We start from the raw sequence: 144,179 nt of genomic DNA, 5'->3' as shown, positions 1-144,179 counted from the left end.
ATCTGTTAAAGCCCCAGCTGAGTAAGGCGATTTTTCCACCTACTGCATTCAGAAGCTGTGGATGGATCTGGATAGGATGTGCTCACCCTACCCAACTGGGCCTTGATGGATAATCAAGCTCCCCACCTCCGACCTTGCTTTTGTCTAACACACAGTCACTAAATGGGAGTGTGCCCAGCCCCCCAAACTGAGTAGGACTCTTCTTCTCCTACCCAGTTTATGGTTGTGTGAACTACCCTAAAGATTTATAAAAACTGCAGGTGGCAGGCAGCATTTTAAGAGAGGCACTCCATCAAGAATGCTTGATGGTTCTAAAGATGGTTCTGGCTGTGACATAGACATATACAATCTAAAAACAAACTATGCATTTTCTGCAAAACTATTGCTTAAGTCATATTCAAATTTATGGAGATCTAATAAATTAATTACATTTGAAAATTATTTGATTATTTGTTTAAGATGTCTTTAACTAGGAGGCTGCCTTTACAGTAACAGTTGTTCAAGAGGGCGTGAAACTGTTAAGAGGTGCCTGTGGACCGTGTGTGAGGCTGGGTCTTCTCAGAGTAGGGGTGCTTGGGAATGCAGCCCAAAGTGGGCGGTAAATTCCATCTAAGGCTAAATACTGGAATAGCAACGACTGAGAATGAACCATTTTGAACCACATTAATCAAGATGCGGTGATACCCACCCCTTTAAAAGCAGAGGTTGTCGTTTGAAAGGTTTTTGCGAGAGTCAAGGCTTTTAAGTGGATTTGTGAGCTTAGTCCAAATTAGACTGTGAGCTCTTTGACATAAGAACTTGCATTCTCACTCTTTGTAGAGGACCATGCGCCCAGAAGGTACTATATATACACACACACACCTGCTTTTCATTGCTATAAGTTTACTGTAGACATTGATGATGGATGTGTAAATTAATGTTACAGCATTACAAATAACGGGGATGGCTTTATATTATAACATTCCTGGTTACTTGTTTAACAAACCTCATTGCTAAATGTGATTCTACAGCCTTCAGATTGATTATTAGAAAGTGTACTACATCCTGATACACAAGAAATCACATCTCTCCATTATAGCAAGTTGATTGGTATTTTAAAATGATTCTTTGATCCAAGATACATGGCATTTTTGTTCATATCACCATCTTTTACTTCATCTCCTTCAATTCTTCTTTCTTTTTGTTTTTTTCCTTCATCAACACAAGACAGAAGATTAGCACAAGAGAGGTAAAGGCATTGTACATCTGTACAATGATTATCATATTGACTAATGTTAGGCCTGCTAATTTTTTTCATGTTTTGAGAACTACATCTCTTTTAAAAAAAAAATTTCTGAAAAAAAATATTTCTATTTTACTTACTTACTTACTTACTTAATTATTAAAACTATTTCTGAGTTGCTTTTTCTACCACTTATCCAAAGGGCCATATAACCATACTGGCCACAACAACAACAACAACAGAAAAATTAAATTACTAAAAACAAAAACAGTAGGATGGATGCAGACCTTGTGTGAGTGGAAGGATCCAGTTTTAGCAACCGTTCATCCCCACAACAGTTGCCTGTGTCTCCCAAAAAGAAAGAGGTTGGGTGGGTTGGGTCAGGTCATGGGGAGCTGCAAGAAAAGGAGGGAAAATGGGGTGGAAGTACAAGAGGAGAGTGAAGTTTTGCTCATGGAAGATGCCTCTGTCCAGTGCAATTCCCTCCTCCCCCTTCAGCCCCATCCAAGCCTATTTCCAAGGGGCTCTTGACTCACTGGAGTGGCTTTTGAAAGGACACTGCTGTGGGGAGGGGGAATAGGGGAGGCTCCCTTTTGTTGAAGTGGTGGCACCAAAGGTGGGGAGTACAGAGAGGACAAAGTACATTTCTTGTGGGCAAATAGGGGCATAGCAAGGTTGGAGTGGGCCCTGGGACAAAAGTGAAGATAGACCCTTCTCCCACCCACCTGTGCCTTTGCTGCAGAAGAACTGTGAGGACAGGTTGAAAAACAAAACATTCTCAGTATACCCTTTCTCTACAAATAGTATCACACACTCCTACACACAGGCAGACACTTTCACACACCCACATTTGCACTTGTTCATTCCCCTGGCTTAGAATTTTTTTTTAAAAGAGATATATTCCTCCTATTTACATATATAACTCCTAGGTGCTTTCCAGGTTACCCGCTCAACAGTGGTAAAATGCTTTGGTGTTGAGCAAAGGGCACTGAAACTGTAAATACAATGCCACCACGGTGCTTTCCAGATTGGACACTAGAACAGTGTCACTATGTGTCCATTAAGTGTGCTTCCAAACTGTCTGTGTTTTGACATCACAGTCCCTGCTCTGTCAGCAAGGTGCCATTCACATTTCCGATGCCTTCTTTCAGATTGTATTGCCACATTACAGTCCTATAACGTCGCATGTGCGGTGCAAATAAATAACTGCATTTTCCTGTTGTGGAGTTTTCACAAGACTGCTCCCCCTGCTAGTGGCTTTGCACAACCACCTTTATTTACATTATCTATTCACTCTGCCCAATGCCAAAACATTTTACCACGGTTGAGCGGGTAATCTGGAAAGCGCCCAGCAGGGGGAGCAATCTTACAAAAACTCCACAACGGGAAAATACAGCTATTTCTTTGTGCTGCACATGCAACGTTATAGGACTGTAACATGGCAATAAAATCCAAAAGAAGGCATTAGAAATGTAAATGGCACCTTGCTGACAGCGCAGGGACTCAGGGGCCCAGGAAAATTTGTCATTGCCCCTCACCCTCCATTCAGTTATAGCTACACTCCTGGGGACAAACATTGTTCCATATATAAGACTTCTGAAAGAAAAATTACAGTGTACTTCGTGTTAATGTTCCCACCTTAGACAGAAACAGAACCCATAGGGAATTCCTCCTTGTATTAGGAGCCACTTAATGGCGCAGTGGGGAAGCAACCTGCCTAGAGAGCAGGAGGCCATTGGTTCAAATCCCTGCTGGTGTGTTTCCCAGAATATGGGAAACACCTATATCGAGCAGCAGCGATAAAGGAAGGTGCTGAAAGGCATCATCTCATACTATGCAGGAGATGGCAGTGGTAAACCCCTCCTGTATTCTACCAAAGAAAACCACAGGGCTCTGTGGTCACCAGGAGGAGTTGACACCGACTTGATGGCACAACCTTGACCTTTATGTACTGATGCTCTATCTATCTGTCTGTCTGTCTGTCTACCTACCTATCCATCCTGTTTGTTCAATGAAGATAGTAAATAAAAGCATTATGAGTATGTAAAAAGCCTTTCCTTTCAAAAGAGTCCAGCAATAGGCAGCAGCAGGGAAACCAAGCAACTTGTGAGGAAGCAGACAAAACAAGATCTTGGGGAGGGGGGGGCTTATTTGTCCCACATCTGGTGTATACAAACTTCCTGCTGCTATGCAAGGTATTTATCAAACCCAGTTTAGTTGTACAGATGTAAACCATTTTATGAAACAGATCTCAATATTTAAAATTAAACCAGAAGTCAATTTTTTTAAAAGAAGGTTTAGAAATCACAGAAAAACTAAAGAAAGGAATGCATTCTAGCAGGATGTGGTAACCTATCTGAAGTTAATATATATATTGAATGGATAGTGAAGTCTGAACATCACTACTTTCTTGAAATGTAATGAAGGGTAACCAAGTGAATAGCCAGTAATCAGAATGAGTCTGAACTGCTGTTTCTGAAGTAGCACATATTATAAGTCTCCTGGGACGGTGCCACTTCTGAATGCGGATGTGTAGAGAGATCACATGTCTGAATATTTCTTTCTGTGAAAAACTGCCCATACATAGAGAACTAGTAGATGAGGGAGAATGCAAGTCTAGAACAGGGGTTATCACTGTTGGGTCTCCAGATGTTATTGGACTTCAGCTCCCATAATCCCCTGTCCCAGTGGCCTTTGGTTGGGGATTATGAGAGTTGAAGTTCAATAACATCTGGGGACCCAACGTTGAGAATCCCTGGTCTAGAACATTTCTTCTTGGCCGGCAAGCTTTCAGCAGGGAGTCTTAATCATTTTGAGAGAATGAATCTTACTGAGGTTGTGTGAGCATCCAGAGAAAAATACTGGAAGATATTATTGCCTCTGAAGAAGAGCAAAAGCTCCACCCGCATCAGGCATTTTTAGTGGAATAATCCAATAAATCTGCTTTTTAGCATCTTGGGTTTGTCTTCTCTTTTTTGGTTATTAAGTATCCAAAACTTATTTTTGCAGGCTATTGTGTTAGAATGCATCAATGACAAATAAGAGTAGGGTCCAAGGACATTATTCAAAATCTACACCTCAAGCTATAACCAATAGTAGTACATACTACCCCACCGTTGCCTGTGCTGCTGACTCACAGTCAATGAAATCATCTTTTGTAGGGATTCATGCTGATTACTAGAAATAAATTACAAGAGAATGAACGTGGTGGTCCCAAATGACACACATGCAAAGACATTCACAGGCAAGAACGAAACCTGCCATCTGCACTTGAATGCTTTGGCACATAGGATTCATTAAGAGGCAGTTAAGGGACTTCCCAGTTGTTCCTAGGTACCTGTGTGCAGACATATGTTGCTTTTCACCTTTATCTTTGGATTTCCTTCATTTTATTGTTTTCTAGACATCATAGCAAAATATGTTTGCCCAATAGAGAAGGCTAACATTCTTTTCCATCATCTTCTATGACACTCGCAATATTGATGGGACCAGTGCTTTGTGTAAAAGTGATACTATTGCCTCGTTTTTATTGGCACTGGCTGTGATGTGGGAGAATTACAGTAGAATCTCTGTGACTTCCTCTTGGAAATGGAAGTTGCTTGTAAATCAGAAATTATATCACCAAAGACCTACTGCAGCCCTCCTGACACTGCCCTCTCCAAGCACTCTGCTGCCTTTTGCTTCCCTTCAGCTCATGAGCTCAGTATCTCCAGAACCCATCGGCACTCTGTTTCCTGGACTCACCTACCATCAGGCTGCCACTCTTCCAAGCCTCAATCTTGTCCCCCCCCGCCCCCCCCCGCCAAGCTGCCCGGCTCTATCCTGGTCCATCAGCCCCAGCAACATGTGTATTCAGATAGGCAGCCCCTCACTTGTTGCCATCGGGGTTCTTGGGTTCTTATTCAAACCCTTGAAATCCCTAAGCTGTAATTAGAGCTGAGCTGAAATGTCTTTTAAAAGAGTTTTCAGTTCACATTCAGCAGTGCAGCAAGGATTTGGGGAGAAGGAAAGAAGCCGGGGTGGATTTATTTATTTATTTAACACATTTGTATACCACCCACTACTCAAGTCCCTAAGTGGTTTGCAACAATAAAAGCAAACCAAGACATTTTAACAATTAAAACATTAAACATCTAATTAAAGGATCCATCAAAACTACCAGGCAGCTAAAAAGCTGGGCTGAAGAGATGTGTCTTCAATTGTTTCCTAAAGGCCATCAGGGATGGAGTAGCTTTAATCTCAGCAAGAAGTGCATTCCACAGCCTTGGGGCAACTACAAAGAAGGATTGCCTTTGAATCGCAACCGGACGAGCTGGTGGCATCCTCAGATGAACCTCCCCTGTAGATCTTAATAGGTGGTGGGGTTCATAATGAAAAAGGCATTTTCTTAACTATCCTGGGCCCAAGCCGTTAAGGGCTTTATAGGTTGCCAGCACTTTGTATTTTGCCTGAAAACCTATAGGTAGCAGGGGTGTAACAAGGCTGGAGTGGGCCCAGAGACAAAATTTTAAAATGGGCCCCTCGCTGATACACACACACACACACACACACACACACACACACACACTTCACAATATATAGTCATGTGACTTGCCTCTGGGGGGGCCCTCAAGGCATGGGGGGCCCCAGGCAGCCGCCTCCCCTTGCCTAATAGTAGTTACGCCTCTGATTGGTAGACAGTGTACTTTTTAAAAAAACCGGAGTAATATGGTCTCTTCAGGACATCTCGGAGACCAATCTGGCAGCTGCATTCTGCAGCAATTGCAGTTTCTGGACTATGTATTATTTGAGGGGCTGGGCACAAACTTATTTAAGCACTGGAGTTTTCCCCCCAGAGACTGGCTCTGACTGGGAATGATTGTCAAGGCATTCTGGGGGGAAATGGTGGGTGAGTGGCTGGAGCGGGACACCAAGAAAAGCTCCAGATTTCCAATGCTACCAACTATTTAAGAAGAATTTTTAAAAAGGATACTTGCCACTGCCAGCAGTAAGTCACCTCTCAAGAAGTACAGAGAAATGTGAACCCCTGAAAAATCCCTGCATGCCCACATTTTCACCACGTAGAAGTTTTTCACACAGAGCTTTTAAAGCCCTTTAGCTCACATCTCCTCTGGAATGGAGGGTGTGTGTTCGCATATCGGGGAGATTTACCCTGAAGTCCCTGCAAGATATTGGGGGGCATTTCACACACAATTTCACGCCCGGTTTATATCCGAGATTGTGGCAAATTGGTGTGTGGAAATTTCCTTTCCTGAGTCAGGTCAGTTAATGAATAAACTGGCTGAACAGGTTTTAACCACTTCTTAGCAGCCTTCTCAGTCAACTAGCTCAGGAATGACTCCTATCAGTGATGAGTCATTTCTGCAGCATGCTCATAGAAGCTGCGTACTAATGATTAAAAATCCTTTCAAAACCCAGAAAGCTAAGAAGAAGATTCTGGTAAGCTCAGAGGTTCTGGTAAGTTACTGCTGCCACCAGATCTCTCCTACAGGCTACTCTGAATGGGAATTGGAGTGATCAAAGATCCCCATTCACCTTTTCCTTCTTGATAACAAGCAAGTGTATAAACCCAATTGTTCTCCCAGGCATCTGCCTGCCCATGGAGTTAATTGTTAATTTGGCCAAGCTCTCATTGAGATGTGTTTTGCACCAGTGGGCTTGTTCCGCGCCCCCTGCTCCTGCTGGGTTAAAAACCAACCCTGGAGATGCTTGTAAAAAAAGAACAGAAAAAAACCTTTTTTCAATTACTGCAGACTAGTTTCAGCTGAGGCTTCTTAGCTTTTTAGATACACTTTAAAATACTTAGTTGGCTACAAGAATACTTCAGAAGCATGCAGATGGTTTGGGTTGGCACACTTTGAAATTTTAGTTACTCAGTTGCAAAGAACAGATATTTAGGAAAAATGCAAAGTACACACACAAAGAAATTCCTGACACGAAGTCTGACTAAACACTCTTTTCCTATGCTCAATTCTCAAAGCTGAAGCCCTGGCTTCCTGTCCTTGAACTCACCAAACTCCTGATAAGAAACAAGCCTCCTGCAATCCTGTCTCACAAGGATCTACAGTCATCCTGGTACAGCAGGCTCCATTGCAGCATGTCCTCCTCCATGCTCCCCACACAGATATCCTTTCTTCTTCCCAGAAATCTTAGCAACAGCTCTCTAGGTCGTGCCCACCTGGTGCACTGATTCATTGAGCCCTGGAGTTCACTAGCCTGTCAGTAAAGAGAAGGGCTCACTTCCTGTTAACTCTTTAGAGGGTGGGGACACTGGTCACTATAGGTGTAAAAAAAGCCACTTTTTGCATCGGGTTTTTTGGATAACTTTGAGTTCACAGTAAAGCCTCACAGAAAACTCACAGTAAAGCAGGCTGTGTGGAGAACTCCCTGCAGATGAAGTCAGCAAAAATGGTAGGGAAGATCTGGATCCACACTAGCCGTAATGCATGCTGATTCTCCAGTGCCATTTAATGGTCAAGCTTAATCCTTTATTCTGAGCAACTATCGAACTCTGATTGGGCCAAAGGGGATATGTGGGTTAACATCTCCCAGTTATACCCACCAGGTTTTCAATTCAGCATCAGCACCAGCATCATCTTGACACGCAGGAAGGAGGAGCTGTGTCATGTATCATGATTCACTCTCACTTGCTTTCTAGGTGCCCTGTCTAACAATGTAACCATTCTGGATGTCTGTACTTTATTTTGGGCTGTCAGGAAAGAATTGGAATGCTGTTGATGACCCAGCCTGACACCCAGCAGGTCTCCCTTCCTAAGGTCACAGAGCTTGTCTCAGAAATGGTTTTGGGGACCCCGTGGCTTTTTATTTAGCAGAGCTTCAATGTGCACAACGAGGCTGCCTTTTGAGGGGGGGGGTATGGTTCGAGATTTTATGACCTTCACACCAAGCATGAACCTGTCTTAAATTATAGCTGGTCCAGCACATGTATGTTGGGTGTATAGCTGCTGGGCATATGTATGTTTTAGTGTTTTGAGGTATTCAAAAGAAAGGTGATCTGTGGGTGAGGGATCTGTTATCATAGTCAGATCACTATAATTAGCTGCCATAAGCATGGAAGGCTGTCACATGATGAGTCCTCTCAGTCAACCAGGGGATTGAAAATGCAAACTTCATATGAGGGGTTCATGTGAGGGGTCATATGAAAAATCACTGGTAGATCTGATCCAAAAATTTTCTTAGAAACATTTTTGATGAAATTTGAAGTGGTTTGGGGATTTATATTTTTAATTAGGGGGGAAAATGGTATATTTTTAATTAGGAGGAAAAATCAAAACAATTCAAAACAAGTTGTTCGAAACAGAGCCATACAAAGATACAGAAGTACAGTAGTCTATTATCCAGCCTAGTTGATCTATTTGAGGATAAGATCATAATTTAACCCATCATGTCTTGTTCTAAAAGCAATGTTGAACCAATCTTCGTACTAAAGAGCATCCTGTATTTTACCTGCAATGATATGAAAAATGCTAAGGGAAGACCAGAGTTTAAGTAAAAGTATTGAGTTAAAGCCATGCAAAGTCACCATTCTAATGAAAGATTTACTTTGTTCTGGATTTATATTGGCTCTTGAGGCCACTTTCCAGGTCTCGCAGCTACAATTCATGGCAAACATACTTCAGCTGGGATTTTTCTATGGTCTGGCTCCAGTGTGTTGCAACAGTGTTAGTCCCATCCAGTGGTGTTTTCCTGTTGTCAGCACTGCAGACAGTGATGAAGTAGAGTTTCTTCATAGAGGCAGAATACTTATTTGTTTATTAGCTTATTTCCTTTTGAAGTCAGAGGTTATGGGCCTTCAAGAGCCAAGTGAAGTGAAGAGAGGGCCCCTCATTTAATACAAAGGTGAAAAGTTGCCCCAAATCTACAAAGAATCTCAACCTCCAGACATTGTGATGACCTGCATGTCAGGAAATAAACATTGTAGGGAATGTGCTGAAATGAACCTGCACTTACCAGGGATAGGTGATCTGGAGGAGTGGTATATCTTATTGAGCAAGTCAGAATGACTTGTTACGTCTTAGAACAGGAGCAGCACAGATGCTCATCCTTTGTGGCTCACACCCTGGCAAAGGAAGGCAGTGGGCTGCATGGATTAGGGTCTATGGCTTGGATCCAGAGAACCACAAGCAGTGCACCATTTGCAGAATTTGACTTTCTCACTCCTTCCTCTTGTCTGAAGCATCCCCAGTGCCCCCGAAAAAGCCAGTCCTGAGGATTGGAGGGTGCTCAGCATAAGTGTGGGCTATGGCATGGGGAGTAGGGATGTGCACGGAATTGGCTCCCTTCAAGCCAATGGTGGAGTGGGGTGACTTTAAGGATGGGGGAGGGTGCACTTACACACACACACACACACACACACACACACACACACACACACACACCGCCACAGTTCCCCCTCCAGTGCTCTGTGCATAAATAGTCAGGCAGGGTGGCTGCATACCTCCTTGCTGCTCCATTGTTTCCCTGACTGGAAGTGACCGGAAGTGCCATGTGCACGTGCGTATCCACCCACGGTGCATGCACAGCACTTCCAGTTACTTCCGGTCAGGGAAACAACGGGGCAGCAAGGAGGTATGCTGTTGCCCTGCCAGACTATTTATGTACAGAGTGCCAGAGGGGGAAGCACAGTGGGGGGGAGTGCACCCTCCCCATCCTTAAAGCCACACCCACCCCCGCATTTGAACCGGTTCAAATGCAGGGGTTCTGAACCTGTTTGGCATTCTAAGACTAGAATGCCGAACAGGCTTGTGCACATCCCTAACGGGGAGGTCTGCTGGTGAAGGGGGAAGTCAGCAGAAATACTGCCCCCATTCTGCTGTTGCACATTTTAGTTGACATCCAACCCAGGAGTACTGATTTTATTTGTTTATTACATTTCTATACCCCATTTTTTTGTCAAAGCACTGAAGGCAGTCTGCAGTGTTTGCCATTCTGAACATTTCTTCCTCATCCTGTTCCACTCCTCCAGCCTCCTGCAAGTATCTGCCCATGTCCACCATGCCCAAGGGGTGGAGAAGGCCACAAGTGGCAGATGCACAGTGCTTGGTTCTGAAGCCAGCACTATCGAGGACCCTGGTTGGAGCTACAAGGCTACACGAGGAGTGGTTTTCCCAGCACTGCTCAGCCAAGGACTGATGGTCTTTATAGTGAGCCTGATGGCTCCAGCTCTTCCTGTATCTGCTCAGGCCTGGAGCCAAAACACATATAGAGCCTGTTAGCTCATTCTCCCAGGTAGGCTTGCTGGATGGAGACCCTTAGACTTCCAAAAAACCACTGAATTACTGCATGAACTTTGGCCTGGCTCCATCATTGTCACCACTCTTGAGGTCTCAGATTTGATAAGGGAGAGTTTGGAGCTGGGATGGGGTCTTCCACAAGAAGCATTGGCTTTCCTGCTATTATGACCCCCTCAGGTGAGAGGTCATCTGGAGGAGCAGCCTTTGGCTGCCCCTTAGAGGGAATTGAGTCCCCAGGGTCCCTCCCCATCAGTGCTGCTGGCTACTACAAAATCCTGCCCCTCCTCTTCTTTGCAGAAAGTCTCACCAGGTCCAGTTACTGGTAGGTTCTGACATTATTGCACAATGCACATGTTATCATAGTTACCACCATCTCTTTCATTAATGTATTGATTATTTTAGGCCTTCAGCATTACTATTATCAGGGTGAGTTACAAAAATTTTATGAGAACAGTCAAAATAAAACAATATTTGTGGTTCTGAACTGGGTTGTGTGGGGCAGTGGTGGACAGCTCATCTGGGGCTTTTTCATTTAGAAAAAAAGATGACTAAGGGGAGACATGATAGAAATCTATAAAATCATGTATGGTGTGGAGAGAGAGAAAATTTCCCCACTCTTTCACAACGCTAGAACCAGGGGCCATCCCATGAAACTGATTGCCAGGAAATTTGAGACCGGAGAAGGAAGCACTCTTTATACAGTGCATAATTAACCTATGGAATTAGCAGCCACAGGATGTGCTGATGCCACTAGCTTGGCTGGCTTTAAAAGGGGTTTAGACAGATTCATGGAGTACAGGTCTATCAGTGGCTACTAGTCTTGATGGTTATAGGCTACCTCCAGCCTCAGAAGCAGGACAGCTCTAAATACCACTTGTAGGAGAGCAACAGCAGAAGAGAACATACCTTCATCTCTTGCCTGTGGGCTCCCCAGAGGCATCTGGTGGGCCACTATGGGAAACAGGATGCTGGATACAGGTGTGCAGAACCAGTTCAAACTGAACCGGGTTTGATTCGAACTGGACTGGCTTCAAAAAAAGGTGGCCGGTATGAGTTTGAACTGGATAGGACCTGGTCTGATATGAACCGATTCAACCCAGTTTGAAGGCTGTACTTGTAAAGGGGAATCTGGTGAGGATTCCCCTTTATAAGCAAAGGGGAATCCTGCCTTTAAAAGGGTTCTAAGGGCGGCCAGGGATTGGTGGTGAAAGGGAACCTTATTGGCTTCGTTGGCAGTGGCGCAGTGGCAGCTCCTCTAAACCCCACCAGCACTCCGCCCCAGCAATGTGGGGCCTCTGTGCATCTGTGGAGGCCAGAACTGGGCTGCTGCCAGGCCCACTGCTTGTGGGGGGACGGACACCAGCTGGGTTTGGAGGAGCCACTGCCATGCTGCCACCACCACACCCACTGCCCCCCCTCCAAAGCTGGTATGGTTCCCTCTCCCTACCCACCCCACCCACCCTAAGAACCCAATTAAAGGCAGTGTTCCCCTTTTCTTGCAAAGGGGAATCTTCACCGGATTCCCCTTTACAAGCATAGCCCTCGAACCGGATTGAACCAGTTCAGCCTAGTTTGACCAAACGGGCTGGACCACCAGCCAGTTCAACCAAACTGGCTCATGTACCAGCAGTTTGGTTCAAATTTGGTTCAAATCCGAACTGAACCACCAAACCCAGTTCCATTGACACTCCTAACGCTGGACTAGATAGGCACTGGGCCTGATCTAGCAGGGCTGTTCTTATGTAAGAGCTATCCAGTAAAATGTTCCAACAAATACAAACAGCAGAGCGGCAAAAACACAGCAGCAAATTAAAACTCATTGGCCAATGTGATGTGCAGTCTCCTGTCAGCAGTAAGGATCCACCAGGGCTACTGCGCAACGTCAAAGGCAGCCCTGACGGTGTAGTGACTGTGCTGTGGGATGCCTTAAAACCACTTCCAGGCAGCAGTGCCGCTCTCCTTCCATTCTTTCCAATGTGAACACGGATTGAGTGGATCTGTTTCCAGTGAAAGGAGTGCTGTGCTGCTGCTTAGAATGGCTTAAAGTCCTTCCATACACAGCAGCCCTGTCTCTGCCCCATCGGGACTGCCTTTGAAGTTGCACAGCAGCCCTGCTGGATCCCTCCCGTTGATGGAAGACTGTGCATTATGTCAGTCACTGCAAGTTTGTATTTTTAAAGGCCTAGGTAAATAAAGAGGTGTTCTTTTGGTGCTAAAAATGACGTGGGATTGGGTGTCAGGAGAGCTTTTTCAAAGAGACTGTTCCAAATCCAGTGTACCAAAACTGAGACATCTCTTTCTTCAGTGGCCTTCTGCCTGCTTCTGAAGTGAGGGCACCTGGAGAAGGGCTTCTTGAAATGGCCTCAACACAGAGACGGGCTCATGTGGTCCATTAATGCTTCCCTTCTTCTCCCACTTTAAAGAGCAAAAGTAACAGGCTGAATGAACATCCTTCATAAATCCCATTGAGGGTCAATTTGAATGAATTGAACTGGTGTACTGTGTAATGATTGCATTGGTGTACTGTGAACATGGGTTGAGTGGATCTGCGCAAATTTCAGCATATGCTGAGATGGTTGTATGGTTGACTCAGGCTATGTCCAAGTTACGCCAGCATTTCAAGCATCCTGTGGGCCAAACTGGGATTGAGCTACTGCAGTTTATGCACAGTTAGAATGAATTTGGATGGAATGGATTTTCTTAAAAGAATTCTTCAATCTCATATTTTCTTGCAAACTCTTAATTTTTGGGAACACATTACGAATTATGGGCATGTTGGATTCAGACAGTTAAAAATGGAGAAAAGATAACTGAAGTTAGCAAGTTGATACATAACATTCTTGCCTTGAAATTCAACAGTAGAGTTAACATTTCATGTTTTCAAGTTGCCCTGAAAGTACAATTTCAAAAGCAAAATGTAAAAATGTTTCAATCCAAAAGCTATATTAAAATGCTGAACTTTTGCTAGATTTTAAATGTGTACAAAACTGAATTTCAGATCTTCACTCTTCTCACATTTTGATGCCAATCTGGTCATGTGAATCGGATTTGACTCACTCACAGGTCCAGAAGGAGGAGGCTTTGCTGTTTGGTATAGAAGCAACTTGGATTCTGAGCACATTTTCCACTTTTGAAGGCTAGTGCTGTTGAGGGCAATTGGATCCTCAGCATAGGCTTTCTCTTGTGTAGGCTATATGCCACTTAGTTCAAGTAGCAATGATAACCATTTATCTCATATGCTTCCCCTTTTGGACAGAGGTGGGGGGAAGTAACAATAACACTAATTACTCCATTATGTATTATGAGGTCTGGGGTGTGTAAAACTTTCTCACCAGAAGTGTATTATTTTGCTAACTGCTTGAACATTAAACTTGAACAGAAAGGAATTGTTCCCATGACTCATATTTTTCATCATTTGGTCATTAAATTGTGATGGATATAAACCTATAAAGTACCTAAACTGAACCTTTTAACAATCCATGAGCAATACTATCATTTTTTTAATAGAACTCGCTGACCGTGCCTTTCTCAGATGCCATTTGTCACTTTCAGTGGGCAATAATCAATAACTTGGCTTTGAAATAAATAATATAGCAGTCGCAATATATTATCTTTCAGGCTGGCCTTATACTAACCATAAAACAGGGTCTGGGAAAATGAGAATTTTAGGTAAATATTAAAAATGAAATGACACTGAAACAAAGAGCTAAATGAATGAATGGACAATCAAAGCCTAACCCCCATCTCATTTCATTACACTTCTGTCCCATTTAGAAAGAGAAAGCTAGATTCCATCTAGAAGTTACATTGGCCATGAGTCTAAACCTATTTTTCATATGGTGCTTATTTTTGTTTGTAATATCTGTTGCATGCAGTTGGCTAGTTGGATCTTCCACTGTTTATGTCAGGAATTCTATTTGAATCTCATGATAACTTAAAATAGTAGATAGATTTCCCCTGTGGTGTTTGCATTTTGAATGTTTGAATTGTGTTTGCATGGGATGAAGCATTGAGTAATATCATGTGAATGCCAACAGTTGGATGACTGTAGATTACCTTGCATTTTGTTTTCTATAGTTGTGCTTTACAGAACTGTGCAAATAAATTTCTCACTTGGTAAGGGTGACATTTTGCTTCCTCGAGCTAATAATGCATGCTCCACCAGACTTTACTTTCAGATTCCTGTGAAGTTCTTTCTTCCTTTATGAGTAATATTTACACAAGAAATATGTTTTCAACTTCACAGCCCTTTACTACAGCTCCAGTTTTGTGAAAACATGCTCTTAACGCATAACTAGTAATGCCAGAATGTGAATCAGGATGTGTAATTAAATATGCAGTCAGTTGTGCATTCAACCACTCATCCACTGAACACAATCCAATTTATGAGTGCAGTTCATGATTCAGCGGCCCCATTCACACATAACTGGGAAATGGAATTGAAGGGGCCAGAAGTTGCCAAACCTGTAAGTCTGAATGCGTGAAACTCCAGTCCAGCACAGAGAGCAACCCGAGGTCTCGCTCTTCAAACTCCAGTTTGAACCCTTGGGTTGTAGTGAGTTTTGCTACTCCTACCCGAAGTTAACAGCTGCCTGCAGCATGTCTAAATGAGGAACTTCAGTCTGCGCTGCCTGAAACTGGAGTTGAGGAGGAAGCTCCTCCCTCTCTCCAGCTGTGATTGGCTGTGTGGGCTGTCCTTTATGCAAGAAGGAATCCCACACAGCCAGTTTCCCCTCCTCTCTGTTATGTCCAAATGTGGACAGGGGAGCGGAGGTGGGGTGGGGAGCAGAACTGAGGGTCCAATGGACTCACAGTTCTGCATTGCATGTAAATGTGGCCAGTAAGTGATACATTTCTCTGAAAGCCTGCTTCCATGCATGGATCTCCTTCTCTGAATCAGGACGTTAGAATTACTTGACTACGGTAATCCTGATTCCTTAACTTAATTTATAAAAAATAATAATAGTGTAAGGAAAGTTCATTAGCATCACAGCATCACCATAATTACCTTCATGCAATTAACAAAAACATAGCAAACTGTGCATCAAATTGTAAAGAACAGTTTATTGGGGGCAGGGGTGATATATCCCAACAAACTGGAAGCAGGACTTTAACATTCACATTTACCAAAAGAGGCACCATACCAGCTAATTGCAAAAACTTCAGGAAAGGTTTCAGCATCTTCCTTTGGAATGTTACCCAGGAGTCATATGAGTCCTTATAGGAAGGGAGGCAAGGGTGGAAAGCATACCAGAGGGCACCACAAAATTCTTAGATTTGTTTTTTTACCACACAACACATACAGTAGTTTGCAGGAGACTACACACTTAGCAACCAATCATGCCAACCGTCAAGTTCCAAAATAACATAACAGGAAGTGTGATGTCTTAAGCAGACTACAGTTTCTTCTCAACATTTAGCAATACCTCATATAATCTTCTAAATCTTTTAACTGTTAATTGTTTTATGGTGTTTTATAGTCTCTGCTTTTAACTGTTAATTGATTTTAATTGTTTTGTTTTAATGTAAATTGCCCTGAGTCATTTTTGGAAGGGCGGTATAGAAATAGAATGAATGAATGAATGAATGAATGAATGAAAGAAATACAGGGGATTCAGAAGGTAAAAGTATTTAACTCAGTAAGATAAAAACATTGCAAAGATATTGATATAAGAAGTGTTCCTTTTACCTCTCAGTCAAAAAAGCACACTTAGATGCATCCTGTTAATGATAGCATCTGTAACTATGCGTTTAATACTCATTGCCTTGGATGGAATGTAATGAAGTCTGTTAAGGTGGCCAGCTGGAAACACGCACAATGAAGATGAGACTCACTCTGGTTCAATCTGGAGGAGGAGGAGGAGGAGGAGTGAACATCGAACTAGGAGACTGACGTTTTCTATATCACTGAGTTTATGGCTTCTCTTAGAGACTGAGAGACTCTCTCATCACTACCACCTATGACTACTGCTGCTGCTGTTGATGCCAGAGGCACTCTTACCCCTGGATTTTGGAACTGAAATCCAGGGCCTCCATAGCCTCTGCCCCCCACCCCACCCCCAGATCCTCTTTAGTCTGTCCTGGCTGAGCATGATGATGCTTAATTTGCAGGGGAGTGGGGGGCCTCCAAAGGCCTTTAGGTCCAGGCTCCAAAATTACCTAGGTGCACCTCTGGCTGCTGCTACCAAATAAGCCCCTTCCAAAAGTATTCAAAAATATCTAAAATCCTTTATGGATTAGGGTTCAATCTGCCTGAAGTTATTTCTGGACGGGTTTTAGACTATGGGAAACACCTGTTTCGGGCAACAGTGATATAGGAAGATGCTGAAAGGCATCATCTCATACTGCACGACAGATGGCAATGTATTCTACCTAAGAAAACCACATGGCTCTGTGGTCACCAGGAGTCGCCGACTCGACGGCACACTTTACCTCTTTTTGTTAGAAGTGAGAATTCTAAAGCATTACTCTTAGCATGGCAGTAACCCCTTCTGGCCCCTAGAGGCATGATGAGATGTTAATAGGTCTGTCTTGGTCAGTTAGAATTGTTGTTGAAGGATAGTGCCTATTTGGGTATATTGTTCATTGGCTCTTTCTCAGTATGTGATGTTTTAGTTTCTTAAAAAATCTTTGATTTTTGAACTCAACCTGATGTCTCCAGATAATCTCTTGGGCTGAACTTCTTTACAACCAGAGCATATTCTGCTCTGTGGGGGTTTTAATGTTTCTCCTCACACTCCTCAACAGCTTTTCACTAATTCCCTCCTCATTTCCCCCCACAATTATCAAGCCATTAAAACTGCCAAAATTACTTTCAATAACTACCTGGAGATTGATGCCAATTCCTGTAGACTCCAGGTTAGTCCTAAGGCCTGGTGACCCTTGGATTTTTATCCTAGGGCAGCAGCATTATGCATTACCAATGACCATGCATCCTAGACAGTGGGTCACATATAGAATCAGCAGTAGCCATAACCATAATGTGATGGGGTAGGAAAGGAATAGTCATCTTCTTATTATTTGCAACTTTTCTTGAAAATAGTATTCCAGTGATGGATAATATTCCAGACTGGATGAGTATTCCAGTGATGGATTGGCACAACCAATGAAGTGAAAATAAATGCACCAACACTGGCCAATATCCAGAGCAATAAACTGCTTGTTGAAGGATGTTGCACTAGCACAAAACTGTGGCACTAGCTAATTGTGTGGTCTGGAGCTTGTGCTCAACTGTGGCATACCTCATTTGTTTTAAGAGGGACATTTACACAAGAGCACATTAGCACAATTCTGCAGATCCCTAGTTTTTAGTGCAACTAAGTTAACTTCTTGTGCTAGTACAAATTCGCATACAGTGGTCCCTTGACTTACGTATTTAATCCATTCTGAACGCACGTTCGGAGGTCGAAATTTTCGTAAGTCAAAGAGCGCACCACGGAAGTCTGGAAACATTCGTAAGTCGAGGAAACTGCATCTAAAAATTCGTAGGTCGAGTAAGCTGAATCTAAACCGGCAACTACTTCTGGTCTTTTTTGTCGCTCGTAACTCGAAAACATTGGATGTCGAGTAGTTCGTAGGTCGAGGGATTACTGTATTTGTTGCTGTCGATGTCAGCTCTAGAGACTTCTAGCTTACACTTAGTTCCTATTCCAGTGTTTGTTTGGGGTTTTTTTAAATCCATAAGGCATCTTCTGGCATCTTAAAGACTTGCTGTGGCATAAGCTTTTGTGGAGAGCTTATGCCACCGTGCATCTGTTAGATTCTAAGACTTTTGTTTTTTCTGTAACAGAAGCCCTGTTCAGGCATTCAACCCATATATGCTCACCTCCCTTGTTGCTGCTCACGGAAACAGCAGCATTTATCTGAAGGGGGAAGCGCCATAATGTGATGGCAGGTGCTTCCACGATCGATTGGCAGCCTGGATCCCCCCAGGCTACTGATCACAGAAGTGTCTGCCATCACGGATATGGCACTTTCCCCTTTAGAAAATGTTGCCATTTCTGTGAGCAGTGAGGAGGTTGGTGAGTGATGTGCCAGGGTGGGACATAAGACCTTCTTTCAGCACTTGTAAGCATGTGCAGGCTACTAGACTGACAGTCTGATCCCATGCATGTGTTTTCAGAAGTAAGTCCCATTGAGTACAGTGGGGCATGCTCTAATACATATGCACAGGGCTGTAGCCTTACATGACAACACTTCGGGTACTATGAGGGTGTAACCATTGTTTCCTAGTGGGAGGTGGTTACCTTCTGATGTTCTTCCTTTGTGACAAGCTGCTCATTGTTTTTGCTGCAATAGACTAACATAGCTACCCCTCTGGATGAGAAAAGTGGGTTTGCCCTTCCTTTCATGTGCTAAATTCTTGCATATAAAACTGCAGCAGTCCCATTCAGTGTTTTTCAAATTCACTGTGGGTCCTCTGTGTAACTCAAGGTCCATGCCACTATCCACAAATAGAACTCTTGTTTATTCAAACTTCTGATTATTGTTTTTCTAACCTCCCCCAGGCAATTCAGACAAGTAAGGCTGTACTGTATTTAATATTTATAAGGCTACAGCAGAACAGTGGGGGAACCCTTAATTATAATGGAAATAGAGATTATGTACTTAAATATATCGGCAAAAGACTTGATTCTGTGCAACATTTGTTATAACAAGCATCCGTATGCAAGTCTAAAAAAATAATCTCCTTAATTCTATGTGTCTGTGATTGATATCGAAAATGACTGATTTAAAAGAATGTGCTTCACCTCCTTTGCCAAGTAAGAAGGCATGGCTCCAGTATTCTCAGGCTTAAATGCTGCCCGTATTTCATGTTCAGATAGTCATAAAGTTAAAGGTTAATAGGCTGTACAAATGACAGAGTTTAAAGGGGAAAATGAGGATGGGGAAGATCTCTAGTACTTAGGCAACATTTTAAAAATGAAGCTGAATGCCATTGTAATATCCTTTCTCATGATGTTGATCATTAGGGAGAATAATTCTATTTGCATAAGCAATTTCTCTACCCATAGCCCATCTCAGCTTATTTTGGGGCAATTGTGACACACACTGACTCATAATTCGTTGACACATACTGACTCATAATCAGGCCCAGTGACATAATCTGCTGCCGTGGAAAATGTAATAGGGCAAGTTTCAAATGGTGGCCTCGGTGATGATAAAGGGCACGTGGCTTTTGTGAATGGAGGAGACTTGACATAGCAGAGAATGAGACTGGCATGAAGAAAAGGCAAACAAATGCACCACACAGGCTGATACTATGTGCAGTTTGATTCTAAGCATGTTTATTTGGAAGAAAGTCTCATGATATTCAGTTAAACATACTCCATTATCAGTGTGCATTGCAGCCTTGGTTAGGTATTTCAGATCTGATGGGATGCTTTCGTCTGTTGAGAATGTAAGGAATATTGTGATCCAGACAACTTTGCAATTAATTGTATAATATTTTTGTGTTACTTGGAATGCAATGCATTGCTTCAGTCAGTGTGATGCAGCACTTTTATTGGGAAGCACCTGTTGCTTTATTACCTCTACCCCTGGTCTCATCTCGCTCCAAGGGTTAAGTACTGAACTTTGGTCTGTGGCTTGTCTGGATGGTGAGGGTGGAATTGTTTGGAGCATGGAATGCTGAAGTAAGAGTGAGAGGCAGAATGCTTGGAGGGTAGAATGTTTGGGGAAATGGCCATTGGCATTTTGGGACACTTATTGTGTGATTGGGGTTAGGGATGAGGGTGGAGGGTAGATTAGATTAGGTAGGGTTAGGAAGCTGTTAGTAGCTATGTTGTAAGATAAAAGAAATGTATACTTGAATGAATATAACTAGGGATGTGCGAACTGGTCTGGCGGTCCAGCGGTCTGGTCCGGGGATTCAGGGGTTCGGGGTCGAACCGTACCACCATCCCCGGTTCCGTCGGACCGGGACCGGACCGCTGGCTCCAGTCCAGACCGGTCTGCGAATTTTTTGTTTTGTTTTGTTTTCATTAAAGTTTAATTTAAATACCTTTAGCCCCTTCGGGGGGCTTGCTGAGGCTGCGGGGGTGTCCACACAGGTTCCCTCTCCTCCCACTGGCCTTCCTCATCACCGCTGCGGCCCACCATGGCCGGGTATCTTAGTATTTTAGGCCCCTTCAGGCCTCCGTACGAGTGTGTGGCTGCCATTTTGGCGGCCACCGCACATGCGCCAATGCCCTCTGCGAGGCCAGCCTTGCAGAGGGCATTGGCGCATGCATGGCTGCCGCCAAAATGGCAGCTGTGTGCTCATACATAGGCCCGAAAGGGCTGAAAATACTAAGATACCCGGCCATGGTGGGCTGCAGCGGTGATGAGGAAGGCCAGTGGGAGGAGAAGGAACCTGTGTGGACACCCCCGCAGCCTCAGCAAGCCCCCCAAAGGGGCTAAAGGTATTTAAATTATACTTTAATTTTTTAAAAAAAATCGTGGACCGGTCTGGAACCGGCCTGGACCGGGGGGGGGGGGGTTCAATGGGGGCCAGACCAAACCGGGCCAGTCAGTTCCATGCACACCCCTAAATATAACAGACACATTTGAGGACACTGTATATTTTCCTCATTTGGTCACATTAAAAATAAGTAAACTATAACATTTTGAATGTTCTCCTTAGACACACACCCCTGCACCCGTATTCTTGAAGTTTGAACACCTTCCTTGAAAACTGGAGCAAGCGCAGTTGGGCTGGGACAGTTGTTAACATGTTTTCTCATTATGTGCATTGGACTAGTCATCCAGGTCCAAGTTTCCTTCCTAACCGGAAGCATGTTTAAGTGCCCTTCTGTTGTGCTGCTTATCCCCACAGTGCTTGAAATCTCAAGTAATCTACATACTCACTTGCTCCCTGGAACCCAGTATACCAACCAACAGTCATTCAGAATGGATTCCACACTCCACCATGATTCTTCCCATGTGGTGGCTCCATCTCATGTACTATCCCTGTCAAGTACAGCAGGTGAAAACTCATCCCAATTGAACATTGTGTGACAGGGATAAGAGTGTATGTGCCAAAATTCCCAAATAATTACAAAACTTGATAAGCAGGAGTAATATATATATAGGCTTACCCTGACACCAGACTTTCTCATAGTTACATAATGAACCTGAATAATTAGGACATTTAAAATAGATGGAAGGAGAGGTCTACTATGATGATATTAGACATTAACTGAGTTGTCACTCCTTCTTCCCAGGGTACACTGGGGTCTTTATTTCTGGGGATGGGGAGCGCTTGGGATATCTAACAGAATTATCATTATCCTCACCATACTAGAATTTTCAAAAATCTTTGGGGAAAGTTATAATAGTCAAAATCATTATTAAATCTTACTGTAGAGGGATAATAATATCAATGGTGTAGTGTAGAATATTCTGCAGCTTAGAGGAAGAGGAAAGAATGGGAAACTTTCTATCAATCTGTCTGGCTCAACTGTTATCTGGTCCCTCCCCTCTTGGACGCCATCAAAGATTCCATCATTATTACCCAATAAGTCATTTACAACTACGTTGCCGATGAATCATTATTCTCCTTACTCTGGAAGATAAAGGTCAGGCACAAGCGCATTCACCATATATGCTCTCTGAACATAAGGTTGCTCACATACCTGCAGCAGCAAAAAAACAATGCCCCAAGATGCTGATATGGCTAGAAGACAGGCTGCTTTGTGTGTATCAAGATGATGTAAATTACTCTAAGCCCTTCAGATATAGTGGGACAGAAATACAGAATAGAACAGGACAGAATATGTCCCCTAAGGCAGTTTTGGCATAAAAAGTAGTTAACTGGGTAGCTTTACTAATATGTCACACATACTAAGGCAGTTCACATGATGATTAAAAGAGTAGGAAGAGTTTCCTACCCTAGTTTGGGACTGTGCATGCCCCCATTTTCTGCTCATCTGTGAGTAAAAACCTAGGTTGGAGGCACTGGAAGTGCTCATCTGTTAAGTGTCAGGAGAGCTTTTTCTTCTACCTCATTCAGCAGCCGGGTACAGCTGCTGGGTAGGACTAAGCCCGCCTATCCAGCTGCTGCTTAGCAGACAAGCACTTCTGATGCCCCCTATCTTGTTTTTTACTCACACACAAGCAAAAAATGGAAGCATGCACAGCTCCCAAACTAGGGTAAGACATCCTTCCTACCCTTTTCATCATCAAGTGAACTGTCTTACTGACTGACAACTGTGCTGAGTGTTTTAACAATCTGCTGCCATGGTATGCTAGCAGCCTCTTATGCTCCATGCTTCCATGCTAGTAGCCTCTTATGCTCCATGCTTCCATGCTAGCAGCCTCTTATGCTCCATGCTTCCATGCTAGTAGCCTCTTGTGCTCCATGCTTCCATGCTAACAGTCTCTTATGCTCCATACTTCCATGCTAGTAGCCTTTTGTGTTCCAAGTATGGTGGATAGCAAGGCTGGAGTGGACCCTGGGCCCAAGAGTGAGGATGGGCCCTGCACTCACCTTCTTCAGATATGTATTATGGGGAGAGCAAGGAGCAAGCTGTCACCCAGCTGGTGGGGGCCTCGCTTAAGGACCCTGGATAATTTGTCCCTCCTTGTTCCATTGTAGTGATGCCTTTGCCCATGCTTCCATGCCAGTAGCTTCATATGCTTTAACAATATTTCCTTGACAACAGATGGTGATTAAGATCAGAGTGCAGGATAAGGCAATTAGTGATAATCTTTCAACTATTCAGAGGTATGGATACACAATTAGGGAAAGCTATATGCAAAAGAGTCTACCTGAAATTATTTTATATAATTTTGGACGTTACACATTGTTTCAGTTCTTATAAGTAACTTAAAGGTTGCACTGGAGTCCTTTTTCATCGTTGCACAGATCAATCTTACTATCTCTATGAATTTTAAAGAATCATAATAACCACTTTTCTTCTCTTCCACATGCTAACTTTTTGCGTTCAGTAGCTCTCCTTTTACAACATCATATTTCTCCCTTCTTTAATAAAAATTACTTTAATGGACAAGCTAATGTTGAAATTTCGATTTAAAATGTATGTGAATGAAGTGGGAGCTGCAGTACTTTTATATTTAGCATCAGATCAAGTGTTATAGGAGTCCTTGGACACCTGAAACTAATATGGGATTAAAGTGGCTGTGTTTCCACTTGATATCATAGTATAGAACCCATATTTATCTATAATAAATGCTTTTTTATTACTTACCGATGTGTTTAATCCACAATGAAACAACTTGGATGCTATCAATATTAGGCAAACAGGGCACAAAATGGGGACCAAGCAAGAGTGGTCCAAGATTTTTAGGTGCCTGAAGCAGGGCACCAAATGCCACCCACTGGGCACTTGGCTCCTCCCTGCTGCTCCCCTGCTGCCACCCCCCTCACAGGAACATAAGAAGCTGCCTTCTACCATGTCAAACCATTGGTCCATCTAGCTCAGTATTGTCTACCCAGACTGGCAGCAGCTTCTCCAAGGTTGCAGGCAGGAATCTCTCAGTCCTATCTTGGAGATGCCAGGGAAGGAACTTGGTACTTTATGTATGCAAACAGATGCTCTTCTCAGAGAGGTCTCATTCCTTAAGGGGATTATCTGACAGTGCTCACATACTGGACTTTTTGCAGGACTGTAGTCTCCCATTCAAATGCAGAGCAGGGTGGATCCTGCTTAGCAAAGAGGATAAATCATACTTGCTACCCCAAGTGCAGTTCTCCTCCCATGGCTCCCGTAGCCCAGGTGCTAGAGCAGGGATTCTCAGTGTTGGGCCCCCAGATGTTATTGGACTTCAACTCCCATAATCCCCAGCCCCAGTGGCCTTTGGCTGGGGATTATGGGAGTTAAAGTCCAATAACATCTGGGGACCCAACGTTGAGAATCCCTGAGCTAGAGCATCTCTGGGCAGTAACTGTTCCCCGATAACCTATCTACCACCTGAGGTGACCATCTCAGCTTGCCTCTTTATGAGGCTGGCTTTGTGACCAAGTGTTGGATCAGCAAGACCAGTGATGGTGGTGCAAGCATCTGGAAAAATCACCACAGCTGCCCACTGTTAGAGGAATGCACCCAAATCTAGACATGTAAGGTACAGTATAGGTTCTCCAGGGCAGCGTTCCAGTGGTAGTTGCTCTAATTAGAGGCTGACATGCAGCAGGCAGAAGGTACTGCTCCAGGAAAAAACAGAAAGACAGTCTCCTAAAATATGTACCAAGCCTGGCTAATCTTGGCATTTCACACTGCCTCCAATGGCCAGGGCTAATGTTACATGCTCCTATTCCTCCCAATGCAACAAGGAGGCTCTCAAGCATACACAGTTCCAGAATCTGTCTTAACTAGATCCTAGCTTTAGGCCATGAGGTTTCTGGGTCAAGCTCTCAAGTCCCTGACACCCACCACATGACGGTGATCCTGTTGCCAGTTGCAGTGGCACAAAAACAGCCCAGGAGTGGTTGACAATGCATAAGAACTCATCTCTTGATTTACAAAAAAATTTGGATCAGTTATCCAATAAAGACACTGAGGGCTTATCCAAACAAATCAACTAAGAATGCCTCAACCACATTTGTGGAAACAGTCCTGCAAATCCCAGTTCCACACAATCCAGTCCAAATGTAATTGATGGAGAGTAGCTTTGATACCGAGGGCATAACCTTGCTGTGGGCAGGTTAATAGCTGTGCAACTGCTTCTCTTTCCTTTTAAAGTGAATGAATGATGTGCACTCCAGGACACAGAAGGGGAAATCCTGAACCAAATCTGCAAAGAGGAGACACCCACAGGAGCTGAAAACGATTAGTCGCAAAAGGAAAGTGCAGAGAAACTGCTCAATAGTTACATCTCTGCGTGCCACCACACAGTGTATCTCTTCAGTGGCTGTCGCTCATGTGTAGTTTGTATTTCTTTTTAGACTGTGAACCTTTTGGGAATAGGGATCTAATTTCTTAATGTTCTTTTTCTGTGAAAACCACTTTGAGAACATTTAAAATATATATTTTATAGTGATAGTGATAGTTCACTAATGATAGTTCACTTTCAGTGTGATATTCCAAATCTTTGAGCTGCTCTTCTGGAAAATGACCACAAGGTTTAGCTTGAATGTCATAAGAACATAAGGACAGCCCTGCTGGATCAGGCCCAAGGCCTATCTAGTCAAGCACCCTGTTTCACACAGTGGCCCACCAGAAAGCCACAGGCAAGATGCTGATGAGGGCATGCCCTCTATCCTACTGTTGCTCCCCTAAACCTGGTATTTAGAGGCAACTTATCTTTGAGGCTGGAAGTGGCCTACAGCTACCAACAAGTAGCCATTGACAGACCTGTCCTCCATGAATTAGTCCAAGCCCCTTTTAGAGCTATCCAAGCAAGCGGCCATCACCACATCCTAGGGCAGAGAATTCCATTGATTAATTATGCTCTGTGTGAAAAGTATTTCTTTTTGTTGGTCCTAAATTTCCCAGCCTTCAGTTTCATGGGATGACCCTTGTTCTAGTGGTGTGTGTGTGTGTGTGTGTGTGTGTGTGTGTGTGTGTGTGTGAGAGAGAGAGAGAGAGAGAGAGATTTCTCTCTGTCCATTCCCTCGATTTGATGCTTAATTTTATGCACCTCTATCATGACAGCCCGTGATCACCTCTTTTCCAAGATGAAAGGCCCCAGATGCTGTTGCTTTGCCTCATAAGGCAGGTGCTCCAGGCCCCTGATCATACTGGTTGCCCTCTTCTGAAACTTTTCTAATTCTACAATGTCCTTCTTAAGATACATTGACCAGAATGTACGCAGTACTCCAAATGTGGCTGCACCATAGATTTGTATGGCATTATAATATTAGCATTTTCAATCCCCTTTCTAATGATCCCTAGCATGGAATTGGCCTTTTTCACAGCTGCCGCACACACTGAGTCTACACTTTCAATGAGCTGTCCACCACAACCCCATGATCTCTCTCCTGGTCAGTCACCGACAGCTCAGACCCCATCAATGTGTATGTGAAGTTGGAGGTTTTTGCCCCAATATGTATCACTTTACATTTGGCAACATTGAACCGCAATTGCCATTCTGTTGCACACTTCCCCAGTTTGGAGAGATCCTTTTGAAGCCCCTCACAATCTGTTTTGGATTTTACTACCCTAAATAGTTTAGTGTCATCTGCAAATTTAGCCACTTTGCTGGTTACCCCCAACTTCTAGATCATTTATGAGCAAGTTAAGGAGCTGTAGTGGTCCCAGTACAGATCCCTGGGGAACCCCACTTCGTACGTATCTCCATCATGAAAACTGTCCATTTATTCCTACCTTCTGTTTCATGTCTTTTAACCAGTTACCAATCTATGCATAAACCTGTCTCCTTATCCCATGACTGCTAGGTTTGTGCAAGATCATTTGGTGGGGAATTTTATCAAAAGCCTTTTCAAAGTGCAAGTATACTGTATTAACCACCTTCATCCACATACCTGCTGACATGCTCAAAGAACTCCAAAAGGTTGGTGAGGGAAGGCCTGTTCTTCTATATGTTTAATAATTTGTCCTCATGTATGCTTTCCATCAATTTACCCAGAAGTTAAGCAAACTGCTCTGTAATTTCCTGGACCCCCCCCCACCACCACTGCCAGATCCCTTTTTGAAAATTGGGGTTTCATTGGCTGCTTTCCAGTCCTCTGGTACAGAGCCTGATAGTAGGGACAAGTTACATATTTTTGCTAGGAGAGCAGCAATTTCACATCTGAGTTCCTCTTGGGTGGATTCCATCTTCCCCTGGGTGTTGTTGTTTTTTAATTAGTTTTTCAAGACAGTTTAGAACATCCTTTCTCATCACCTTAAATTGGCCCAATTCTTAAGCCTCCAAGCCTGAGAAGCTCAGTTTTGGAGCAGGGATATGGTCAGTATCCTCTGCCATGAAGACAGATGCAAAGAACTCATTCAGCTTTTTTGCAATTTACCAGTCCCCTCATTTTTGAGAAGTTTCCTCCTCTGAAGTCCAACTTATCTGTATTGGACTTGCTTGGCAGTGCTCTGATGCATATAAGCTGAATTGGATCACACTATGGTCATTTCCCTCCAATTGTTCTACAACTCTGACATTTGCGCCAGGTCCTAATGGCACAGTAATAGTGCAGGCAGAGGTTGCCAGTTCGAATCATCGCTGGTACCTATACTGGGCAGTAGCGATATAGGAAGAAGCTGAAAGGCATCATCTCATACTGCATGGAAGATGGCAATGGTAAACCCCTCCTGTATTCTACCAAAGACAACCACAGAGCTTAATTAACATAATTTTAGCAAAGCCTTCAGAAGATGTGATACATTTAGAAATAAAATACAGTTAAAAATATAATGAAATAGCATAATAAAAACAAGATAGCTGAAGATATAGCAGTACTAAGCATTCATTAAGATACATTGAAGATAAGACTAGTCTAGTTCACATTCTGAAATGTCTGGGAAAATTAAAATATCTTTGCTTGTTTCCCGAACAACATGATAGTCAGTGCCAGATGAGCTTCCCTAGGTAGGGCATGCCAGAACGGAGATGTATGACCAACGAGACCCTCTCCCCTGTCACCACTGACCTAACCTCAGGAGTGGAAGAGGGCCTCTGATGAAGGAAGAAGTGTCCAGGCTAGTTCCTGTGATAGCAGAGAGTTCTTCATGTTGGTTTCAAATTCAATCCTCTACTGCTTACCCCCAGCAACAGAATTTTGCCTGAAGTATGGCACTTTTGTATCATAATTGTCTTGTTCTAGCAATGCTGTGAGACTGCACGATGATGAAGAAGGTACTTGTCCCATAGCAGATATACAGGTTCCATATAACACAGGGTCAAAACAGCCAAGGAATTCAGTGCTTAATTGCTACTTGTGCAGCAGCAACTACTTGATCAGCATCAGGGGCATTTTCTTTACCTTCTATGACCCTGATCCCAAACAACCCCTGCTAACTGGACAAAAAGACATCTTAAATGTACTTATTCTCTTATACAGTATTTAGCGCTGCGGGGGGGGGCACAACTCTCCCTGAGCAGTATTGCACTGGAGGGGTAGGGTATAAATATTTTAAATAAATAATAAGAATAAATATTTAACCTCAGCACATCATCCCTCCAGTGGCTGTTGTTGGTGTCTATCTTGTATCTCGTTTTAGTCTGTGAGGTCCTATTTGCTTATTCCTTTTGCTATGTAAACTGCTTTGATCAACCAGTGTCTCTAATCCTTTTATTGTACCCTGCATTTTAAAAAACAACAACCTTTATGTGCTGCATCCATATTTGCAGCAAACTAGCATTCTAAAGTTAAATTATGGCTTTCTTCCGGGCAGGCGGGGGGGCAGGGGGGAGAGGCTGTACCTGGAAGTTGAGTGAGAAGAATGCTCTAACCTTTTATTAGCTTCACTTTCTGCAGTATATCTGGCCTGTATGCCAAGGAAAATATAAGCAAATGGCAAGTTATTGGTTTTTCAATAACAAGGTTTTAAAAAGGAAATAAAACAGCATATCTTACCTGACAGTATTTATGAAACAATTAATATTGCCAATGTATTTTCCATTTTCTCAATGTTTCATATACTGTATCAGTTTTGGTATACCTCAAAACAATACAAGAAATACCAGTCTGAGAGCTACTATTGAAGTGAGGCAACTCTTTTGGACAGAAATACAATTTCCATACTATCTTACCAAATTCTGTGATGTGAAATCGAATAAAGTTCTAATTCTTTTAAATTTTGGGGAGAAAAGTCAGAAGGCACAGTCAACCACAACATTATAAAGTCTGTCTTCTTAAAATGTATACTCAGATCTCACAGCTTAATTATATTCCTGTTAGGATTATAAATCTTAACAGGAATATAATTAATTTCTAATTCCTTGGTTTTGCCCCAAGTGACACAAACAATTTAACACTCTCACAGAGAAAAAGAAACATGCAGTAAACCCAATCCTGAAGTTCATAATATGAGGAATTTTATTGATGGCACCAGCTAAATACTACCAAAAACCACAAAGGTGAGATTTTTTTATTTTCCCTGCATATGTTGCTTTCTACTCTGTGTCCAGACATCCTATATGCAGAACAACTAATTATTGTGGGGTGTGAATGAGAAGCCTGTGCTATAAATGAAAGTTCTACTTTGGTCTGGAGATCTTGGCTTGTTCCCTTTGATCTATCTGGGAAATCTTCCAAATAAACAAGCAAAAAGGGTTCCTAGATTACTAGAATGAACTGGTTACTGTCCGTGGTGCTGAAAACCAAATCTGTGCCATTCACACATTTTGTTCCAGTTCTTGTATTGTGAAGCAGATGCTTCTTCATAACCTCGTTTAGTCAAGACTGATGTAGCTACACTACACTGAGATAATGTTACTATAAGAAGCTATTTGGTTCCGTCTGTATCTCTGGAGTTGGTATCATGCAGGTTTTACAGTATTTGTATCATTTTATTTTGCACATATGACATGCATAATGGTTGTATTCTGGATGTATCCAGGGATATACTTTAATCTAAAGTTTAACAGCTCCTATAGCATTACTAGGGCCTATGATATAAATCAGATATGAGAGCCTTTTTAAGAAACTGATTTTTGGCTCAATGGACTGTAACCACTTCAAAATCAATGATTATTTAGGAACTCTTAAAACTGTAGATAATTTACCTGCTGTACACACACACATATTGGTTCTATTTTCTTATTATTGGTTTACATGTGAATAATCTATATTTGTCTGGGTCTCTGCCACACAGGTGGTTGAGTATGGATTATACCAATCCTTAAAAAACAAAACAAAAAAACACCTCTCAGCAGCATAGTAAAATGCTTCAGCACCATCTTCCTTTAGAATGGATTGAAAGGGCAAACCTTGAAATGTTTTGTATTTTAGTTCTCCTTGATTTCAATTAATGTATACAAGTGCAGTATCATATGATTATTTTTTGACATTTTTCAGCCTAAGAATTATATCACCATATCTTTTTTTTTACTTCAAAGATCTAAGCATGTGCATGACCATGTTTGCTTCTTGATACATGGAATATAGCTTTCTAGTAGAATGTAAGACAGCTGATTCAAAATCCTAAGCATAGACTCTTCCACTTTTAAAAGTTTTGCGTTATCGCTGTTCTGGAGTTAAGAATTAAAAGATTGGTCAGTTTAAAGACTGGAAACCAAGGAGCAAAGCTCCCTTTTTGAAGTGTGAAGGAGGCCAGTGTATCTTTCCTCATTCTCTGTCTGCCCAAGAACCCTGTCACATACTCCCAGTGTATTATTCCCTGTTAAAAGAGCCAAGATGCACTTTTTAAAACTGATGATTCTCTTTATTTAGCGGTGAAGAGACACCAGCCCTATCCATCCCCAGCACAGCATCCCTCCAGAAGCTTTTGCTGGTGTCTATCATGTTTCTTTTTTAGTTTGTGAGCCATTTGGGGACAAGGAGCCATTATCTATCTATCTATCTATCTATCTATCTATCTATCTATCTATCTATCTATCTATCTACCCCCCTTTGGTAACTTTTGATGAAAAATGGTATATAAATATTCATCACATTCATATTATATCTGGCAGTCCTAGACAGATCGAACAGAGAGAATGGCACCGGACTGTGGTTCTGCCACAATTAATCTAGAATCTTGAGTATCACAGCCACCCGTGTTTAGTTGCTTAAATCACCCTTCTGTTGAAGTATCTAATGGACAGGGATAATCTGCAATTACATCTTCCCACACGAGGCTCCCTATGTAATGATTCCTGAAAGAGGCTCCATCCTGTATTTCACTAAAGTAAGACTGATTAGAACAAGAGCTTCTCAGAAGTGACACCTTCCTTTTGAAATTCCCTTCCCAGAGAAGTTTGATAGACTAGCTTGCTCCTTGTTTTGAAGAAAGAGGTAAGGCCCTTTTTGCTCAAGCAGGCAGTGGGGAGAAAGAATGTTTAATTACTGTTGCTTACATTGTATTATGCTCACCTCCCTTTTAAGAGATATATATATGAGATATATATCTGAAGACATCTTGTTTTAATTTAATAATTATTAATTTTAATGTGGGTTATTTACTTACTTATCAATTTATCATACTTATAATATTTATATACCACCTGATATATGTAATATTTGTGGCTTTCTGTGTTGTTAGTTACCATGTTGTGCCATGCTATAAAATTCAAAATATAGATAGGGAGGCAATTACAAACAAGTCTAGATTCAATCAACACTGCTGGCTACCTTGTTCATAGCTTACAGTCCCTTCCTGTTTATTGCTCTGAGTAATATCTTGGGCTGCTATACATTGAGGCGATTCTCACAATTGGCAAAAAGCAGGCTAAGGGAGCCGAGCCTGCTTTTTGCCAATCGTGTGCTGCAATGGGAGTCGCGTGGCTCCTGGCAGCAAATCTCCCAAAGTACCCCTCCCCTTAGCCAAGGTTAACAGAGCGAGCGCTCCGTTACTCTCATCTTTGTGATCATGTATTGCTGTGGTGTGGCACCGCGCCATGGCAACACATGAGGAGATCCTCGGCTGGGAGGCTCTCCACCATGCCTGCGCACTCATGCGGGGCATCCTGGAACTTACAGGGGCGACGTGGCCCCCGATCCCTGCAGCCCCACCGGCTCTGTGATGGAGCCGGCAGTCATGTGGGCGGCCAATCTGGCCACCCAGGGCTGCAATTGTGATCATCTGCAGGGAGAGCGGGCTAAGTCCGCTATCCCTGCAAACCCTCTTAAGGCAGGTCTCACTGATCGTGAGAATCGCCTCATTAATTTGAACCTGCTATTGCTTCTTTCTCCCCACCCCCACTTCCTCTCCTTTATTTGAAACTGTCAGAAGGAGCAGGAAGCACAGGAGACCTTCTACAAACCCTTAACCCCATATGCTCACTATAGTTTCATGAACCCTTGGGATGTTTTTGACCTGTAGCATTACATCAGATCGCAAAGCTGGTCCACAGTGTAAACTTAGTTTCTACACCCTCTAAGCTTCCTTAGTATCATTATTGCATTATTCCTGCCTTCCAGTCTAATGACAGACACAGAGATTAGATTCAGATAGGGATAATCAGTAGAAAAATCCCTTTACAGTACAGTTAAGCAAGCAGTCACTCTAAATCACAAGAAGAAACTATCCCAAACATCACATTTACACAATTGATCCATGAGAAGGTTAGCCAATTAATTCTTGGTTGAAGTAGCAATAAAATAATTGTTGTTTAAATCCAATGTTATGTGTTGTTCTATAAATGCTAATTAGTTAAGGAATATGATTTATGAGTGATTAAATGGTGCTAGAGAAATGAGCAAAAGATCTGGCCTAGGATGACCTAACAGAATGTTGTCAAGCACTCTTGAAATGCATATAACCACCATGATGGTGGTTATGCATATAACCACCTTTAAATGCATATAACCACCTTTAATCTAGCACTGATTTGTGTGTGGAAGTCTGCATAGAAAATGCAGATTTGGGGAGAGAGAGAGAGAGAGAGAGAGAGAGAGAGAGAGAGAGAGTTCTTTTGTTTGATGTTCTGCTCTGCATAGAAGGAAGATGGGACAGAGCAGGGCCTTCTCTCAGGAAGGTAACTTCCCAGATCATTTGTACAGTCAGTTAGTCATGATTGAGCCCCATAGAAAGCAATGGAATGGGACTCAGTTGCTACTAATTTTTTTTAAACATTCATTTTAATAGGCTATGGGGCCTGCAGCATGGCTCATGTATTCCCTTGGGTCCATATGGGGATCTAGGAGCACACGTAGCCAGTCTGGTGTGGAAGAGTGTGGCTGCCCAACTCAGGGTTGGCAGAGGAAGGGGGTGGGAAAGTGCCTTAAAGTGCCTTATGCGAATCCCCTCTGCACATATAATTGTGAATTGTCACCCTGTGGTGGGGATGTCATGGATCGTGCCATGACAGCAAAAGGTAGTTTCTAAGGCCCATTGAAATCAAAGGGCCAGTCATGAATGAAGTCATGATTAGCTCTTGTAGATTGTGCCCTGTATAGATAACAAGAGAACTAGTGTGATTAACACATCCCAGTTACTAAGAGAGTAAAAATGGGAGCATATGGTATTTCTAGCAATTCTAGACATCATGGAGAATACTCATTGCTTTTTTCCCCTTTTGTGTATAAATAAGCAATAGATGTGTTATAACCTTTATAAAGCTACAAACAACACTTCAGCCCCCTCAGACACTGTAGTGATGAGCAAGGGTTCCCCACTCTAAAACAGATGCATAATAGACTTTTCTCTAACCCTCTTGACTGATACAGCCTGCTAATGCACACAACCCAGCATTACAGGGTACCTCCGCAATATTTATTGCAGCATTCTGTGTAAGTAGTCCTCAGTCTGGTGTGTTCTATTACTCACCGTGATCTAAAAAAAAGTTATCTCAATTGAAAAATATATGGTCAATATTATTAGTGTAATCCATTCATAGCTTTATAGACCCCAAATCTTTCAGGGAGTGTCATAAATCTTCAGGATGACCCTGGCAGGCAGGAGTTTGCTTCACAGCTGTGATTCAATGAATGTCTTTAAAAAAAAACACCAGACTGCTGGACAGCTCCTTGCTAGATGGGAAAATCAAGTGACATTTGGTTAGGCTCAGCTCAGCAACTGTACACCCAATTAGGCCTCATGTTAAAATAGGACCAATGCCTTTCATGTATTTGCCACAGACACACAGACACACACACCGCTTTGTGATTCTTGGTTCAGAATATATGTCCAACCATCTGTGAATATCTTATCTCTGCAGTTTGCTGTCCAGCAATCTCATGAAGTAAAATCTCCAGTTCTCAGTTCCGTTTAAGTAGATTATGTAGGAGAAATATATCTGAATGAATATATTTTGCACATGTAACCAGCTACTGAAGCAATATGTTAGACAGCATCTTTAATGTAGAATTTGCAATATTTGCCTGATATTGCACATACCCAAATGTGCATGCATACATAATTACATTTTTAATTAAAAAATTGTATCAGATATATAAAATGGCAAGCTTACATTTATAGACTTAAATAATGGGAAGTCTTCCCGATCTTGTTGAAGTAGGGTTTGTGCTCCAGTGGGTGACTGGTTTCTATGTCATGGTTGGGCAGGTCTCAAAGGGAAATTGCAAAGCATCATGGGAAGTCAAAAGAGACTAAAGTGGATCTGTGCAAATAGTGTCTGAGAAAACTAATATCTGAGTGAATCTCAGCTCAATGGTGATAATGGAAAGGGAGGAGAATCATCACAGGAGGAGTGAGAGTGGTATAATAATAAAATAATGCGGTTATCCACACAGTCAAAAAATGTGTTCTACCCAGGCTTGGGAGCTGTGTTTCCCCTCAGTTTTCGGTTGTGTGGAAGAGGTAGGAGGAAAATCTGGGTAGCTTTTCCTTCTACCTCGCTTCCACACTACCCAGGTTTTCCTCCCACCTTGCTTCCACGCAACCAAAAATTGGGAGCACACACAGCTCCCAAACCTGGATAGAACACGTTTTTTGATTGTGTGAATGACCTTGATGTCTCATTGAACCTAGCAGAGCATAATGGTTTTTTTAAAAAAATTAATAGCTACAGCACCTAGAAATTGGCCACAGCTCCTGAATGTCAATATGTTATTATGGATATAAGTAGACTTCCCCCATTCAAACAGTATTGATTTAACTCTTGCTTCAACCTCCCCCCCCCCCATCTCAAGACTGTTTCTTTTTCTTTTTCTGAGTTGAATATTTTATGTACAATGTTTCCACAAGGCAGAGGTTCTCAAATTTGAGTCTCCAGATATTGAACTACAGTGCTCATCATCCATAGCCTTTGGCCATTATGGCTGGAGTTGATAGGAGTTGTAATCCCACAACATCTGGGGACCTAAGTTTGAGAAACATTGGGGTTGCTCACATGACCATGTGCATGCAGTTGGGCAGACAAGGAGGAAGGCAAGGTTCCACCTACCTTCCTTCAGATGACCACTCACAGCCCCTAAGGCACACAAGCTGCATGCCCACATGACCAGAGTTGCCAGGAGCAGCATGGGTAAACAGAGGTTGGGACTCATTGTTGTGGCTTCTGGAGATCCCACAATGCATTACACAACACACAAACTGCATTGGGAGATTCCCCCAAGAGACGGCGCCCTAGGCGCCCATCTCTGTGAGTGGCAGGGGCTGGAAGCAGCCTGGCTCACACATGAGCAAGTAACCCAGGTTAAAAGAGTGCTCTCTGCTTTAACCTTGGCTAGTGGCCAGGCTAAAAAGCCAGGCTAAGCAGCGCTGGCCTTCCAGGATCAGGCCCAATCCCGGCAATTCTCACATGCAGCCTAACCAGGCTGGGCGTCCCTAGCCTGGGCTAGGCTGCACGTTTGGATAGCCTAATCACCTTAGGGATAGTTTGGGTTTTGTAGATTGGCTTACTTACTTCACCCACCTACATTGTTTTACTGAACAAGATATGCCAGATACAACTTTACATCCATGATTGTATGACACCACTGTCTGCCAGAGATCTACAACTACACAATGGACATAAATTTCAAGTGGTGATGCTCATCACTGCATCTTCTTGCTGGGAAAAGCTTCAGCCATTGAATGTCTGTCATGAAGCTGCTAAAGGCACACATTTCAGGCACAAACCCTACTTCAACAACAAGATCAGGAGGTTTCCAGTTATTGTACTTTATTCAGAATCAAAAGACTTACATTTTTTTAATTAGCATCTGGAGATTGCAAAAAAATAGGAAATTCAACAGAGAATCTTGAATTAGAGTTTAATTGAAATAATTACAGCCATGTAAGTGTGTTTAAATTTACAACCTTATTTCACTAAATGTAAGTTCTGTATGAGCAAATATGTTTAGGATTAGAGCATTAACATGAAATATAGAGATGTAAACTGCTTTCTCAGCATCTACTCTGACCTGTCTTTACTCACCTCAGTAGTTTTGCCTGGCAACCACTGCCTTTTTATCCTGTACAATAACAATATGGAATCTCTTAACTTTAAATATGTCACTTCTCTTATTGTGTTAACATTATTCCATTTTCTGTGGTGCAGCGTTTCACTTCTCATTGTTGTAAATGTCTACTTTTATTGTACTACATCTCATTCCCCAAATACTGCAGTTTTCTGAAATTCAGTCTTTAGTACATTCTAGAAAAATTATGAGATCCAGTTGAAAGCAAATGTAAGCAGTATAGTGCAGCAGCCAAATAGGGACAATTTACAAAGAAGCTCCAGCATCACACTTGACAACATTTGAGACCACCAGCTTAAAGGGGGCTTAGAAAAAAGCATGGAGGATCCATGGAGTTTGCCTAGCCTTGATGGCAATAGGCTACCTCCATATTCAGAGGCAAGATGTTTCTGACTACCAGCTGCAGGGAGCAAGGAGGGCATGAGAGGGGCCATGCCTTCACCTTCTGCTTGTGGGCTTCCAGGCCAGAGGCATCTGGTGGGCCACTGTGGGAAACAAGATGCTGGATTAGATGGGCCTTGAAACCGATCTGGTGTGTTGGACATCATATGTACACCACCTAGAGATTTCTATACTAGGCAGTATAGAAATCAGAGAAAGAGAAAGAGAAAGAGAAAGAGAGAGAGAGCAAGCAGATGAAAACAAATGCTCATTTTTTCAGCCTTTTTCTTTTCTTTATTTTGGCTATAAATCCAAACAACTGCACAATTAGCTTCACTGTTTAAGGGAGTGTACCACTGCATGTACCACTTTCTGCCAATACTGTCAAAGCAGCAGACAATTTAGAATGTTATGACAAGTGAACCAAAGATACAGAAACAGAATAACAAAAAGTTGAGAGTTTTTTCCAGACAGTTGATGGGTTCTTCAGGAGCTAACAGTCCACATTCAGACTCGTGTTGTGGTAGTGTTATCTATCTTTGGGGTTTTTTTGTAAACCATCCAGAGACGTGGGTTTGGGGTGGTATAAAAATATGTTAAATAAATAAATAAATAAATAAATAAATAAATAAATAAAATCTAGCTATCTAGCTATCTATCATATTTATATAAAGGTAAAGTGTGCTGCCAAGTGGATTTTGACTCCTAGTGCCCACAGAGCCCTGTGGTTTTCTTTGGTAGAATACAGGAAGGGTTTACCATTGCCTCCTCCCACACAGTATGAGATTATGCCTTTCAGCATCTTCCTATATCGCTGCTGCCCGATATAGTACCATATTTAATTATATACTGCCTGATATATACCTGATGCTGTTGCACAAAGAAAAGAAGTCAGCTCCAAGCTAGTTCTGGTGCAAGCAGTAGATGTCGATGTACTGCACAACATGTTTCACAACAGGTTGCACTATACATTGTGTGTGTCTCAGAGAAGGCCTTCCACCAGCATTTGCACCACATTGGGCAGCACTGCAGCTTCTTAATTGCTCACAACTTCTCCCACTGTGTGAGTACCACACTAGTCTGGATGTCAACCACTGGGATCTATTTGGTTTTCATATGCCACTGTTCCACTGCCAAGCTGAGCACATCGCAGCAACAAAGCACCACAAGATAATAACATATAAATAGCATTACAGTCAATATAGCAATCGCTATATCCAAATCCATCAAGCCATAAACTTAGATCAATAAGCAATTCAAATGCAATAAAGAATACAATAAACCTTCTGAATACAAGATGGTATGAGCTCCCTGGTCTTAACTTCCCCATGCCTTCCTCCCCTCAAAGCACACAGGTCTTTAAGCAAGCCCTGGGAAAGTGGAGGTGTGACTATCAGCTCCCTAGTTCAGGCTTCTCGAAAATAATACTTTGTATCCCATCCTTTAAAATAATTTTCTTTAAAAGATACCCCATTTTTCTTGCAGCACCAGGTGGTTTAACATTCAAAATCTCTAAGCATGTATTATTTAAAAAAATAAAATAAACAATTAGCAACCCAAAATGGGATAGCAGCTATTAAAACTGCAGTTGTACAGAGGAAGCAAAAATAGATGGTTGCAGCAGTTACCTCCACCCCAAACCAAAAACCTTGTGGAAAAGCCACATTTTATGTTCCTAACCATTATGTAAGCAATAATCAAAAATCAACTTCCAAAAATAAAATCCAGTTAAATAAAAGAAAGCACAAATATTCTCCTTCCAAATGTAACTCTGTAAAACAAGAAAATAAAGAAAGGGTTTACAATTCTCCTTTTAAGCTAGGAGATCTCTTCTGGTCATGGAGCTTGTAATATGTAGTATGTCTTCTAATTTAATTATTATGCCAAGCAAGTCAGCTCGCTGATCTGCTTTGACTGAAATCTCACTGGTTTTTCTGAAATTGAAGAATTTCAACTTAACTGGGCTGAGGATCAGGTTGATGGCACAAGTTGGTCTATATCTGCATAGCCCTCTATCTCATTTTATCTTGTGTTCTGTGGCTTGCCTAGGCTGATATTGAAATGGTATCCATCTTCTTCTCCTCCATCTCAGCCTTTTTCTCAAGGGTGCATATCCTCAAGATCACTTGAAATAGATTAGTTACCTCTTAACACCCTTTAGCCATCTTACTGTTGTCACAATTAAAGAGTAGTAAAAGGGTGGGTTTTTCTCTCCACCTTTCAATGCCTGTGTAAAGTAGAGAATATTCTAATCCGTGTTAATAACTGCAACTATAGACTTATATGGGGATAAATATACCGACACTCAAGAGACTGAACAGTAGTGTGCAGCATTTTTTTTATTGTGAGTTCTTTGGGGACATGGATCCATCTTATTTGTTTATTATTTCTCTATGTAAACCGCCCTGAGCCATTTTTGGAAGGGTGGTATAGAAATCGAATAAATAATAATTAATAATAAAATTGTAATCATAGTAGTAATGATGATGATGATGATTATGATGATACCTTTTGTGATTCAAGGCATATGAAGCTACAGTATACTAACTCATGCACATAGGAACCGTAGGAAGCTGCCTTATGCCAAGTCGGACCATTGGTTCATCTAGTTCAGTATTGTCTATGTTGACTGGCAGTTGCTCTCCAAGGTTCCGGGCAAGAGTCTTTCCCAGCCATGGAGATGCTGCCAGGGACCGAACCTGGGACCTTCTGCGTGCAAAGCAGATGCTCTACCACGAAGTGACAGCCCTATCCCCAGTTGTCATTTCTATTCAGGTTGTCTTCCACTGTAAAACTGGCGAGTTCCTTGAAAGTCTCCCATGCAGGAGCTGACCAGATCCAACCCTGCTGAGCTTCAGCAAAGTAACTGCATCATATGCTTTCAGGCCATGGACTGGGATAAAAATAGATTGCACAGGCACATAGGAAGCTAGCTGCCTTACACCAAATCAGACCATTTGTCCCTCTAGCTGAGTATTCCTGCCAGGGAATCTCCAAGGTTTCAGGCAGGAATCTTTCCCAGCCCTACCTGGAGATGCCAAGGACTGAAACGGAGGCTAGCTCTTTTGCTGACTGACAGTGATGCTCCAGGGTCTCAGACAGAGCTCTGCCTGGAGATGCCGAGGATTGAACCAGAGACTCTCAACAGGAAACTCATGTGTGGTCTAATACTAAACTAGTGGGATGTCTGTATATGCCTGCTGTAAATAATAAAGCAGTGTGTATATGTAGATTAATTATTAAGGCTGGTAATAAAAATAATTAGTAAAGCAGGTGGGTTGGAGAGAGAATTTACAATATATGGTATACATGTTTACTCTGAAGTAAGTTCTACCTGGCAATATCCAGAGTAAGTTAGTCATGGCATTAATGGGGCTTAAGTTAGTCATGACAAACTTGTCTTATTGGTTTAAATCAGGGCTGCTCAATTTTGGCCCTCCTGCAGATGTTGGCCTACAACTCCCATAATCCCTGGCTATGGGCCCCTTGGCTGGGGGTTATGGGAGTTGTAGTCCAAAAACAGCTGGGGGGCCTAGGTTGAGCAGGCCTGGTTTAAATGGTGCTTAGTCATGTTGAACTAGTGTAGGGACCAGGGGCGTAGCAAGGTTGGAGTGAGCCCAGAGACAAGATTTTAAAATGCCCTCTCCACTGAAGCTCAGCTCATGAAGTAAAGAAATCTTAAATGCAGCTAAATAGTGGTAACAAAAAGCATAGTAAAATTTAGTAAGCTATTGTGGCACCTATGTGCCACAATAGAACATCATCCTAAATTATTTTTTAGAAGGTTTTGTAAATTGTGGATGATGCAAGTCATTTAATGATACTAGAGAAAGAGATGCTGTTCTGGTAGCTCCAGGTCTTAACACTCACATCAATTTTGGAGGATGAATACAACTGAAGGAAGCCTGGGCAGGTGCGTGGCTGGGGGAGTCAGTCATGTGACTTGCCTCTGGGGGGCCCCCAAGGCAGTGGGACCCAGACAAATGACTCCCCTTGCCCTGTTATAGTTACACCCCTGGTAGGGACTGTACAGTATATTTAAAAGACCCTACTTATAACCCTAAAAAACAAATAGGAGGAAATGGGGAAAGAATTCAAGGGGGGGGGCAGACAGGAAAGGCTCATACTGTATAGTGGATGAGAGATAATCACTATATTATATATTCTCTCTCTCTCTCTCTCTCTCTCTCAGATAGATAGATAGATAGATAGATAGATAGATAGATCACCAGCACCACCAGAAACAAAAACAAACATCAAAAACCTGGGGGGGGGGAATTGAGCAGTTTATAGTGTGAAGCTTGTAAGATATTCAGAATGACGAAACAAAAGAAAAAGGAAAGAATCTCTCCCTCCCTAACTTCCATCCTGCTGTGTCATCACAGGCTTGGCACTCACTCCAAAAAACATCTTCCAGCGATGCTCTCGCACTTTAAACAGCCTTGCACACCGGACTGCTTCAGTCCCACTCAAGGCGATGGCATTTAGGCAGCCTAACTATGTGCAGGATTGCAGCCCAAGAGACTTCGCTGGTTCTCAGCAAGCCCCAGAAATAGAAGCATTTTCTGAACACCACGAGCTCTGCTCAGCCATGAATATTTCATAAGGAGAAGCCAGTCCGTCGTGACTGTGAAGGCGGGAATCACTTGATCTTTTGCTCTTTCTCCCTTTTGATCAAACGCATGACCTTCAAATACATTTACTTCCTTTTCAGAAGGCCCAGGTTAGTAAACTCCGCGGCTTTTCAAAACAGCCCGGTCAGAGAAGAGCCGCATATGATGTGTGCATACTAGGATCTTTGTGTTCTTATACTAGAATATAGTAGTACTGAGATCGTGGATTTTGAAAAACTCCAAGGCAGTGCCGAATTCGTTTGTTATATTAAAACCAAAACCCAAAAGAGGCACCTTAACAAAAACGGAACCGTTTCGTTGTGGCAGATGGTTTAGTGCACTTTCGAGCTCAGTCCATTCACGCATCTGATGGGTTCTAGTCATCCACGAACAATTATCACACTGTAAATCTACTAGTCTTCCGGACAACTCGGGAGGAAGTTAGCCTTTTTAGCAGACTTTTTGCTGTTTGTCCCAAGCGAATTCTCAAAAACATCTGTAAGCTGCACTTAGTTACCTTAATCATATAAAAGACCAATAGAGGGCGCTGTGCGCTTTAGTTTTCTTGAGAGGAAACGTAGCAGGGGAAACCGAAAGCGGGTGATTTGGGTTACTTCAAATAATTAATCCCCACATAAAGTGCTTGAAAAGCCACTCAAATAATATGGTTTTTTAAAAAAATGGTTAAGATATTTGATCAATTTGTTTGGACAATATAAAAGTTTTCTCTTTTTGATGATCTATTGTCCCAGGTGAAGATAATGCCAATAATCAAATCTTGATCGGGACAAGTTTATATTCCAGTTTTGAAATCGATTGGATCTGAAGGTTTTCGGAGAAATGCCTTTGTTACATGACTAATCTGGAAAGATCTTGATAGAAGAAGAGAGCAAGCGCTTTAATCTTTAGTGTCTCCCAGGAAACTTAGCTAAATTGGAGCTATATAGATATATTTGATAATCATTATCTTACTTTGTTATATATTATTTCGCGCCAAAGTTACATAAGCATAAGCAAAAACAAATCAAAAGCAACTCAGGCCCCTGCCTCAAAGTGTTGTCTTAATCGTAATTTTAATTAATTCTTTTATTTAAGTATCTTAATAAGTATTTTGTTGTGTGTATTATGTGTATGTGAAGACAAATATTCATTTTCTGAGAAAACGTAAAACACGGATTAAAAATAAAGAAATGACCGAGTGTTGTTTGTTTCTCTTTGGCATCTTTGAATCACCTTTGTTTTGCTTTTCGTTTTTTGAATACACTAAAATGAGCCACGTCATTGGGGCGGGAATTGTCAATCAAGTTTATCACGGATTTTTGTCTCAAAACCGTCACGATCCATGTGGCTGTCTTTTCTCTTGGCTATAAGAAAAGTGTGTGTGTGTGTGTGTACACGTGCCTAAGCAGGCATACAACGCTGTTGATTTCAGGAAAGATTCTCAGAAGGGCAGTTATAGGTATTAGGGGAGGAGCCTGCCTGTGCATAAAACTTGCATATAGCAGCCAGGTAGTCATAGTTTTGTTTTGGTATTTAAAGCATCTATAGGGTAAGACATTAGGATGCCATGGGCATAAACGGAAGAACATGGGAAGCGAAAGGAACTGGTTTGCTGTAGTATTATTCGGCTTTGATAAGTGTGCAGTGATCATTCCTTTGACTGACTAGTGAGGAAAAACAGTTTATTCTATCAGAAATGGGTATGATCTGGGTTGAAGAAGTATTTTAAAGTACTGGTGGGTTTTTTTAAGTGAGAAGGGACAACACTTTTTTAAGAATTGGAGAGCAAAGAGTTTACTTCTGTCCCAACTCCTTTACAAATAATACCCTCTCTCCACCCATCTTCCAAAGCCTGTTTTAGAAGTAATTAACCCAACAACTGCAAAAGCCGAATTCCAGCCAAAGTAGTAGAAGAGGACTATCTCTGGAGGGCTTTGGGCTAGAAGTAAACTTCATTTCATTGGCATCGCGTTATTTCCCCTTTTTAAATGCACATATTTGAAGATAGGTGGAAGGCCTTTTTAGCTGAAACGACCCAAACAGAGAGAAGTTGTAAGGCATTATTGCTTTAAAACTGGCCGGCATTTAGAAACCCAGATTCGCTTCTAAAATATTCTTTAGTTAAGAATCTGAGAAAGCTCCGAACATACAAAAAGTAATGTAATTCACACAAAGATCGAGGCATGTGCATGTACCTCTAATCAGAATTTAAATAATGATCTGGAGTTTTATAATTACACTCGTCTCTTTCGGATTCGTGGCTTGCTGGTCAACGCGTTTATCTGAACGTAAGTCTTGCTGATCAATGGAACTTAAGTCCATTATATAGTTATTTATAATCAGATATGTTTAGGACTGTGTAAGTAGTCTTCTTCGTTCGGTATTCTTGCACGGAATGCTTTGTTTTGTGCCATTTCTGTAGACTTGGTCCTCATCTGCTGCTGACATTTGGTTTGGCAACCCGTATCTATCTCGATCTATAGACAACCGTCTATATCTGTTGGGGTCCTGAGATGCATCCCTCTTGATTTATCTCTCGGGAAATAATAGCTTTATGGAAAGATCTGCCATGGAAGAAACTGACTCTTAACCCGGCCTTTCTTTAAAAGGCATATTTAAATAATCGAGATCGTGAAGAGGACAGGCTACTTGAAGACCCTTCTGCCCTTCCCAGGACGAACCCAATGGCTGGGAATCAGATGGGGTAGGTTTACTTCCCAGCTCCATGCATTCACACCCGATGGAAGGAAACTCAGAAGGGAAGGGTTCCCAGCCCCAACATCGCCCCCCGCCCCCCACACACATCGCCCAGTTTTAAGTAAATTGGTTCGCTTTCCTGGCACCAGGGATCGTTTTAGGCAAGCGATCCTGAGCAGGTCTCCTTTGTAATCAATTGATCCACCGAGGCCGGTGGGGCGCTGGCTGGGTGATTTTCTAGGACGACGTGCATTCATGACAGGTCGAGACCCTTTCGCATGTAGGAGAGGAGACGGCCTGTCAGGTCACCCCGCGTCTGTGTGGCCCTCAGTCCTCCCCAGCACCCCTCCCATGGCCCCATATCTAACAGGGATGGCCGGCCGGCGGATCCCCTTTCTTGCCTTTCCTCTAGGAGAACTCCGAGCAGAGGAGTTGGTGCCGAGAAAGGAGGAAGAGAGCTGGGGTGTGTGTGTGTGTGTGTGTGTGTGTGTGTGATGGGGAGGGCTGCTTTGTGGCAGGAGCGCGGAGATCCGTGTCATTCGCCTCCTGTTCTTGGAGCGGTGCTTCAGCCGAGCCAATATCCTTTTGTGCTAATAGCCCTGTCCTCATTTGCTACCTAATTGGACTATATAAAGCCAATAAGAGGCGAGCTCTTGTAGCCTGGAGCCAAAGCACCAAATCGAAGGGGGGCGTGGATGTATGGATAGATGGATGGGGGGGGGGCGCCTGCCTCTCGCTGTCTCCCTTCCTCACTCACTCTTCTTTGCCCTGCCTAGTGGGACTGGGGGAGTCCTGGGGCCCAGCTGCCGCCCTGCCCTGCCCTGCCCTGCCTGATGCCGGCGTTTGCCACCCTCCGTGCCCAATCGCCGCGGAGTGGACTCCCAGCAGTTAACTTGGAATGACATTGGGATTTCATCATTAGCATTCGGCGCCGGATTGACGCAGGCAGAAGCACCGCAGCAGCAGCAGTAGCAGAGGCCCCCGCTGGCTCTCGAGTCCCGCCGGCTTGAGTGGCCGGGCTTCTGGGGCACAGGCAGGGCGGGTGCCCCCTCCCCGTTTCCCTCCCTCCTCCCTTCTCCCGCCTGCCTTCCCCCATGCCATCGGCCGATTTGGAGCCACTCCGGAGCGCGGTGTGAACGCAGCCCCGACGACGGGGACAGAGCAGGAATCATGCCGGAGACCGGACAGGACTCCCCCAGCAGCCAAGCGCAGCCCCCGCAGCAGCAGCAGCCGGCCCCGCCGCCGCCGCCGCCTCCCGCTCACCCCAAGGAGTCGCCTTTCTCCATCAAGAACTTGCTCAATGGGGACCATCCCAAGGCGCCTCCCAAGCAGCCGCGGGCGCTTTTCCCCCCGGTGGCCAAGGGGGCTCTCGAGGGGGCCGGCTTCGCCCTCTCGCAGATGGGGGACCTCGCCTTTCCGCGCTTCGAGATCCCGGCGCAGAGGTTTGCCCTGCCTGCGCACTACCTGGAGAGGTCCCCAGCCTGGTGGTATCCCTACAGCCTGACCCCCGCTGGAGGCCACCTACCTAGGCCAGAAGGTAGGACTGGAGCCATCCCTCCTGCGGCTCTCGCGCTTCCACCCCCCTCCCCCCATCTCTGACCCAGCAAGCCAGGGGGGGCTCAGGTCCCGAAGGCAGCACAAACGCAGTTCCAGCCCCATGCTCTCCTCGCTCCTGGGCCAACTTTCCCCAGATCCCTTCCTTTGATCGCCTCTAGTCTCCTGCAAGAGCCAGCTCCACCCTTGCAGGACAAACAGTGTCTCGAGGTGCGAGCCGGGTCTTTTCAGAATCAATTGGCGGAGAACCCCCTCCCTGGTTCTGTGTGCATGGGGGGGAGGGGTCCTGCTGTTCAGTCATCTCTGGTGTCTAGGCGCTTGCCAGTGGAACGACTGGCCTCGTGAGGAACAAGGGCTGGCCTTGAAGCCTTTTCTTGGCTACCAACTAGGGCTAACACTCTTCACCTAAGAGACAGACTTCTGTCTCCCCCTCTCCATCCGTTAGATCGCCCCCCTCCTCCGCCAGACAACTTCATTGCTATGTTTGAGAACATGATTGCCACGGGATGTATTAGGAAACAAGAGTTTTATGATACTGTTTAAATGCTCCAGTCGAAAGCAAACTTACTCAGAAGTCCATTAAGATAATTAGGACTGGCTTCCAGAAAAGTGTGCCTAGGAACCAATGGTTAGTAGATGTACTATTAACTACTGCTACATCTGATGAACAGCCAGGGTGGAAATGTGAGAGTTATTTAAGGAAACACCCCAAGTTGACTTCCTTGAAATCATTGCAACTTACTCTCAAGTAAGTGTGTTTAGGTTCGCAGGTTTACATGAGACTTTAAGTGCAATCCTGAAGTCCATTGCTTGAAAGCATGCTCCATAAACGTCAATGGGGCTTACTTTCACGCTGGGTTAGGGTTTAAGGCAGTATTAAGTCCCACTGCGTTCAATGGGACTTACTGCCAAACAAGCGTGTCTAAGATTGCGACGCGGTTTACAAAAGGAATTGCTGCAGTCAACAGGGCTTACTTCCTAGTTTGGCCTATAAAATTTGGGTCCCGGGGCTGAAATTCTATGCAGCATCACCTGGCAGTAAGTCCCACTGAAAACACTGGCGCTTACTTCTGAGTAAGCAAGCATCGGACTGGTCTGTCAGTCCGCTTTCCTGGACCGTCGCTGAAGCCCCAGAGCGCAATCTCCAAGGACAAGAAGTCCTCTTTAGGATCGGAGGGCAAATCATATTGTTGGCCGCTTGGATCTTGACCCTGCTTTTGTGTATCTCTCTCGTGTGTGTGTGTGTGGTTTGCTTTCCTGCAGCTTCGGCGGAGAAATCGCTCCTGAGAGACTCTTCGCCGGCCTCAGGGGGCACAGACAGAGACTCCCCGGACGAGCCCTTGCTGAAGGCCGAGAGGGAGGCGAAGGAGCTGGACTCCAAGAGTCCGGACGAGATCATCCTGGAGGAGAGCGACTCGGAGGAGGCCAAGAAAGAGGAGAGCGGCGCCGAGGACTGGCCCAAGCGGGAGGCCTCTTCGGAGGGCAGCCCGGAGAAGAAGCCGTGCCGCAAGAAGAAGACGCGCACGGTCTTCTCGCGGAGCCAGGTCTTCCAGCTGGAGTCCACCTTCGACATGAAGCGCTACCTGAGCAGCTCCGAGCGCGCCGGCCTGGCCGCCTCGCTCCACCTGACCGAGACGCAGGTCAAGATCTGGTTCCAGAACCGGCGCAACAAGTGGAAGCGGCAGCTGGCCGCCGAGCTGGAGGCGGCCAACCTGAGCCACGCCGCGGCGCAGCGCATCGTCCGGGTGCCCATCCTCTACCACGAGAACTCCGGCGCCGACAGCGGCGCGGGCGGAGCAGGCGGCGGCCCCACGGCGGCCAGCGCGCCGGTCAGCCAGCCGTTGCTCACGTTCCCCCACCCGGTCTACTATTCGCACCCCGTGGTCACCTCGGTGCCGCTGCTGCGGCCCGTCTGAGGACTCCGCCTTGCTCAGCCGGACAGGGGACAAGCCAGGGAGGGAGGGAAGGAAGGAAGGAAGGGAAGGGAAGGAAGGGTGGGGAGGAAGGCAGGGTGGCTTGCTGAGAAACCCGCTTGCGAGAGAGCCGCCCGCCCCAGCCAGCCAGCCAGCCTCTGCCAGCCAGGCATCTCAGGCCAAGAGAGCGGCCCCCTCCCAGGAGCAGCTGGAAAGGAGCAGCGGGTCTGTGAGCAGGCGCCCATGCCTCGGTGCGAGCCACCACCGACGACGAGGCCAGTCCTGGAGACTTGCCCGCCCTCCAGCCCTTCCGCTTTGGCGCGGGGCGCGGGGGAACAGGAGAGACATTAAACACAGCAGCCACGACGAAAGAGCCACTCTCCGTAGGCGAGGGCGAGGGCGATCAGAACGCGCCTCTTACTTTCCGGTTTGTTTTCATTTCTTCCCCCCACCCTTTTTTGAAAGGAAAGAAAAAAGAGGAAAGGGGGTGAGGTTTCGTGGGCTTTTTGCGCGCAAAAGAATAGAGCCCTCGCTTTTCTCTAGATGGTGCCAAATGCTAATCAGAAAGCGGAGAGAAGATGGGGTCTGCTCGTTTGGAAACCTCACCCACAGCTTGCGCTTCTGGTACCCTGTGAAATCAGAGTCCAGTTCGGACTCACTGCTCCCGAATCTCCAGTTTTGTTTGTATCTTCGAGGCTCTTTGGGATGGAACTTTAATCCCGACCGAGAAACGCAGCCCTGTCTGTTCCTTAAAAGCTTCAACGGTGTACACTTTTTACCTTATTTATGAAATTTATTTTATTCTATTCCAAGTGAATGTTGTTTTCTTTTAAAAAGAAAAAAAAAGGATATTGGGGTTGGAGCTGTAGTTCTTTGCCTTTTCCTCCCCTCTCTTCTTCAAAAAGGTCCTCCGATTTGTACCGCTGACCTGTGCAATATTGTACAATTCTGAAAGCACTGTCTTTTTGTTTGGGTTTTGTTGCAGGGAGGGTTGTGTTAAAAGGGCGATGAAAGGTTGGGTTTATTTTTCACTGTATACTCTTTGTGAGGGAGGGGGAGGAAGTGCACAAAATTAGGGGGGCGAACGAAACGCAGTTGCTACTGAATTCCAAACTTCAAAAGAGGTCGCGTGTGTGGGGCGCTTTAAGTGATGGACAATCAATCAGTCTTAGACGAATTGTAACTTCTTTGTTATTCTGTACAGTTTTCTTGGCAGTTCCAAGGAGTGCGTGGGTTTTCATAGACCGGCCTGAATGAACTCCAATTCTTTCGTGTCTGTCCTTTCTCACCTGTTGTCTGATCAATTATTTCAGGGCCTCCCCAGATATATTTCTCCCCTTTTCCTCTCCCTCTTTAGCAGGGTCGTCGGTCCTATTTTTAAAATAAAATTAAAGAATTGTTATAATAATTCAATGTCGTGGTTGGAGAAAATAAATAAATAAAGAAAAACTGTTCATTAGCGATGATGATCGTGCTTCTGATTAATGGGAGGAGGGGTTTTTCCGGGAAAGCAGAGCGAACAGGTGTCTGGGACCTGCTTAATGCTCGCGGGACGCAGAAACCCGCCCCGCTGGCTCGGAGGGGTTGCTTAACCTGGGGAGACAGACAGAGGAGCCATTGTTCTCCTAAAAGGAACTGAGTCGGCCAGGTTTGCCTGCGCAGCGAGGGCTTTTCCTAAAGCAATTTGCTTACCTCGACGTCTTCAAAAATAAGCCTGTTGCTGGAATCAGCCGGCATTTTCTGGCCTTGCAGACTAATGGAGAACCGCCTGCGATTTCGTCTCAGGTAAATTGCAATGTTTCTGCTTAGACCGTCCATTCCAAAAAGCCTTTTTAGCGACATTCCCAGGGCAAGGGTCTCTACTTGCCTGCAGGCTCTTTTGCTTCCAGCACACACCGCTTGGTGGTAGCGAGAATCTGGAGCCTTAAGTCAAAACTGGTAGTCAGTGCAAAGTTTCCATTCAAGAAACTGGAGGGGGGAGGCAGTGAGGAAGAGAATGGATGTTTGCTCTGCAGAGGGAGGAGGAAAACACTGTTTGACACCAGGAAGACAATTATGGGTGACATGCATGCGTTCTAATTCTGGTGTTTGGGGAATGGCCCCTCTATTTCTCTCATAAAGCTATGGTAGATCGAGGGATCGCATCATTCACAGTTTGCAAGGGGTTAAAGCCCCGTTAGCGTAACAGCTAGACAGAGTGGGAGGAAAGGAGAACGGAGTGGGGGGGGGACACTGATTTGTAGTCTTTATGGCTGCTGAAACGGGCATCGCGCGCCGCTGCTTGGGTGCTGTGGGACTCTGTGCGATCTCTCCCCCCTCCCCAGCGCCTAGCCCAACTTTCGAACTCAGAACTCCGAGTCCATAGAACGTTACTTCGCCAGAATCTGAGTGATTCGCTCCTGGGCTTCTAATCAGGAGGCGCGCGGTTGGCTTTGAAGTGTCTCTACTGCTGCCGCTGCTGCTCAGGTGTGGCTTTGCTGGAGCTCTCCAGGCGCGCAGGGGCCAGATAGGACTTCCGGCTTGAGCACATCTCTGCTCAGGGATGGCGTTCCAAAGGTACAACTCCCAGTTACTGGGCAAAGGGGCCTTACCCTTCAGGGGAGTCCTTCCTAGCCTCACTTGGAATCCGAATCCACTCCTATTAGTCAATTATGTAGATGCGTCTAAACGTTAAAGCAAGCGGTTTGTATTAGGCCCTGAGGAAGAAAATCATTGTCACTTCTACATTGTACCTGGCTGTTTGCTCCCAGGCCTTCGAACAAGGCAGCACCCAGGAATTGGAAGAGAAGGTCATGTTGTTATTGCTCACTCCAGAGAAAACTTACCTTGATTGGTTTTTTCCTTCATGGTGATTTTTTTTTTGTTGTTGTTCCACCTTTTGAGCTCAGTTGGTACAGGGCGTGTGTTATTTAGCAGATCTTTTTTTGGCTCGCACTGAGAGATAATATCGTTTTCCGTTTATAGAAAACTGGCATGAATCTTATTTTTTTTTTGTATGTGTGTATACAGTTGAGGCACAGTTTCACAAAAAAGAAACGACTCTTGCAGAAGAGATAACCATTTATTTTTCTTTCGTTTGGAATTAAAACCCCTTGGCCTGCGTGATAAATGGAAAATAAACAGAATTCAGAGTCAAAATACGATCTTCCTTGTGTCACCTACAAACACGCTGATGCCTTTTGGCTGTTTGCAATACTAACTTTGGGCCAAGCACCGGGTCGCTATGTTATCAAACGCAGAGAAAATAACTTCTCTATTTGTGGTTAGTGCCTAGAAAACGGTTCCTGGCTCACCCTGTCTTTACTCAATCGAGAAAAGACCAGTTGCAGGCGAACACAGCTTGTCCCCCTCTTATTTTTTTATCTTGCTTTTATACCTTACACCTGCAGCTGTTGGATTCACCGCCGCCCCCTCCGCCCCTCCGCCCCACACGCACACATAAAGGAAGATCCTGGATTAAAATTGCAAGTATGAAGACCATCTCCCAGAGTTCAGATCAATTAACTTCCCAATAGTTACACACATACACGTTTGGACAGCAATTGGTGGGGAGGTCTCTTAGGAAGATAGGAAGCTGCCTTATACCAAGTCAGACCATTGGTCCATCTAGCTCAGTATTGCCTCCACTGACAGGCAGCAGTTCTCCAAGGTTTCAGGCAGGAGTATTTCCCAGGGCCAAGAATTGAACCTGGGACTTTCTGCATTTTCCCCATTCCCAGTTTTAGTAGATGCTCTACTGCTGAGCTTAGCTACGGCTCCATCCCCTAAGGAGAATAACTTACAGTAGACAGAGCTCACGTGTAGTCACCCACCCAGATGCAAACCAAGGTGAACCCTGCTTAGCAAAGGGGCAATTGATATTTGCTATCATCCTCTCATCCTGCCTAATGACCCCGAATTCCTAAATAGAGCCAACAGATCCTGTCCTCTTCTTTCCGCCTGACTTCAAATCCGAGTCTCCATCCAGACTCCAGGGGCCCAAAGAGGGGAGCAAATGGGGCAGAGGCGACGTAGGCCTTGGGTTTCCTTAAATACATTTCACACCTCTGTTGAGCATGTGATCCATTCACTCGGGAGTGCTGCACCAAGCGAAGCCAGCTGGATGGAAGAGAAGCGCTTTCATCTAAGGTATCCGGATGTGCTTGCACTCCAAGGCATGCTGAACTCGAGTTGAAGCCCACTTTCTTTGCAAGCAGTCTGCATCCTGCCTGAGAGGAAATCAATGCCGCCTGACACGCCCCTTTACTAGGAAGAGGCAGGGCAGATCCCTTTTGAGTCCCAAGGCCTGCTTTGTTCCCTTGACTAAGCAGTATATCATGCTTCCTTAGCGGGGCAAGGGGAACTCTTCCACAAAGGAACACTTCCTGTGCGTCATGGCTCTGGCCTGTATTGGGGCAAACTGCTTGCCTACGGGAGTCAAGTTGCATCCCCAAGCGCTCCTAGAAGGGAGTAAGTCCCTGGAAGTCAGTGGGACTTCCTGCTAAGTTCACTTGTTTAGGGTTGCAGTGTGCCAGGGAAATATTTGCCATGTTCTTAGTCTGGCACCATGGGAAGCACTTCTGAACCCGGCTCATCTCCACCGTCCTTAGCCCATACTGGTCCACCTGCACAGGGGCAAGGAGAAAACCCTTTCTAGTCTTCCCATCAGACTTCGGCTCCTTTATTACACTGACTAGCAAGGTGTCTCTGAATACTAGTTGCAGCAGAGAAGCATTAGCAGGAGAAGGAGCATGCCTTCATCTCCTGGTTGTTGTGCTTCCCAGTGATGGGCCACTGTGGGAAACAGGATGCTGGACTAGATAGATCTGACCCAGCAAGGCTCTTCAGGAGTCCTCTTTTGATAACAGCATGGCCACTCGCCCCCCACTTTTTTTGAAAGCCCAATGGACCGTTGCAGCTTGTTTTTATTTTTTTAAAAAATAATTAAAAAACAACAACAAGCTGCAACGGTCCATTGGGCTTTCAGCAACATCTTGGAAACCACCACAGCAAGGCTGTTTGGCCTCAGTTTAAAGGCAGTTGCTACCATTTCTTAATCTGCAAACCACTCCACTGCCACTTCTGTTTATTGCTGAAATTGGGCTCTGACAAATCTCTGCTTTTGTTTGCCATGCAAGAGGGAGACACACCATTCTTCATCTTCCTCTGTTCCTTTCTGTGCCCCCCCCCCTTTCCTTCTCTCTCTCTCTCTCTCTCTCTAAAGCTCGAGTGAACAGGACTCGCCTGGGTGTTTGCATTAGCAACACTCATGTATTTCTTTTATTTGGGAGTAAATAGAGGCTTGCTGTGTATAGAAAACACCAGACACCAAGATATAAAACTTCCCCAGTCACCAGATTTGGCGGGTGAGAATTCAGAAGACTTTGGAGAGTGGAGATAACAGCACAGAGCAGACGCCACATACGCCAAGGAGGAGCCAGCTGCAGCTGGAGCTTTTTAGCAGCAGACATTGAGGAGGTTGGTATGCGTTTGAAGCATCTTCTTCTGCTAGGGGAAGGGGCTGCCCAGGGGTGTCGCTGTAATTGAGCGGATGGGTTCAAAGAACCCGTGCCCCCCAGCTCCTGAGGGACCCCAGCTCCACCCCTCCCTATTTCTCCATTGTCTCCCTCACTCGGAGGGGCCCGCAGGGGAGAGGGGTGAACACTGCCCCGCTCCCCATCTATGCCCCTGGGGCTGCCTGTGCCCTTCTCCCCAGGCCCCCACCTTCCACCTAGCACTGGCATGCCAGGCAGGCAGATAACTCGAGAAACATGCAGGAGAAGAAGACTCAAGTGAAACCGAACTGGGGGGCGATGGAGAGAAAGTCAAATCCACCTAGACTTGTATTCTGGGTCTAGAGAAAAACGTTCCAAAGATGGGCTGGAAGATCTCTTTACCCCCCCAGCCCCCACCCCGCCCTGAATTTGCTGCAAGTGTCTCTGTAATAGTCACTTTGCTCTATCGACTTAGCATAGTGTGTGCAAACGGAATGAGCAGCCCATTAAGAGCATTCACAGATTGGCCCGGCATAATACAGCAGCTCATATTGATCGCCAGACGTCTGTAAAATATTGTTTCAAACGAATCTATTGTTCCTCTGTGCTCTTTTCGTCACTGCTGATGACCTTGGTATGCTCGCAAATAGGCAAATTATCCTTTCAGGGCTCCAATCTGATCAAGCAACTTTCTGCTTACTTCCTTTCTGCTTTGCCAAGGAGCAGAGGGGGCCGAAGAGAAGTGGGGGTCGCGGGAGTGGGGGGGGGGATAATATGACTTTGAGAGGTTGTGTTGTATCTAATATACTGACTGTGCAACCCGCTGTGTGTTGTTTACTGAGAAGTCCCACTGCATTCAGTAGGATGCGTCTAGAATGGGGGGCTGTGGTGGTCTTATGTACAGTTGCATGGGAATAAGCCTCCTTGAGCTCAGAGAGACTTTCTTGTGCATAAAACATGCATAAGATAGGATCAGGCTGTAAGTAACAACCTTCTAATATGCCAAAAGACTACGCCAGAAGCAGTGTGGCCAAGTGGTTAGAGTTTTGGATTTGGCTCTGGGAGAGCTGGGTGAACCACCCACTTCAGTCATAGAGTACCTGGGGGTTATTTCTCTCTCCCTAAGGGGTCTCTCCCCACCGCCCCACGTTCTGTGTATACAGCGCAAGTGACTTTGAGAGAGAAGAAGCTAAAGTCTGGAAAGTTTTTTGCAGCCTAAGAATGCTGTAGAAATTATTGTTGTGGTTAAGTCTTGAGGTTCCCGCGGGGAATTTTGAAAATGGCAGCATCCTTGATCCTGACTGCGTGTATTGCGAAAGCAGGTATATGTGTATATGTTAGGAGCAGCCGAGTGTCATGTGGGAGGACACAGGTCTAACATCTTAACAGTCGGGCGTCAATCAGGGAGTCGCTCCTGATGCGGATTCGTCGGGCACCATTAGCACCCTTTAGGTATCTTTTTCTCCTTCCCGTCAGGATGAGTGAAGAGTTGGGGGAGAATTTCCACCAACAGAAAGCGTGCTTATTGGTAATTGCTGGGAACAGGTGCCCCAGTTCGCTCAGGTAGTTAAGATTGCCTTCTGCTAAGTCAGATCATTGGTCCATTCAGTTCTGTATTGTCTACTGCCTGACAGAGGTTCTCGGAAGATTTTAGCCAGAGTTTCCACCCCCCAGCCTGACCTGGCAATGCCCAAAGTTGAACCACGACACGTGCAAGACATATGCATATGAGCAACACACACACTCGCCGCCCGCCCCCTCCCCGCCCCCGTGAGCAGTCATTGTATGCGTGATGGGTAGACATTAGCAGGCCATCACGTTTTCTTTCCATCCTGCGAAAAGTTTCTCCTTCTGCCTTTTGCTTGTGCTGCTGCTGAAGGCACCAGAGCAAGATGGGATAAAACGGGCCCATGGGCAATTCTAGAGGAACTGGCTTCCTTCACTCAGCTTCTTCACGAGGCAGCCTGCTCTGACGCATTTTGGCTGGGAAGTAAGCCCCGAGGTGGGGCTTTCAGTGGGGGCTACTCCCTACATATGTAAGCCTAAGGCTGCAATACTTAGGAGTAAGTCCCCTTGGAGACTCACTGTAAATGACTTGCCAGTGCGCAGGATCGTGATGCATCTATGTATGGACATTCCAAGCAGTTTGCCACTGCCTTCAGCAGAATGTGGACGAAAATGCTGCAGGGGTCGGGATAGGGAGACCCCCTCCACAATCAACCCGGATATAAAAGGATTTAGACCATGTCCTTTAAAAAATCATATCGCTGTAAATTCATGCAACGTTAACTCCAAGCAGAAATGGGTCTTCCTAGCCAAAGCAAGGCACGTCCCATAGATTTCAATAGGTCGAATTTCTTAGGAATTCTGATTGGGTCCTCCCTCCCAGACAGAATTGCCTCCGGATCCACAGATTAGGAATATGTGGAGGAGCCGATCTTCTGGTCTCCTAGGAGTTGATGACATAGCCCAGGCTCTTTCTCCTAGATTGAAGGAGCTGCAGAGGGGCGCAGGGACTGGATGGCAGCAAAGATGCTTGCCGGTCCACCGAAGCAGCCCTTCTCTTGACTTGCAGAGTCTTCTAGCCCAAGGCTATCCTTTTTGGAAGGGCAGTATAGAAATCGAATAATAATAATCATTATTATTATTATTATTATTATTATTATTATTATTATTAATAATAATTAGGACAAGGGTTCCCAGCACTGGGTCCCGAGACGGTGTTGGACTACAATTCCCGTCATCTCCAGCCTCCATCCTCTTTTGAGGATGAGGAGAGTTGTAGGTCAACACCATCTGTGGACCCAAAGTTGGGAACCTCTCTCCTAGCTATGGCCATTTCAGCTTCCTGTGTGTCTGTGTGTGCGCGTGAACACACACACACACCTTTGAAGCCGATGGCTTCAAATTTATGTATGTGTACACACACACGTTTCTTGATTCAGAAAAAAGTGCAACAAAAAGTATTTTCTAGCAAACTGACTTGGCGATATTTTTAAAAAGGATATTTCAGTAGCTGACATCTATATTCAGAACCTGTCCCCTCTCCCAATACAGCTTTCGCCTTCCTTCGCGTATTTTAGTCTGCGGAAGAATGCGCGGAGCTTGAGCTTCAGAGATTGCATAGTCTGGGTCCAATTCGAAGCCATCAGCTTCACCTCCCGTCCAGTGTGCCACCGAAAAGTGGCGACAGTCTCTTTGACTTGAATGACTGGCATGTCTGCTTGGAAGTCCTATTGAAACGAGTGGACTTTACTCTCAAGTAAATGTTTAGGGTCAGTTTGCAGTCTCTGACACCCGGATCCTGGTCCCATTCTATCAGGTACGCAGGTGGACAAGTGAATTAATAGAGTTCTTGAGCTCCAACCTTATACCTTTAGGTCGCAGAAGGCGTATTGCTCTTGTAATAGTTCCGTCATAAAGCCTCTTTTAGAAAGTAACCATATGTAGGAAACTAGAGAGAAACATGTAGTTCAGCCGTGTCCTTGATAGACTAGTTTACTACACGCAGGGAGTTTTTTACGGGGATGATCATTCAAAAATATGACCACCACACACCGCATTGCTGTTGTACAGGTCAGACTTCTATCACCTAGGCGACTAAAGCCTCATTTTGAGTTCTGTGCAGCCTCCTCTCATTTGGAAATGAATCCCATTGGTAAATGTGTTCAGGATCACAACCTTAAGTTATTAGGATTATAAAACTGCAAAAACACAGAGAACAAAACTCTGATCCGAAGCACACTGATTGAAGTCAGGAGCACCTATTTCCACACTGAGTGTCGAGCTTGTCACTTACACTTCGGGTGTGACGGAGGTCCCAAATCTTGCTCCCAAATCTGGGGGGAAACAATGCCCGCTTCCCTTCCAGTCAGAACTGCGGAGTACGCTAAAATCGCTGCTATTGTATTAGCGAGACAGATCACTGCACAAATTGAGGGTCAAATGAAACCGTCTCCAATACATGGAGGCTTGCTCTTTGTTCTCCAGAATAAGGAACAGGATCGCTAAAGCAATTTCTGTTGGTCTAAGAACGTGCAGATTTCAGAGTTATTCAAAATTCTTCATCCGGCCACATAGGTTAAAAGAAGTTTTAGCTGAAGGCCATTGGGAAATTTTTGGTGTGGACACATTTGGAGGATCAATGGGTAGAGTTCTGGCCGCCTCGTCTCTTGAAAACAAACAAAAGCACAAATTTCGCGCTAGAAAATGAACAGAAAAAGCTAAGCAAGAAATGTTCACGAGGCTGAGTTCCTTAACTGTGAGGAAGGGCTAAAACTTTTGAGGCCTTTTAGGTCATTGCAATCCCCACACCCACTTATAAGGGAATAAGTGCCATCGAACACAGTGGGGGCTTACCTCTGGTCTCTGAGTAAACAGGTCTAAGGGATTGCCTGTTCGGGGAGTAAGCCCATTCGAGCTAAATGGGACACCCTCCTGAGCAGACATGCATATAGTATCTCGCTGTTAAAGCCCAATTCTGTCCATGTTACCTGGAAAGAAAGTCTCTCTAAGTTCAACGGCTGTACTCCCTCTTAAGAGTGTATAGGATTGCATACTTTGGCTGAAATCATGCACATTTATCTGGGAGCAAGTACCCATTGACAATAGTGGGACTTACTTCTGAGTAAGGATTGCACACATACTGCAACATTATGAATGTCGCGCAGAGCGTAGCAGGTGTTACCCTTTCTCCTATTCTAGAGTTCGGGGCGACCCAATGCATGTGAATGGCAGCAGGTTCAGGACAGAACGCATGCGTAGGGAATTGGTACAAGAACACAGTGGCGGTCCCCACCAGCTTAGCTGACTTTTTCATAGGTTGAGGGGGATTTACAGAGGATAAGGTCTACCAAGGGTTCTTTGCCATGATGAACCGAGAAGAACCTCTGCTCTCTATGCTTAGAGCAGAGGTTCTCAAACGTGGGTCCCTAGATGTTGTGGGACTACAACTCCTATCATTCTGGGGATGATGAGAGTTGTAGTTCAACAACTTCTGGGAACCCAAGGCTAGGAACATAAGATCGGACCCAAGGCCCATCTAGTCCAGCATCCTGTTTCACAGAGTGGCCCACCAGATGCCACCGGAAGCCACAGGCAGGAGTTGAGGGCATGCCCTCTCTCCTGTTGTTACTACCCTGCAACTGGTACTCAGAGGCATTCTGCCTCTGAGGCTGGAGGTGGCCCTCCAGGAGCGCCCATGGCTTTGAGGCACTTAGCTGCTACCAGGGGCTGAGGGCCAGCCAACCACACACCATCTTGCTCTGCATATGCCTATGTGACTATTCCCATTCTGCCCTTCTCTTGATCCAAGTCAAGACCCCAACTGACTTGCAAAGAGATCTTGTTTGAGGGTGTTGGTTTGGTTAAAAAAAAACAAAAACCTATTTATTAGGAGTTGGAGCGCTTTATTTGTTCTTGACCTGCTTCCCAGACAGTTGCGTTTTGGGGCTTTGCAAGTCTTTTGCGACGCAAAATAGAAACGTATCCCTTTAAGATGGTGGAGGAAGACTTCAGAGGCACCTGTCTATTACTAATGACTCCAGTTTATTTCTGATCAATCTAAGGCCGTTTTTCCTTCTGCCCTGTAGAATCCGCCCTGCCTCCTGTGTCTGTGCTTTTGACCTTCGTGGCGATTAAGGGGAGGGAGGGAGGGAGGGAGGGAGAGAGAGAGAGAGAGAGATGGCTATTTTGGGATGAATCTGAAAAGAGGAGCGATTAATCGATGACCCCGTTAATTAGAGACCCTAAAATGTGAATGTTAATAGCATCTGCATAGAAACAGGGGAAGAGTTTCGGCGCTCTTGCACATTATCTACGTATAGTTCTCGGTGCCTTTAAAATGATTGCTCCTCCAAATTGTCTGTTATTTAGCCCAGACTAATGGTTGTCGCCATGAGAAAGGGCTGCGAAACATCCAGTGCAGGGAAGCCCTGTCGTCGTGCTGATCTCATGCCTTTGATTAGTGGAGGAGAACTCAAAACTTGGAGCGGGCGGGTGCTCATCCACCGATTTTTTTTCAGTGCTCCACATACCGAGGCCAAAAACTATCGCGCAATAGGGATTGTTCTAGAACCTACTTTAACCACAAGGAGGCAAAAAGATGGAAAGAGCAAGATTTGCTTCCCGCTTCCCGCATATAAACGGCGTATTCGATCGAATCAGTGCTTGTGATACGTCAGTAGGCACTACGTATTAAGGTTGCAAGCCTCTGTCTAGTGGCTGCAGGCTGGAGCAGGATTGAGAAGGCCAGAGTTCAAATCCCCACTCAGGATGTAAGCAGGGGGGTAGTGGAGGGGTACAGCACGGGAGAGCCGGTTCTTCTTGCTTTCTCGGGCTGTTGGCGTGGGCATGGCCATGGGAGCTGTCATGCCTCGCCTGCACTTCTGAATTTGCAACTACATCACTGGATGTGAGCACATTTACTGGGGAGTAAGTCCCACTAGTCTCACTGAAGCTCATTGATTGGGTCTTTGGCCAATTACTATCTTTCAGCCTAACTTACCTCGCAGGGTTGTTGTGAGGGTAAACCGGGAGAGAGCTTCTGCCCTTGGACGCAGGGCGGGGTAGAAATATGGAATAAGATTCATTGAATTCAGTAAAAGTCAGTCCTGAGTGCACGTGCAAGGAGCTATATGCCATGACGACTAAGTGCAGCAATACGGCAACTATTCCAGATTAAGCAATCCGTAGGGGTTTTTTGTCTGTTTTTTTAAAAGTGCAATTTTGTGCGTGCGCGCGCGGGGGCGGGTAGACGAGAGAGGGCGCGCTTTAGAGGCGTCCCACTGAGCGTTCCAGCTCGCTCCCTGCCGTATTTCTCAGGTTTGGCCACCTGGTCTCTGCTAAACTCTAATATTTAAAATATATCCAAAGGATCTCTCGCCCTCCTAAACTCGAGTCGCTCTCATGATGGAGTGGAAGCATCAGATTTTCATCAAAGTTCTATTAAGTGAAACATAGGTTGCAGGGCACCCTCTGATTGAAACAGTTTAAATTTTAATTGTGTTTTTAATTTGACATATAGTTGCAGAAAGGAATGACACTACAACGCCAAGGGGCGGTCGATTTTCTTAATTTCTCCCCGAGGAATTGATGAGTCTATCAGGCCACTAGATTGGAAACACATTAAAGCTCTCTGGTTAGGTTGTTAATTGGAACTTGATGGATAGGGGGACCTCGGATAGGCTATGCTGATCCAATCTGCCTGACTTTCTGTTTTCCAATAAATTACACAATTCATTTTCCCACCACAGATTACATAAATTGTACACTGCTGGGGCTCTCTTTTTCAAAATAGGGAGCCTTCTCCTCGGCTCCCATCTCTCTCTCCCCTCTCTCGCCCCCGCCCCGCCGCCACGCTTTCCTACCAAAGCCTATTGCGAGATGTCATTTGCACCAAAAAACGGGCAGCATAGCCTCTTGAATGAAAATCGAAACATAATCAACGTTTATACTTAGAAAATTTATTGAGATCATTTTCTCTGGTATTTCCTTATTTTAAAGTTTGGACGCTCCATATATCATAATCCACACGTGGCAAAAGGGGGGCGCGCGGGTGGGGGGGGGAAGAGGGAGACTGTGTTTAATATTTATCGAAGCTTGATTCGGAGATCAAACTTGTTTATGACTTCATCTGTCATTTCAGGGGGAAAACCTGCGCCCGATATTACAGGCTCTCAACAAGCCTATTTTCCAAGCGCCGCCAAAGCTGGGCAGATCAATTTTTATTAGGGACCTTTGAAAGCTTGCTCAGGGCCACTTGAAGAACTGAAGCTGCTCCTAATCCGCAGAGCTCCCCTCGGAGGGCTCCTTCGGCTTGGGGAAAAGTGGGGCTTGCTCTTCTGAGGTTGCTTCCTATTTCGCCTGGGCTGGAGGGACGCTGGCTGGGAGAAGGAAGGCTGTCTCGGGGAACCTGGGAGAGTATATCTAGGGTTGAAGGAAAGCAGAGGGCGAGCTTGCTTTAGAATTGTAGGACTCAGTCTAGGAACGCGTGAAGTTAACAGTGCCCCTGGGCGCGTACAGAGTCCCCGTTTTGATTATGAAGTAATACAAGTCATCACACAGGCGGGAGACGAGCAGGGCTCCTAGGTCAGCTGGCTTGAGCTCCGGCACAAAAAAATTAACCAGTCGGAGTGGGACTGAATGCCTCAGGGTGAGACCTGAGACGCCTAACATAGCCGCCTTGCTGAGGCTGAGCAAGCCTGGGTCTGGTCATTGCCTGGATGGATGGCCATCTAGGAAGGAACCCCCAGCAGGCCGCCGGCTGGAGTTTCCTGATGGGGGAAAGGCAAGCGGGATGTAAACAATCATGAGAGTCAACGCACTCTCTATTAGTTGCATCGTTCATGTCACCAGCTTGTGACATTTGGGAGCCTCTTCCATGGGGCTCCCAAATGGCCTCCCATCAAGGCCAGACTTGCCTGCCTTCAGCATGGGGCGTAACTACCATTAGGCAAGGGGAGGCGGCTGCCTGGGGCCCCCCACGCCTCGAGGGCCCCCCCCAGAGGCAAGTCACATGACTATATATTGTGAAGTGTTTGTATCAGCGAGGGGCCCATTTTAAAATTTTGTCTCTGGGCCCACTCCAGCCTTGTTACGCCCCAGGGTAGTCATGGGCTCAGATCATGTTCTGGGACTTCAGAGCCCAGGGAGGTTGCAGGGAGATGCACTCAAATTAGACTGGCATTGCACAGAGATCGCTGACTTGGATGCTTCTAAATGTATGGACTATGAGGACCACCGGGTAGGAAAAGGTGGCTACCCTGAAACGGAAGTCTTCCAAAACTAGACCATTTGCATGTATACAGTCGAAGTGCAATACTATTGCAAGGTGCCTTGTGCCTTGTGTATGCTTCCTAAACTGGCTCTTCCTCCCCTCCGTTGAAGTGGGGTGGGGGGTGCCCACATGGGCATTATATGAAGCTGCCACGTGCTGAGTCAGTCCACTGCGGCCACTGACTGGCAGCTGTGATACAGGGTTTCAGAAGGGTTTTTTTTCTGGGTGACCTGGAGATGCCAGAGAGGGAATCTGGGGTTTTTTGTATGCAGGACAGGTGCGCTGCCACCACACTACGACCTCCCTCACGACCAGCCGCTTCATAATCAGGACTTAACTTGAATATATAATATACAGTCCTGAAGCATGCGAAATGCCATAATAAGCTCAGTCATCCGAGCCTCCTTCCAGCCGGTCATGGAGACTATGCTGAATTTCACCTGATAGTGGTACCTGCGCGCGCGCGCCCCCCCCCGCAAAGGAGAGGCTCAAAGTCGTCCCCAGCTTGCTTCCCAGGCACCGCTTCTCGGTTGCGAGACTAGCCGCGGCCCAGAGCCAAGGGGGAGAGGCATTCGCCGCCCCTAAATGGAAATCATAATTCACAGAGCAGCTATAAACCCCCGGGACTGTCATCTCTGGCCCGGATTCTGCTGCCTCTATTGATCAGAGCGTCCTCATCAAAGGGCTGCAGCAGCAGCAGCAGCAGCAGAGCAGGAGAGGTTTCCGCTCCTCCGGCAAAAGGCAGAGGCTTCCAAAACAAAACAAAACAAAAATCCATATAGTCAAATGGCTGCTGTTGGTGATGATGATGATTTCCAGGCGTCCATAAAGGGACGTCAACAAAAGCCTCTGCGATTGCAATCTCGGCTCTTCTCTTTTCTCCTGACAGATGTGGCCATTTAACAAGTTTAGGCCGAAACGGGTGTATAAAATGCACCCATTTAGCTCTGACAGGGCAGATTTCACGCCCTGTCTGCCCCGGTTGTAAATTCTCCTCCACCTTTTCGCCAGCCCCAATATATCATCATTTCACCCTGGGCTCCTCCTGACCTGCTGGAGCATATGCCTCGCTCGCTTTCACTCGCCGCTCGGTGGCGAAGGAGGCGCAGCAGCCCCCGGCGGCCCGAAAGGAGCGCCTTCCTCCCCTGACACAATGGGCTCGGCTGACGGAGAAAGAGAGGTCTCTAGCCCAGCCCTAGCCAGGGTCTACTCTGGAGAAAGTCACTGCCTTGAATGGGACTTACTTTCGAGTAAGTCTCCTTTGACCTGTAGGCTCCCCCTTGCTCTTTCTTGCAACCTGAAAAGGCTGCGGGTCGTTCATGGACTTCACACACCATTATTCCTAATACCTCTGAACTCAGCTGAATGGGGAAATGAGGCTTAGAGAATGCATAGAAACGGAGGATCGGTCTCTTAGCAGCTGCTTGCCGCGATATACTTTAACAGATAGTCCCCGTTTAAAGGCAATCTAAGTCTAGATGCCGGTTGTTGAGGAGGGGGAAAGGCTGCCGCATTCACGAGCTGCTTGTAAACTTCCCACCGGCAGCAATGACTGACCACTCCTGGAAGCAGAATGCTGGTCCAACCCAGAAGAACTCTTGCTACCAAGGGCAGAGCAAGGTTGGAGTGGGAGGCGTCGGGACAAAAGGTGAAGGTGGGCCACTGCCCCGCCTTCAAAGGGGGAGGGTGCACCTTTTGTCCCAATGCTGCCCCGGGTGAGCTAAGAGCAAACTGTCACCCAGCCAGTGGTCCCCTTCCCCCAGGGGCCCAGGGACATTTATCCCCACCAGTGGCACTCTTACCCCTGGACTTTGGGGGCCCCACACCCCTTGGGGCCCCCAAATCTTCTTTAGTCTGTCCTCAGTGGTGTGGTGGTGGTGTGGTCACTGCTAGCCCACACTGCGTTCAGCAGCTGAGTGTGTAGGGTGCTTTAGAGACAGAGGGGGGCGGAGTGGAGAAAGAAATATGTGGGATGGGAATATGTTAAAGGCCTGTGTGGGGGCTCAAAAGCTGGGATTGGGCGGGGGGGGGGGGGCTCCAAAAGCCTTTAGGTCCAGGCTCCAAAATACATGTGAACCTCTGGCCGCCACTCCCATTCAATTGAAACTATTCCCCTGTGCTCTGTTCTAAGAATGCCATTGCTCTGTTCGCCTTTTATGTTCAGCACTTGCACACGACGAGTGTACTCTGTACACCAATAGTTATTCTCAGATTATACTGAACTCAGGTACAGCAGTCCACTTCCTGTCTGGGGCAGGCATTTGAGGGACCGGGAGCAGGTTATTTAAAACATGAATACAGGTACAATCATACACACAAAAACATGTGTACAGATGTTCACTATACATCAGTGTACAGTGTTGTTTCAGTGTACAGATGTTCCCTGAAACAACACAATGTCTGAACAGGGCTACTGAATCTTATCCCTGGATTGCTACTGTGTCTACTGGCCAATTCCTAAAGTGAGAACACCCACCACACCACTAGGCTAATTAAAGCAAAGAGGGATTTCTAGTGTGTAAGGCAAAGGTAAAGTGTGCCCTTAAGTCCATTTCCAATCCTGGTGCCCACAGAGCCCTGTGGTTTTCTTTGGTAGAATACAGGAGGGGTTTACCATTGCCATCTCCTGAGCAGTATGAGATGATGCCTTTCAGCATCTTCCTATATCGCTGCCGCCTGATATAGCGGGCTACCAGCAGGGATTCGAACCGGCAACTTTCTGCTTGTTAGTCAAGCAGAGACTGGAAATTCAGCAGGTCATCCCACCCGCTCCCCAACAAAGTGCATTGGAGCCCCTCTTCTACACTGCTTTCACAGAAGCCCTGTAGACCCTACACTTCAACTCCCATGATTTAAATAGGATCTTACGAAAGCCCCATTGATTTAAATGGGATTTGTTTACTTCCAAGCCCAAATGCATAAGTGTGAGCATGGCAGCTTGAGCCTAGGCATGTTTACTCATAAGTAATTCCTACTGAGTCTTGGGACTTACTCCCAAGTCAGTGTGCAGCCTCACAGTGCAATTATATGCATGCTTACTCAGAAGAAAGTCTTTTACATTTCAATAGCTATTCCTTCTAGGTGAATGTGTTGGAAATCTTAACATCAACCTTATTCATGTTGATTGGGATGAAAGGTCTAATATTTTATTTTATTTTATTTTATTTTATTTATTTACATTTTATATCCCGCTCTTCCTCCCAGAGCAGTGTACTATATACCTAAGTTTCTCCTCACAACAACCCCGTGAAGGAGGTTAGGCTGAGAGAGAAGTGACTGGCCCAGAGTCACCCAGCAAGTGTCATGGCTGAAAGGGAATTTGAACTCGGGTCTCCCCAGTCCTAGTCCAGCACTCTAACCACTACACCACGCTGGTGTACAATACAGGGATGCACAACTCAAACATCCCAGTGGGCCAGAAACAACCATGATGACGTATGTGGGGGCCAAAGTCAATTTTCAGTGCATGGATTATTGCAGTACAATTAATGATAAAGATACATATTAAAGTAATTGACTCAGCCTTCCATCCTTCCGAGGTCGGTAAAATGAGTACCCAGAATGTTGGGGGGCAATATGCTAAATCATTGTAAACCGCTTAGAGAGCTCCGGCTATAAAGCGGTATATAAATGTAAGTGCTAATTACTAGTTAGTTGTGGGTCCTTCCCTCCCACCACTGGCCCACAATTTTAACCAAGGATAGTGACCAGAAAATAAGCCCTGTCCTTGCTCAGTCAGTGGGCACCCACTGTTCTAGCCCCACCCAAATGCCAAATTTTGGAGCTCGTGCTGTTGCTGGCTACTTGGGCCATTAAAAATGTCCCCATGGGCCAGATCTGTCCCCCAGGCTTTATGTTGAGCAGGGCTGGTCTAATATCTTCAACAGGACGTTCTCCAGGGTAAAATAGGTTCAGGAGGATTGTAGCCATGCATCCCTATTCCAGGCATGTTTACTCAAAAGTGTCTGAGTCCCACTGAGTCCCCACTGAGTTCAATAATGCTTACTGTTTCCCACTGAGTTCAATAATATTTATTCTTAAAACAGTGTACATAGTATTTCAAGACACTCTGCATAGGATCGGACTATTAATTTGAAAAAATGCTTTACTGGCTGGATAGTCTTCTGCTTTTAGAGCAGGCCTGCTCAACTTCAGCCCTCCTGCAGATGTTGGCATACAACTCCCATCATTCCTATCCATTAGACACTATGGCTGGGGGTTATGGGAGTTGTAGTCCAAAAACAACTGGGGTGGGGGCAAAGTTGAGCAGGCCTGTTTTAGAGCAACAGGGAGAGAAAGAGAGTGAGAGTGAGAGTGAGTGAGAGAGAGAGAGAGAGAGAGAGAGAGAGAGAGAGAGAGAGAGAGAGAGAGATCCTTGCTAATTCCTATGGTTCAGATGGGGAGCTCAGTGACAGATGGCAACTTAATGAAGGTCACCCAAGGACCTCAATAACCCTTGCTAATTGAGCAAAGAGGCACCTTTTAAAGTGGTGATTCTCTAAGATTTAGCCACCGGAGAACAACTGGCCCTATCCAGCCCCAGCCCAGCACCCCTCCTGTGGCTGTTGCTGGTGTCTGCCTTATGTTTCTTTTTTTATTGTGATCCCTTTGGAGACAGGGAACCATCTTATTTATTTATGTATTTTTTATTTTTCTATGTAAACCACTCTGAGAATTTTGTGGAAGAGTGGTATACAAATATCCGTAGTAGTCGCAGTCTGTGGCTAAGGTGGGACTTGAACCCATCCTGCATCATTCTTCAGCAATGATGTTAAGTAAGTCCCAAATTCATTCATGCATTTTTCTATACTAACTTATTTTATTTTATTTACTGTATACCTGACTCTTCCTCCAAGGAGTCCAGAGTGGTGTACATGCTTATGTCTGATCCCCACAAGAACCCTGTGAGGTAGATGAGGCTGAGAGAGAAGTGACTGGCTCAGTGAGTTTTCATGGCTGAATGGGGATTTCAGCCCAAGTCTCCCCAGTCCTCATCCAACCAACACTCTTACCACAATGCCACACTAGCTCTTGCCAAAACAGTAAAAGAGGGAAAGTGATAAGGATCCTCCTGGCTACGCATTTGTTCGAGCTCTTACCAGGCATGCCAAAGATCTGAATTAGTTACCTTGGAGTGGATTTCAACAATCCTTCTGCGCCCACAGTCAGGGTAATTTGGGAGGGTTATAGGGGTCCTCCCCCCACTCCTTCAGTGCATGTTTATTATTTATGGATGAGGTGGTGGGAGGTGACAATACAAATATGAATAGTTAGGACGGAGCAAAGGCTATAGCTAGGAATAAGGATTCTAGAGTTCCTTTTTAAAGGCCTGGTCCCTTGCATCACTTCTCCTAATTGTAGGTTAATGGAACATGTTGGTGCATCTTTCTTTTCTTGTGGGAAGGAGAGACAGAGAAAAACATGCAGGGTTTTTTTTTTTTTTTTTAATTATTCTTCTTATTCTGACAGATCTCTTCCTTCTGATACAGACTATAAACTGAATAGCTATGCTCATGTATCCCCAGAGATGAAAAATTCAACAGTTACATGCTTTTCTGCAAAGATGAACAAATATCCCCAGCCTATCTCAAACTGCCCTTGATGAGTGTATGGCTACTCTGGGATGGATCCTGCCAGGGATACCTGAAAGTTTATGAGTGGGAGAGTCCCTGAAAAGTTAAAAATGAAATAAAGGGGGGTGTTTCCTTCTCCAAATTTATATTTAGTGGGACACACATTACCTAGATGTTGGGCTATTTCATTGTTTTATGCACTCTCCCAAAGATTTGAGGTGGGTAGCAGTAATAGCAATAGCACTTACATTTATATACCGCTTTATAGCTGGAGCTCTCTAAGCGGTTTACAATGATTTAGCATCTTGCCCCCAACATTCTGGGTACTCATTTTACCGACCTCGGAAGGATGGAAGGCTGAGTCAACCTTGAGCCCCTGGTCAAGTTACACCTTTGTAAACCCTATATAGTGTCACCACATTATATGATTCCCTGACCTGAAGGCTTAATATCTAAAACAGACATGATAGATGAGGGAAAGAAGGGTGCAGAGCAAGGTAGAAGCATACGAGATGTGATGAAGGTTCAGGAGAAAGGGTTTAGATTTGTTAGGTCCTGCAGAACGTTTTTGGGACAATTTGAGCCTGTGAGAAACGCTCCACTTGAACTACCATGAAACTAGGCTGTTTGGACTGCTGATCTCTGTGCTGACTGAACAATGAGGCACCTTTTAAAGTGATAATGAGTCTCTTATATTTAGGGAAAGGTATATATTCTCTTATATTTGGAACAGTATATAAATTGAATGAATGAATGAATAAAATTTAGCAGGTGGGGAGCAATGGTCCCTATCTAATTCAAGCACAGCATCTGATGTCTACCTTACTTTTTCTTTTGCTCCTCTGTTTTTAGTTTGTGAGGCCTTTTGGGATAGGGGGAACTATCTGTTTATCTATCTCTGTAAACCACTTTGAGAACTTCTGTTGAAAAGTAGTATATAAATATTTATAACAGTAGCCATAGTAGTTATCACAAAGGGCTGTAAAGTCACTTTTAAAATATCTTCTGGGGGGAAGCCAGAAGAGCTGGGGTGCATCCAGCCGGGGAAGAATCATCCTCCAGGCATGATGCTGTCAGTGCTTCAGGTCGTCAAAGTGGAATCCCGGTAGAAATTGGCAATGAACAAATAACAGACATTTTAAAAACATCAGTGGCATAGAAAGGAAGCTGCATGTGAGATGACAACCAATGTATAGGCCTTTAAATCCTCCTGCCAGAAGCCTCAATACCAATCTTTGGGGTGGGGGGTGAGACTGGAGCTCTGAATACCAAAAGAGAACTTAAGATCTGAAGCCGTCTTGTACTGAATTAGGACATTCTTCTGTCTGACCCAGCATTGCTTATTCTGACTGATGGTGGGACTTGTGGAGGCAGTGGTAGCTTGAAGGGCAACAGCTCAAACAAGTGCCTGGGAAGCTAGACTTGGGTGGGTAGGCATTTGCCAAGCATTTCAATTATTGCTAAGCCACCTAATGGTGCTGTGGGGAAATCACTTGCCTAGGGAGCAAGAGGTTGCTGGTCCAAATCCCCACTGGTGTGTTTCCTAGTCTATGGAAAACACCTATATTGGGCCGCAGTGATAGAGGAAGATGCTGAAAGCCATCATCTCCTACTGCGCGGGAGATGGCAGGTACACCTCTCCTGTATTCTGCGAAAGAAAACCACATGGCTCTGTGGTTGCCAGGAGTCAAAACTGATTCGAAGGCACAACTTTACTTTTACTTTAAATCAAGAAGCTTATTTCTATAAAATTAGAGCAACCAAATTTGCTTTATTTGCTGAAATATTGCATGAAATGTATACAGATTTACAGATCCCTGTGTGCAAACAGATTTTCTTATATGATAGGGATAAATCATGTATACAGATGGTTCATTAAAGCCAAGAAAGCTCTCTAAACTGTAATAAAACAAAAAAGTATTCAAAAGTTGAACCAATGGAAGAGGGCCAGGGATGCTCTTCAACTGGGATGCTGTTTGTTCTGTGTCTGACCTCTGTAGGGGCGCAGAAGTCCTCCTGCTAGGATCCTTCTGGTTGAGGCAGGCAAGAGAGTGAAGGTGAGATCCCCAGTGTGCAGGGCATGTGCTCTTCTAATGAACTATGGTCCCTCTCCCCATCATTTTCATAGATGCCAGCTCATCTTCCCTGGCAGTACAAGTCAAAGGAAATCTAGAAGTGGGGGAGTTTATACGCAGGATGTTGTCACTTTCCAAAGCTTCCAGAAGACAATTTTCTTGCTATCATAGATCTTTTCACTGGGAAGGCTGGGCATCAAACCTGGGATTTTCTGTGTGTAAAGTATGTCCTCTGCCACTGAACACAGAGACAGGGAAGAGGGTATTGAGATGGTGTTGACGTTTATTTCAAAGAGGGCATGGAACCAGATAAGCTAGAAAACATAGGAAAAACAAACTCCTTCCATTGTAGGTGGAAGTACCAGGCTCCAAAATGCAAACATGTGGGTAATGTTCTTTTCACCTCTCTGACTCTGAGGCTGATCTTGGAGAAATAAACCAGGAAGGCAACCAGAGAGGAAATGTAATAATGGGCAAGTTCAACTGCCTTCTCACAGGCTGGTTAAATGAGCATTCAGGCAATGAAAAAGGTGGTGGAGATCCTGGATTTAATTCTGAGTGGTTCTCGGGATCTAATGGAAGATATAAGTATTGTACAATCATCTGGGAATAGTGACTGCAATGCTATTAAATTCAAGATATATGTCAGAGGAAACTTGCCCACCAACTCCAACACAGTCACAGTTAATTTCAAAAGAGGAAACTTTTCCAAAATGAGAGGATTCATTAAAATGGAGGGTCAGGAAGGCCAAGTCCCTTCAGGAAACTTGAAGGTTATTTAAAACCACCATAATAGAAGTTCAAATAAAATGTATATCACAGATTAGGAAAAGTGCAAACAAGTCCAAAAGGATGCCAGTGTGGTTAACGGGCAGAGTCAAGAAAATTGTAGAAATCAAGATGCCTTCCATAAAAAGCAGAAGTCCTAACCAAATAAGAAAAATGAAAAGGAGCACAAATTCTGGCAAAAAAGTGTTAGCAAGGAAAGAAAAAAAGAAGTTACTAAATCAATAAACAATTATTCAAATACATTAGAAATAAGAAAACAGCTAGGAAGGTTGTAGGACCATTACACAGGAAGCAGCCATATACTGAGGCGAGTCTCACAATCAGTGAGATCCGCTGGAGGGGGTTATGTGAGGAGAGCAGGCTCAGCCAGCTCTCCCCGCAGACGATCAAGGCAGCAGCCCAGGCAGCCAGATCAGCTGCCCATACAACTGCCAGCTCTGTCCCGGAGCCAGCAGGGGCTGCAGGGATCGGGGTCTGCACGGCTCCCAGAAGTTCTAGGATGCCTCCTGTGAGTGCGCGGGGCATGCTGGAGAGACCCCTGAGCCTAGGAGACTGCTTGCAGCCTCCCGGCCGGGGATCTCCTCATGTGTTGCCTTGGTGTGGAGCCGCACCGCAGCAATACATGATCAGGAAGCCCAGGTTAGTGGAGCACTCACTCCGCTAACCTGGGCTAAGGGGAGGGCTACTTTGGCAGGCTAGCCACCAGGGAACCACCAGACTCACCTGTCAGCCCATTGGGTCTCACGATGACTGGAAAGCAGGCTAAGCTCCCTTCGCCTGCTTTACAGTGATCGTGAGAATACCCTCACTGAGTCATACCATTGGTCTATCTAGCTCAGTATTGTCTTCACAGACTGGCAGAGGCTTCTCCAAGGTTAGAGGCAGGAATCTCTCTCAGCCTTATCTTGGAGAAGCCAGGGAGGGAACTCGAAACCTTCTGCTCTTCCCAGGGCATCCCCATCCCCTGAGGGGAATATCTTACAGTGCTCACATGTGGTCTTCCATTCATATGCAGCCAGGATGGACCCTGCTTAGCTAAGGGGACAAGTCATGCTTGCTACCACAAGACCAGCTCTCATTAGATGACAAACATGTGAAGGCTTCCAAAGGAGGATGGGGAGGCTACAAAAACCCTAAATAATTTTTTTGCATCAATCTTCACAGCAAGATAAATTAAAGAGAGAGGCTATTCTCACAGTTGGCCCAAAGCAGGCCAAGGGAGCCTAGTCCGCTTTGGGGCGAGCATGAGAAGCACTGGGCTTGCAGGCGAGCCCAGTTTCCTCAAAGCGGGTAACCCAATGAAGTCACCCTCACCTAAAATGAGGTTAACCGAGTGAGCGCTACATTAACCGTGGGGTTTTTAAAAATTGTGTATTGCCTCATGCAGGGCATCCTGGAACTTCTGGGGGGCATGTGACGCCCAATCCCTGCAGCCCCCACCAGATCCATGATGGAGCCAGCAGTCGTGTGGGTGGCCAATCTAGCCGCCCAGGGCTACTGCTTTGATCATCTCCGGGAGAGTGGGCTAAGCCCACTCCCCCCACTAACTCCCTTACGGCGAGTCTCACTGATCATGAGACTCACCTCAGATATTCACATCTGAATCTCCCCACCCCCAAAGATGGTACCTGTTGGACAATGTCAAATAGAGGCGGCAAGAAATGAAGTTCTAAGGCTCATTTACACATTCAATATGACCAATTAACCCAGCCAGATGGCACACACCTATGAGTTCTTAAATAACTCAAGTGTGCAATTGTTAATCTGCTAATAAAAATATAAAAATTGTTACTTAAGTTGATCTCCTTCCTGGAGGATGGCAGACAGCTAACCTTTTTTTAAAAAAAATGGATTTAAGGGGAAGTGAGAAAATCACAGACTTCTGTCCCCATCTGTTTCTCTCTAGATGAAGGACCTCAGAACAGTAGTACTGCTGGTAACCTCCAGTCTTGATTACTGCAATATTCTCTATGTAGGACTGTCTTTGGGCAGAGTCCGGAAACTGCAGTTGGTACAGAATGCAGCAGCTAGGTTGGTCTCTGGGTCTGCTTGGAGAGTCCATATCACTCCTGTACTGAAAGAGCTATACTTGCTGCTGACAAGTTTCTGGGCAAAATACAAGGTGCTGGTTTTAAGCTATGAAGCCCCAAACAGCTTAGGCCCTGGGTATTTAATAAAACTTCTTCTTTGCCATGAACATCACCACCCATAGAGATCCCATGGAGAGGTCCGTCTACAGTTGTACCAGCTTGTCAAGTGGCTACTCAGGGACAGGCTTTCTTTGTTGGAAGAGAAGACTTTGGAATGCACTATTCTCTGTTGAAATAAGAGCCTCCCCATCTCTGACAACTTTTAAAAGATCTTTAAAGATACATTTGTTCACATAGACCTTTAATTAGATTACAATTTTTACAGTTTTAAAGTTATGTTAAATTTTAAATTGTTGTAATATTTTAACTTTTTATTTTGTTTTAATCTGTATTGTTCTGTTATAAACTGCCCAGAGTTTTGGGCAGTATACAAATGTGCTAGCTAGCTAGCTAAATCAATTTTATTTTTATTGTTAGATTTATTGTTAGATTAAATAAATAATTGTCAACCATGATTCATGCTAGCAATGTTAAACAGAGAAGAACAAGCCTTGTTAAGCAACAATCAGCATGGCTTCTGAAAAAAAGAAGCTCTATTTCAACAACCTTCCAGACTCCACACCCATGCATAGAACATATCTCTATATCTACAAACACACACATACATATAAGCATGTATATATTATGAACTTCATTTCCCAAAAAGCTTTTAACAGAGTTCCTCACTAAAGTCTCTATGTAAATTCAGCAGGCATGAGATAAGAGGATAGGTAATCTTACAGATTATTTATTTATTTATTTGATTTCTATACCGCCCTTCCAAAAATGGCTCAAGGCGGTTTGCACAGAGAAACAACAAATAAATCAGATTAGTAACTGATTTCTACTACTACTGCTACAAATATTTATATACTGCTTCTCAACAAAAGTTCCCAGAGTGGTTTACATAGATATAAATAAATAAAATTGCTCCCTGTCCCCAAAGGGCTCACAATCTAAAAAAGAAACATAAGATTGACACCAGCAACAGCCACTGGAGCTATGCAGGGGCTGGATAGGGCCAATTGTTCTCCCTCTGCTAAATAAAGAGAATCACCACTTTTAAACGGTGCCTTTTTGCTCAGTTAGTGAGTTAAAGAGCAAGAGACAGAGGGTAGGAATTGGGGTTGCTTGTGGATGAAATTATTGGATTCAATCTGATTCTAATACAATGCACAAATAATGCAACTGATAATTGTACCAACCTGGATTGAATCCTTTGATGTATTAGTACAGTACTGGGTCAATGCATTGGCCAATAGAATATAATGGACCATATGAAATAATGGGAAATCAATATGTCTATTAAAATATTATTGTAAGTCAGAATGGGATAAAACTTTCAGGCATAACAGGCCTTTCTTAGTGTTGGTGTGGACCCTTCTCAGCGCTTAATGCTACTACAAATATTTATGTATCCGTTTTCAACAAATGTTCCCAGAGCAGTTTACACAGATATAAATAAAATAAAATGGCTCCCTACCCCCCAAAGGGCTCACAAACGAAAAAAGAAACATAAGATAGACACCAGCAGCAGCCACTGGAGGGATACTCTGCTGGAGTTGGATAGGGCCAGTTGTTCTTCCCCTGCTAAATAAATTTCATGTAGAAGTGTCCATGTTTCTGAGAAGCATCTCTTCCATCCTCTTATCACACTTCTGCTTTGCTTAGATCCTTGCTTTACTTGGATGCTTGAAGGTGAGTGACTTCTGGGAGGACTTTGTCGCTCAAAGTGTAAGCTGATACATGTGCCAAGATGCCTGAGAAGGAGGCAGAGTATTATGGGCACAGGCATAAAAGCATCCAAGTATATACAATCCTCTGACCTTCACCCCATGTACTGTGGTTGGAAGGGAGATAACCAGTCGCAGCATGCTTCGAGCAGCTGTAAGACTGAAGAAGCATTGCTCTGCAGCAAGGATGTCAATCACAGAACTGTTTTCTCCCCACTGCAATATTTTATGTTATCCATATATGGCATAACACCAGATTCAATGACAATTGAATCAAGTTCTGTGGCATCAGCAACAAAGAAAAGCAGCATGAAAGCATGAACATGGGATAGGTTTGATTGATATAGCTGGATACAATACTGAAAGAGCCGGGTCTCACTGATCATGAGACCCGGTTTTGGAGTGTGCATGGGGAGAGTGGGCTAAGCCCGCTCTCCCTGCACACGAGCGGGGAGGGAGCCCTGGGTGGCTGGATCGGCCACCCACACGATTGCCGGCTTCATGACGGAGCCGGTGGGGGCTGGGGAGATCGGGGGCTGCGCGCCCCCCGGAAGCTCCAGTATGCTCTGCGCAAGCGCGCAGGGCATACTGGGGAAACCCCCAGAGCCAGGAGGTGGCTTTTCGCCTCCCCTCCAGGGGTCTACTCATAAGTAGTCATGGCACAGAGCCGCACCACGGCTACTCATGATCGGAAAGCCCGGGTTTGCGGAGCGCTTGCGCCGCAAATCTGGGCTTTGTGGAGGTCTAAAAAAAAGGGCTAGCCACTTGTAAGCCACCGGGCTTGCCTGTGAGCCCATTGGTTTACACGATCAGCCAAAATCAGGCTAGACTCTCCTAGCCCAATTTTGGCTGACCGTGAGAATAGCCCCAAAATATCACATTGGGCAGTGCTAATAGTAGAAAGTTTGCATCAAAACCAAAATGATGAAAATGTTGCTGATAGGAACTGTTTTGAATCTGATCTGATTATTTATTTATTTGTTGGATTTATATGCCACTCTTTCTGATAGGCTCAGAGTGGCTTGATAGGCTAAGAGTGTAATAAGAGTCACACTCTTATTGTTCCAGTTTGATGCACAGCCCTATTAAGAATCAATAGATAACAACAACAGCAATAACCAACTTTATTTGTTAGCTGCCCTATAACAAATTGTTCTCTGGGTGGCTCACAACGGAGGATTAAATCATACAATAAAAACACATAACACATTAAATCATAACAAATAAAATAATAAAATAAAATAAAATACAAAATACAATACAAAGCAGCTTAAAAACTCATTTTAAAATTAATTTTAAAATCATATCAAATCCAAAAAAACAAAATTTAAAAGGCTTGGGTGAACAAAAAGGTCTTTACCTGGCATCTAAAAGAACAAAGTACTGAAGCCAGGAGAACCTTACTGGGGAGGCTATTCCATAAACAGGGCGCAACCATAAAAAACGCCCGCTCCCTGGCAGCCAACCGAGGGATCGAAGCATCTTCTCTACAAGGAAAAAAACCCTATTGTGTTAGGGCTCTTTCACTTAGGAAAAAAGAAAGGAAAGGAAAAGAAGACGTGACTTAGTGATGGGTAAATGATGGAGATTTTAAAAATGAGGAACAGCATGTGGATAAAGAGGACTTATTTCAAGCAGTCGTAACACTAAAACCAGCAGGCAGATTAGCAGGAGGGACAGGACAGACAAAAGAGATCACACAAGGCATAATTCACTGCAAGACAGAGGGTTAGCCACTGCTTTAGATGGTTTCCAAGTTCAATAAGACAAACTCATGGAAGACAGGTCTATCAATGGCCATTAACCATGATATAGCCTTCATGTTCAGAGGCAGTACAGTACTCCCTTTGAATGCCAAATGCTGGAGACAAAAATGGGGACTGCTGCCTTCATGCCCTGCTTGTGGACTTTCTAGAAGCAGCTGACTGGTAACCATGAGTACTAAACTAGGTGGGTCCTAGCTTTGATCCAGCAAGGCCTTCTGTTCCTACATCTAAACTCTATTCTCAGCTTCTCTGTTTACTTGCCTTAAAGAGCACCACTTCACTCCTTGCTTACTTCTATTGTCTTAGTCTGCATTCAAATGCATGGAAGGAGAAAACCCTTTTCTCCATATATATTTTCATCTTCATTGTCTTTCATACCGACAAGCCCTAAAGTCAGATGGGAGGAGAAGGGGACCATTGGGAAACTACAGGCACTAGAGATTATTATTTCAGTTGTTTACTGGCTGGAAGGCTACCTAATGGTGCAGTGGGGAAATGACTTGTTTAGCAAGCCAGAGGTTGCCGGTTTGAATCCTTGCTGGTATGTTTTCAGACTATGGGAAACACCTATATCGGGCAGCAGCAATATAGGAAGATGCTGAAAGGCATCATCTCATACTGTACAGGAGATGGCAATGGTAAACCCCTACTGATTCTACCAAAGACAACCACAGGGCTCTGTGGTCGCCAGAAGTCAACATTGACTCAACGGCACACTTTATATTTATTGGCTGGAATGGAGAAACTCAGCTGGGGGAAATGTGCTTTCCTTTTTGGAGAAGGCAACATGAAGGGCTGATGCTAGAGATATGATACTTGCACAATCTAATGGGAAAGTAACCAGATTAGAAACCGACAACTCAGTTTCACTTTTAACCCCTACCAATTACATATGCTCCCCTCCTCCTTTCTCTCACCCTTATGTCTATTTTGGATTTTAGATCAAGATGCTCTCTCTTTTCACTTAATAAAAAGTATCAGATTCTAGAACTGTAGGGCTAAAAGGACCACTTAATCCTCACTCTCCATGCAGGAATATATATCCAACTAGCTGACCCCCGCACAGAGCATCTGTGAACTCTTTGGGGCCAGCTATCTCTCCTCCCACCTGCCCCAGTCCCCAGCTGCCGCCACGGCCGGGCCCACCACTGCCTCGCATCCACGGCCGGGCCCGCTGCCGCCTCGCATCCATGGTCAGGCCCGCCGCCTCACATCCCACCGCCCACTGCCGCCGCCTCGCATCCACAGCTGGGCCCGCCGCTGCCGCATCGCCTCCCCGGCCAGACCTGCCACCACCATGGATGCCTCTGCGGCCGACCGGCCAGCCAATTCTCCTGGGTGCGTCTTAGCCAATCAGGTGCCTCCACCGCCGAGCCAATCAGCTGGGCCCCGGGACGTACATTCTAAGGCATACCCAGGAGAATTAATATACTAGATGTTCCTTCTCAACTACTGAGAGCAGCAATGAGGAGCACGCAGTGCAATCCTAAATATGGCCCCATTTGCATGTAACATGAAAGTGCAGTTAAATGGGGCAGAGGCTGGAATTCCTGTATGTTTGAATATGTGAAACAACAAGTTTTGTGGCAAAAGTGACCTGCTGATTCCTTCACCAAACTCCAATTTGAACCTTTGGGTTGTAGTGAGTTTTGCAGCTCCTACCTGAGGTTTGGGGTGGCAGCATTGCATCTGAACGCAGATGCCACCATAACCACGGTTTTGTGCTGTTTTTGGAACTGAAATCAAAGAGAGGGTGGCCCAGACGTGCACCCACTCCATGCCTGCTGCCTCTCCAAGCACTTGCCCTGCCCCCTGTCTCCGAGCTACTCAAACCATTGCCCAGCAACAGAGATGCCGCTATGTCCCATCCCAAGCTACTAAGCCTTTCAAATAGAACATTTCACATGGGGGCATGCTCTCTTCCCACTGTGTCTCTTGTCCCCCCAACCTCCTGGCAATCAGGAGAGAAAGGGGAAGGGATGGCAAGCCAGGCACTATGTGCTTTGCTCTCTGGAAATGAGTCAATAAAGAAGTATGTTCACAAGTACATGCAGTCATGGTGGCACCAAAAATTAGGCAACCTGATTACATCACTAGGAAGATAACATATGGCAGGGCAGTGATTCCAGGGTTGGGTTTAAAAGGGAGCCCCACCCAGGAATTCAAGAATGGCTATTTTTTTTTTTACAATAGAGTTGGGGAAGACAGGCCCAGCCCCTTGGCCTTGGGTTAATACATGCAGACCCTAGACTTACTCATGAGAAGAACCATCCAGCAGGAGGAGCATTGCCTCGAGTGACCAGAGAGATTCCTCCTCTGTGATGATGATGGATGCTGCTCTGGAGCAGACTACTCTCTCATGAGAGTGGAAGGCTATGGGGATCTCCATTCATAACTCATGAGAAGAAACATCCAGAAGGACAGGGGGACTGGGCAGAATTGCTAATAATGTGCAATTATAGCCCTTCTCCCATGGACAGCTCTCTCAGGAGAGTGTCAAGCCATAGAGACTCACATGAAGGCCGGACGGCAGATGCCACCCAGTCTGGTTGCTCAGCACAAGCAATCCATGGTGATGGGTACCCTGGCAACACCTCTCCCTGTCTTGGTGACGGCCACAAAGAAGCCATCCAAGTAGGCCCTCTGCCAATGGAGATCCTACTCCTGGGGTTCCCCTCTTCCATGATTCCCTAATGCCAGGACCGTCTGGACACTTGGAACAGCAAATTCCCCTTTGGGTACATGAAAGAGTTGCCTGTAGAGAAGAGGGTCACTGTGTCAAAGTTATATTATTAACCAGAGAGAACAGGGGGCCCCATGCAAACAGACCCCACTTTATTTGGCTGGCCTACTTCATGGGAGCACAGTTTGATGGAGGTCCAAAGGTCTTGGAGCCTCAGGTCCTCCTCAGTGGACTGGCCTTCTCATGAGAGGGCTAATCTCCAACCAGCAAGCTGACATGGGGGCAGGAATGTGGTTTGGTGTCCCTGGAGTGCTTTGTCAGGTTCGGCCATCACAAGATCATCCTTGTTCACAGTGGACCAAACCCTAGGATCCTTTGCCCTCCCTCATATACATCCTAGGAAGTGGGCATGATCCCTTCCTGGAGTAACAAAAAAATAGTGCCCCTCAGCATTCCGCGCCCCACCCCGGTTGCCAGCAATTGTGCTTGTGTGAGACTGTTTTGGTGCAGGGTTCTTAATAGCGGGGCAGTGCAATTGCTGTCAGAAGAAGGGCTTGCATGGCATTTAAAGGGATTTAAATGCCCTTTCTCTGCCAAAGGTGGGCAGTCCATTCATTCTGAAAAGGCAAGATCACGCTCAGCATGCCCCTTGAAGATCATGGCCAATGGCTGCTGCCCTGCTGCCATTCTGATGCCTTGACCACAGTCTGGCGATACTAGGGCAATGGAGCTTGCTGGAATGCGGCCTCAGCAGACAACGAAGAGGGAGTGGCTCCCCTACCCTGAAACCGGAGGTTGCCTGGCTGCAGGTGGATGAACATTGGGGTTCGTCAAACTTCACATTATGTGCGAATGTGGCCGATGTTTACTCAGAAGCAAGTAGGCCCAAAATATTTAATGGGGCTTACTTTCACCTCAGTGTGCCTAAATGAGTGTGGTCAAGGGCAATCAGACTGGGAGACCTGACTTCGAATCCGATGTCTGAACTGAACAGAGGCTTGTTGTGCAGCACAGTTTGACTTTTCCCTTTCTCTCCCCCAGGTCTATTTGCAAGTGTTTCTATTTGCAGCATGCAAGTGTTAAAACATTTCACAAATTTACATATTAAATATACCTGATTAATAGCAATAGGTATATTTTATAACCACGTTGAGCATGCATCACAGTGCTTTATAAAACATTTTATTTATTATTAATGCCACCCAACACACATGGCTTTTACCAGAATAGCATCATCATCATCATCATCATCATCATCACCATCATCATCATCATCATTCGATTTCTATACCGCCCTTCCAAAAATGACTCAGGGCGGTTTACACAGAGAAATAACAAATAAGATGGCTCCCTGTCCCCAAAGGGCTCACATTCTAAAAAGAAACTTAAGACACACACCAGCAACAGTCACTGGAAGTACTGTGCTGTGGGTGGATAGGCCAGTTACTCTCCCCCTGCTAAATAAAGAGAATCACCACGGTAAAAGGTGCCTCTTTGCCCAGTTAGCAGGGGTGGCCTAAGCAGCAAAACAAGTTCCAGTCTTGAGTCATTTATATCACCCTATATTATATCAATCTGTTTCACTCTGGTTAACAAAAAATATATTATTTATTTATTGTTTATTTATTTGATGTATATACCGCCCTTCCAAAATGGCTCAGGGCGGTTGTCATAAACTAGAGGGAAAGGTGTGACCAGGAAACTGTCTACACTGGAAGTATTAGCAGTCAATCAAATGCATTAAGCAATCCTTATGTATATTTATTTTGCCCGAAAACAATGCTTCAATTATGGAGGAAAAGTAGGGGGCCTGTAATGAAATCCACAAGCCCCAACCCCCTTTTTAGCTGCATTGCGGCCTTCTTTGTAGGCTACAAAAATCAATAGCTAGGGGACATAGAAAAAGGGAAGATGGTCAGGCACTGGAGTAAGCCCCACTGAACTAAGAGTAAACATCATCACATCACAACATCACAGCATCGCCAGACTATGGTCAAGGCATCAGAATGTCAGCAGGGCAAGAAAGATGAGGCTGCCCAATTGCTCTCCTACACATATTTACTAGGTCTTCTTGAGCACAGTAGGGTTTACTTCTGAGTAAACTTACATAGGGTTAGACTAGAACAGAGGTTCCTTCCCAACCTGTGATCCTCCAGACGTGGCTGAACTACAATTCCCATCATCCCCAGCCACAATAAATTGTAGCTGGGAATGATGGGAGTTATAGTTCAATAACATCTGGAGGCCTACAGGTTTGGAACCTCTGGACTAGAATATATATCCAGGGTGCTTGGCAATGATTCCTTCTGATTTAACTAATAGCAGATTGTATTAATTTGCCACAAAGAATGAGTAGGATGCTCTTTGGCACGGAATGCAGGTTCCAGTGCTCATCCTTGGTGTGACTTACATCCCATAGGATGTAAGCGTATCTGAAAGGGAAGGTGGACTTCCTGAGAGAAGTTCAGCACTTGAACCCTGTGCTTAGGGAGAGTGAAGGATCATCCTTGCAAGGAGAAGCTAGACACTTGGCTGTCAGTCATTGCTACAGGATTGGTACAGTCACTGCTTTCACACCTTTCTCAGGGGAGAAAGGTGTGAAAAGGTGATGTGGTAGCATCTCCTCAGGTTTTTCAACTGGCATGAGAAAACTGTGTACTGATCCTGGTTGGAAACGCAATTCCAACTGCAATATTGATGTAGGCAACATGTAAATGTGTATGTGTGGAGTGGGGGAGGTCCAGCCTTTGGCCCAACAGGGATGCACTTATAATTGAACAAATGTCCCTGGGCCACTGAGGGGAAAGAACCGCACCAGTTGCATGCCAGCTTGCTCTTTGCTCCCACCTCCTGCCTCTCCAAAGATGATGGGAGAGGGGCAGGGGCCCATCTTCACTTTTTGTCGCAGGGCTCACTCCAACTTTGCTATGCCCCTGAGTTGGCCTTCAGTTACTATTTACTATGGTCAGAGTGCTGGACTAAGACCGGGGAGAGCCGAGTTCAAATCCCCATTCAGCCATGATTCTAGCTGGGTGACTCTGGGCCAGTCACTTCTCTCTCAGCCTAACCTACTTCACAGGGTTGTTGTGAAAGAGAAACCTAAGTATGTAGTACACCGCTCTGGGCTCCTTGGAGGAAGAGCGGGATATAAATGTAATAATAATAATAATAATAATAATAGTAGTAGTAGTAGTAATAATTTACACCGGTCTGACTGTGTAAAATATTAATAATAATTTACTATCATTTGCCATTGATGATGCCTAGTATTGTGTCAGATGCTGTAAGTGTGTGCTGCTGGCAAGCAGGGCAAGATTGTTAACTAAGAGTTCAAACTGAATTCAAACCGAACCACCCAGTCTGTGAGTCAGTTCATTAGAACCGGCTGGCATTTGGTTTGCTAGAACCAGATCAAACTGGTTTGATCCGAAAAGGATTCCCCTTTTCAAGCATCGGGGGAACCCTATGGGTTGAAAAAGGGTGGGGTGGGCAGGATGTTATTGTACATGCCACAGTGGTGGCATAGCTCCTCAGTGGTGGTGGTGGTGGTGGGCCGAAGGCAGCTCCCCTAGGCTTTGTTGATGTTCTGTCTCAGCACTCCGAGCTAGTGGGGGCCTGGTTCAGGCCTCCACACAAGCACAGAGGACACCAGACTTCATTAGAACCATCCAGGGGATGGGTTCGTGCCTAGAATCGGGCTGAACCAGTTCAATATGAACTGGGCCCGATTCAGCTGGAACTTAGACTGGCCCCCTTTTTTGGAGGGCCGGTCTGGTTTGACTCGAACCCAGTTCAGGCTCAAACTGGTTCACACACCCATATTGTGTGGAATAACGAGTGGAATTTCCCTCCACTCCTTGAATTCATATCGGCAACTATTATTACTGCTGTTATTTATATACCACTTTTCAACTAAAAAAGGTCTCAGAGTGGTTGAAGAAGAAGCTGATACCATGTCCCCAAAGGGCTCTCAAGCCAAAAAGGAGGAACACAAGACAGAAACAGCCACTGGAGAGTTGCTGTTCTGGGGTTGATTAGAGCTAGTTGCTCCCTCCCTGATATAATATAAGAGAATACTCCTTTGAAAGGTGCCTCTCTGTCTACTTAGCAGGGGACTAGGCCACGTAGGTTGTTGTTACTCTAGCCTTCATTGCACTTCAGATCGGGAATAACAAGGTAAGTGCAATTGAGGTACCCAAATCCATTTTCTCCCTTCTTCTCATTTGGAAACACATTATTTGACTAAATTCTAGGATCTTTGGTTCCAATCTCCTGTGCTCCCTGTAGCTCTGTATTTATTTTATTTCATTTTTTACATTTTATATCCTGCTCTTCCTCCAAGGAGCCCAGAGCGGTGTACTACATACTTAGGTTTCTCCCAACAACAACCCTGTGAAGTAGGTTAGGCTGAGAGAGAAGTGACTGGCCCAGAGTCACCCAGCAAGCATCATGGCTGAATGGGGATTTGAATTCAGGTCTCCCCTGTCTTAGTCCAGCAAACAAACAAACAAACAAACAAAAATAAATAAATCTCCTTTCAACAAGCAAGTTTTCAAAGCAGTTTGTATAGCAAGGGGAACAAGAAGTTCACTGCTTGTTCCAATTGGGCTCATCATTCAAAAAGAAACACACCAGCATCACCAGTGGGAAGGAAGGACATTTCTGTTGCAGATGCAGCTCCTGCATCATGGCATCAACTCTTAAAACCAGCAACCCTATTGACCACTAGGGGCATTAGGGGTAGAGAGCATTAGTAAGGGCATTCCCTCTCTGACCATGCTTTATATCTACTCTACTTCCCTTTTGTTAGACTCATAGTCTCAGGTTTCATTCTCTCACCTGGAGAGACAGACTTCCTTCTTCCTCCTCCTCAATGAAGCCAGCAACCAAGCACAGCAGTCTAATCTACCTCTCTGACAGATCTGACAGATTTCCTAAATAAACTATTTTATTTTTAACTCCCTGTCTCCAGACAACAGCAGTGCTCCCTTACCTGTGCCCTTCCACTGTAGCAGGGGCAGGTAAAGAAATCTCCCCTTCTGAGCTCTCTAACAATTTCTGGGTTGAGTGGGGCAGTTGCGTCCCCCTTTTTATATTTAAGAGAGCCACCACATTCAAGGATATCTCTTTGCCCAATTTGCACATTCATGCTGCTCTCCTTAATATTCAAAGGCAGCCTCACCATGAAGCAGGCCGGAGTCAAGAGTCAGTTCTCAGGGGCAGCCCAGCAACCCTCTTCCATCAGAAAATCTGAGATTTGAAAGAAAAGAAAGAATCAATGAGGGTGTGATTTTAATAGAAAGAAGGAAAAGAGGAGGGGAGGGAGGAATGCCATTTGGTGTTCTGATTCAAGCAGTCAAAAGTCACAGGCCTGCACTGTTTATGTTTATGTTGAGAGCCAGTGTGGTGTAGTGGTTAGAGTGCTGGACTAGGACTGGGGAGACCTGAGTTCAAATCCCCATTCAGCCATGATACTAGCTGGGTGACTCTGGGCCAGTCACTTCTCTCTCAGCCTAACCTACTTCACAGGGTTGTTGTGAGGAGAGAAACTTAAGTACGTAGTACACCGCTTTGGGCTCCTTGGAGGAAGAGCGGAATATAAATGTAAATAAAAAACATGTTTAATGTTTCACATCCCTTCCCCTACTCGGTTGTAATCACAGTCAGAGAAGGGTGGCCAGCATTCTCCTGGCACGGTGGCTGTAAGAGCATCGCCAGAGGCAAAAACTTAGTAGGCGGGAAGCTCTCTTGCAGATGAACTGGCAGGAAACCGTTCACCTGTTAAACGTCCAACATCTTTGTCAAAAGCAAAGGAGCTCTGCGGAGCTGGGTGAAGGAGGAAATTTGGCAACCCTCCGTCCAGAACAGTTTGGAAGTGGCTTTAAAAGAATCGATCGCTCTTGCTTATTTCAGTAACCGTGTGGAGTGGGAGAGCCTTCTATTTAGTGGGTGTAGATGCGGAGTGCAAATCAGGAGGGGCTTCGGATTAAGGAATTTGGAGCACGATGGTGGGAGGTGGTGTGTGTGGCGCTTGAACAGGGCCGAGACTGAGCCTGCTAATGCCCCCGAAGGAGGCCGCTTCTTTCTCTGCCCCCTCTCGTCCCCTCCCTCCCCCCCCCGCGTCTCTCCGGGCTGGCTTTGGAGGGAGCCTAGGCCGGCTGCAGAGCTGAGTGAAGGACGATCCCTTACATTGTGTTTCAGTGCGGGGTCTTTCCGGGTTAATGAGCTGACATCATGATTAAAGCTGACCATTTGTAATGTGTCTGGAGCCTGTTGAAAAGCACTGAAAAGGTTAATGCGGTAAAACAGGACAGCACCTGCCCCGCACGAGGAGGGGAGGAGCTGGGCCACTTTCCCTAATCAATTAGCCCCTTAATGAGTCTATCTAGTAGTTAAGGAGTGAATGATCGTGCCGCTGCTCAGTCGTCATCTCGCTATCCCTAATTATTTTATAAGCACTTGATTCAATATGCCGGGCCTAACACGGGGGCTTGGAGTTAATGAAAATGTCATTTGAAAACGTCTTGACATTTGTCTGTATCGATCTGAGTCTTGCTTTTATCTCTCATTATGTATTTTTGGGAGCGGGAGGGGAAGCGAGGAAGGGCCTAATCACCCTATGAAGAGGACCCTTCTGGGCCAAGAGAGGGCTCCGGAACAGCGAGGGGATCCAAGCCCGGGAGAGAGGAGGGCTTTGCCTCCTGGCTCCATTCGCACCAGGCCCCTCCCTTCCCCTCCCCCGCCTTCAACTATCGCGGACTTTTTTCGTGCGTGGAGAGCGTTCGGCCGGAGTTGGGGTTGCGGCGGGGACACCGAAGGAAGCCTACTCTTTCGCCGCCGTGGTTATGGGGCTGCTGTCAATCATACCGCGCTGCTTAATTTCTCAGATTGAATTATGGGGTGTGAAAGATGCGGGGACCCTTAATGAAATTAACAAGGCCCACCCCGACTCCTCCCAGTCTTAGCCCAATCACGCCTCCGTTAGCCTTCTACAAACAGTAGATAAAGGGGCGGGCCTTTAGCGAGACGCTCTGTCATTCAAACAACGGCTTAGTCGTCCTGAATGGAAGTTGCCCCCTGACGCGGAATCCCCTCTGCCTAGTCTCACATAGGAGTGAGCCCACTGAGCAGTAGGTGTTCTTCACATGCTCAGAGACACTGAGGTCTTTGTTGTTGTCCTATTCCCTGGCACTTAGAACACGCTCCAGAAAAGATGAAACGGATCACGTTCAAATTATTATTAAGGAGCATAAATACGGTGAAGGGCTGCTTAAAAATCAGTCCAATTTATTTATATGTCCAGTATAACTCCTCCTCTTCACCATCATAAGCACATCATAAAGAAAACAAATAGCCATAAAAAAATAGTCGTAAGGACATGAGCCTAGCAGTGGGAGAGGGATTTGGAACCCAGATTTTTCACGTTCTGTTTCCGGCGTGTTATTCTTAAAAGCTGTATGCAAGCCAATGCCATTTAACTTTAGGAATTACATATTGTAAATTGTTATGAAACGGCCCACCCCACCCTATGTAGTCGATCGTCTTAAAACTCCTCCTCGGTCAGGCACGATTACAGAATTAAACAAGTCAGCTCCTGCCAAATTAGTTGTTGGAGCCGAAACAATTCGACTCACACAGAACTGAATCGATACCTAATCTGGATGCAGTTTGGCCCTGAATCTACAAAACCTTCTTCATTCTCCCGCTACCGAAAAATTAAGAATGGAAGGGCATTTGAGAACCAACTAACCACTTTGTAGAGGTTTTATAGACAATGCATTAAGCTTGGCTCGCCAAATGACTGCCGAAATCCGCATGTTTGCAGTAAAGGTAAACCTAAATTGCTACTTCCCCTCACAGGTCAATAGAGCTGGAAGCAGCGGCCTTAATTAAATCAAAACTCCAGGGCACTGCAGTCTGGGCTTTTGCCACCTCCCTCTACATAATACATACACAGATTTATGTAAACAACAATGACAGGCTATATCGTAGCAGTTTTATTGCATCCTGCCTCTTCAAACACCTTCCAAAGTTGGTGAGCGAATCACGCTTCTACACCTTGCTTCTTCTCTTTGCCCCGCCCCCCGGGAAACGTTTCTGAAGACTTTTGGAAAGCAAGGTGGGTTTGGGGGTGGGTTTTTGTTTTTTGTCTTTTGTCTTTCCTTTGACCGTGATCAAAGATGTACAAGCGCAGAGGAAGCGGGGCGATTGTATTACAACCGGGAGGAATTTCCTATCAGAAAGCCCAAATAATTGCATATTGTTATATTTGCCCTCCTTAAAAAACATAATAATAAACCCTGCGCCATCGGGATGGATTGCATCCCATGGGGAAGATTAGAGATGTACCTGCATGAGTTTGGGAACGGTAAGGCATTTCTCAGCTTGGATTGCAAGCTCTCATTGATTCTTTGCTGTGGGTTCCTTGCCTGGGCAGCTTGGCGCCAGACAACTTGAATATGTGTAGCCTTTTCATGTCTCCTGCAATCTCCCATCCGTGGAAAAGCAGCGGCTCTGGCTGTTCTCTCCGCCCCTCCCTTTTCCCAAGGGATGCAAATCAGGGACTATCCAGTGGTTTGAGAGTTTAACAGCAAGCCTAAAACGCTGGCGTTCATTCATATACAAGTTTTCCACCCCACCCCACAGTTTTTGATTGTCATTGCTAGACGATATATTGGGGGGGCGGGGTTAAAGGTCAGGCTGATGACACAACCAATGTCATCAGTTTTCTGATGCTAGAATGATGCCTTTTTGGAAAATACGATTTCTCGGTTCCCTATACTGTGCAAAATCAACCCACTCTTCTTTCACAGCCCAGATGCGTGCAGATCCATACGCTTTTAATTAAGAATGAAGTGCAGCCGTACATGGATGTGAAACATTTTGCGTTGCAATGTAAATCGAGGGCTGTTGCGTTAACTGGAATGCTTTACTCGTGAGCAACATATTTACTTGTGGGCAACTACTAGTATGGCAATATGTGAATGATTTTATGTATTCTTGGAGGGTGGCGGGAGGGAGGGAGGAGGGAGGGAGATCGAGATCTCAGGGCTGGGTTCCTTAACAGCTTCTTGAAATGTTGACATCTCTCAATAGGACCTCACATTAAATCTACCCGTTTCAGAAAAGCTTACTAGCCAGTAAGTTTTGTTTAGAACGCAACCCCTGATCTCATGAAAACATTTCCACTTAAACGTTGGCTGCCTAAGCGGCCGAACTCAGCAAATCTTTTGGGCGAATCAAACACTGTAGATGACAAAGCAATGGCATCGTCTCAAGCCTCATTTCGTTACTCAGAATCACAGATTCAGAACACGTCGATTCAGCCAGATTCCATCCTAGACGTCCTAAACGATGAAGGGGGGAGGGATTCGAACCACATCAAAGAAGCCACCTATTTTTACACACACACACACACACACACACCCCCTCCTAGAAGTAGACCGTGCTTTCCAAAACTAGCCCTCTTCTTCCCTTTTGTCCGTTTAAACGAGGGGCTGCCATCCGATTAGGTCGGCTTCGCTTGGTGGCCCCGAAAAGTCAGCTAGGCTGACAGTGTTCTAGAATTTTGAAACTTTCCGGGGCTGCCTTGCAGCTTGTGATTGGCCGAGGCGGATGTAACCTCCATGCAAATGAAGCCACGCCACCCCGCCGCCTGGAGATCAATAGAGATCTGAGAGAGAAAGGAGCATGCATTCAGGCTCAGCAAGCTCAGGGAAAACCTGCCAAGGCACGCCAAAAACACCCCCCAAAACCGGTCCCCCCAAAGCCGGGCGAAGTAGCCAAGCCCTCCAGGCAGCCCCCACACCCTCAGACGTAACCACCCATCCCCAGCGTGTCTCTAAAGCGAGAGCTGTCCTCCTCTTATTTCTTATGAGTCCAGGATGAGCAACAAAGAAGACCCGAGCAAGTGTTGTCCCGCCGCAGCTCCGATCTCCAGTTTTACCATCCAGTCCATCCTAGGCAGCAGCACCACCTCGGAAGGAGGCAGGGAGCCCAGCTCCAAGCAGGCAGCCTCAGCCTGGCCGAGCAGGAAAAGGAGCCTGTCCGTATCCTCCGAAGAAGAGGAGCCGGAGGACAACTGGAAACATCCCGCTTGCTTCTGCCCCGACTCGCATGGTCCTAAAGAAACGTGTCACAAACACCAACCCATCAGTTTCACGTGTCTCAGTAAGTACTAGACGAAAACTTTACTTCCTAATTAGGAAGGATGATGTCTAGGTGCATCTTATTATATGGACTCAGGTGGCGGGCGATATATTAGGGAGAAAGCGGCGGGTGTGTGGGTGTGTTTTAATGGCTCTGCAGCTATTCACAGTCCTATTTGAACAGCAGTCTTTCTAATCACCCGGGCTTTCGGGGGGTGACATTAACTTAGGTGACATCTTGGATGGAAGAGGTCGTAGCCAGGTGGGAAACTCGGAAGCCCAGCGGTATGGGTGTTTGTGTGCAGTCAGTACTCCTGCCAATAAACAAGACACAACCTTAGATGGAACTTGCTTTGATTATATTCAGTTCTTTGTTAGTTGGTTCTTTGCTGAATTTGGTGCACACAGACTAAGGAAACGTCTTGTTTTTAAAACATTTGTTTTATTATACCTCTCCTCTCCCTTTCCCGTCCACGTCTTCCGAGCTCTTACTTGTTACGATGAGGACTTTCATTAATTCTCTTGAAGGAGAGGAAACGAAAAGTATTCGTTTTCTTCAGCGTTCTTGAATAAACAAATTGTAAACGGAAGATCTAAGTCAGGTTCTCTCCGTTGGATGAGAGGAATCGCAGATTCAGTAGGAAAGGAAGCGTCTTGAAAACGCACACATACAGAACAGCCCTTTTGAAAAGTGCATAGGGGGCTTATAGGTTTACTCTGAAGTATGTCCCATGCAGTTCAATGGAATTTACTCCTAAGAAACGCGTGCAGAGGATCGAAGTTTTTGAATTATAAACCAGAATGGCATTCTGACTGAATGTTAGAGGTTGCACTTCTAAACAGACTTACTCGTGAGCAATTGGTAATGAAAGGGCTGCTCACGTGTGAGAAGCCTGGAGATTATATGTGTGCGTTTTCAAGATGGCAGATTATATCCCTACATAGTTTGAAAGTAAAGGACGGAATGAATTAAACTTGGAAATGAAGTGAATTTGACTGATTTCTTTCTTAGTAGCATAGTTAAATGCAGGCGCCCTGGAATGGAGTTTTGTGGGCAGGGGACAAAGTCACTTACACCTTGGGTTTGTTGTTTTACTCTTTTTACTCCGCAGTGTCTGTCTGATGGTGGGGGATCCCATTTTCTTCTTACAATTTTCTTTTCCCCTCCAAGGCAATCCGAAGGGGGCCGGGGCGGCGATCAGCTCGGAGAGGAGGACTCCACCTTTTCTTTCCCAATCGCCACCAGACTTTAAGGAAGAGAAAGAGAAGCACTTCCCCCCGAATTCCCCGGCCTCGTCGGACCGACAAAGGGACGGCGCGGACAGGCAGGCGAGTTCGGCCAAAAAGAAGACGCGCACCGTTTTCTCCAGGAGCCAAGTCTACCAGCTCGAGTCGACCTTCGACATGAAGCGCTACCTGAGCAGCTCCGAAAGGGCCTGCCTGGCCTCCAGCTTGCAGCTAACAGAGACCCAGGTGAAAACCTGGTTCCAGAACCGCAGGAACAAATGGAAAAGGCAACTCTCGGCGGAACTGGAGGCTGCCAATATGGCCCACGCCTCAGCCCAGACTCTGGTGGGGATGCCCCTGGTGTTCAGGGAAAACCCCCTGCTCAGAATGCCAGTCGCCAGATCTCTCTCTTTCCCAACTCCCATTTACTACCCAGGCAGCAATTTGTCAGCCTTGCCTCTTTATGGGCTCTACAACAAGATCGACTACTGAACTGACTCGGGGAAACAGACGAGCCACGGCTGAGGACACTCGGCTCTCGCTGTACAGCCGCCCTGACCTTTTCTTAACCCGCGTCTGTTATTCATAGGAAAGGAGAAACGCGCTTCTTGCATTCTTCAGAAATACACCATGTGTATTGGTTATTTTTTATGATTATTTATGGGAACCCTCTCTCTAGATTGGTTGATTTGTTTTGCTTTTATTTTCTAGGCTGCCATATAGATGTGTCATTCTCCCCCCTCCACGCCCGCCCCCCCCCCGCACCTTGTTTGGTCTCCATTTTCCCCAGACAGAACTAACTCTGTGACTTTCAACCGAATTAAAAACAAACAAACACCTTAACTACTATTTAAAGATCCTCGCGGCTCTGTCAACACGTGCAGGTAGGAAATGCCCCAGGGTGCTCGAGTAGTCGGCCATCTCACTCGCCCTCTCCACCGTTATTCTATTTGGCCCTGAGTATATCTGCGGGAAATAAATTTTAAAATAAAGCGTATTTCAGATCTGTACATATTTTTAAAGAGAATAAAGCATTTTAAACATCGTTGGTAACTTTTTGATCCGATTGCTTCTGTTTCAGTATGCGTGATTTCCCCCAGACATGTATTTGCGTTTACGTGTGAAAAGCTGAAACGCATTGTGCCTTTCTTCCCTACGCAATAAGGAAGTTGGAAGGAAACGAGAAAACTTTCAGCCACGCGACAGTTGGGGACTTTCGTTGGGGTCACACAGGAGATCTTGCAACATCTCTAGCTATGATCGAGCTTTAAGCTATTGCAGTTTCATAGTGAACTCCCTGGAAGAGGAGGTGGAGCACTAATCAAAACAAAGCTGGAATCCTGAGTAATTGAGCTGGGCCTGCATTAGCTATGCCTGCGACGTAGCTTTTCGGTCCTCTGACCCACATTGCTTAGAGGTCCTACTGAAATCAGTGGGGCTTACTACCATATATGGTTAGGAGGAGGGTGAAAGATAAAGGGGGGGGGAATAGAGAATGTTTAGCTCTTTCAGATAAGTAGGTGTCTGTGGTCATTTTATTCGCAATGCTGTTTCATAAACGATGGTTCTTGTTTGGGTGCAAATAATCAATAACTGTTCCCTCCCCACAACCCTTCTAACTTTACAAATCAGGCTGCTTGATGCATAACACAATTCATACGGTGGGCTTGATTCGATGCAGGTTCGATCCTATTGATCTCACCGGCATCCTAGGCCAATTCTAATCGTTTATATATTTAGAAGCAAGTCTTTTATTTCAAAGGAGTTCTCTCCCCCTCCCCCACCGCAAAGTGTACTTCCTAGTTCCTAATTGATTTAACTTCGCCTTTCTGAAACTCCCATCAGCTACCTAGGTCTAAGAATGAGGTGAAATAAAACACATTTAGTGGGAAACAATGTCCTTTGAAATCAATAGGATTTGCATCTGCGCCAGTTGGCTTAAATCGGTTTGACTGGTTTCGGATCGAGCTGTTCAGAAGCATGTTACGTGATTCGCATCCAGCTCATTGATATTAACTCCAGCATCACGGTTACTTCTGTGCCCTCATCATAAAACCACAGATGGGGCTTTTTTTTTTTCCTCCTCCCCTGCCACCCACTCATTAAAATGAATGGAGAATATAGGCTTCTTCACAGCAAACTCGGGTAAAGCTAGCAAATGTCAACGCATGCATGTAGTTATCTGAAAGCAGCTCCTGCATGTTGTTATCTGAAAAGAAGCTGAACGTCCTTTATTAAGTGAACGGAGCTGACAAGTGTTTCCGGAAATGGGCTTCCTTCATAATTTGAGGTGTATTCTGCTAAATGCCACGATCTCCCGCAAAGTGCCTTTGCCGGCTCCCTTTGTAATAGAAATGTGACATTATAACCAAGCCGTGATTGATCTGAGCGTTCATCTTGGCGCAGAAAAACACCTGCAGCCTCCGATGTGCCGACAGGAGGAAGCGAATCGTTTAAACAAAAAGTAAATACTTCAAGTGTTATTTAAATTGCAGGCGCCGTTACGTGGTTTATCACAGCCACCTGTTCCTTGATTAACGCAGGATCTTAATAGAGAAGGCTGTTTAAAATGCAATAAGTAACTACAATCCAGCTAAAATTACCTTTACGATGTTTTTTAGAAGGGGAATGGGGGGGGGTTACACCCCATATGGCCCTTGTAAATAACAAGCTCGAGATGCATCGTTTCGTGCAAAACGAATCTTTTAGGGATGATGGTGGTAATGAAAAAAATTGCTCAAGAGATAACGGAGATATTCCAGAGTAAGTGTACGTAGGGATCCCCTGTTGCCAAAACAAATATACCTAGTGAAATACTAAACAAGCACACCTAATATAATAAATATCGCTCTTCTGTTTTTAAACACTTCTGGGCAGAGCCTAGGAAATGCATTATCTACAAAACTTCGGCCATATTAGGTGGAAGAAAGTTCCACCGAAATATAGGAAAGGATTAAGGGTAAATATATTTATAATAGCCCAGTTTATGTTATCTCTCGAGCCTTAGACCATTATGTAGGAAGTGTTATTTGTATTTTCAATACAACTTATTTTCAGGAAGGTGTTTAGGATCTTTGCCTTAGGGCCGGACTCCTCACCCCCTCCATCAGTTAGCTTTAAACATAAAATAAAGCCTATTTTTCGTTTCTTGGCTTCATCTAGAACTACTTTCTGCTTGTTTCTTTCGGTTTTATTTTACATTTGATTATTTTAATATCAAAAAAGCTTCTGCAAAACAAACCCGAAACCACATGACTCGCAATGAAGTGGAATTTCAATAAAAGTTTATTGTATTTTAAACCCGCCCCCCCTCCCGCCCAGCATTCTACAGTACATAAGGTACTTCTCACAGTCGCAATACATCCCAGCATAGACAGCGCAGGAAATATTTCCGCACGTATTCAGTTTATCTAATGCAAGCTCCATTACCAGCACGCACCTCAACTTTACCCAATCATCAAGTCAAACAAAATCGGTTTAGGTAGGACAATGATAAACGTATTCGGGATTCCCATGCAACCATTGAATTGCAAATAATATTGCTGCCTGTCGGACCTGTTGTGCACTACACAGTGGGGTTAGTACACCGCAACAGCAGATATTTAAAAAGTGTTTTATAGGTCGCTACTGATAGAGAGCTGAGAGAGGCAGACAGCCTGGCTCATATAAGAAAGCGTAGGCAGTAACTTTAAGACAGAAGAAATCCTGGCCGCACTGAAATCAACAACATAGCCGGCCTTAAGGGCTGGATCTCGCTGCATCGCCCTCTTTTAAACCTGTTAAATCCTTTTGAATACATTTTTGTACTTAATCTGCTTGAACAGCAGCAGATTAACCTTCAACACCTTTTTCTCCTATCCCGAAACTTCCCTCAACTTGCAATGTGCTGATTCAACTGGAGTACTGGACTGAGACAGTGCTGCGATATGGTCGTCTCTCTAGTTAGGCGCGTTTTATTATTTTTTCTGATCGATACAATTTCGATTCTTCTTTCAGAGGCGAATTGACCTTCGTCTGAACAGGAGATTATGCAAATAAGTAAAAGTATTCCGAAAGCTGCCTTTAAATATGGAATTTTGAACTAATTAACAGAAAACCTCTTAAGACTAAAGAAATCAAATGATTCATATTTCTTATGTTTACTTGCTTTAGCTTTAAATACTTAGAAGTGATGGCACTTTGTATACAATATTAATTACATATGAAAACAAGAAGCAGTAAGCGGGTGGACAGGTTTCATATTTCTGTCCACAGAAATCTCTCTTCTACTTGACAGTTACATATGGAGAAAGGTGTGCATAAATAAACACAGAGGTTGCTAGAATGTCATAATGTAAAGTATCTACGAAAGTCTCCACACAAAGTATAAAGAATCGAACCCCGCCCCCCAACTTTCTCCCCCACCCCGTTACTCTGTTCTTTCATGCTTTCTGTCTTGCGTGAATACACACGCCTGTACGCAAAGCCACAAAGATAGTTTGTATTGAAGCTATAAAAGAAAACTTTTATTTTGGGGAGAACTCAAAACAACAGAGATGCAAACACGATTTCCTTCTTGTAAAGGAATTTGTCGCCAATCAGTTATTTTTTGCAAGGTTCGTGGAAATGAGTTCTTGGATTAAGTGTTGCATATTAGGGTAAATGACTGGCAAGAATGGATGTACAATAGGATAAAATCAGGGCAGAAAGGACTTACACAGAAAGCGCATCACAATACGAAGTAGTGTTCGATTAGAATTTGTCCATTCCATTTTTCTGGTTGGATGACAACGGCTGCAGTCCGTAGCAGCCTTATTTCCCCCCACTGAAAACAATGCTAGGCTAAACCAAACATGGTCAGGCTCAGGCTGTAAATATATGCTACATTTTTACATTACCTACTTGGGGTGGTAAGTAATGAAGGCGTTGGAGATTAGTCGCTTACAGAGCAGTGCGGGTGCTCCCTTCCCAACAGCATTGATACACACATCCCTTCACGAGTTCAACGTCTCCCAACTCTTGGTAAAGGATGGGATCCTTGAGTTTTTGTATTGGAGTTTACCCGTTGATTTCAATGGGACTGATCGAGAGTAAGCAATGTGAGGGTCAAGTACTGCAGTACAGAAATGTCCCTCTGTTATTTATCGGTTACGGAAACTGCAGCATGCAAATGTAAACTCTAAACCTGACTCAGAATTGTATTCATAAACGCTTAGCCCTAATGATTGCCCCAGGCGAGCTTTCATGGAGGGAGGCTTCCCCAACATTCTGCAGGACGACCCGATTCTAAGCACGCTAGGTTAAAGCAAAGACTCATCGAAATCAACGGGATTTCTGAAACAACGGAACGTATATTCCACAGCAAGTAGAGCCGGGGGAATTGTAGAGGAAGAGAGAAACAGCAAGCTCTACCGCGAAAGTGTGGCCCGTTGCTTGCTGGGTGTTGTAGTCCAGCTTTTCTGCCCGCGGAGCATGCTGGGCGTTTGTGTAGTTCAGTCGTTTCGAACCAACCAATCACCAGCTTCCGGGGTAGGCCGGTTGAGCTGGAGCGGCAGCGAGTTGGCTCGGTCTGTGGTGCGCGCGCGCGCGAGAGAGAGAGGAAGGCAGGCAGTTGGCAAGCGAGGCCTCAGAAACCGTGGCGGCAAAGGTAAGGGCGAGTGATTGCTCCGCTCATGGGAGGGAGAATCGTGGCATGTGCTATGGAAGACGGTGGGTCTCCCCGAAGGGCACAGGTCACTCTTGGACTTGGGCCTGAGGGAGGCTCGGTATACGTGGAGGAGCACCCCCCGCCCCCGTTGTGGGCCCTGCTTACCTCTTCCTTGTTGCATGGGTCTCCCCAGACCATGGCCATTATATACCCCCCCACCGCTCTTTTCATCTCCTATTTTCCAGTCTTCTTCTCCAGAGGAAGGTGTGTCCGGATATGTAGGGATGTGTGGCTATATAAGGCCGCAGTCCTGTGCATGTGTAGTTGGGGAGTCAAGTCTCATTGAACACACTTGGGGGAGACTTTCTCAAGGAACGCTGGAATACTCGACTGCTATTTGCTACAGCCACTTAGTCCATACCTGCCAACATGTCCCTATTTTCCCATTCACCTGAATGTGGAAAGAGGGACATGTTGGCAGAGATGCTTAGTCCAGTGTTCTGGTTTCCACAGTGGCCATGTGGATGCCTCCAGGAAGACCAGTCTTCAGGCCACCTGCAGCAGGTGATACTCAGCAGCTGATACTCACTAGCAAACTGCCCCTGAACATAGAGGTTCCCTATAGCTAATATGAAAAGCTACCTAATGGCACAGCGGGGAAATGATTTGACTACCAAGCCAGAGGTTACGGGTTCAAATCCCCTCGAGAACACCTATATCAGGCGGCAGTGAGATAGGAAGATGCGGAAAGGCATCATCTCATACTGCGCAGGAAATGGCAATGGTAAACCCCTCTTGTATTCTACCGAAGACAACCACAGGGCTCTGTGGTCTCCAGGAGTCCAACTTGGCGGCACACTTTACAGCTCTAATACAGGTATAGACCTGTTTTCCATGAACTTGGGATAATGGGGGAATTATTTGATATGCATGTGACATATGGGTAGCATTGGTATCCAAAACAATCTGTGTGTAAGCTGCCTAAAGCAGTGGAATCTGATAATGGGGGCTGCTTTTTAAAATGTTAGAGATTTTTGTTTTTAAAGCTGCTTACATTGCAGACTGCACAGTAACCTTCCAGATAACTTAATACTTGAGAGGCATGAATGTTGATGTTACGAATCTACATAACAGTACGCGTCCTGTGTGCGTATGTTGAATTTTTTTTGTTGTCAACATGTTCATCTGATGTGAAAGCTGAGCAGGAACTTAAAACAGTTACCAAATCACAAAGAGACACACACACTTTGATTCTCTTTTTAGGGTTGGCTGTTATAATATTCTATCACAGTTGATGGCTGCATAGTTAAGATGGTTAAAGACACAGTTACAGTTTGGAAAAGTGTGTTCTGAAAATTACTTTATTCTTAAGCATTTCCCCATATGTTTTATTTTAAATAGCTTAATTGTTTTTATCTCATGATATTGTGTTAACTTTTTATTCTGTGAAATTGTTTTAACTGTGTTACTCTTTTACATTTGTGTGTTAAATTGTGTACACTGCCTAGAAATACATATATCAGGTGGTACATAAATAAGGTTAAAAATATGTTCTCGATGTGTCAAAAGAAAGATAGGCATTATATTAAATAACAAAATAGATTGTTTCAAGACATCACAACCATTAATATGGTTAGCAAATATAAATTATATCACAGTGGTATATTATGTCCTTTATGTAAGTTTAGTATTGTGAAAACATTTATTGTAAGTATCAATTGGTATAAATGAAAAGGTACTTAACAGAAAAATGAAAATGTTCATGTAATTCCTTTAAAAAAATTTAAACAATGATAATTTAAGAAAATGTTTTCAAAATCTGCAATTAATGTTTATATAATCATTATTCAGATGACTGGGTCAAATGAATTCAAGTTGAATCAACCACCCGAAGATGGAATCTCATCAGTTAAATTCAGTCCTAATACATCCCAGTTTCTGCTTGTGTCATCTTGGGACACTTCTGTACGATTGTATGATGTTCCTGCCAACACCATGAGGCTCAAGTATCAACATACTGGAGCTGTGCTTGACTGTGCCTTTTATGTAAGTTTTTAACTTTGTTACAATGTGGTTTGAGTTCTTGGAATTCCTGGGAAGGGATACAAGCTTATTATTTAGTAAACTCTATACACTGGGATGCAAAGAGCTCTGCGCAATGTTCCGCATGTGAACAGAGGTTTTATGGCTGCACCTGGCAATGGCCTGTTCCTGAAAAATGCGCTTTTAAAGACCAAGGGTTTCCCTGGAGCAGCACCCTAGAGGCACTTTATATGCATGCATATAAAGTTTGGATCCTTTTTGGATCCTTGTTCTGGTTAACTGGTAGAATTGTGAGTCAAAGGCATATTTGTTTGTTTTTTGTTGCTATTTTATTTCTGTACTTTTGTACTAGGGAATAATATAGGCCATCTTTAGTATCCCCCCTTTCTAATAATGTATTGAATTGTTTATTTAGCTTAATTAAACAAAATAATAAATCCATTGATTAGAAATCATTCCTCCTTGAAATAAAGGTAGGCAATATATTTTATTTTGTTTAAATAAAATATTTAATTTAAATTTAACTATCTTTATTTCAAAATGTTACCTATTTTGAGATTTTTGCTTTTAAATAAAAGTCATTCTCCCTACTAGTTGTCATCGTCTCGTCCAGAAATTGGGATGCTTCCCTTTCCCAAGAGGCGAGTTTGGCTGGACCAGAAAGCAGCTCCTGCTTTCTCCATAGTGCTAATTTATTTGATTCATAACTAAATTAAATGTATTAAGAGACTGGCTAACCTTTAAAATCCTGTCTTAAAACAGTTGTTTTTGTGTGTGTAAAAATGGAAAACCTGTTTTATAAACATGCACTGGAAAAGGGTGAAATCGCTCACAGTGGCTGAAATGCCACACAGCATACTGCAGGTGGTATTATGCTACCTGTACTGCTGTGTTGAAACAACACCAGCACTGTCGTACAAGAGCACTCGTGCTAATGTGTAAAATCGTGCGATTATTTGTGCATGGTGCCATAGTAATTGGAAATAAGCAGTGAGTGTACTAGCCTATGACACCAGAGCTTGTTCACACAGCAGAATCACCTGTGGTACACTGCATGGTATGTTGGCCAATGTCTATTCATTGTTTTTGTTTTATAAGCAAGTACAGTATTTTATTACTGTATATGATTATTGTGCAGCTGGGATTTCATCAAGGTTAAATATTTTTGGAGCAGCGAATCTGTATTGTCACCTTGTTCAGATATAAATATTTGTCATTTGTAATGAGAAACCATGGTTCCCTCTCTGATTAAGCCCTGGAGAGCAGTGCACTTGTCTGTTTCCCCTTTTTCCATGTTTATACAGTTGATCCTGGTTTGTCTTTCCCTAACTGTGGTTTGAAGAAAACCACAGTTTCAAAGTTTGGCAAAATGCAGAATTATAATTAACTTCAAAATAAAAGTTAAATTTTCATCTCCTCTTCTAGCTTGCAAAAGAGGGGAGCAATGAGCACACCAGCCTATGATTCTACAGGACTCTTTCCCACAGCAGAAAATCATGGTTTCCCATTATGTCTGAATGGGGCCAATAGGCAGATATGAGTAATTTGTCTTATTCATTAGTTTGTTTTTATAGGCTTGTGTATTGGTAATTGAAATTTTTGCTCTTGTTCACATAGCATGTTGCTCTGTTGAGCCCTAGGACATTGGACTATTTTTTTTGTTCCCTTACAACTAGATTTTAGTTGCTTGGAGCACTGATAGAAGACATAAGTCAACATTTTTTTCTTGTTTTAAAAGGATCCTACACATGCCTGGAGTGGAGGATTAGATCGCCAGTTAAAAATGCATGATTTGAACACTGATCAAGGTAAGCTAGTTCAGAAGTGTCGTAGAGTCTGCTGAGAAAGGCATAAACAGACTGTGCTCCAGTTTAAAAAATATTGATTCACTAAAAATAGTCTCTGGAAATAGAGAAGTATTATGTGGCTGGCTTTCTTAAGGTATTGGGATAGATGGTAGTTGTGATATTCCAAAGTAAAAAAATCACACCAAAACCATAGAATTGCAGAAGTTAATATTTAATATTCCATATTATGTTATGTGAGTGATATTATCGTTCAGTTTAAAAGCAGTGTAGTGCTGCTTTTAGTTTTATCTTCTGCATTTAATATTTTATCAGTTATACAGACTTATTTTTAAGTTTTATTTGTTGAAAGGTTCATATTCAGTATTAAGACTACTGAATATGTATTAAGAATAAAGAATGAATGTGACCAAACACAGCCTAGAGCCCATGTTCAAGCCTATTCTGTGATGGTGACGATGGCGAAGAAACCTTGTTTTTCTGCCACCATTGTGTCTGCTCAGTGTTGTACAGTGGAGTTTTTTAAAGTGCCTTGGGACCTCCTATATGAGGGCCCCAAAGATAATCAATGGAACCCTTGGCAGTCTGCTGTGATCAATTTGCATTACATTTTGCAGATGAAATTGCTCATATCCATTCTGACTTGGACACTATGGTTTTTGCAGAACCAGAACTGGATATTACCAATACACCATCTTGTCTTGTTAGATTGGATGGTTTTCAGACTGTGCAGCCTGAGGAGGTGGACAGGCTGCTTGAAAAACTGATGCCTACTATGTGCATGCTTGACCCTGCCTTCATGGTTGGTGAAGGCTGCTAGGGAGGGTTGGGTCTATGAGTTGTAGGGGTGGTGAATGCCTTGAATCACGTTGGTGTGCCACCTGCCCCCCCCACCCCAGCTTTGGCCCCTCCTAAAAAAGCTTTCATTGGACCCAGATGATATAAATAACTTTTGACTAGTTTCTAACATTCCCTTCTTGGGCAAGGTGTTGGAGAGAATGGTGGTGTTATGGCTCCAGGTAGCTCTGGATGGATCTGCTTACTTAGAACCTTTCCAGTCTGGCTTCCAGCCTGGATATGGGATGAAAACTGCCTTGGTCACCTGGATGACTTTCGCCAGGAGATAGAGGGAGTGTGACTGTTGAATCTCCTGGACCTCTCAGCAGTTTCTGATACTATCTTTCTGGGTCATCTCTCTGGGTTGGAATTTTGGGGCACAGTTATATGTTGGCTCTGATCCTACCTGGAGAGTTGTACTTAGGCTATGTTGCTGGTGGATTCCTGCTCCACCATTTGGCATATGGGGTGCCGCAGGGATCCATTGGTCCCCTCTGCTGTTTAACGTCTACATGCAACCACTGGAAGAGGTCATCTGTGGGTATGGGCTGTGGTGTCATCAATAAATGACAATATATAGCATTGTATGTTAAAGAAGGGATAGAATATAACAAGCTAGAAAACCTAGGAGAACTGGAGTCCTCCACAGAAACTGTGGGTCTGAAAGGCCTGAAAGGAAATGTGCTACTAGGCCTGAAAGGAAATGTGCTACTAGGAACGTGCGAACCAAAACGCTGACAGTGACAGTTGCAGAAGGAAATCAGGGAGGTGTCAGAGAGACAGAGCTGTAATAATGAGTGACTTCTATTACCCACACATAAATTGGGTAAATTCACATTCAGATAATGACGAGGCCAAATGAATGTGTTGTAGAACAGTTGGTCATGGTACCTACCAGAGAAAAGGCAAGCTTAGACTTAACCCTGAGTGGTGCCCAGGATCTGGTGTAAGATGTCAGTGTCATGGAACCTTTAGGGAAAAGTGACCATAGTGTGATCAAATTCAGCATACACGTGAGAAGAGAATCACCAAGGAAGTCGAACATAGACCCTTTGAACTTCAGAGGAGGAAACTTCTCTAAAATGAGTTTGGTGAAAAGAAAACTGAAAGGGAAAATCAGGAGAGTCTCTTCATTTTGATGCATGGAGTTTATTTAAAACCACAATAATAGAAGACCAATTAGAATGTATACAAAAAAGGAGGAAAGATACCACCAAGTCTGGGAGGGTGGCTAACAAGTAAAGTCAAAGAAGCTATAAAGGGGAAGAATGCTTCCTTCAGAAATTGGAAGGCCTGCCCAAATGAAAAGAACAGAAAGGAACACAAACTCTGGCAGAAGAAATGCAAGGATCCAATAAGGGAGGTGAAAACAGAGTTTGAGGAACATTTAGCTAAAAGCATCAAGGGGAATAACAAAAACTTCTTTAAATACGTCAGGAGCAGGACACTTGCTAGAGATTATTGAAGATATGGAGATTGCAGAGAAGCTAAGTGAGTTCTTTGCATCTGTCTTCAGAGCAGAGGATACCTGTGCTTGAACTGAGCTTTTCGGGGACAGTGGCTAAAGAACTGAGTCATATAGAGGTGATGAGAGATGATCTAAACTGTCTTGAAAAAATAAATATTAACAAATGTAATATTTGCTAAACTTGGCCAGATAGAATCCACTGGAGAGTCCTTAAAGAACATGTGAATGTGAAATTGCCAGCCTCCTTGCAAAAATATATAACTTATCCCTACAACCAGCCTCTGTACCAGAGGACTGGAAAGTAGCCGATATAGCACCGATTTTCAGAAAGGAATTTCTGAAATTACAGGCCAGTTTTAAATTTGCCTGTTCTGGTCAAAGTGATGGAACGCATTCTCAATTGTAAAATTGTAAAGCACATAGAAGAACAGGCCCTGCTGAAGAAAAACCAGCATGGCTTCTGCAAAGGTAAACCTTGCCTCATCAACCTTTTGGAGTTCTTTGAGAGTGTCAGCAAGCATGTGGATAAAGTAATCAATTTAACATAGTATACTTGGACTAATGTTCCTCATCAAAGATGCTTGAGAAAACTTAGTCTTGGGATAAGGGGACAAGTACATGTGTGGATTGGTAACTAGTTGAAGAACAGGAAACAGAGGTTAGGATTAAATGGACAGTTTTCACAATGGAGGGAAGTAAGAAGTGGGGTCCCCCAGGGATCTGTACTGGGACCAGTGCTTTTTAATTTATTCATAAATAATCTAGAAGTTGGGGTAAGCAGCAAGGTGGCCAAATTTGCAGTAAATAGTCCAAACTATTTAGGGTAGTGAAATCCACAATAGATTGTGAGGCGCTCCAAAGGGATCTCTCCAAACCTGGGGAATGGGCAACAAAATAGCAAATTCGGTTCAATGTGAGCAAGTGTAAAGTGATGCATATTGGGACAAAAACCCAACTCCACATATATGCTGATGGGGGTCTGAGCTGTTGATGACCGACCAGGAGAGGGATCTTGGGGTTGTGGTGGATAGCTTGTTGAAAATGTCGACTCAAAGTCCGGCAGCTGTGAAAAAGGCCAATTCTATACCTGTAATCATTAGGGAGGGGGTTGCCCTTATACAGTGCCCTTATACAAAATCATGGTGTGGCCACACTTGGAGTACTATGTACAGCTCTGGTCACCATACTTCAGAAAGGATAGTATAGAACTGGAGAAGTTGCAGAAGAGGGCAACCAAGATGATTAGGGGCCTAGAGCACCTTCCTTATGAGGCAAGGCAACAACACCTGGGCTTTTTAGTTTAGAAAAAAGACGACTGTGGGGAGACATGATAGAGGTCTATAAAATCATGCATGGTGTGGAGAAAGTGGAGAGAGAGAAATTTTTCTCCCTCTCTCAGTGCTAGAACCAGGGGTCATTCCATTGATTGCCAAGAAATTTAAGACTGACAAAAGTAAGTACTTTTTCACACAATGCATAATCAACCTATGGAATTCCCTGCCACAAGATGTGGTGATAGCCAACAGCCTGGATGGCTTTAAGAGGGGCTAAGATAAATTCATGGAGGACCGTTCTATCAAGGGCTACTAGTCTGAGGGCAATAGGCCACCTCAAGCCTCAGAGGCATTATGCCTCTAAATACCAGTTGAAGGGGAGCAGCAGCAGGAGAGAGGGCATGCCCCCTCAGCTCTTGCCTGTGGGCTTCCCAGAGGCATCTAGTGGGCCATTGTGTGAAACAGGATGCTGGACTTGATAGGCCTTGGGCCTGATCCAGCAGGGCTTCTTATGGTATTAATGTGCGGATGACACCCAATTCTACCTATCATTTACTGTAAGTCAGTAGATACCAGGGAGGCAGTGGATGTTCTGAACTGGGGTTTGGAGCCTATTCTGGGCTGTATGGTGATAAACAAGCCATAACTTAATTCAGATAAGACAGAAGTGCTCTGTTTTGGTAAAACTGATTATCAGAGTAGTCAGGTAAATCTGGCCTTGGACAGGGTTACACTCTCTCTGAAAGACATACATAGTCTGCAGCTTGGGAGTGCTTCTGGACCTGACACTGTCCTTGGAGGTGCAGGTGGTGGCACTGTATGGAAGTGCTTTTTACCAGTTGCAACCCTACTTGGAGAAGTCAGAACTGACCTCAGTCACTCACACTTGGGTGACATCCAGATTAGACTACTGCAGTGCGCTCTATGTGGGGCTGCCCTTGAAGACATTTTGGAAGTTTCAGCTGATCCAGAATACTGTTAAAAGGATGCTCATGGACGCAAGTCGCTTCATGAATGTTATACCCAGCCTGCGGCAGCGTCACTGTTTACCAGTCCTCTTCTGGACTAGAATCAAGGTGCTAGTTTTGAGCTTTAAAACCCTACACGGCTTGGGACAGGTGTACCTGTCAGGCTGCATTGGCCTCTTCAGTATCTCAGGCCCTGCTCATGGTCCCACCACTAATGGGGATTTAGCAGTCAGAGACTATTTGGTTGTGGCCCATTGGTTTTGGAATGTCCCCCCAGAAGAGCTTCACCACTCTCCCTCCCTCTGTGTTTTAAGGAAACCACTGAAGACACATCTTTTTAGAGAGGCTTTTAAATATTTTATCCATTGTCTATCTGGTTGGTTTCTTAGTTTTTAGCTTTTTATTTATAACTTTTAATTTGAAATTTTTAAACTTTGTAATTTTTAAATGTGTTTTTAGTCTGGTCTTTTAACTCTTTAAAATTGTATTAATTTTTATTGTTTTATATTGTATCGTTTATTTATTAATGTTGTAAGCAGCCCCAAGCAGTAGTTTACTGGAGGGGCAGGGTATAAATATTATAAACTAGTAATAAATAAGAGTGACCTTAAGTGGCGCAGTGGGAAAATGCTTGACTAACAAGCAGAAATCTGCCGGTTCAAATCCCCGCTGCTACTATATGGAGCAACAGCGATACAGGAAGATGCTGAAAGGCATCATCTCATACTGCACGGGAGGAAGCAATGGTAAACCCCTCCAGTATTCTACCAAAGAAAACCACAGGGTTCTGTGGGCACCAGGACTCGAAATCAACTTGACAGCACACTTGACTTTACTTTAATAAATAAGAACTAAACATTCTTTGATTAAAAAAAGAAGCTCATATTGCATATAAAGAGCTCTATGCTATTCCTTTCCTGTAAGGATATATTAAAAATGCAATGCAGTGATTTTATTTTTATTTAATAAATGCCTTATTTCTTTGTTTACAGTCCTAATATGAGATGGGGAGAAAAAAATATTAGCATTGATGTACGCAATGTTTACCTACTCTTTATTACTTTTTGCACTTGTTTGTTGCCCATTAATGTGTTTCTAAAAGGGAATTCAACTTCCCCAAAAGTTCCACATTCAGTCTTCTAGACTGATTTTGCCTGACTCTGGAAGATGAGCATTATTGTGTCTTTAGCCATCTGGAGCACTGCTTGCCCATCATCTTTACGTGTACCTAGATGTCTGGGCAAGTCTCTTAATAGCCACCCCAAGGAACTTGTAAAGTGCTCTTCAGACTTTTGAGTTCAAAAAGCAGTGTGGCTTGGGTATTGCTAAAAGAGGGAAAAACCAGTGCACATGGCCAGTATCATTTTCTCTTTGAAAAATTTGCTTAAAAGATCATCACTCTTGCTGGAGTTTTTTTTTTTTTTGCAGTGATGGAGAAAGGATGGGTGTCAACTGGTGATAGAATCTCTCCAACACGAGTAAATAAAATGCATATTATTCTGTCCCTCGGAGAAGACACTCACTCCCTTTACAAATTTCCTGAGGGATTGATTGTGGTTGGTACAAGGAAGATATGGTCAGACACCTGGATATTTGGAGGCAGACTAGCTGCATGTTAGAAAAGCTGCTTAGGTGGCCCTGCAGGATGGAATTAGATGCTGTGATATTGTAAATGAATAAGAAGTTCCCAGACAGGAGTTGCTTGAAGTCTTGAAAGGTAGTGGAGAATTGGACTATTGCTGTGGAAGGGGAAGCTATTTAAAACAACTTCTAGAGGATTAAAAAAGTATTAATTTGTTTCTTTCCCAACTTGGAGGGCTCAGGTAACAAAGTAAGGTATTATAGGATGGGTATTCAACATCACTTTAAAAGCTTCTAAAACAGTTTAATAATACATGGCTCATGGATAAAATGAATGATGATGTAGAATAAAGGTTTTATTGACAATGTTTTGTTGAAAGTGCCTAATTACTCACAAGTGGCAAAGGCATGAACTAATGTGGTCGTGCCATACTCACTGATTATTAGATCTTTCTAACACTCCATTCATAGCTAGATTTTCAGAGGAGCCCAACAGAGTGAGGTGCACAAATCTCTTTTGTTTGTCTGAAAATCTCTGCATGAGTACAAACCCCCCTTAAGCTTCTTTGAAATACTGAGTTGATATCTATTAGTCTACATTTAACACTTCAGAAGCGTATGTCTATTGCGAAGATTAGAGGATCAAGCGTCCTTTGAAAGATGTCCCAGCATGCACATACATTAGTGAATGGTAGATTAAACCCTGTTACCACTGTATGAATATTGCTCTGTTCTCCTTGTCAAATTTGGTTATCTATACATCTAGTGCCATTATGAATTCAGATCTGTATTAATTTTTTGAACAGAAAATCTCGTGGGTACCCATGATGCTCCTATCAGATGTGTGGAATATTGTCCAGAAGTGAATGTAATGGTAACAGGAAGTTGGGATCAAACAGTCAAGTTATGGGACCCCAGAACACCATGTAATGCAGGAACATTTTCTCAGCCAGAAAAGGTTTGTATTCAAGCAATTCAATTACATTATCTTGTGTGTGGTTTAGAAATGCTTTTGAGTAACTGGAATTTAATGACTTCCAGCTTAGTTTATTATTTTCAGGTAGTATTTAGGGAAAAAGAGAAGATAGAATTAGATATTTTACTGTGATTAAATGTCTAACAAGTTTCTTAGCTTAAAACTCTTACTCTCATGTAAAAATTAATGGAACCTAGCAACCTTCAAACAAAATTTCTCCTTATAGCCAGTTGCTATCTGGACAGAAGAGAGCTTGCTTAGCTAAGACTGTACCATAGCAGCCTTGCTTTAGTATTGCCTACACTGTATTACAGTGTCAAGTCCCTGATCATGTAAGGTTGGAACCACAGATGTTGTGTAGGGAGGCATGCTGGTGCACTTTTAGGCCCAACCCAAAGAGCAAGTTTGACAGGACAATTGTTTTAGGAATTTTTGCTATTCAGAGTCCATGAGTAAGATGCTGACCTCTTGTCTGGAGCCTAGAATAGTTGACTTTTAAGCAAAAGGGGTGGTGGCAAACGGTTGTAACCAACAATAACTTGAGTTACATATTAAAGAGTAACTTGGGCCATGTACCTTATATTTTACACATCATTGCAGTCTCAATATGTACAGATGCATATTTGACAGAAAAGAATGGAATGAGGCTTTATGTACCTCTACTCACTAGGTAGCATATATATTAGTAGTTTTCATTAAGTGTTCGGTCCAGACTTACTGCTGTGCTGGCAGAAGTGCTTTCTGTGAATGAAAGGGGAGTTGTACTCTTGAAGGGATTCTTCTGGAATCCATAAGAGGGCTTGTGTGAGTGCAGTTCTCTTTCCATTAATGGAAGGAACGTGTATGAGTGCAATGGTAAGTTGGGATCCAAGCCTAAATATTTGTGTGTTCACAGAAAAAGTACTCGTTCTAGCCTTCATTTCATTTTTATAATCAGAGGCATGCAAGTATATAACTTCTGCAGTCTTTTCCCCCAATATGTTTGTCACTACTTTAAACACTTTCCAATTACAGTTTTCATTCTGAACCACATTCTGTCTAAATGGGCCAGTACAGTAGCCAGTACGTAATCTGGATCTATTGGCAAGAGCTTTGATCAGAATAAAATTGCATTGTTTTTACTTGTGATTTATAGTTGTATGTATCATGTAGAAAACTGTGATGGATTGCTCTCAGAATGCTATATAATAGACAGTCACACTGAATCAAGCTTCTTATTGGTACAGCAAGGTTCATTATGTCACTTTTTGTAATACTTTCTCTGATAAATGTGTATACCTAGCCTATTTCATGACATTGGTTTCATTTGATTTATGGCTATGAGATGTAGAGAGACTACTTTACAAGAATGACACCAGTTTGTAAAGAAGATTTAAAGTAGTTAATATTCCTGATACAATATTTCCTATATAAATTTTCCCATATGCAGCATTTTGTGTTGCACATTTTAGACTGCAATCAAGTACTCCTTGTACAATAATTTGATTGGCATTGGTGTGTGGGCTGTTGTCATTTTGTTTATAGAACCTGAAATATGGGCTTATTGTTCAAGGCCACAACACAGTGGAGAATTTAATGTATAGGTTCCAATGATCCCAGTAAAAAATAAGTGTGTAATTGAGTCATAGATTGAATCCCAAGTGTGTGTAGTGATCAGAAGATGTACCATTTTTAAGAGTGTATAGTTTGAAAGAGTCAACAAATATTTAAGAACTAATTGTTAACTTTTGAAAGAGTTTTACTTGGGATGGATTTCATTCTTAGTAAAACAAATTTGCTTTGGTTTAAGGTATTTTACTAGAGTATAACAAGCATTTCAAATTTTTCTCACTTAGTTGTAGAAATTGAGAAGGCAAGAGAAAATACTGTAATGTACAGTGTTACATAGCTTTTCCAGTTGTAGATTTCCCCCTTGTGTTACTATTTGAGAGCTTGGTTACTGTTTTCTTAATTTAACTGTATAGGGTATAAAATATCTATATGGTTTCCTTGTCTTAAAATTGTGTATGTGGTCCTGGTGTAGACATAATTCTACCTGATGTCATATCCATGATCAGAGTTTGAGAATAGCCTATGGGCTTGTGTGTACCATATCTATTTATTCCTTCCCTTTCTTCTACTACTACTACGACGGATATTTATATATTGCTCTTCAGCGAAAGTTCTCAAAGTGGCTAACATAGAAAAATAATAAATAAAATAACTTCTCTCAGGTGTCTCTCCCCCCTCCACCCGAAAACTAACCATAATGGTGCAGCGTTATGTCTACACTGATATTTTTAACTGTAGCTATTGCCAAACCACAACCTGACTAGAAAGGGATATACAACATGGTCTTAACCAGTCATGGTTAGTGAGGGTCTGAGAAAGCTAGGATAAATTGCTTGTTTGGAATTGTTTGAAAGATGGCTTTGGTTCATTAGTTCTGGGCTAAATGGGAGAGCAGTGGTCTGCCTTGGAAGGTGAGAAATGTTTGAAGATTAGGGCTGTGGATGGGGATCATTATTGGGATCGGCATTGACCTGATCCCAGTAATAGGAAACATAGGAACATAGGAAACTGCCATACACTGAGTCAGACCATTGGTCTATCTAGCTCAGTATTGTCTTCACAGACTGGCAGCGGCTTCTCCAAGGTTGCAGACAGGAATCTCTCTCAGCCCTATCTTGGAGAAGCCAGGGAGGGAACTTGAAATCTTCTGCTCTTACCAGAGTGGCTTCATCCCCTGAGGGGAATATCTTGCAGTACTCGCACATCAAGTCTCCCATTCATATGCAACCAGGGCAGACCTTGCTTAGCTATGGGGACGAGTCATGCTTGCTACCACAAGACCAGCTCTCTAATGATTGAATCCTGCATGCACTGGATATCAGGGATGCCCTGGATTGCATAGAGCCAATACATTGTATTGGCTTGATGCATTGGCCGTGGAGGTGGGGATATTTAATGAAGATTGGTCTGTCATGAAGAAATAGGCTGCTCATAAGGCAGCTTGTGGGGCAGTGATTCAAATTGCCATATTTCCTTACATTGTCTCACCATAGAATGTACCAGGTTAGCCGGGCCCTATAGTTATAGGGTGCAGCTATTCCTCTCCCCCCAGTAATTGTTTTCCTGGTAAAAAGTTTTCCTTTTATCAGGAAATGGACACAGTGTCTTGATGTTGCTTCCTTCCCTGGTGTATTCTATGGCAAGACAATGCAAGGAAAGGTGATGATTTGAATTGCTATGGCTGCCTTCTAGGCAACCAATTTCTTCAGGAACAGACATAGTCTTATTAAAGTTCCACCCACCACCTGATAATATTGGATACAATACTAATACAATATGACGTTGCATCAAATCTATTATCGATATCGGGTACATTTTTCGTTTGAATAGTTTCTGGTAAAAAATGCCCCAATTGGGCTTGCATCATTTTGGAACTGCTGATTGGCATGAAGTGATGCACAGCCCAATAGATTGTGTCTTATAGCTCTTGGCCACAGTAGTTATTGTAAGGACTTTAGCATTCTGATTTTGCCTTGTGTAGCCCATGTTGCATTTTAGTGTTTCAAGGACAATTATGATTAATGGTCTTTCACTCTATAAACTTTCCAGTGAAAGAAACAACTTTCGGAAGACAGGATTTTTATTATATTAAAGTTTAATATTGAAGGTGAAAAATGTAATATCACTTAATTTTTCTCAAGGTATATACATTGTCCGTGTCTGGTGATCGACTGATTGTGGGAACAGCTGGTCGGAGAGTTTTGGTGTGGGACTTAAGGAACATGGGTTATGTTCAACAAAGAAGAGAATCGAGTCTTAAATATCAGACTCGTTGCATCAGAGCATTCCCTAACAAGCAGGTATTTTAAGTTGTTTTGTAATGTTTCACATTTAACCCATTTGCCTCTTATATCAACTGTTGATATTTACGCCTGACCTGTTTAAAACTTTATTTTGAGTTTTGTTAATTTTATAATTTTAATATTATAAATGTCGTCCTTTGCTTATCTTAAGATGAAGTCTTGCTGATGTGAATGTGGTTGAAAATTACTCAAATTTTAACAGTGCGTTTCACTCTAAAACTAGCACAGAGAATTCTAAAAGATGCAGGAGCACTGGTGCAAATGCTAGGCTCTAGGAAAATTAGTATTCTCTGGGAGATACTATTGCAGGGGTTTAGATTAAAAAAACCCCGCTCTTTTCCTTAAGTTGCTTCTAGGTTGGGCATGGCTCTGCTGAACCTATCAAAGTTCCAAAGACAATTAACATAAGAACAAGATAATCTTTGTTTCTCTCATCATTCCCTTCTGTGCAGTTGAGTGTAGGATATGGCCATTTTCTGCTGCTCTTGGGGTGGAAGCAGCTTAAAAGAAAAACTAACATGTTCTCTTTTCTATGGTGAGAGATGTCAGAACGACAGCAACAGTTTTTCCTCAGGAGTCACTGCTTCTCTTTGAGATTTTTTATTTTATTTCTGTTAATCTTTAGGATTGAGTGTACCTGTCTCTTTCAGTAAAATCTGAGATATAGACAAATTTGTAAATGTTACCTGGTTTTAGATACTAAGAGCAGTTGCATAAGACAGAAAATAATAATTGGACATAGCAGTGAGTGAAGATTCTTTGTGTCCCACAGGGTTATGTGTTAAGCTCTATAGAAGGCCGTGTTGCAGTTGAGTATTTGGATCCAAGTTTGGAAGTACAGAAGAAGAAATATGCTTTCAAATGTCATAGATTGAAGGAGAATAACATTGAGCAGATATATCCCGTTAATGCCATCTCTTTCCACAATGTCCACAACACATTTGCTACAGGTAACACAGATGTGTCATTGTCTATTCTTATTGAGATTGTTAGTGATACCATAATACCATAATACCTAATTCTTCATCCCAGCCATGAGTGGGAAGTGCTTCTGTTGTTTTGTGATTCCTTTAACAAGTTGAGATTCCCTCACTTGATTGATTCCTGAATTCATAATTTAAATATGAATTTTTAAAAAGTTTGCACTTGGTAAGTTTCTAGTTGGATTAAATAAACAATTGTAAATTTGATATTTTTCTGTACTACTTTTAGAGGATGCACGTATGTTTCTATCCTATACCAAGTCTTGCTTTCATGCTGTTTTTATGTAATTTCTGCCCTTTGGGAACTATGCACAGGGGTTATTTCATATGTTCAGTTTTTTACTTGTGTATATTGTAGTGACAAAAATGTAAACCTTTTTTGCACATTTTATATACACGCAATCATACTAAACTGTATTTAAAAAAGCAGCAATCTCGTTCTGTGAATCTGTTCTTAGGTGGTTCTGATGGTTTTGTCAATATTTGGGATCCATTCAATAAAAAGAGGCTCTGCCAGTTCCATCGCTATCCTACAAGCATAGCATCACTAGCCTTCAGTAACGATGGAACCACCCTTGCAATAGCATCATCATATATGTATGAAATGGATGACATTGAACACCCTGAAGATGGTATCTACATTCGCCAAGTGACAGATGCCGAAACAAAACCCAAGTGAGTATGCTTCACCTGTATTTGAGCTTTTTCTAGCATTTATTCCAGATTTATTAATTTTCCTAAATTCATGAATAGCATTATTGATTCCTGGTAGATAGTGCAGCTTGACAGTAGGACTGGAGTTGATTTTATCTTGTTCTCCCCAAGCTTTCAATATCCGTAGGTTGATAAACGTCTGGTGGATAAAATTGTCTACTTGTTTTGTAGGAGAAGAATGTCAAACTCTCATTCTTTTTGAATAGGTGCTATTATATGAAGCCATGGCATTATTACTTGCTCATTGCTTTAAAATTAAGTTGCAGAATTCAAGATAATTCATACGGGAGAGTCTAATTATATTGGATCTTTAAGATTTCAAATTATTGGCAATCTTTTTGCACAGAGATCTAAGCTCTCATCTACAGCACACCAAAGCTGAGCTGGTTATAGCAATTCTGTAAGTTACAAGAAAAGAATTTTAAAGTAGTATGTAACTCTTTAATGTCTGGAATTGTACCACCTTTGCCAACAACAAAAAAAGAGATGACTTCTGCTGCACAATCTAAAGTGCACTGACTGTTATACAGGGCAGCCTAATTCAGGTACTCGTAAGGAGTATCTGTGCAGCACTAGTTCTGGCACCACTCCATGAAACGCAGGTGCTCTTGTGCAAGAGTGCTAATACTCTTCAGAGCTTGCTTGCACTCAAGAAATGCTTGACTGTTTGACTGTAAGCAATGTGTTTCCTCTCTAACAGAGCCCTTTTGGATAGGGATGTGCATGAAACACGATTCATGTAGTGAATCGCAGCACATATCCTGTGCCTTGTAACAAGGAGGAGAGCGGGTTCATACCTGCTCCTCCACCACTCGCTGCCACAGGAAGTTCAGCAGTGCTCCTCCCCGCCCCAGGCAGCTATCATCATGTGCTGGTGGGGCGTTTCCCAGCTGCCCTTGTGTGATGCTGGTACACACATGGCCTCTGCATGTGCATAGGCCATGTGCTTGCTGGTGTGTGAGGTATGAATCAGATTGTATGAATGTTGAATATAATGTATGAATAGAACTAGAGATGGAATAGGGTATAGGGTAGAGATGGAATAAGATTCCAACACTATAGCATTTTGTAATAATTGTTCCTAAAACTAACACAAGGAGATATCACCAGACCTTTTTAAAGGCTTGTTGCCATGCTTCTTCTGGAAGTGCTCTTGAGACTTTTGTTTAAACTTTCAGAGAAACCATATAAGGAGTCATGCTATTGCAGATTCCCAAGTTCCTAAAAGGGTTTAAAATAAAATACATTTCCAAAAGCAAGCTTCAGATTTTTAGATGCTAGTTCTTTTCACGATTGAATGCATCTTTCAGAGGTTTAGTCAAGTGTCTGCAATTCTTCCCACCATAGGCTTGTCTTGTCTTGCTCTCTATCTTTACTGCCATGAGTATAGCTTGCAAAAATAATATAGAATATTTTTAAATATTTGCATCTGTTTTGTACATTACACTTCTTGTTAATGGGAGCTCTCCTGCAAATGGTTTGCATTCATAAGAATTGTAACATGCAAAGCAGCTCTCCATGGATTGACCATATGACTTCGACTTCAGCTGTTTCTATCCTTGTGCTAGCTAATGATAGGGATGTTTCGTTCTGCCTTCTGAGGAGGTTAATCTACAATTAAACAATATTTCCTCTTGGCTGTCCATTATTTTCTGAAACAGATGGTTCATCGTTTCCTGGACTGTTAAACACAGCAAGGTTAAGGTTAGACCCCTGGGAATTAGTTAGTTTTGAATCTTATTACAGGATGTAGAAGCAAAACTAATAAGAATAGTACTTAATATCATTTTGTGGCTGCAAACAATTCTTTATTAGCAAACAATTGATCCCAGAAGGGCAAATTGTTTGAGTCGGTAATGAGCTGAGACAAGGCAGAGATCTGTGTATTTGCAAAATAATTGTAACATAATTGCAATGCATTTAGACAGGCATCTATTTGGACTTGTTTCTGCCTTTAAATGAATTTCTGAAATATTAATATGCTTTTCTGACATGTTGCTTTTGCTACCCTTCAACCAGATGCTGAAGAATTCTTGTGGTGATCTATATTATAGTAATAAAACTTTTGACACATTAGGAGTGATAGCATTGCTTGAATTAGAGCTTTTTGACTTTTGATTGCAATTGGAGAGCATTTTGGAAGTTGCCTGCCTCTCATTTGCAGATTTAGTTGGTACAATAATGCCGCTGAGGGGTTTGGAAAGTCAAAGATATGGTGAAAGTTTTCTGTTTTTCTTAAAGGTCTCTGCCAGGTAGACATTTGGTTGAATGTTCACTTGGGATGTTATGAAAATTCAAATTGATGTCTGAAATGTACTTCTTTATTGCAGGTCTACTTAACTTTTGAGAAAAAAGCTTCAGTAATTTTTTAAGCTGTAAAAATGTGCGACCACCTACTCTGGCAAGATGAAATTGAAATAAATCCTTGGATTAAATGAAGACATGTTTTCAATGATGCTTTCTCTGACTAGTGTTTATGTAATTGTTCAGTGTTTTCTCATTCTTGTATCTTTTGCATATCCAGGAAACAGTGTGTTCAGTTTGAGCAATATCTTTTTCTGTAAGCCACTTTGTTTTGAAATGTTACATTTTGTAGTTTAACTTTTGTACAGATTTAACAGCAGTTTTACTGATAAATAAATGATTCTTTCAGAAAGCTAATGGTACATTCAGCATTAGTGTGTTCTGTAATATTCAGCCTTTGTTGTATTGATGGAAAAATTGCATTTTAATCCTGCCGTTTTGTTGGGTATGATATATGTAGAACCATATCCTCAATTCTATGATGAAGAAAAAGGCATTTTGCAATCTTACATTCACTTAGATTTGACCTACAGGCTTAGTTTGAGAACCAGAAAAGTATGCACTTTACATCTATAACTTTTGCATATTTATATGTCCTTACAAATTATGTTATCTCTTCAGCATATTCATCAGGAAATGGCTGGATTTTAGTAAGACAGGAGTGATGATTAGATATGCAAGGTCTTTGCATGGTGCAAAACTGAAAATCTTATATACATGATTAAAGATTGTTGGCCTGCTTTTGAGAAGTAGAATGAAATTCTGGGGTTTTAGACATGCATCCCATTTTATTCATTCATTCATCCATCTGTCCATTCACTCACTCACTCACTCACTCACTCACTCACTCACTCATTCATTTAATATATTTCTATACCGCCCGAAAGTTCTCTGGGCGGTTTACAAAACAATAAAAACAGCCAATACAAGATTAAAACATTTCAACAATTAAAATTAAAAAGTTAAAACTATTAAAACACAGTTAAAACAGTATCTATTTAAAAGCCTGGGTGAACAAATATGTCTTGGCTGCCCTTTTAAAAATTGTAAGAGATGCGGAGGCTCTTGTTTCTTCAGGAAGTGTGTTCCAAAGCCTCGGGGCAGCAATGGAGAGGGCCCGTCCCTGAGTAGCCACAAGATGAGCTGGTGGCAACTGCAGACGAACCTCTCCAGCTGATCTCAGTGGGCGGTGTGGTTCATAGCGAAGAAGACATTCTCTTAAATACCCAGGGCCCAAGCTGTTTAGGGCTTTGTAGGTTATAACCAAAACCTTGTGCTCTGCCCGGAAACGTATCGGCAGCCAATGTAGAGCTTTTAAGATAGGAGTGATATGGTCTCTCTGAGATGACCCAGAGACCAATCTGGCCACCACATTCTGGACTAACTGCAGTTTCCGGACTGCGTACAAAGGCAGCCCCACATAGAGCGCATTGCAGTAGTCAAGTCTGGAAGTGACCAGCAGATGTACTACTGTTCTGAGGTAATTTATCTCAAGAAAAGGACGCAGCTGGCATATCAGCCGAAGCTGATAAAGGCACCTCTGGCCACTGCCTCAACCTGGGACACCAGGGAGAGTTTTGTGTCCAGAAGCACCCCCAGACTGCATACCTGTTCCTTCTGGGGAAGTGTGACCCCATCCAGAACAGGCAGATCAAAATCATCTCCTGAGTTCCGACCCCACACAATGAGTACCTCCGTCTTATCTGGATTCAGTCTCAGCTTGTTACCTCTCATCCAGCCCATCACTGCCTCCAGGCAGGCATTTAGAGAGGTTATGCCTTCTCCTGATGACGGTGACATGGAGAAATAGATTTGGGTGTCATCAGCCTACTGATAACACCCTGCACCAAATCTCCTGATGATCTCTCCCAGTGGTTTCATGTAGATGTTAAACATCGGAGACAATATGGAGCCCTGAGGGACACCATACCGAAGTTCAGTTTTTGAACAACAGTTCTCGAGAGACACCATCTGGAATCTGCCCTAGAGATAGGAGTGGAACCACCACAAAGCAGTGCCTCCCAACCCCCTCAGATGCTCCAGAAGGATACTATGGTCAGTAGTATCAAAAGCCGCCAAGAGGTCCAAAAGGACCAACAGAGTGACACTTCTGTCAATTGCCAATTGGAGATTTAGCAAGGGATATCAACATCTCAGCAACCTCCAGCCCAATTAAACTGACTGGGTCCATCTTTATATGCAGTGAGGATATGCATTATGCAACCCCATTTAGAACCATTAGATACTATGTGCAACTAGCTTTTTTTTTTAAACTATAGAGTAAGTACTCCTACAGTGATATGTGGTGGGTAGTGCCCTTATACCAACCTAGGCACTAGGAGTTCACTATCTGCCACTCCAGTCTCAAAATGGTATCAAAGTTATAATTGGGTTAACTGTCCATAATACTGGTTCTACCATGATGCTTGTTAGAAAAAGGTTAGCCTTATGGCATACTTGATAGGTAAATACGTTTGGATTGCCCTGTGCATTCCTAGAATATCAGCTGCCACCAGTGCCTAAGAGCAATATCTAACAGCAGATCTGTTAATATGTGATAACTGAATTGCTGAAGGTGAAACTCTTTTCCATTGCTTGCACTAGAGAATACTTGTAACTTGCATGAGAGTAGATTTTTATCATATAAAAAGGCTCATTTATCAAGGTTCACTGTAATTAGCTATTGCACCTTCATACATATTTGGTTTTTGACTGCCATTAAAATCTGCACAGCCATTCATCATGTAGCTTAAAGGTTTTGAGAGTTTGTTACAATCCAAAACTGCCCTCACACTATCTCATGAAGTATGGCAGTGCATAATTGTGGCTATGGATAATTATCATCAACATGTTCTTGGAGTAGGGAAACACTCCTTGTATATAAAACCAAATATAAAACACAATTGTGATATCCAGATTTTCAGAAAATGTAGAACATAGCAAATTTGATGTATTTGCTACCTGAAATTTAGCAAAGTCTTCATCTTGGGCTGTCAGATGGTCTAGCTGTGAACGGTAGAAGTTACTCTGATCTTGGCCCACGGTTCTAGAAGCTCCAGTATTGAAAAGAACAAAAATTCAAGTCTAGGCCTACTTCAAAGTAAGTAAGTTATATCAGTCACTTGTTTACTTAATTTTTTCTGTCTACCGTCTCTATACTGACACCAAGTTGGGGACCTTGGCTGACATTCCAACTAATGAAGCCCCGGTGCTCTTTCACCCTGTTCACAGAAAGATGCCTGTGTCTCAACTGCAGAAAGGCATGCAATCATGCTTACAGTATTCGTCCAAAAGGATGAACGTTGCAGTATTCCTGAGAGGCAGAGCTGCAAGATGTGAATGATAGGCAGGGAGTGGGACTTGTGACCTGTTTCAAGCCCAGTAAGTGTGTTCAGTGGCTGTTGTACTGAACTTCTGAATAGGAGGCAAATTTTGACATCCTCCCCTTCCCCTGGAAATGCTGTTACCTAAAAACATGTCTCAGAGGACTGCACAACCTTCAAATACATGATTTGGATGACAGGAGCTCCAGGGAAGGGGAGGTTGTTGAAATTCACACTCTTCTCCCATGAGTGCTAGTGCTGAGTTAGTCTGGAACTTGTCCTAAGCACCAGCACTTCCTTAGGATGTCAGTTGCCAGAAGATCATTAGGCACTAGGAGGAGGAGGTCATTTCCAGAGCTGTTTGTGATCTGTTCCCCTTCCTCTGAACAATTCTGCATCAACAAAATACAAACATTGCAATCTCTGCGTGTGTGTTTTGCTTGCTTAATTTGTCTGTCCTCAGGAGGGGGAGAGTATGGATCTAGCTAGGGCCTTGACACCCTGCCCCCGAAAATTCCTGTTAAGCCTCTTAACTGACCTGTTCACACATTTCAAGCATGTTTCTGCACCTAAAGAGGGTTAGGACTCATCAGATGCTTTAATTTAGTGCCCAACACAAATTTCATGTTTGTGCACTGCAATTGCAGAATGTATGCAGTCATTGTCTAATTTGTGGGATATTCCTAGTGGGCATGCATGAAGTGTTAACCTACACATAGTGCCTCTTTTTTAAAACTCCCCTGATCTGTGTACTGTAAATAGAACCAAAACATGGTTTTTCTAAGCAAGCTCACAGATAAGGCTGCTGTAGTTCCTTGGGAATGCATCCACCATGAATGAGAGCATCTTGGTTTTCTCATAACTCCCCTCTTCCAGGAGATGGGCCCTTAATGAAGTTTACAGAAAAATTATTTTTGAGAGGGCTGGAATCTGATCTCTCTTCTCACCTGGCAAGCAGGTAAAGGCAGCAGTTGTTTCTGGTGTCCTTGTAGTCTGGAAGTTCTTGTAGACTTATGGTTCTAGAGCAGTGGTTCCCCACCTAGGGGGCCTCCAGATGTTGCTGAACTACAACTCCCATCTTCAATCACAATAGTAACTGGGGCTCATGGGAGCTGTAGTTTAGCAATATCTGGAGGCTCCCCAGTTGGGAACCACTGTTCTAGAACTATCAAGGTAGGGGCATTTGTAGGGTACATAGTTCCATTGCCTGCCTGGTGTTTACCAAACATTGCTCAACTACTTACTTCCTCTGGTTGTATGATTGGGTCTCTGCTTGCTAGGCACAGACCCCTTTTGTGACACTTCCAATGTTAGCATTACCTTGCTTGCATACTGTTTTACTTGTGCCTGTAGTGTGGGCCATGTGTGGGGCTATTTGGTCTTGCTGGAAGCTCTTGCTTCAGACAGTCAGAAATCAATGCCTTGCCTCTATACAGACTGGAAAATCTGATAACTTGGCTTGGATATCTTCTGTTTGGATAGAGAGCTGGTCAAGCGTGACTTGTCCCCTTAAGCTAAGCAGGATCTGCCCTGGTTGCATACATAAGGGAGACTAGAAGTGTGAGTGCTGTAATATATTCCCCTTAGGGGATAGAGCCATTCTGGGAAGAGCATCTTGGCTCCAAGTTCCCTCCCTGGCATCTCCAAGATAGGGCTGAGAGAGATTCCTGCCTGCAACCTTGGAGAAGCCGCTGCCAGTCTGTGTAGACAATACTGAGCGAGATGGACCTATGGTCTGACTCAGTATATGGTAGCTTCCTATGTTAAATCCCATTTAGCTTTGCTCCTATACTTGTCTATGCCTGGACACTCTCCATTTCATGAATAGAAAGTGTGCTGCTTCTGAGAACAAAATCTTAGCACTAAGAGTATTTTTGGAATAGGAAGTTTCCCCCAGTTGATTCTCTTATGACTAATATGAAAATTAATGCAACCTATTTCTCTAGACATCCACTATGGTTACAATTCACAGTCTTAGAAAATGACTGGCATAATTTCATAACCTGTCAATATACAGTACTAAACTATGGCACTAGTACTGTTGGGTATTATATACTAATAAATGGATGCCTAGAATCTTTATACTATGAGACACTAGCAGCACAAAAAGATGGCAAAATAGGAGTAGGTGAGGAAAAGAAAATTAAAATACATAGAGGGAAAGAAAGGCAAAGTAGAATGTATGAGAAAAATTTAAAGGAACATGTAATGAAGCAGACCTTTCTGAAATTCAAATGGCAGGTTCTTTTTTGTACTGCAAACAGTACTAAAAATCAATAGTAAAAGGTGGAGTGGACTTTGATCCTTGATCCATATATCAAATCACAAAATTGGTCAGTTATCGGAGTAAGTGAATGGGATTTCAGTAGCTAAGATCCTCTCTTAGCTGGTTTCCAAAATAAGTCCAATATTTACAGACCACAATTGGGAGAACAGTGGTGGTGTTAAGCAAATGGGATGTGGATAGGTAATAAAGCAAGACAGCCTGGCATGACACAGAATGATAAACAGTTGGACAGGGCAACAGCTGTGTTTGTGGCTGAGACAGGAATGTATGTAGTAAAGATATAGGCATTTCTTCTATAAGGAGGCAATTAATCTTCCTTTTATTAGCTCTCCTCTAGAAATATAGATAAAGGCAAAGGTTTGGGAGCCAGAAGAAATCATACGCAATAAGCTTGCTTTCTCCTGTATGAGAAATGGCTGAACAAAGAGGATATACAGACTCCTGATCAGTGTAATTGAGTTCTAAAAAGCTCCTTAACTCATTGCCTCTTGCTGAATGGTTGAGGGCCTTCCAGAGAAACATGGAGTCACAGCCATCATCCTAATAGACTCATCTATCATCCTTCGCTGCATGCAGGGGTAAAAAAGTCACAAGATGTCTCAGAGAGAGAGAGAGAGAGAGAGAACTAGCATCTAATACGATGCTATGGTATTAGAAGGCAAGTGGCATCTGTATCCCTGAATGCTAAGCTGTTGCACTTTTAGATGTAACTATCTTGATCAATGCATAAGAATAATAACTGTTAGCAAGGATATAGAAATTAAGTTGTGATTTTCTGTAATTTTCTGCAGATTTTGTGCCAAATATACTATCGGCAGATACTAGCCAAGATTCCTGAAAGTCTTTGTATTTTTAAATTTTTAAAAATTGTTTTGAATCCTGTTTGTTGTGCAGATATTTTAGAAAACACATGGGCCATGTTTTAAAAAGGCTCCAATGTTGTGGGCAGGTAGGTATGGTACCCATCTGCATGATTTCCTTTGATTCTCATAGTCTCACACCAGCATTTCCATCATGTATCTTGACCTTTTCACATTTTCTTAGGATGCCTCTTATAAAGGTTCTAACATAAGACTTTCAAAATAAGGTTTGCACACTGGACACTTCTATGCAGTTTATATAAATTGCATTACACACTTGCCCCCTTCATCCCCCTACTAACTCCAGTGTCTTGTGCAAGTGCCAGCAGAAGACTTCTTGCAGTGCAGTGCAACACTGTGTGTCGGGGGTTCTTTTGTCATATGAGAAACGTGGTGAACAGGAATGATCCAAGCTGTAGCATACCAACTCAAGTGGGCCATTATAAAAGTCTTGAAAAGAACATGTGCAAAATCTTATGCAAGAGATTGGGGAAACAGAAGAACCTCTCTGGACCTGAGGTCACTTTCTTTTACTATGCTCTCCTATTAAGTTGGAAACAGCTCTTCTGTGAGTGGAAGAGACTTTCTGCCCATAGCAGGATCTTTTGGATCCAAGCCATTGTTTCAACAGAAGCCCACTGGTTGCCTTAGAGCAGGTGTGCACAACTCAAATGCCCCACTGGGCCGGAACCAACCATGATTTGGTGGGTGAGGGCTGAAGTCAGTTTTCAGCACATAAATTATTAAATTAAAATTAATTATTAAAATATTAATGAAAGGGAGAGGCCAGAGTTGGAATCGGAGGGAGGGATGGTATTGGTGGGTTCTGGCCCAGGGGTGGGGCCAGCCAGGCAAATGCGGGGCATCTGGTCTCAAGCATCCAACTGCAGCCTTGTGCTGCTGCTGATCATCAGTGAGAGAGGTCAAGAGAGCTCTTCATGGCTTGTGCTGTTTCTGCATGACATTCCTTCCTGTGGACCAATTAAAAAGTCCCTTTGGGCTGGATCTGGCCCATGGGGCTTACGTTGGAGTCCACTCTAAGAAACGTTACACAAATACCCCTGATTTCTTCTAATTGCAGATCCTGAATTTGTTCATTATAAGGACCAAACCACATATTACATTAAGCCCATAATTGAGAGTTGGGCTCAAGCGCCCCCCTCCCCCAATAAAGTAGCTGGAGAGACTGATGTGATCAAGACATTAGCACATGGAGAGCGGGAGGGGCTTATATTTCACTTGTACTTTTTTCCTGCCCAAAACCATCCCCTAAGCGGTTACTTACTGCCAAAGTGGCTATTTGTGGAAGAGAGCCACTTTGGAGATAGCTGATTTGGGGGCAATAATATCTAAATGATGGGCTGAACATAACATGTAGTTTGTCTCTAAGACTATGGTACTTTGTAGTGCAAAGCAGAACTTTTGACTGTTGGCCAAGGAGGCAGAAAGGAGGGCTGACAAGAGCAGAAAAGCAATCAACAGCATCTCTGGTTTATGACGAAAGCCTCCTTTTTCTATGTACCTGGATATGATATTTGATATTATGTAGGAAGACAAAAAATATATAGCCCTTCTTCCACACACCAGGCATGAAGAAAAACATTTATTAAGAGGAGGGTCTTGACTGCAACATTTAATACCAAATGGCTGTGCTGCAGGTTGTGCTTGAAGTTTAAGAAAATTGTGCCAGTGAAGTTTGCCCAGCAGAGAAAAGGATGAAGAGAGCAGGGTGGTGGTGAATATTTAGACATGCTTAATTTTTTGTTTACTTATTCACAGTTTTGGAGTCTCTCACTAATAATGCTGAGTCCTTGGCTTGATAATTGTGTTTTACATTATCCCATTAGAAGTATTTGCTGCTGCTGGACCACCATCACCATTCTTAGTTTAGGGTAATAAGTCCCTAAACTAAATGTAAAATTGTGGTCCCTAAACATATATTTGTATGCTGCTCTGAGTTTGCTTTGTGTTTGTCAAAGTGAAGAGAATTAAAGGATTTTTCTCCTGAAATATGTCATTTTATAGTGAAGCTTACTGCATTCGCTGTGGTCTTTTTGGAATTTAGTGCCCCTTTTATCCTTGTCTTGTTTATTTAAAAGCAGGAGTCTTGCAAAGCCTGAGGGATCTGAATTTTTCTGAACTGGAACCAGGACAACAGGCTATTTTTTCCTTGATAATCCTATGATGGCCTGCCATTATATCTTTTGGTGACATAGCATGATCATTCCCCTCACACACGCTCATCACTGCAGTATCAAGGAATGATTTGCCTGGGTGACTGAGCCAATGCAAATCAAAGAGAGAAAACTGTCGTGAGAACATATTGTCAGGATGCCTTCTCCTCCCCTCAGACCAAGTTACCTGGAGGAGCCAGCAAAAAGAAGCCCAGAGAAAAAGCCAAACCATACTGGGAGCTACCTGAGGAAGCGCCAGCCCAGCCCTGGTGCATTTCAATGGCAGAGTCTGGGCCAGGAGAAACCAGATGGGCAAGTGCACTGGGACAGGGAGAAAGGAAGCCTTGAATCAAGCACTGGGCAAAGGAAGAGGAAATGGCAATAAAGAAGGATGGGGCTTTAAGAGGCTGTGTGGGCTGCTCAAGCCTGTTTAGGCAAGCAGTGGTCCGTGGTGTGGAGGGCTTGCTGGAGACAAAGTGGGCTTTGAAGAAGCAGGTCCTGCGGTGATGGTGGGGGAGGATGACGACCATGACAACGATGACAACAGGGGCATAGCTAGGGGAGAGGGGGCCCGTGTTCAACCCTCTCTCTGGTAGCCCCTTGGAGTGAGGGAGATAATAAAGAAAATGGGGAGGGGTGGAGCTGGGGCCCTCAGGAACTGATGGGTTCTTTGAATCCATCTGCTCAATTATAGCTATACCCCTGGATGGACAACAAAATGGTCTTAGCTCCTGTCTTCAGAGTTCTGAGGAGACTTGTATAAGGAGACTTGTCAGCTGGAGAGCCATGCGCTTCCCCTCTAATGTAGTCAGGGTGCCATCCTCGTCTCCCATTACTGCAAACACAGATGCTTTTCAATGCAGTCAATTTGCACATCCAGTTGTGAGTCATGAAGAGTTGACTAAACACGTGATGTCTATGCATGTGTGAACTGGCCTGTATTCATATGTTTCAAAACATCTCCTAAGATTTGTCGTATCTTTTATGGCTAATGACAGAGGCCAACATCCAGTGCAGCATTAGAGTCATGAACTTGCAATTTTAAAAGGAGACAGAAATTCTTATTACATCTCAAGGGATAAACTGTGCAAGACAAAAACCTAGACAATGGTTAATTGAACATTGACAAATGCTTCTACTCAAGATTAAAATCTGTTCACATTCAAAATCTAAAGTATTTTAAATTAGAGTTTATAGTTTAAGAAACAAAAGAGTGCTTTTGAGTTTTTGAGTTGGCCACAATTAAATCATTTCCCCCCAGTCCCCTAATGTCCTTAATCAACCCCAAAGAAGTATACATTATTAAACATCTTTTTGGGATTAAATTTTTATTCCTAATTATACGCAAAAGATATATATCATAAAATATTCAGCGTATAATTGTGATTAAAATGCACAATTTCCCAAAAGATGTGATTAGCAATTTTAAACACCCAAAACTTAATTAAGCAGGTAATGGGGTTAGAACTAAGTTAGACTTTTAAAAGAAAATATATATTAAAATTATTTTTTAAAAAAGCTTTTTACCGTTGGGTCTAAGAAGTCAAGGGAGTAACGGGTAAGGAATACAATAAAAGGTTTTTTTGTTTTTTGCCTCTCACTCTGCACTCACTTCTGTGAAGAAGTACAAAGAAAGTGCAGATGTCATACACATGTTCATAATCCTGAAAGCCCACTGTGTTAAAATATTTGTTTGATATTATTATATTATATATTATTAATTATAAAAAAACCACGAGCTTTTAACAGTACCTAGCCTCATCTTGTAGAGATCCCTTGTTCTATTTAAAATTGTCTGTTTCTTTTAATTTTCTCCTCATTTCAGTGATATTTACATACATTTTCTACATTGAAATATAGTATACAAACAAAATAAGCTTTTAAAAACCCCAATTAGAGACATATAGACTGCATCCCAAACTGCACAAACAGAAAGAAGCTCACACAAATGGATCTCTGCTTTCTTTGAAAAGCTTTTGAGGATTGAGGGAAGCACCCTCTAGAAACAGCTTGGGGGGATGAATGAATATGGGGTTGCAGGAGACGGTGGGTGGGGAATTGCTGGAATTTAGGCTGTGGCATCTTCCATGAAGCTGCACTTTGTATTCTTTCTGAAAGATGTTATTCCTTTTCTGAATTTGCTTTGGAATAAATGGTTTTGGGATTTCTGTTTAAGGATATTAATGCATGGTAATTAAATGCATAGCTTTACCCATTGAAGAGAAAAATGAACAAGTTAGGCCATAAAATCACATGGCTGACAATATGTTTACTATGTCAACATTTAAAATTCAGTTTGTCAGTTTTGATTATTGAAATCAGTGAACTTTATCTCAAGAAGATTAGGATTCTGAAGCCCCATTTAAAACAAATAAGATGTACGTTAATCACAACTAACCTATTTAATTGATTTCAATGGAAAGGAACAAGATAGAAAAGACCAAGGTGGATTCTAACTCCAGTTCATGATAAAGGATTCTAATAAATTGTAAAGGATTATATATTTTTCACTTAATATTTTAATTTTGTCTTTTTTACCATCTTGTTTTTAAATATTGCTGTAAACCTCCTTGGGATTGTTTTAATGAAAGGTGGTATATAAATTTAACAATAAATAAAATAAATTAACAATAACATACACTGTTCCCTTTTAAATTTACATTTTAAATGTTGTGTAGTTCTTCAAATAACTAGGAATTCTTTCCCTGCCAATTTTTGACTTCCTGATGAATGGCCCCATGTCACAAGGTCTTGTTGCTTCAGTACATTTATATGGACCCTCTTGTTCTGGACACTCAATTTTCTTTGATGATGCTCAGGCACTGGCATACTAGTTTGTACACAGATGTGATCTTGATGTTGCCTGACCATAAATAAATGTTAAATGATAAAAGACCTCATTTGTTCTTTGTTTGTTTGTTACATTTCTATACTGCCCCATCCAAAGGCTCCAGGTGGTGCACAACAAGTAAACAAAACAAAACAAAACAAACAGGTTAAAACAATATAAAAACAAATGTAAAACAGTTCAGAGTGATTTAAAACCAATACTTAAAACCAATACTTAAAAACAATTTAAAATCTTTTGGAAGGCCAGGCCAAACAAGTAAGTCTTTAGGGCTCTCGTGAGGCCAACAATAAGCCCAAACTACTGGTGTGCATGGAACTGGCTAGTCCAGTTTGGTTTTAGTCCGGACCGGACCCGAACTGGACCGGGCCAGGTCAGTCCTGAACCCCCTCAACCCATCCCCCCGGTTCAGTTCGGCCTGGCGGGGGGGAATTCACGAACATTTTTTTAATTTTTTTTAATTAAAATTTTACTTACCCCCTTTGGAGGAGTTGTTGGAGGTGGCTGGAGGTGGGGGGTTCGTGGAGGTTTCCCCTCCCCCCGCCAGCCTCCCTTCATTTCTATACCAGTGGTTAGTCCAGCTCTTCGGCCTGTTTGGGCCTTCCCCCTCTGGCGCGGTGACCATTTTGGACGCCGCCACGCCTGTGCAATTGGCCTCTGCATGGCCCGGGTCTTCAACAGGGGATGGTTCAGTTCGACCCTGAATGGTTGAAATGAACTGGTTCGACGTCAAACATGTTTGACATTGAACCTGTTTGCACATCTTTAGTCCAAACTATGGATTAGGGATGTGCATGGAACCATGCCTCCGTGTTTTGAAGGCAGCGGGGGTGCCTCTTTAAGGGCAGGGGAGGGTGCACTCAACTTCTCCCGCCGCTTTCCCCCCGCAGGCACCATTTGTTCCTAAAAACCTTGGGGGCAGCAGCGTATGTCCCTGCCGCCCTGTTGCCCTCATCGGCCAGAAGTGGCCGGAAGTACTGGGTGCACACACACGCAACATGCACACACAAGCCCGATACTTCTGGCCACTTCTGGCAGATGAGGGCAATGGGGTAGCAGGGAGGTATGCTGCCACCCTGAAGGTTTTTAGGAACAAACGGCGTTGGCAAGGGGAAAGTGGTGGGGGGGTGAGTGTACCCTCCCCACCCTTAAAGAGGCACCCCCCCTCCATCAAACTTTGAACTGAGGGTTGGTTCAAACCTGTTTGGAGGCCCATAAAAGGGCCTCTGAACAGGTTCGTGCACATCTCTACTATGGATATCTGCCAGGAGCTCATTTCACAGGCCGGGAGCTGCTACAGAGAAGGCCCAGTTCCAAGTCGCCACCAGATGACCACCACTCCAGGAATCTCCTTCAACAATTTCCCCATGAATCTCTGGAATATCCTCAGTGAAACTCCATAGGGTCATTGTATTGGTGTAATATTGGTGGTCACTAAGAGTTGACATTGACATGACAGCACTTAATCAATCAATCAATCAATCAATCAATCAAATTCCTATGGATATTTGTTTTGGTAAATTTCTAACATTCATCTTTATTTTGCTGGTAGGCTGGTGATTGTGTCCAACCTGATGAAGTGTTGATTCCCTACATGCACTCTCATTGGGTCTTTTGTATTTGGAATGGGGTAGTTGTCTAACTTGTAGACTTGATTTATTATTACTTTGACATCTCCACATATACAGATTATTCAGTCTGGCTTAGCCATTAGAGCTACTAGTGTGGTCCATTCTGAAAATTGCACAAGAGAGATTACCCACCAAGTATAATCTCTCTTGTGCAATTTTACTGCACATTATACATGTGGTGGAATGTAACATTTTGTGCAGTTTCACAAGAGCACAGTTGCACAAGCACAAAAATAGCACAGAGTTGTGTGATATCATGGCCATTATATATAACAACTGCACTGTCACACAAATCTGTGGTGGTGATAGTGACAGTGGCTTGGGGCATTTTTGGCCTCACTGATGGCCACCATCTTTTTTTTGCAGGGCTTCAGAGGTCAGTTATGGGCTCTTTGATGGCCATGGGCCCTTGGTCAGTGTCCCATTTGGCTAAGTCCTCACTGATGGCCACCATCGTTTTTTGGCAGGGCTTCAGAGGTCAGTTATGGGCTCTTTGATGGCCATGGGCCCTTGGTCAGTGTCCCATTTGGCTAAGTCCTCACTGATGGCCACCATCTTTTTTTGGCAGGGCTTCAGAGGTCAGTTATGGGCTCTTTGATGGCCATGGGCCCTTGGTCAGTGTCCCATTTGGCTAAGTCCTCACTGATGGCCACCATCTTTTTTTTGGCAGGGCTTCAGAGGTCAGTTATGGGCTCTTTGATGGCCATGGGCCCTTGGTCAGTGTCCCATTTGGCTAAGTCCTCACTGATGGCCACCATCTTTTTTTGGCAGGGCTTCAGAGGTCAGTTATGGGCTCTTTGATGGCCATGGGCCCTTGGTCAGTGTCCCATTTGGCTAAGTCCTCACTGATGGCCACCATCTTTTTTTGGCAGGGCTTCAGAGGTCAGTTATGGGCTCTTTGATGGCCATGGGCCCTTGGTCAGTGTCCCATTTGGCTAACTCCTGATGCTAGCCTATGGAGTATAAGTCTATAGTTTTACTTTTTTCTTTCCCAGTGGATTCAGACCAGCGTTATTTCTGGATAAGTCTCTTCATTAATCATTGTAAATGAAGCCCCTGTATCTATCTACAGATTGATTCTTGAATAGGCCTGTGCAAAGTCGGATTGGTAAAATCAGACATGGCCTGATTTTACCCAAATCGGAGGGGTTTGGAGAGAGTCCAAATGTAAACCTGCACAGTCAAGTTCAGATCTTTTTCCAACCCTTTCAGAAAAAGGGAGCTTTTCAGAGCTCCAAATGGTGGTAAGGAGTGTTTCCTGTGGCTGGGGAAAAATCGCCATCTCCTGCCCTCTGCCTGCCTGCCTGCCTGCTACCTGTGTGAATTGCCTCCACTTAAAAAAAAAAAAGTTTTGTATAGTTTTTTGCCCATTGTACTCACAAGTGGCCAATTTTATTTATTTTAATTTTATTTATATACCACCCCTCCAAAAATGGCTCAGGGCAGTTTTTGGATTTAAGATTTTCTGGATTTCTCCTGCCATTCTTTGATTTTACATCACGTCCTCTTGGATTTTCTGATGTAACATCTCTCCCCCGAGACTCTCTGGTGTTATACTACTTTTCTTCCAGGTTCACAGTGAGTAACCAGGATGCCTAATTTGCCTCTAGAGTTGGGCCAGCCCTGATACAAGATATTATTGTAGGAAAGTGTGCTTTCTTGTCCCCTTCCAACATCTAAAATTTCACCTAAAATTCCCCAATGAAGAGCTATACAGGCTTGAAAAGCACTGGGTGACTTATTGAAGATTTTATTAAAAACACTTTCATAGTACCTTTAGACTAGTTTCACTTTCAGCTGTTATATGTAACATGCCCAGTAAACATGTCTTTTTGGGATTTCAAAATTAGGCAGGTTTCAGGGGTGTAGTAGCTAGGGGAGAGGGGGTCCATGTTCGCCCCTCTCCCTGGTGGACTCTCAGAGTGAGGGAGATAATGGAGAAAATAGGAAGGGGTGAATCTGGGGTCCCCCTCTGGAGCTGGGGTTCTTTGAACCCATCCGCTCAATTATAGCTATGCTCCTGACAGGTTTGATTAGCTATATCTTATAAACAACAGTGAAAGTTAAATATGCTGACTAATATTGATATGCATTATGGTAACAAGTATCCTTCAGTTATACAGCCATCTTGCTTTTCAACATATGCCTCATGCAACAGCTTATTTTTAAAAAGCAGCGTCTCAAAGATTTACTTTTAACCTCAAATCTTACCCTTGTAATCTTCAATACTGAGCCACAAACACATTGCAGCCTTGAATAAATACATTTTTTAAAAATACACAAAAAAACATGGTAATACTCCCCCCACCCAAGTCCTGAGGTTTAATTTTCATGATTATGTTAGATTATGAGTAATTTTAAATCATGGTATCCAGTAGAGACTGCTCCTACTCAGCAGCTCTTTTCAACAGTTGTTTATGGTAGTTTCAGCCTCTTTCTGCCTCTTGGAGGCTCTTTATTTTTAAAGCAAGGCAGACAAGGCCTAAAATTATTCCATTAAAGAGGTGCAATTTTTGTAATGGGACTTAGAGTGCTCTGCAGAAGTGCAGGCAAGTTTCTTCAATATCCTGAGCATTATTCGCTCATTTAGTTAAATGATGTTTCTAATTCCCTGGTAATTACATGTAATGAGGCACTCTTTCTCTTCTTGATGAGACTTTAGCTTAATATGAGATGTCGTTTTTTTTAAAAGGGATAATTACCCTTCCCAGGAAAAGTGGGGGTTTGTTGTGCAGAATATAGCAAATTATTTTATTTCCTGCCATCTTGACTGCCAGTAAATTATAAAATTAAGTTTCAGAGAAGCATTAGCACCATTTTGGAAAAAGGCTTGAGATTCTATATTGCTCCCCCTTCTTTATTCATCTACTGATGTCCGCTGGGACCTTTGGGCTATTATTTATAAAATAGATGTTTTTCTGCCAATCCCCAGTATTTGGTGGCTCTGTGGTAGCAACATGGCTTTAATTTTCTTGGATGATGTCCAAAGCTGAATTTTCTTGTTAGCTGCTTTTTGTGTCAGGTAATTATCCTTATAAAGTTAAACAGCACTTTCTTTTAACTCTCTTTATATCTATCTAGTTTTATTTTATTAGTTTATAACCTTTGTTTTTTTAAAAAACCTAGTATTAATACAAGGTGATGGAATACATCAATAAAACCTAAACATATGATATTAATATTTCTGCTTTGTATTAAACTCATTCTATAACAGAAATGGAACAACTGTGACATAAATGGTTGTATTTTATCTAATAATCTTTTATGTTTTGTTGTTGAGAAGTTTGTCCAAGTAGAGATCCTGTAGAGAGAGGGGTGGGTGGAGTCAGAAAGGAAAAGAGAGGGAAAGGAGAAAATTGAGGAGTTTCTGAATAAACTCTTAGTTAAACCTATATAAGACTACTTTGTGTTCATAAGACAAGCAGTTATAAAACATAAATCTATGCCTTTACATGGCTTTGCAGCTTTCATTTTGAATTTACTTGATTTCCATCCCTCCATTATTAACCATTGTGTTGGCAAATATATTTTGGTGTTCATAAAAACAAAGGGATTCTTATGAAGCTTTTTTATTACCAGCTATTTCATCCTGTTGCAGTAGCGGCTGGTGGGCTTTGGATGGGGGGCTGGGGGCAGGGAAGAACCTGGTCACCGAGGCAGAAGCCTACCCCCACAACCTTTCTCCTTCCTCCACACCAGCAGGTTTAGGTATCAAACCTCCTGGATCAGGCACAAGGTCCATCTAGTCCAGCATCCTGTTTCACACAGTGGCCCACCAGATGCCTCTGGGGAGCCTACAGGCAAGAGGTATGTGCATGCCCTCTCTCCTGCTGTTGCTCCCCTGCAACTGGTATTGAGAGGCATCGTGCCTCTGAGGCTGGAGGTGGCCAACAGCCACCTTACTAATAGCCATTGATAGACCTGTCCTCCATTAATTTGTCTAGGCCACTTTTTAAGCCATCCAAGCTGATGACCCTCACCACATCCCATGGCAAAGCATTCCATAGATTAATTATGCGCTGTGTGAATATATCCACCCAAGCCTGCCAGCATTGAGGAAAACAGAAAGCGGGGGTGGGGAGAGCAGAAAAGCAGCAATAAAAGTAGGAAACAAATGTCTTTGTGGGGTGGGGTTGGGGAAGAAGATAGAAAGCAAAAAAGGCTGGGCAAAAAGCAGGGAGTAAGGCAGAAAGCAGAAACGGCGGGCAAAAGGCAGAAAGAGAGACAGAAGGGAGAAAGCATGGATTGCATCGCCCCCTCCCACCAAACAAACAAGCTAGTGAATTTATTTATTGTTAAATTTATTTATTTATTGTTAAATTTATACCTGGCTTTCATTAAGAAAATCCCAAGGCGGCTCACAATAAAATTTAAAAACAAGATTATAAAAAAAGACACATTAAAATACTGAGCTAAAAAATATAAAAACAAATCTAATTTTTTTTTAAATTAAATTAAAACACAAACATAAAAACAGTACAAAATACAAGAAGCAGCAGTGGAGACAATCATATAAAAGCCTGGGTAAAAAGCCATGACTTGACATGCTTTCTAAAAACTGTGATGGAGACTGAGGAGCGGACACCCACCGGGAAAGCATTCCAGAGTCTGAGGGCAGCAACAGAGAAGGCCCTGTCCCAAGTGCACGACAACCGAGCATCCCTCATTTTTGGCACCCAGAGCAGAGCACCCTCAGATTACTAGAAGGATATCATGGTCAATGGTATCGAACGCCGTCGAGAGGTCCAGCAGAACCAACAGGGACGCACTCCCCCTGTCTAGTTCCCGGCATAGGTCATCCACTAGAGCGACCAAGGCAGTCTCAGTCCCATATCTGGGGTGGAAGCCAGATTGAAAAGGGTCCAGATAATCTGTATCATCCACGACCCTCTGCAGCTGGGACACCGTGATGGGTTGGATGTGGGCTAATAAACTGAAATTGAATCCAGACAAGACGGAGGTACCACACGCTCCATCACCTTGCCCAAAAAGGGCAGGTTAGAGACTGGTCTATAGTTGTCCAGGTTGGAGGAATCAAGGGAGGGCTTTTTAAACAATAGTCTTACCACTGCCTCCTTGAGGCATGAAGGCATCTTGCCCTCCCTTAATGAGGCATTACTAATCACCTCCAACCATCTACCTGTACCCTTCCTGGCAGCTTTTATTAGCCATGAAGGGCAAGGGTCAAGAGCACATGATGTTGCCTGCACACTGCCTAGGATCTTGTCCACATCCTCAGGCTGCACCAACTGAAAAGAATCCAACACAATGGGACTGGATGGTACCAGAAGCACGTCTGCAGGAACGGCCAAAACTCTGGAGTCCAAATCGGCATGAATGCGAGCAACTTTATCTGCAAAGTGACACGCAAACTGATCACAGCGGGCTGTAGATGATTCCTCCCCCATTACTTGGGGGGATGTGTGCAGCAAAGTCTTTGCTACACGGAACAGCTCCGCTGGTCTGCACTGAGCAGATGCAATGGAGGCGGAGAAAAAACATTTCTTCACTGCCCCCACTGTCATGGAGTAGTCCCTAAAATGGGCTCTAGCCTGTGTTCGGTCGGATTCATCATGACTCTTCTTCCAGCATTGTTCCAGCCATCGCCTGAGTTGTTTCATCGCCCTAAGCTCCAAGGAAAACCAAGGAGCAGATCAGGCTCCACCAAGCCGGAGAGGGCATTTAGGAGCAACCATGTCAACAGCCCAGGCTGTCTCCCCACTCCGGAGATCAACCATGGCCTCTACAGGGTCACCAGCTCTGGAAACTGGAAACTCCCCAAGGGCCATCTGGAAACCAAGCGGATCCATAAGCCTCCGGGGGTGGACCATCCTAATCTGTCCACCACCCCTGCAGACAGAACAGTCAAACTAAACCCCACCAGATGATGATCTGTCCAGCAAGGGAGTTGTCTCAAATTTCCCAACCTCCAGATCATTTATTCCCCGGTTGGCAAAAACCAGATTCAGAGTATGTCCTGCCATGTGGGTAGGGCCCGATACCAACTGAGACAGACCCATGGTTGCTGTGGAGGCCATGAAATCCTGAGCCGCACCAACTGGGGCGGGGCGGGGGGGCTCAGCATGGACATTGAAATCCCCTAAAACCCAAGGCCACCTCCGAGACCACCCCTGCCAGCTCAGGTAGGGAGACTGAAGTGCAGTGGGGTGGTCGGTACACCAGCAGAATCCCCAGCCTATCTTGGAGGCCCATCCTCAAGGACAAACACTCAAAATTCTAAGATTGCCTGACCAGGCACCTGAAAATGGGGAGGATCTCTCGATAGATGACTGCAATGCCCCATCCCCGACCGTCGAGGCAGGGCTGTTGCATCATCTGGAAACCTGGAGGACAGAGCTGAGAGAGACCAACCCCGCCCAGCTTATCCAACCAGGTCTCCTTCACACATACCAGGTCAGCATGCTCATCCACAATCAAATCGTAGACAAGAGATGTTTTAGCATTGACTGACCTGGCATTCAGCAGCAGCACCCTAATCCTTGAGGGAGTGTTCTCAGAGCTCCCAGGGGTCTCAGGGTTGGGAGAAGGGCTGGAAAAAGGAACAGGCCTCAATTGCCAGGACCGTTTCCCCCTGTAATGGCCTGCCCAACTCCCACTGCCATACCTCCCTCTGCCCACTACCTGTGATATTGCTGCCCCCACTCCATCCCCACTTTTCTGCTCTCCCAGACTATCCTCTCAGTCAAACCTAACAGCTCCCCCATTTAGTAAAAACAAGGCCCAGGACTCATGCTCTCTTCAAGCTCTCAGTCTCATGCTGGCTTCTCGATGGTAGAATTAAGAAGGTCTTCTGGGCCCCAGGCAGCCTGCCCCATGGCTGAGAGCCACAAGGATGAGAATCCTTGGGCCAGCCTGCCCTATATAGTAGCCACAGAAGCAGTCCAGAGGAGATCACACACATCTGGAGGAAAGGTGGGACAGAGGCAAAAACAGCACAGTCAATGCCCCACCCAAGCTGTTCCCTTCTTCCTTCCCCCCAAGCCCTTGGGCCAACCTTCCCTATATAGCAGCAGTAGCCACAGCCGCAGAAGTCTAGAGGAGATCACACACACCTGGAGGAAAGGTGGGGCAGAGGCAAAAACAGCACAATCAATGCCCCACCCAAGCTGTTCCCGTCTTCCTTCCTTACTGAAGCTCCTTACCAGCAGCCAGGGGATCCTCCAGAGCAGGGAGTGGTCTCCAGCCCCTGCCCCACTGCAATTTCCTCTTTTCATTTTACTGGCTGGAACAACTGCTACTCACACTGCTCCAGCCAATCTGATTCCTAGGGGGCTTCTTCTGGCACTGCTCCCAGAAAGAAGGGGAAAATGTATTTAAAATATACTCCCTGAAGCAAGTAGGAAGTGCATTTTAACCCATTATTTTAGTTCTTCCTGTGGGCAGTGCCAGGAGGAGCCCCCTAGGAAACAGATTGGCTGAAGCAGCTTGAGTAGCAGACAAAAACAAGAAATTACAGGCAGGGGAGAAGGGACTGGAAGAAGTTCCTGCTCTGAAGGTTTCCCTGGCTGCTGGTAAGTCTGATCCTTTATTAGCTTGTTTGTGTTTTGGGGGGGCACTGCCACTCCTGCCCTTACTGACCAGCCACCACTGTCCTGTATGCAACATATGTAGCATATACGTATTTACATTTGTATATGTAACATATGTTAGATGAAGATGAGGGGGTGATATTTTGAAATATCTAAACAAGTGCTTTACTGCAGAGTGTTTGATTAGATGCATACATGGGTCCATTGTATAAGTGAGCTTCTCTGTTCAGGTCAGCTCTGGATGTGCAAAGGGATTGATACACAGAGCTGTTGCTACAGTGAAACGTATAGGGGAGCCCAGGCAGGAAGGAAGAGCTCCACATAATGTTCAGCCCTTATTCAGGAGAGAATTTCCTGCATGAAGCAGATGCTCTACCACTGAGTTATGGCCCCATCCCCTAAGGGGAATATCTTACAGTAGCAGACAGTGCTCACATATAATTACCCATCCAAATGTAAACCAAGATGAAACCTTAGCAAAAGGGATGACTCATGTTGTCTCCTTTTTTCTTTCTTTTTACCCAAATGCACCATAGTGGCTACAATCCAAAATGGAAGACCTGCATTTAGGGTAGAGAAATCCAAAACATATTGTGAGGAGCTCCAAAAGGATCTCTCCAAACTGGGGAGTGGGCAACAAAATGGCAAATGCAGTTCAATGTTAGCAAGTATAAAGTGATGCATTTTGGGGCAATCCCTCACCCCCACCCCCACATAACTGCACTTATATGCTGATGGGATCTGAGCTGTCAATGACTGTTCAGGAGAGGGATCTTGGGGTTGTGGTGGACAGCTCATTGAAAGTGTCAAATCAATGTGTGGCACAGGGGTGTAGCCACTATTGGGCGAAAGAGTTCAAAGTACCCAGGTCACCGTCCCTCAAGGACCGCGGTCTCTGAAGGTCTTTCTCATTCAAGGAACTTTTAACTGACTATATTTTATCTCTTCTTGTTTGGCTGTCAGTATGTGTTTTAGGATGTAGTCTTTAATTGCTGTAACTTTTTCATTCCTTTATATTGTTTTATATTATTTTATTATTTTACATTTTATTTTTCTTTTGTTCACCACCTTGTGAGGCAGTACACCTGAAAGGCAGGGTATAAATCAAATAAATGAAATAAATTGGTCAAAAAAGTCACCCTAACTAATATATGAGGTGTTGTGACTTTAAAGAATCAGAAATAAACCCCCAGACGCTGAATTTAAAGGGTCTGTTTGAATGTTTAAGAGGTCACATCCTAAAAGAAGGTGTGGGATTGTAGATCAGTTGCAGAACACAACACTTGTATGCAGGCAATCCCAGGTTCAACTTGCGGCATCTCCAGGTAGAGCGGGAAAGACTCCCATCTGAAACCCTGGAGACTGCTTCCAGTTAGTGTAGACAGTTCTGAGCTAGATGTACCAAGAGTCTGACTCAGGCAGCTTCCACTGTAGAGGTTTTATAGCAGCACCTCAGAAATTGACCATTGGATGGAATGGAGTTTAGTATGAGTTTTTGCAACACCAGCAGGCGTTCATATGTAGTGTGAAGATAGCATTCTGTCAGCTCTGAAGATAGAACTTTGTAAATAACTTTTAAGGCCCCAATATTTGACCCCTTTCCTGTAGTATGAAGCTGGAAAAATATCTCCTCTCAATGAATATTTCATCAAAGCAATCTAGTTGATGACCCCTGAAGCAACTTAGGGAGAAGGATCAGTGAATTTACCAGGTCACCAGATTGCTGTCAAATTGCAATTTCCCAAACTGCAAGAGAGCTGTTGAACTAAATTTTCTCCAGTTTCTATTCCCCTAAATTTTCACATCTCTCTCCCCGCAAAATCTATCATGTGTATGCTATAAAATAATAAAACCTCAGAAAAATCTGTAGTATAAAATGATCATTTCTGTAAAGGCATTGTTAGCAAAGGGGAAGAGAGGCTAGAACATAGTTTTTGATTTAAATCTCCATATGATAACCCCAATCACTGAAAAGATCTCAGGCAGGAACGTAGCAAGAGATGAAAGCCAATATTTAGCCATTATGCTGACGAGATAGAAGACTATTTCCATCTTAAGTTACAAACGGCATGTGATGCTCAATTGCATGCAGTTTGTCCCTGGCACTTTTTTGCTTTTACAACATGTAGCCACAAGGGCTGTAATCTAAAGTGGAAGACCTGTTTTCAGGGAGGGACCAATTCCCCTTGCAGTAGTTTTTTTAATTAAAAATTTCCCCAAGCTGCAATTTTTTTTATCCTGAAGAGAAAAAGAAATTGGTACCTAAGGGCAGGGGGAGGAAAGGTGCTTGGTGCTTGGTGCTTGGTGCTTGGTGCTGTGTATGTGTATGTATATGTATATGTATATGTATATGTATATGTATATGTATGCATGCATGTGCATGTGCATCAGGTGGGTGGTGGGGAAAGCAGATTTTCCCTCTGCAGGTTCCATTTCAGATTGCAGCCACTGTGGTGCATTTGGGGTAAAAAGAAAGGGGAAAAAACCACTGGGAGAAAAACCGGTGTGTGACTGTAGCATCATATGTATTTTAGCTTCAGTTCTTAATGTCCAAGGAGATTGCTGCTTTCCTCATTGTAAAGTCTTCTGCCTGGTCACTCTTTACAAGCACACAGATATTAATACTTCACTTGCACTAACCATTTTGATTTCTGAGTGCCTATGTGAAATAATAGCACAACTATAGGAGTAAGAGGGTATGAACAGTTTTCAAGCACCCTAGAAGGATACAACATTCATATTCCCAGTATATGTCTTCTAAGGACTTCTCTAATACAGCCAGGAACACTTGAAGCTGCTCTGGAGATGATTGACTCAAGGTTGTTATCTTGAAGCTCAAGTCCTATCCATGTAGGCAAGGAACGCCAGGGTTTCCCCGCCATACAACCATCTATCTATCTATCTATCTATCTATCTATCTATCTATCTATCTATCTATCTATCTATCTATCTATCTATCTATCTATCTCAGATGAGGACTGAAAACACAAATGACAAATTGGTCTGAGTGATTTTGATTCACTCAGAATCAAAGATTCACTCAGAATCTCAGAGAGGAGAGTTCGTCTTGTGGCAGCAAGCATGACGTGTCTCCTTAGCTAAGCAGGGTCCACCCTGGTTGCATATGAATGAGAGACTAGAAGTGTGAGCATTGTAAGATATTCCCCTTAAGGGATGGAGCAGCTCTGGGAAGAGCATCAGAAGGTTCCAAGTTCCTTTCCTGGCATCTCCAAGAAAGGGCTATGAGAGATTCCTTCTTGCAACCTTGGAGAAGCCGCTGCCAGTCTGTGAATACAATGCTGAGCTAGATAGACCAATGGTCTGACTCAGTATTTGGCAGCTTCCTATGTTCCTATCAATTATTTTGGTTCTGGCCCTGCTATTGCTGCTTAGTGCCACTATTTACCTATTTCAAGTATACCCTCATCAGCATGGTGTGTGCAGCATTATGGTGCCATAATGTGATGTATTGGGGCTGCTGTGGAGTCAGACTGACTTCACTGACACACTGGTAAGAACAGGCAATAGGGCTAGCAGGGCTTCTGCAGTTCCCCCCTGGTCACAGATGGTGAAAACTGTGGAAGCACTCTTTGTGCTTTTGCCCATTCTTACTAGTGTCGCGGCTGTGTTCTGACTCCGCAGCAACCCTGAAGTGCAGTGTTAGGGAGTCCTAATGCTGCACATCATGTGGCCTCCTGCCTTTCTTGCATCATGGAGTTCAGGGCAGCATACATGGGTTCTTGGATAGTCACCCATCCACCCACACAGCTGCTGACATCCTGACAAAAAGGATGCATGAAAGGAGGGGCTGCGGGGACATGCCAAGAGCTCTTGTGCTACTTTCCCAGTCCCCCTTCACACGTGCTGTTGTGCAAGAATCCTTAGAGTCTGGATGTGCTGCTCATTTTACAGAGCACTTCTGTATTGTAGGGGGGCACTCTGGAGACTAAGGACTCTAGCACCAGAGTGTGTAAACAGGGGCACTAAGGGAGTGATGCACATCACTGCAGTCTCTTGAAGCTCATGCTTCTTTAGTCAGGATATCAGTCGCTGACCAGACCAATATCTGCTTAGGAACAACAAAATGGCTCTTTCATGCACCCTCAGACCAAGTCTAGGAGCTCAGTATTGTCGTGTTCAGGTACTGTTGGTGATAGTTTCCCAAATAATAAATTATGTCAGGTTATTAAGTCATCTCACTGATACATGTATTAAATATTTTAAAATAGCACCTGGACCACTATAGTGAAATATTTACTAATTGTTATTCTAATTAGTTCAATTTGTTCAATAATTGTCTGAGAACAAGACATAATAATTAACTATGCAATCTTTTTCTTTTTGAAAGCTTTGCTTCAGATGTCTGGGGAAATAATCACACCTATCAGCCTTAGAGTCTAAGTATTTCACATTTTTAATCTACAGGTTAGTGTCTGAACATACACAGATTTAATTTTTAAAATAATATTTTTGTCCCATCCTTCAGGTAAAAACCTTCCAGCGCAGCTTGCAATGAATAAACAAGCATAAAAGCAACAAACCATTAAATTAACAAACACTTGAAGGGCTTATGCAAATGAAGGGTTTTCACTTGGCACCAAAAGATATACAGAGTGTGAAGTATACCTGTCCACCACAGGAAAGGCCCTTTCACAGGTCCCCATCCCCTGCATCTCAGATGTGGTAGCAGCCCAGAGCAGAATCTCTAATCTAATGTCTAGGCAAGCTGATAAAGGACGAAGTGATTCTGTCTGGAGGCACCCTGGTCTTTCTCTGCTTAGGGTTTGTCTGAGAACAATCCCAAGGGCAAGCTCTGAGATCAAATGAAACCAAATGCCCCTTTCTTCACCCAGTTCCCTGTGCAGAACAATGCCAAGACAAGAAGAAGAGGTAGCACCAACAAGTGTGGTGGGCGCATGCTGTTGGCCGAGAGGGCTGCTGAGGAGGAAAGGCAGTGGGCAAGCCTTCGTTGTCCTGTTCTGTTCTGAACAATAAACTTTGCTGGTTACCTGGACTGTGTAAGTAATGATCAGTTGCATTTGTTTTTGGTGGAATATGCTGGGAATACAACAAAAAAGTGATGTCAGGGACCATGTGTCAGAGAGCTATTGGACAGACAGCTGGGCTTAGATCTGGAGAGACCTGGAAACAAGTCCAAAGTCTGATGAACACTTCATAGCCATAGATGCTGTTCAAGATTCCTGCTATATACTGTATTCCAGGATGAATACAGCATTAAAAAGAAGGCCATTTACATGGGGTCTGCCGTAGATCCAGCAGTAGGAGCTGCTGCCACCGCCACCATCACCAGAACACCTGAAGTGACATGGGGACTGCTACAATCTGGTTGTCACCACAGCCCTTCCTCCTAATTGGAACTGATGCAGACAAGAAGAGGCAGGAGTCAGGGGCCACTTTTAGATCTAGTGGAGGAGAAGCCCCCCCTCATAACGGCCTGCTGTGTTTTGCTAGCAGCCATTACAGAAGAGGTGCGTTTGAGGGGTGGAGAGCACCAAATGAGACATGGTAGGCAAATTTGGAAATGTCTTTGATGAGAGGGAGGGCAAAATAATGTTTTAATTATTTGTTGTGGATGCTCTAAAGTCCCACCTCGGCCTTATTTGAAGCGTTTTAAGTCCTGCCTGTTGTTTTCAAGCTCCCCAGCTATGGGGCAAATTCAAAACTAAGTCCCATTGAAATTAATGGTGCTTAAATTAGTCATGACCAACTTCTAGGGGTGTGTGAGTCAGCTTAATTTGAGCAGGACTCAACGTTGAGCCAGGTTGGTTGTATGGGTTTGCGGTCAAACTGAACTGGCCTCGGCCGGTTCGAGTTCAAATCAAACCGCATCTGGTCTGAACTGAGCCGGCTTGGAACTCTACAGGTAAAGGGAATGGGTGAGGATTCCCCTTTATCAATCAAGGGCGGGGGAGCTTCCCTAAAGGTAGACTGGGCGAGAGGGGAGTAATAAAATACCTCACAAGTGCTGCCCATGGCAGCTGAGGCCATGGAGGATGGTAGTGGCAGGATTGGGGACGGCTCCACCCACCCCGCTGGCCTCCCACTGAGTAGCCTAGGCCAGTTTGGGCCTGGTTCTGGCCTAGTTTGGGCCTCTGCACAGGCGTGGAGGTCAACTAGTTTGGCTGTTGCCTTAATGACTCCTAATGACAGAGGCTATTCTAGGAATTCTAATCATCTTCCTGATGACAGAGGCTATTCTAGTGGTTGAGAAAAACAGCTGCCATTTCTGCACCCTGAGAAAAGACTACAAATCCCAGGAGCACCTGCACCATTACCTGGGCTTCATGGGAAAAGGGGAAAAAAGTTTTCTTCCAAAAGCCAAGCTATGGATGGTGACTACTTTCTCCCTTGTGGTGGAGAGCAAAGAGAGAGAGAGAGAGAGAGAGAGGCCTTTTTTCCTGGCTTCTGCTGGTCCCAGTAAGTCGTCTGAGTGATGGAGGTGGGGCTGAGGTTGAGTGGGGGTGGGAAGGGATCAAGGAGAAGCTTTTAAAGGCTGATGAATTTGACCCACTTCAACCCAACATACAGTAGGTTCTTTTGGACATAGTGCAAAACTGTGGGTTGAAAAACCTGAGGTTAATTCTTGAACCAGGGAATTGTCCCACAGGCTATCTGCCAACCTGGGTTGGGTAACCTCCAGTTTCAGGGCAGAGAAGCCCTTCCCTCTTCCTGGTCTACTGAGGTCACATTTCTGCAAGCTCTGTAACCCTCGCATCACCAGACTGCCAGCAAGGCGTCAGCACATCATCAAGGCGTCAGCCATTGGCCACAACCCTCAAAAGTTGTGCGATTGTGCCTTTTCGCCTTGGACCGCCCAGCCTCGATAGGGAAAGGGCCTTTAAACCTTTTTCAATGGTATTTAAACCCCTTTTCTCACACCACTTGCACCTCCACCCTTGCAAGAGTGCCACAGCCAAACTGTCTTTCACAAGCACAATTACTGGTAATGGGGGATGGAGAGGGGCACTATTTTTCTGTTACTCCAGGAAGGGATCATGATAACTTCCTAGGAGGGGATATGTGTATGAGGGCAGGCAAAGGATTCTGGGGTCTGGCCCACTGTGACAAAGGATGCTCTTGTAATGGCAGACCCAGTCAAAGGAGTCCAGTACCCCCAAACACACTCCTGCCCCCATGCTAGCTTGCTAGCTGGTGATTAGCATTCTCATTAGAGGGCCAATCCACTAGAGCGGACCAGAGGCTCCCTGAGTGGGTCTCTCTCTGAATGTACCCATCCAACTATAGGGCCCCCCCCACGCATGTGCCCACCCATATCAGTTTAAAAATAGAAACCATACTCCTCGCCCTTTCCTCTATACTCAACCCCTCCAGACTCCCAAGGAGTCCAGTCCCTCCATGTGTCCAGCCATTTTCCTGTGGGCTCCATCCGGAAAGATCAGAGATAGTTTCTAGTACACATTCATAATTCCCAGGCTGGGACTGGTGTTATGGTGTATGCAGATTGGCCACTGCAGGGAATCGCAAGTGAGAAGAGTCTCTATTTTCAGTGATCCCTGGCAAGAAGGGCGGTTGTATTGGTCAAAAAATCAAATCGCATATATGCCAAGGGATGACCAGACTGCCAGATTGAGCATTTCCACACCTGCTGTCCACCAGGCACCATGACCTGGAAAGGTGTTGGTGTGATACCTTCCCCAAGGCTTGCATGGTTTTCGCAACGGAGCTGGGCAGAAACAGCTCTCTGGTCTGCATGTGTGACTGTATGTCATGCTACTCTCATGAAAGAGTAGTCCTTGGGAGAAGGGGTATCGTCACACATTATTAGTGATCCAGCCCTTTAAACATCATCTTAGTGTACCCCAGGATGGCTCTTCTCATGAGTAATGCTAGAAACTGCATGCACACCAGGGGAAGGGGCTGGGTCCCCCTTCCCATACTAATTTGTACAAAACATAGAGCAGAGCCACTCAAGAATTCCAGGGGCTGCCTTTCAATTTAGACCCCAAGTATCATTCCCCTGGCATGCATTATCTTTGTTGGGAGTTGCCTGGTTTATGGTGCCACTGGAACTCCATGTGCTTGTGCAAATACTTCTTCATCACTTGTGTAAGGCTTCAAGGAGGAGAATTTGTGTGTTCCTGGCCTTTTTCAAACCCAGAATTACAGGATGGGAACAGACAAGGTCAGTGTTAGAGCAGGCCAGAGGAGGAGGTTACTTCATCACCTCAGCCCTCCTCCTAGCTTGCTGCATCCAGCTGGTTCCCTCTCCAGGGGAACTTCCAATTCCCATGCTCAAGCGCAGCCCTCATCATCAGCCACCTTGGCTTTAAATGTCCTAGTACAGAGCTGACAAGGCTTAAAGCCTACTCCAAGCTCTGCCCCTCCCTGCCCAACATGGCTGCCCTACTGGAGCTGTTCCCTGCAGCTCTCCCTGCCTCGCCTGGTCAACTCCACTGGGACCTGACCAGCCTGGCACCATTTCACCCCTGCTCTCTTTGGGGGAAGACAGAAGCCCCAAAGGAGAGATGCCGTCATCTCTGCTGGACTCCACAGGGCCATGCAGGTAACCAGGTAAGGCAGCATCTTGACAACTTGATTTGTAGAGACTGCTCCACAAAGTGCCCATCTTGTCATCCTCTCCCCTTTTTCTGCAGATTGCCAAGTGGGTGGGGTGGGGAGTGAGACAGGGGAAAGTGGGCATCCCCCTACATGGCTTTTCCCTTTGACAATATTTGAAGCTTGGGACGTGGCAATATGGCATCTCTTTTGCTGGGCAATGACTGGAGGAGTGCACAGACAGCAGTGGGAGGGTCAACTGTTTGGCGAGGCAGCTAGGGAGAAGTGCAGCAGGCCTAGAGCTGCGTGCCGCGTTTCTGGACTGGTCTGAGCCATCCTCTCTATGGTTTTGGTAGCAGCCACAGCACAAAACCTAGGTTATGGCAGCGGCAGAATTTGGCCGACACAATGCCACCTTCAAAGCTCAGGTTGGAGCAGCAAAACTCATTACAAACTGAAGGTTCAGATTACAGTTTTTGCTTGAAAACTTTGTGTCACTTTTGTGATGAAATCGTAATTTCATGCATTTGGATGACCACGAAATGGAACCTCTGGCTCGTTCACCTCTGGTTTGGCATTATGTGTGAAGGCAGCCAGTGAGACTGAAAAC

General features: G+C 44.0%; 3 protein-coding genes and 1 long non-coding RNA gene across 11 annotated transcripts in view; all 4 read left to right on the top strand.

Moving 5' to 3' along the window:
* LOC128349038 (uncharacterized) overlaps positions 1-1,228 on the top strand; it is a 34,215-nt gene extending 32,987 nt beyond the window's left edge. Inside the window, exon 5 of the long non-coding RNA XR_008318512.1 lies at positions 1,207-1,228. This is a non-coding gene — a long non-coding RNA (uncharacterized LOC128349038). The remainder of the gene's footprint in view (positions 1-1,206) is intronic.
* Positions 1,229-44,042: 42,814 nt separating this feature from the next.
* On the top strand, positions 44,043-48,983 carry HMX3 (H6 family homeobox 3). 2 transcript variants are annotated; one of them, XM_053310226.1, is made up of 3 exons: positions 44,043-44,092; positions 44,862-45,622; positions 46,903-48,983. In XM_053310226.1, the coding sequence occupies exons 2-3, from the start codon at positions 45,256-45,258 to the stop codon at positions 47,553-47,555; spliced, it is 1,020 nt and encodes a 339-aa protein (XP_053166201.1). In that variant the 5' UTR covers positions 44,043-44,092; positions 44,862-45,255; the 3' UTR covers positions 47,556-48,983. The 2 variants fall into 2 exon arrangements, with proteins under 2 accessions (XP_053166201.1, XP_053166202.1); XM_053310227.1 differs by lacking the exon at positions 44,043-44,092 and having other exon boundaries at positions 44,852-45,622.
* A 3,937-nt stretch (positions 48,984-52,920) lies between these two features.
* HMX2 (H6 family homeobox 2) lies at positions 52,921-90,978 on the top strand. 6 transcript variants are annotated; one of them, XM_053310027.1, is made up of 4 exons: positions 86,588-86,669; positions 87,364-87,485; positions 88,434-88,720; positions 89,870-90,978. In XM_053310027.1, exons 2-4 carry the CDS (start codon positions 87,418-87,420, stop codon positions 90,415-90,417), a joined length of 903 nt encoding a protein of 300 aa, XP_053166002.1. In that variant the 5' UTR covers positions 86,588-86,669; positions 87,364-87,417; the 3' UTR covers positions 90,418-90,978. The 6 variants fall into 6 exon arrangements, with proteins under 6 accessions (XP_053166006.1, XP_053166005.1, XP_053166004.1 ...); XM_053310031.1 differs by lacking the exons at positions 86,588-86,669; positions 87,364-87,485 and adding an exon at positions 52,921-53,009; XM_053310030.1 differs by lacking the exons at positions 86,588-86,669; positions 87,364-87,485 and adding an exon at positions 85,308-85,680.
* Positions 90,979-95,392: 4,414 nt separating this feature from the next.
* On the top strand, positions 95,393-114,720 carry BUB3 (BUB3 mitotic checkpoint protein). 2 transcript variants are annotated; one of them, XM_053311799.1, is made up of 8 exons: positions 95,393-95,551; positions 97,403-97,597; positions 99,333-99,402; positions 106,334-106,485; positions 110,196-110,354; positions 111,130-111,307; positions 111,799-112,015; positions 114,385-114,720. In XM_053311799.1, the coding sequence occupies exons 2-8, from the start codon at positions 97,403-97,405 to the stop codon at positions 114,392-114,394; spliced, it is 981 nt and encodes a 326-aa protein (XP_053167774.1). In that variant the 5' UTR covers positions 95,393-95,551; the 3' UTR covers positions 114,395-114,720. The 2 variants fall into 2 exon arrangements, with proteins under 2 accessions (XP_053167774.1, XP_053167775.1); XM_053311800.1 differs by lacking the exon at positions 114,385-114,720 and having other exon boundaries at positions 111,799-112,019.
* The last annotated feature ends 29,459 nt before the right edge of the window (positions 114,721-144,179 follow it).

This window comes from Hemicordylus capensis, chromosome 3, assembly GCF_027244095.1.
Source record: "Hemicordylus capensis ecotype Gifberg chromosome 3, rHemCap1.1.pri, whole genome shotgun sequence".
Classification (NCBI taxonomy): domain Eukaryota; kingdom Metazoa; phylum Chordata; class Lepidosauria; order Squamata; family Cordylidae; genus Hemicordylus; species Hemicordylus capensis.
This window is presented reverse-complemented; position numbering and strand designations above follow the sequence as displayed.

What these genes read in the sequence shown, in the direction of transcription:
- HMX3 (XM_053310226.1), top strand. Translation starts at nt 45,256, where the DNA reads ATGCCGGAGACCGGACAGGACTCCCCCAGCAGCCAAGCGCAGCCCCCG. An exon ending in CCACCTACCTAGGCCAGAAG is followed by an intron (nt 45,623 to 46,902) that starts GTAGGACTGGAG and finishes GCTTTCCTGCAG; the next exon opens with CTTCGGCGGAGAAATCGCTC.
- HMX2 (XM_053310027.1), top strand. Translation starts at nt 87,418, where the DNA reads ATGGATGTGAAACATTTTGCGTTGCAATGTAAATCGAGGGCTGTTGCG. An exon ending in TTAACTGGAATGCTTTACTC is followed by an intron (nt 87,486 to 88,433) that starts GTGAGCAACATA and finishes TTATGAGTCCAG; the next exon opens with GATGAGCAACAAAGAAGACC. An exon ending in CATCAGTTTCACGTGTCTCA is followed by an intron (nt 88,721 to 89,869) that starts GTAAGTACTAGA and finishes TTCCCCTCCAAG; the next exon opens with GCAATCCGAAGGGGGCCGGG.
- BUB3 (XM_053311799.1), top strand. Translation starts at nt 97,403, where the DNA reads ATGACTGGGTCAAATGAATTCAAGTTGAATCAACCACCCGAAGATGGA. An exon ending in TGCTTGACTGTGCCTTTTAT is followed by an intron (nt 97,598 to 99,332) that starts GTAAGTTTTTAA and finishes TTGTTTTAAAAG; the next exon opens with GATCCTACACATGCCTGGAG. An exon ending in TGATTTGAACACTGATCAAG is followed by an intron (nt 99,403 to 106,333) that starts GTAAGCTAGTTC and finishes TTTTTTGAACAG; the next exon opens with AAAATCTCGTGGGTACCCAT.